The sequence below is a fragment of the Boleophthalmus pectinirostris genome, unplaced genomic scaffold, assembly GCF_026225935.1.
Source record: "Boleophthalmus pectinirostris isolate CB_2022bp ecotype Guang Dong unplaced genomic scaffold, ASM2622593v1 HiC_scaffold_18, whole genome shotgun sequence".
NCBI lineage: Eukaryota > Metazoa > Chordata > Actinopteri > Gobiiformes > Gobiidae > Boleophthalmus > Boleophthalmus pectinirostris.
This window is the reverse complement of record NW_026571133.1, coordinates 27,662,422-27,806,600: the sequence shown is the minus strand read 5'-3', so window position 1 is coordinate 27,806,600 and position 144,179 is coordinate 27,662,422. Positions and strand designations below refer to the sequence as shown.

The following is a 144,179-nucleotide window of genomic DNA, read 5'->3' as shown; positions in this document are numbered from 1 at the left end:
TTGAGCACACAAGAGGAAGTGACCAGTTGCAGTATGAGGTATAGCTGGTACAACTGATACACAATAGGACTCACCATTGTGTCTTGTTATTACTGTGACATGCTCAAAAAGACACCCCAAAAGTGTGAATGCACATGAATAGCCACATCCACGAAAGTAAGCAAAAAGCAAAATTAAATCAAAACAAATATAAATAAAAATGTAGAATGACTTGTGATTAATCAAGAGGGAAGGGCATAAATGCATTTGAGTGTACCATAGAAGAACTCAAAACCATCTCTGGTGAAGGCTTCAGAGGAAAACATGTTCCATTTGAATGGTGCTGTTTTTCTGGCTGCCAAGAAGAATGCACTTCAAGACAACATATTCCAGTCCAGAAGAACCCAAGGACAGAGGCAAATATAAAAGCAATAAAAGATATCCACAGGATGGGCCCTATCTGCAGTCATCGCACAAGTGAGCACGCACCACACCTTTGTCCTTGAGAGATTTTCTCCTCAGCACCAGAGCTAATACTTAGCCTATCCTATGAAAAATGTGATTAAACTGCAGTGTAGCACTTCATTTTTTTTCTCACAGCATCACTTAAAGCAGGACATGAAGCTGCCTGCTATTTCCCCAGAGAAAATGGTCTCTGTCTATGAAGGAACTATTGAACAAGGGAGGTGGTATAGTGTGCCATTTTGATCCTATTTGATTATGTTCCACCATAATGGACTGTATTTTATAAGTAATTTGTATTACTTTAAAATGAATGACTATATAGTATCTATTTATAAAATGAATGAAGTTCCAAAAGCTAGCTGTTTATTTTTTATTTTTTAGTATATAAGGTATTGGGGGAAAAAGAGAAAGAAAATAGTATTTGGTGAATTTGAATAAGCACATTTGCTTTGGGTTTAATTATTTTTGTACATAATGTCCAAGCCAGTCCAGGTCAGTGAACAAATCACCTGTTGGGTGGAGCGAAAACATGTGAGCCATGCTAAGCCTTTGTACACACAGTGAGCTGTCTCCTGCGTGCTTCGCCTGTTGTCCAGAGCCACCGACAAGAGCAGATAAAATAATCAATGTTGTTTGTGACGCCCTGCTGAAGAGCTCCACAAGGTGGGCATTGTGCATCCTGGAGCTGGGATAAAGCACAGCCAAGAGGGAAACATGTGTGCAAGGATCAAATCAAAGCACGCACTGAGGAAGGAGGGACTGTATGAGACAAGGGAGGAGGAGACACAGGACACAAGTCGGCAGAGAGGGGAGAAGAAATGAAAGAGCAGAAGATGAATGATGTGATAGTGCTTTCCCGCTCTGGCCTCAAGCTCTTATGATTTATGACATGTTTTTGCTTCCCTCTTAGCTAGCCCATTTGCAGTGGGTGTGCATTGAGAACACTTTAGGACACTGTTGACAGGTGGCCACTGGTTATGTTCAGAGGGGAGAAACAAACTGATTATTTAAATACATGTATGCCCATTTATAACAGAATAGATAACAGATCAAGTGTTACTTACTTTTTTTTTTCTTAGTGTAACAAACAGGCTGGTTTGTTACCCACAACCACACTTAGCACCTTCACCCTTCACTAGAGCACTTTAAAATACTGCACTTTCCTTGCACACAGCACTTTTAACATATTTGCACATCACAAAATAAATTGCACACGATTGGTTTAAAAAAATATTTATTGTCTTTCCTTTAACCATTTTTTATTCCTGAGAGACAGCACTTTAATTGGAAGTTGCTTGTCCCTGGAGGAAAAGGGAGACAATAACAAATTACATTTTAAATTGACTTTGTGCAATATATATGGTGCAATATCTGTTTTAGAATGTTTTAAGTAGTGATGTGACGTTCCGTGTCGAGTCTTCGAAGCGTGTGCCGAGTAGGGAGGGGGCGTTTCCGCGAAGCGCTTATCGAGGCTTGATTCATTTAGGGGAGGAGCTGAAAATGATGACGTCCGAAGCCTCGCTGCCCGGCTGTACCACGTGACTGATTCAGGAAGTGGTTCAGGTTTTGCCGCGAGTTTTGACAGCGATATAAACTGCTCAGTCTTCATTCAAAATGTGGGTGTTTGATGGAGAGTTGCGATCAGTGAGAGTTTGGAAGTTTGGAGACAGTTTAAACTCACAAAAAAACAATTCTTATTTCTTAGGTAACAGCCTGTGGTGTCGCCTGGATGACAGAGTCAGGCAGACACAAACACAAAATGTAATAGCAGACGCAAATATTGAGGTCCAACGGTACATGATGGAGCCAAATACTGGAAGGCTGGAGGACCCCCTTCAATACTGGGAGAGACAGAAATATGTCTATCCCCATTTATATAAATTAGCAGTGGCATTCTTGTGTACGCCTGCCTCATCTGTGCCCTGTGAGCGGGTGTTTTCAAAAGCAGGAGAAATATTGTCAAAAAAAAGAAATGGCCTGAGACCTGCCACAGTGGAGAAACTGTTGTTTTTAAATAAAAAACCAATGATGTGTCCCCTGAACCATAATCACCCAACGTTACAAAAGCACAATCACTGTCCATACTCCAACCCCAACCACCCTCACCTCACTGTAAATGATCATTAGCTTTTTCATAATTTCCAAATAATAATTTTCCATACTGCCAGTATATATATATATATATATATATATATATATATATATATATATATATATATATATATATATATATATATATATATATATATATACACACAGTATACATCACTACAATATACATGTTTTGCATACTTCTTTACTTTGCTGACAGTTTTATTCACAGGCTTTCTGCAAAATGCAACACACTTCAAATTCATGTCAACTGATATTTTTTGCATCCAGTAGACGTCCTACTAGAGCAAATGAAGCTTCAGGAAGCTTTGCACCAGAGTGAACCAATTGGATGAAAGGCTTCAATGCTTCATGAAGCTTCATCTGCCCATCACTAGTTTTAAGTGTTGATGTGTTTAGTGTATTTATTGTGTTTTAATGAATGGTGTGAATCTGCTTTTACTTACCTCCCCTTTTTATTTTCTGTCCAGGTGTGAAAAGAGTCCCCCGGAAACGAGCTCCCTCTTTTATGGTTCTGGGCTGGACCATGTGTAACATTTTGTACAGGGGTTTTAGGTTTGGTGTTTTATTGGTTTATGGGTTTTAACATTTAATTGGTGTAATGGTTTTAGGGTTTTATGTATATAGTTGGTGGTTTTAATAGTTATCTGGGTTTTGGGTTGTTTTATGGAGGTTTAGGTTTTGATTTTACGCTAATGATAATTTTAACCATCCCTGTTTTAGCATAGTGGTTTTATCCAATCAGTAGGACCGGCATAAAAGGCGCCTTCAAAGATCAGTCGGTGTTTCTGCTGCTGGAGAGGAAACTGCTGCCTGCCTCCATTTTGCACCCTGCACTTTTTGCACTTGCACTTTTTGCACTTGCACTTTTGTAATCATTGAAGAAACAAAAGTAAACCGTGGACCACAACTACCTGTCTGTGTCTGGATTTGTTTTTTACCTTGCTCACTGAACCCCAAGCCGCTCACGGTCAACCTACGTTACACTTAGGAGCAGTTATTTTCATTGTTTTGTATTTTCAATACATTTACATATGCATCTGGCAATCTGGATAGTTCCCTTTGCTTCTGACTGTGAATAGATAGAAACACGTGGGCAAAATTTTTACTGTTGTTACAGGCCACTGTCGTAACACTGTTTCTAAAAGTGAGGACAATTCATTCATTAACTGAGTAGTCACACATATAGATTGTAATGTGAATCCAAAACTACACCTGCATTAGCCATTTAATGTGCAGAGAATGAAAATGCAGCCTATACACAGTGTCACCTCCTCCACCACTTTGTGCTATTTGCAAATTCTGCCCGTCATATTAGGCACAGTTACAAAGTGGATTATTGTTCGCTCTTGTCCTCCAGCAGAAAATCCTATTTAAGGCACTCTCTGTTTATGGTATAGAGGCTGAGACAACACGCATGAGTCACTTTGTCATCAAAGTCAAATCAGGGTGGCCCTTTGGAAAAACTGAAAATGACTAGGAAATTGGTGGGGGAGACCCATTTTACAAGTTTCAACAATAATAATAATAATAATAGACATTTTCTCCTCGCAAAACTTTCCCTTAAGGATTTGCCTATTGTACATTGCAGCCTCACCATTTATATAGTGAAGTCCTGAGAGTGTATACCTATGCATGTCACACATGCATATTGAGCAATTATTCAGCTGCACTTGCATTTTTTTATAGTTCCCTATAGGGGGCTTCTATTGATTGCCTCACCTCACACTTTTCCTTGGCTGTGAATTATTGCAAGTCCAAAGCCTTGACACGGAAACAAGTAGCAGATGAAATGAAAGAGATATATGGATATCAACTTTGAGCCAGTGAGTTAATAGTATGTGATACAACAAAAGGCTGAACAGCTGCTGGAGAGCGTCATTAGCATGTGCTATCAATCAGATTGAGCTTCCTGCAGATTTGCACTTGAAAGTGTATAATCAACTTTATTAACCCAGTAAACCCACATGGATTTTCTGCATTGCAGCCAATATGCTATATTATTTTTTTATTTTTTTATTTATCAGTTTATTTATTTTTTACTGATTAAGACTAAAGCTGGAACACATACGTAGAGATTACACAATTATACTATGGTAGCATGGTACATTTAGTAGCACCATGCTCACACCATCAGGGGTTCAATTCCCAGACCACAGTTGTTCCTGTGTGGAGTTAGCATACTAGCCACCTGAAAAAGTCCCTAGCTCATGATCTGGAGAAGATAATGTGGACACTGTGGTAGTCCACTGCCCCCAACAGGCCACTCTGTCATTGTGGGGGTTGAGTGGATTTGGATTCTTTAGCAGAAAACAAACTGATGGGAAAAAAAAAAAAGCCTGTATATATTTTATGAATGTGCATGCTTCAGTGAAAGTTGCATGTGGGGATGTGAGGTTTTTAGTGTCATTACTTATGGCTTAACTCCAGTTTCTGTTCCAGTCATTTAGGCAATATGAGAAATTAAAAGAAGAGCACCAGTTAGCTTCCACCAACACATACACAAGGAGAATAATTTAGGTTCAGTGTAGAGGTTTAGGCATATATAAAGCCTTTGTTTTACAAAAAAAAAAAAAAAAAAAAAAAAAAACTTTCAAAAACTACTAATGAGCAAAAAGCTTTCTTTGCAGAGACACAAGTCCACACTACTTACAAAAAGGACTGCATGATAAGTGAACTATGAATAAATCAATAGTGTATTCTTATGGAAAATGGAGATTCACATTAAAATAAAAATATGAACTTTGTTTATACAAATTTATCTTGAGTTATTATTGACATGTTGTTGGATGAGAACCACGTGGAAACATTTAACTGTGACAACCCCAGATCTTTGTTTCTCTATCATGGTTCAAAATCAGAGTTAAAGAGGGATCTATGTGAAACATGTTCTTCACTCAATAATTGTATTTACTCTAAAATAAACAGGCTTGTTGTTTACAATGACGTCTTTAGTCTTTTTCACTATCCCATCCCTGGGAGGCACATATGCTTGTGTCTTTTTCTTGGAGAAACATAAAATTGCCCATACTTGATTTATCCTATATGGTTATATTTTATTCATAGAGTCACTATAATATACAGCTTTCACAACACCTTTCCCTCTTCTCCCTCCAATATTCAGAACGCAGGTCCACTAAAACATTTCCCAGACAGCCATGTCCTGACACGTTCCCACTCACGCCATGTATATATAGATATAAATATTGACAGTGAAGCAACAGTCTGCAAACGCGTCAACCTCACTGCAGTGTGTCAAACATTACTCTGCAGACAGCATGTTTTTTCTGTGCATCAAGCAAACTTTTAGACCTGGACACCCCTCTTTGAATGACAAACTGAGTTAAAGGGCCCGTTTTACGCTATTTTCAGATCTGTTTTATAGATCCACATAAGTGGAGTGTTTCGTGTGTTTCGTTCACACATGTTTAACTCACAAATCTTGCATATTTAGCTAGCGTTTTTCTCGCAAACAGAAAATTGTCTGATCCCCTTTGTGATGTCATGTGGTAATATAGGAAGTGAGCCACTGTGTTTTCAAACTCCATACACCTTCACTAGATTACTAAAATATGTGTGAATGAAACAAAACACAACTCTTATAATGTTTTTGATGAGGTAGCAGTATCATAACATGACTGAAAACTTAAAGAGTCAATTTTGCATAATATATAATACTTTCAATTTGCCAATCTTGTTCTTTAGCACCAGTGATCCTTGCTCTTGACATATAAACAGTGTATGTGTAAAATCTGTCCATAGAACTAGAAATGCATTTTACGTTCCATTCATGAGCAATAGGCAATCTCTGCAGAATACAAAGCCAGTCATCATGTGAGATTGCTCCAGACATTCTAAAATCCGAGCGAAACAAGACAAATTGTGTTCCAACAGAGGTTAAAGGCAAGGGCTTCTGAATCCATCTAATTTCGGAATCTTTCAGCAGAGCCCCAGAGCACATTTAAACATCTCTCCAGCGCCAGCATTAACCAGAGTGCTTCCTGTCAACTCCCAAACCAATCCACTCCCTCCACAATCCTTAAGCCAGAGGTCGGCAAAGGATTCACCGGGGCTGCAGGAAAAAGGTCACAACAATATCTGACTGGCACGGAGTTATCTCAAATTATGTTGTGGCCTTTTGGCAAGGCAAAACAAAATTTCATTTCATGGAGGAGAGAAGAGAGCTCTGCCTGCGCTTTCAAATCAAGATAAATGTGGTCCAAGAGATTGAAAACCACCCACTATATCTGCTTGGAAAATGCTACTGGACATTTCTATACGCCAGGAGAGCAGATCAGTTCTTTAGTTTAGCGCTAAGTGGTAAATAGTACATCTGTGGATTGTATCAGACTTCGACCCTAAGTCGCAATAAGTACCTTGACTTCATTTTGGAAAACCTGGGCTAACCGTTTATCCTCTGAAGATAAAAAAAAAAAAGAAATTATCAGGAACATCTTTGTCTCTTTGAAGCTGAAAGAGGTGGTATCGGAGCTGATTCCGTTAACATCCTGTGAAAGGTCTGTGCTGATCCTGGAGCCTGATGCTAAAGCACAAGATATCATCCTCAAAGGACAGCCTTCAAAGACTCATCCCCGTGTGTAATTGGACACATTATTGCAACTGAAAACATGTTATCGAGGTTTAATACATTTCCCCTTTTGGAAATTGTACTTATCAATTTGGTAGTGGTTTGCATTTGAAACCATTTGTAGTTAAATTATAAATCTCCTGCACACTGCGCCTACATCCATGTTGTCTTTGGAGTCCTTTTAGCGCACTGAGAAATGTTCACATTGAGATTTTATGAATGTTGGACCCAAATCTGCATTGTAGGCACATTTTAGATCACTCCCACTACAGTAATGGATATTTATATTCATATCAAGCGGCACACTGTCAAAGAAGTAGATGGATTAAGACTCAACTTTTATAAATAATGTATATCACCTGAGGGGAAAGGTTTTCTGCTGCAAGAATAGGGCGATACCTGTTTTGTTAAGATATCAGCTCATCGTGTGTTGTAGACAGTGCTTAAAAAAAAAAAGTTTGGGTTGTTCCGGTAAAACAGTTAAAATATTGTAAATAGTAATTTTAAAGGTCCTGTATTACACAAAATTGACTCTTGTGAGCATTAGAATGTTAGAATGTAGTTACTTCCACAAAAACATACCTGGGTTTGTGTTTTGTTTCATTCACATATGTTTGAGTAATCCTTTATTATTCGTCTGTTTGCTCTGTTACACCTTGTGATGTCATGTAGTGGTAGTTTTCAAGTTAACAGCCACCTCACCTTCTGATCACTTTAAGTGACAATTCCAGGACTGCAATCATCCAAATAATTCTAATGAAGGTGTGTGGAGTTTAAAAACACAGTGGAGCACTTCAAGTATTACCACATGACGTCATAGTGTTTTTTTTGGTTTGAGAGAAGAACTCTAAATATGCAGCATTTGTGTGTTAAACATGTGTGAATGAACCAAAACGCAACTTCAGGTATGTTTGTGATGAGGAAACAACATTATAACACAGATCAGAAAGTATCGTAATATGGGACCTTTAACGCAACCTACGTGTATACTTCACTTGGCTCATAACATATTTCACAGCAAAAAGAACAGAAAAACCCATAGACATTCGTGACCTACAGTCCAATGAGAATGAAGCTGAATGTCATTGGTTAGTGAGCCATGGCAGAGGACGGAGAGCGCTCCATTTAGTTTGCTCATGGCTTTTATTTCTGACACAGGCACAGGATTGAATGTTGCATGAAACCATCTAGTATAGCCAAAGCAGTTTGCATTCTAAGTTTAACATTTACAAGGAGTGCAAGGTTCATAAGGTTTGAACATTCCACATCTTTTTGAGTTCTTTGATGCTACCACTACTTTTCAAATAGTACATCTGGGTGAAATAGCAATGCATGGATGTGAGTAAAGCTAGTGTGTGTGTGTTTTCCAATCTGTATACAGTAAATAGTAGGTTTGTTGAGATATTTTTAAATAAATTAATGTACATTGTATTGTCCCTGTAGGGAAATTTGACCTCCAAATTTGACCCATACATTACAGGTTACATAAGATACTAAGTGAGATGTGTATATATATATATATATATATATATATATATATATATATATATATATATATATATATATATATATATATATATATATATATATATATATATATATATATATATATATATTTTTTTTTTTTATCCCATCTGGCTAAACCGTGTATAACTTTATGAAGAAAATAAAATTGGAGAACGAAGTAAATACAGACCAGTGGGCATATGCTGGTTGCAGTGAAAATGGGGGTTGATTGGCCATATGACGTCTTGAAAATTGGTCAGACGTGCATGAATCACTCCAAATACAACTTTGAGAGGGTAAACAATTATAACATGGTTAAAAGCTCTGAAATGTTAATGTTGCGTAATTGGTCTGCTTTAATATATATGTACATTGATATCATCTTTATCCACCCAGATGATTATTAGTCATATGTTCACACCAAAAGAAAGTGCCGGAAGGACTGTCCATTAAACCAACACAAAATGAACATTCACGCAAACCAACATTTATACATCTATTTTAATTAGCATAGGCCATTTTGTTAGTCCGCAAACCATAGAAAAGATAATAGAAGATTAATGAGTGGTTAATCAAAACCTTGTTGGTAGATAATAGCTGCCGCAGGGGCTCTGGTGCATTTGGGAAAATTTAATTAGTGAAGTAATGTCTGTCCACTCTTCTGCTTACCCAAGGGCTGAGAGCATAAGGCTGACAGTCCCACAATCCCACAGGCTCAGAGGTGGATCCCAGCTCCAACCTGTCTATTGTTCTTGGGCAAGACACTTCACCCGCCTTTCTTTGAATGTGCTTGCATGAGTGATTGGCGGTGGGTGAGTAGGCTGTATGCAGTGCACTGATTGGCAGCTGTACTTACGCTGCACTACCCCAGGGCATTTCAAGTCAATTATAAAGTTGTCATGAGAAGGAATTTCCACTTTTGGTTTTAAATTTGTTCACTTTTGCCATTGCATGCATTTCACAAAGAATGCTATAGATGCACTACACTAGAGGGACCATTTTAGATGATTATAATGAATGCCTGTACTACACAGCATTTTATTGACTTTTATACAGAAGGTTTGAGAGCAGAAAGCCATTATGAAAGTTCATCCTAAAGGTGCATTGTGCAACTTTTCTGGTAGAGGGTCTGCGTGTCTCCGTGTTATTGCTTTGCCTGGAATGTTCCATGGTATGACATTAAACATATCCATCTAAGATTTATTCTTTACAGGTGTTTCTATTGCTCAAAAATACAATCAGTCCTTCTGTGAACAGGGGCAACTCCCTAAGTAAAAGTAGAAATACCAGTGCAAACAAACACTCAAGTAAAGATATCACATGAAAAAAAAAAAAATGACTTATGTAAAAGCATTAAAGTATTTTGTGCATATTTTGAGGTCTTATAAAACTTAAAATGTAGTGATTTGTGCTGTATTTTGTTCAACAGACCCACTTGAATAATTTTTTTTCATTTTAATTAGTATATTTTTGTTTGCTCAAATTATGAACATGTTCAAAAATAAACCCCTCAGGCTTTTCAGTAGATCTCAAACTAACATAAAAAAAATACTTTTACCTTTCAGTTCTGTTCTAGCCTAAACAATACAGATACCTGCTCTCAAAAGTAGTAAAGCAAAAGTAAAAAAAAAAAATCTACTTAACTAAAGTACAGATACCTAAAATGTATACTTAACTACAGTACTTTATTTTACTGCCTTTACCCTTGCCAAAACAGAAACAAATCTGAAACCTGGATTGTGCAAAGATATCAAATTATTGCGTATACTCTGCTTTGCACCCAGCTGCTGTCCAGACAAAGAACTGCATCTGTGAAGTCTGAGGCGCACCAAATGCACTGTGGAGAGGACATTAGAAACACATATCCTGTTTTATTAATGTGGTCAATACAGTCCATTAGGTCCGGGGATTTAAAAGCCACAGAGTTCTTCCACTCCCATTACTATTTTCCTCTGACCCTCCATAATCTTGTTTTTTGTCGAGACGATGGCTTTCCGAGCACAGGCACCCAAACACTGTTATGGCTGGGTACTTATCTAATTTATTTTGGGTAAAACTAAAATGTTAAGTGTGTTCTCCAGATATAATAAATATCCTGTAAGCAATTTTATTTTGAAATTTCACTGGAGAATAGTTTAACAGTCATGTGTGGTTTGCCTTAACAGCCCTATTTAATGTGTATATTTATGAATTGCCATTTGAGTGTTACATGATTTAGTAGCCATTTTGAAGTTATCAAGTTGGTCCTATTGCAATGACAGGCTCTCCCTTTTATATATACGGTAAGTAACCACAATGCATTTCCCGAACATTTAATACAACACCACAGAATCAATAACGGCTCCCTTAATGCGGCTAAAAGGTTAATGCAATGACTATAACTTTAAATGGAAATATGATGATGAATACTCACATTTATGCACAAGTATTCAGCTATACCTTTACAGGGGAATGTGAAGGGAATGAAAAGAGAAATGAAATGTGTTACCTAAAGCTGTTATCTAAAGAATAGAGAAGTGAATGCCAGTGTCCTTTTGAATAAATGAATAGTTACGATAGAGGAACACAAAGGCAGTGTTCTGCTGTGTGCCCAGGGATGTTTACTTGGACTTTTATTCACCATAGGTTAGGAGGAAAACATATCTGCATTTTGCTTCCCTGTGGTGGAAAGCAAAGGACGTGGGTTTTACATGACTGTTGACAAGCATGTGTTCAAGCAAGGAATTTACAGATTTGTGCAATTTTCCACCACAGTCTGCAAGCATGAACACAGAGGAAGCTATTGAGCAAAAGAGAAACTTGAAACCTTTAGTCTTTCGAGGAGAAAAATGTAATAGGAAAGGAAATCAATAGGAAATCAAATGGTATTATTATCTTCCTGGTGGAGTTTTAATTACATAGACAGAAATGCTTGTATATATGAGTGAACTTGAAGGATCCATATTGCACTGTTTTCTGATGTATGTTATCATGTTGTTTCCTCACCACAAACATACCTGGAGCTATGTTTTTATTTCATTCACACATGTTTAACACACAAAGCTTGCATATTTAGGCTAAATTCTTCTCTCAAACTGAAAACACTCTGTTCCACACTGTGATGTCATAAGGTAATGCTAAGGAAGTGCTCCACTGTGTTTTAAACTCCATACACTTGCTGGAATAATTTCCAATCGCTACTAAACAAAAGATAACTTTTAAGGGTGACAGTACGGCCGGCAGGCAGGCTCTGCCACTTGGGTGCAGTCGTACTATTGGTTGGCGGTGACATCAGTCAATCTATAAAAAGCACCCCCTTTCCATCCCCTCACCCTCTGACCTCACACTCTTGCTTCTGGTTTCCCATTGTTGATGCCGCTTGTTCACCACTCTCAGGTAGTATTCCAGATTCAGTGTTAAGTTTAAGATTCATTAAGATCTGCAGCTTTGATTAGGCTACTTGCTTTTATTTAGTTCTTGCTGCCATGGGCCTATGTTGCTATGGAGTTTGTTTACCGCCCGTCATACAGGCTAGTGGGCAGGCTAGCCTTGCCTTTTCTTGCCATTTGTGTGTGCCGTTATTTTCTGGAGATTTGAGTTCGGACTGGATTCACGAACCAGTGAACTGTGAACCGAATTGTCCTGACACATGGAAACATTACTGTCACAATGAACTAAATTGCGGAAAATGTATAAATAAACTGTGTACTTTTGATATATGTGAATTATGCCTCTGTTCATCAACAAAGAACCTATGTACCTTTTATATTAGTTGGGCCAACTCTCAGGTGGCGTTGCTGGTTCTTTTCCTTTATCATGAGTTATGTTAATGGAATTGTTACTTATTGATTCAGCCAGTAGTTACCCCAAGATCTCAAGGTAGAGCCACTCGCTCATGCCACATAAGGTAAAGGTAAAAACTTTGTATGTAAAATGTACGGAGCATTGTGAGCTTTGGAGATGTAGACAGCCTAATAATTTAGGGTTACTGAAACATGTGAATGAAACAAAACACAACTCCAGGTAACTTAAAGGTGCACTGTGTAACTTTGTGGCTGGGGGTACATCACCTGCTTGTTTCTATGGACATGTCACTGCTCTGCCTGGAATATTTCACAGTATGACATTAAACAGCTCTACAGCTCATTTATTAAATTATGCACCTTTAAAGCTCACAAGTCAATTTTGCGCAATATAGGACCTTTAACATAACTAAGTTAACCTACAAAACCAACTATTTTTCTGTCCCAGTAAGGTCCATTTTACCATAGCTTTTTTTTTATTTTTTATTTTTATTTTGTTGGTGGAGAGTCCAATGTACATGCCTGCCTCCATGATGATGTTATTATGACTTATAACTTGTCCACCTTCCACCAGAACAGTTCCATGGCGCACCTTTAAAGACAACCACCACACATTTCTCATGTTACTCTTGGCTCACCCAAGCCAGATTTGAAATGGTGCACCGGTCTATATGTTCATATCTGACCTGCTTTCTGCACGTTGCTCTTCCTTCCCTTTACTATTTATCTTTAAAGGAGATTAGTGACAAGACGCCCAGTATTTTCAAGCACCATTAGAGCAGAACTGTGCCTCTACACCACTGCAGCCAAGGTTGTCAAGTGATTTCTCCCCACAGCCTTATTCATAGCATGCGTCAGCCCACTCCACATGACAGTAATAGTTCTTTAAAAGCTTATATAGCAGAGGTGTATTCCCCTCTGTGTCTGACACCCAGAAACAGAATATCGGGCCCCTCCTCACTCTGCACCTGGCCCTATCTGCTCCTCTAACTGCAGTCAGTGGAAATGGACTCTATCCTGATTCAAAGAGACATTATGTCGCACAAAGAGATCCACGGCTGCTGTGTCATGCCCTCATTCCTTTGGACTACAGTGAACACTTTGAGAGGGGCCCTTCTTTCTTTAAACTGTATTGTGTTTGGGAGCTCCAGGGCCAAGAGGGAAGTGGGAGATAATACAGAGCGATAAAAACCTCCTTTTAGAAAATTGATTTTGAATCTTTTTGTCTGCCAGAATTGTTGATTAGATTAAACTGTTAATAGAAAACCTTTCTTTCATTTTTGTGTATGTAACTAGGGATCTCAGACTATCATTGGGACTAGTTAGCATTGAGAGATAGTATGCTACAGCACAATTGTTTTTGCACATTTCTTCTACCTCCTTTTCTTATCTGTCTTATTTAGCATCTATTAAAAAATACATTCAGGTCATTTTTATATCATAATTTCTTCCCCCAAAGACTGATTCTCAACTCAATGTTCCTCACTTCATTCTCTCATTATGTCATAATCTGACAAGATACTTCACCCATCTTTGTAAGGATTGCAGGAATAATGTGACAAATTTGTAATCTGACTTGGTAATGCTATAAACTTGTCAAAACTACATTTTATGCACATGTCCACAATCATTTACATGAAAGATGACATAGGCTCTCACAGTCTTGCTGAAGAAACACTCTACGCTACATTTTAGGGGAAGGTGTACGTTTAAATAATGCTGATGCACTGCCCCCTGTAGAAAAATGCTCTTTGTGTACGGTTTTCCAGAGATAAGGTTTGACCCCTAACAGTTTCCCTACAAGGTTACCCGGCTCTTTGTACCATGGCCATGCACTAACCCATACATCAGCCCTGACACAGGCAAAATGGATGTCACTGCATCTGCGAGCTCACACCCTGAAGAATCCACTGCAAACATGATGCGCTGGGCTCACATTGACTCTGAGCACTGGGTGAACCAACCAGTGTAATTTATGCTATCATTAACAACACATTATGAGTCTTGCTAAGGTACCGTTTATCATGTTAGCATTAATAAGAAGTGATTAAAAGCTAATGCTTTGCTAATGATCATTGCAAACGGCTGGAAATCAACAGAATCTGAGTGCCCCATGCTGCGTTGAACCAGTCAGTTTTTTCTTGGCAGAGTACACCAAGAAAGTAATTAGTGGAATGCAAATAAGATGTTTCAGGAGCCATATAACATTCTGGTTTGAAAGATAGTGTAAATGATAGATGAACCTGTAACTACTGTGGACTGTAAAAGACAAAGGGCATAAAGAACAAGATATAATATTAATAAAGTTCAGCCATGTTTTCTTTAAGAGTCTCTTTTGCCCGAGTGAGGCAACAAACTAAAGACTGTGCAATTATGTGTTTTAATGAGAAAAAAATATAATTAGCTACATGTGAATATATTTTCTTTGTTCAAAATGATTCACATCTGATTATTGATCAAGGAACAGTTCAGTTCTGCTGACTCATGTATTACTTATCTTGACCTATGCACAACCACTTTGTCACTCTCATAGAAGGGATTTTTGAGTGAAAGATGGAAACATTTTTGCACAGAACAATTTATTTGTCTGTTAGAGAGTGTGCACGTAATGTAAATGTAATGTGCATGTAAATCAATACGAAAGCACACATTTTGAAGAAGTGAAACTATTCTGCAGTGTACAGTACCAGTAAAAAATAAAATAAAATCAATAAAAATAAGCCTAAAAACATAGAAGGATCTACTCATTTGCCATGAACCAAATAGCTAAGGCTTAGTTTGCAACAGTATTGTTCTGTGAATAGTCAGAAGGGTCAGATAGAGTTTTGCTTCACTCTTTTATCCAGTCCCTGCTACTCTGAATGACTCAAACAATTTGAAAATAGGACATTCACTTCTATAGGACAGTCCAAAAATCCAAAATGTATATAGCCAAATGGTTAGTTTGTGTTCAGTGGGCAGATACAAATGTGTCATGAAAACAAAAAAAAACACAAGGAACACCTTTCTCTGTGTCTGGTTTCATTCTGAGATGCATAATTTGCTCAAGAGAAAGCAGAATAAGACGTGAAGGCAAAGGGGAGAGGGGGAGCAGGCACCACTCCAGCCGGCGGTAACCTTGATGACACCCTTCATTACTGTGCGCCCGCTGACATCCTGACAGAGCCACGCTGCACCAGATGGAGGGGAGGGAACACTGCACCGCTCCCATACTCCACTCGTCCACTGCACCGAGGGCCAGCCACCAGAAACTTGTGAATACAGCAAAGAAGGAGCTAAGGAATGGCAGTGGCATCTGATTGAACCGGACTGGCTCAGCTCTTAATGGCTGCCCTCCTTCGTCCTTGTACGCTAGCGACGGGTGGTGTGGACCCTGCCCTGACCTTGCCACATCATAAACCTTGGCACCCTCGTGAAGCTTGGATGATCACGGCTCAGAGTTCCCCATGGTGAATTCATCAGAATTTTAACATAGCGCAGCAAGTTCAAGAGAGTGTGCAAGCAGAAGACACACACAAAACATACAGGTGGAAGACATACTGGAAAATATATATTTAAGAAAGTGCTGTTAATTGCTTTGAAAATAAGGATGCTTTGTCAGCATCCTTCAAAATCTTCAAAAAGCTGTTTCGAACCAGCAATCTTGGATTTGGGTTGTGATATGATTGCCCAAATCCCATAATATAATATATTTACTGACAAGAACATATTTGCATGATTCTTCACCATATCTGTAGGTTTTTTCCGGCAGTTTCTCCCATCATCATACTCAACAGGTGAAATCTTAAGGTAGTCCTGACCAAACCTAGCTCAAGATCTGGAGATATGTCTCCCAGCCCTGCACTGTGGCACCTGCTGCTTTTGACAGTTATGTTCCCCTACGAGGACAAAGTGCACCTTAACATTATGTAATAAGTAAGTTGTGGCTGTTTATTTTAGACACCAAGTTCAAGTCATCCATAAAGAAGGACAAGATAGTGCCCTCAGAAAACTGATTTAGTGATTCTCTCAGCATGCGCGTGGTTTAATGAAGTCACATCGTTATATATATCTAGATTGGTGGAAGGATTTATTCTTGATTTTTGCTGCCTGTACCTAAACATAAGAGTAACATTTCAGAGGAAAACTAGGGCATGAAAAACTAGCCAGCTGAAAAGACAACATCCATTTGAACACTATACAATGTGGTGCAGAAAGCTGTCTGACAGAGCTGAAAGAAATACAGTCACGGTGGACTGATCAAAAGTGGCATCATGCTCGTCCCTTTAAGGACATTGGCAGTTAGCGCAGAGCTGCCCGAGCGCTTTGTCTTCCTGGCACTGCTTTGATGAGAGCCCCGTGGGTGATTCACTATTACATGCACACAGCGCACATGGCTCTTAAGAATGGGATCAAAACAAATCGACAGGGGTTTAGAAATGATGGAAATTTGAGATGTATAGTGACACTGTGAAAGTAAGAGATGGAGGTCCAAACAAAAGTTTCCATTCCAGAATAGAACTCTCCCAGGTAAGCCAATAAAAATGTCTTTCAGAAGTGGATAAAAAGGGTTCTGGAGTGTATATATATATATATATATATATATATATATATATATATATATATATATATATATATATATATATATATATATATATATATATATATATATATATATATATATATATATATATATATATATATATATAAATGTGTTTCTCACCTTCCACGGTGGTAGGTCTCTCTCACCCTCATTGAGCTCGGGTCCTCTACCAGAGGCCTGGGAGCTTGAGAGTTCTGCGCAGTATCTTTGCTGTTCCCAGTACTGCACTTTTCTGGACTGAGATGTCCATTGTTTTTCCCGGTATCTGTTGTAGCCACTCTTCCAGTTTGGGGGTTACAGCCCCGAGTGCTCCGATCACCACAGGCACCACTGATGCCTTTACTTTCCAGGCTCTCTCCAGCTCTTCCTTGAGCCCCTGGTATTTCTCTAGCTTCTCGTGTTCCTTTTTCCTGATATTACCATCGCTTGGTATTGCGATGTCAACCACCACGGCTCTGCTCTGTTTCTTATCCACCACCACTATGTCTGGTTGGTTCACCATCACCATCCTATCAGTCTGTATCTGGAAGTCCCACAGGATCTTGGCTCGGTCATTCTCCACAACCTTTGGAGGTGTTTCCCACCTTGATCCTGGGGTTTCCAGCCCGTACTCTGCACAGATGTTTCTGTACACTATGCCCGCCACTTGGTTATGTCGCTCCATGTATGCTTTCCCTGCCAGCATCTTACACCCTGCAGTTATGTGCTGGACTGTCTCAGGAGCCTCTTTGCACAGTCTACAGTCTATATATATATATATATATATATATATATATATATATATATATATATATATATATATATATATATATATATATATATATATATATATATATATATATATATATATATATATGTCTTGTCACAACACTAAAATTTTAAGAGAGAGTAGACTCTCTAGATACTTGGTATTGATTTTGATACCCAAATGATCATTTTGAAGCTCATTTTTAGACAAAATTGTAATTTTCAACATTAAATTATAGTATTTGTTTATTATACCTTGTACCCTAAATTCCAGACTATAAGCCGCTACTCTTTTCTCACACTTTAAACCCTGTGACTAATAAAATAATGCAGCTAATATATGAACAGATTCTTTGTTTGGCACATTGTCCATTCATATATACGGTCTATTATGTAACAACATACCAGAGTGCAGCCTGAGTGCAGAAAATGCAGCTGTCTATGTGGTTAACACATTGATCTAGGGTTAAAGTTGCTACACTAGCTAGCAATATTGTCAGCACACTCAAATAGTAAGTCAAGTAAGTTATGATGCTAAATTAACATTAGTGAGCGGGATACTCTTACCCATATGCATAAATGACGAGAAGAAACGTCTCAAACTTCAGTAGCCGGACATCCAGTCATACCTGATTGACAGAATTAATCCCGTCCCCGAGAGAGTCTGAAATCTGCTGATATCCTACAAGACACTGACATGAGACCAGACAGGACAGTGGCTCTTTCTGCAGGAGACATGCGCCGTAGAGAGTGTGGGGAGAGACGGGGGGGTGTTGCATCAAGGAAGAACCTCGTTTTGAACTGTTATTTTGCGTTTCATACACACACCCGCCTCATGGAAACAAAGAAATGCAGATGATGCAACTTTTAAGTTAACGGCAATTGATCTGGCTGTAGAAGAAGGAAACAGAGCTGCAGCACATGAGATCAGCATCGATGAGTCAATGGTGAGATTTTGGCGATGGCAGTGTGAAGAAGTGATTCAATGTAAAAAGACAACAAAAGCTTTCAGAGGTGATCAAATCAGACAGCCTGAACTTGAAAACGTTCTTGAAGACGTGGACACCTGTGGCTTATATTCAGGTGCGGCCTATATAGATACAATTTTAAAATTTTGTTAAAATTTAGTTGACGCAGCTTATATTCAGGTGCTCTCAATAGTCTGGAATTGACGGTAGTCTTGCACTAGTTCTGATACAACTCAAGATGAAATTGTTTAAGGAAAGGCCAGATTTTATCCAGTTATGGGATTTTTTCAGTATAGATTCTTGTTTAAATTAGTATCTAGTTTCAGTACTAATTTTTTTTATCAATTAGTGGCCATATTTTTGATACTTTTGACAGTAGTAGTATGTAATGAATAAAAATGTTAGCATCAGTCATCAGCTTCCCAAAGTCACCAAATGTTTTAGAGCTTAAAGGACAGTCGTACAAAAATGACTTTTTGAGTGTTTAACATTATTACCTCATCAAAAACTACCTGCTGTTGTATTTTGCTCCACTGACACTTGTCCCTGAGCTGTCACAAAACAGAAAATATGAAAACAGAGCTAGTTCATTTAAAATTGTCTGCAGAGGTCGAAAGCTATTCCTAACTTATCTGATTTATCCCAAGCATCCTAATTTTTCACACCAATTTTATGCTGTACATTTATAAGTGCTTTATATACAGGCTTAGTTTGACCTTAAGATCTGCTTATACCATACACTGGGGCAAGACCAATTTTGCTGAAATACATGAAAAAAACGGGTACAGGGTCTTTAACAGGTCGACTATAGGAGCCCAGCTGAAAATGTTGTAATGCTCTAAGTGATTCATTAGTGTATGGATAACAACTTGGGAAAGACAAAAGGTCAGTGTATTTAAAAGGTGGATGGTTCGAGTGTGGGCTGCCTGCTCAGCACAGGAAGCTCATCAATTCTAACAGCAAATCAGCCATGTTTACGGCAAGCTACAAATTAGATAGAAGTCACGGTCCTACTTACACTGAAAGTATCACATCGATTTTGTGGTCTTAATCTTCACTGTTACTTCATGACCATATCATGTATCTTTTTTGCATAAAACTAGAATTCTTGCATATTATTTGCATAATTTTGCCTTGATACCTTTAAACTCAAGGTATTCATCAAACTCATGGTTGTTTCCTGAAATCAATTTTAGTATGAAATTAAATACATAACCTTCCACTGCATGTGTACACAGTGTCATACATCATCCTTTCATTGATTGGCAGCATGATTGGTTAGTTCTGGCTGTTTCTGCACAGGAAGAGGCACATATATTAGAAGCTCAAATTTGGTGGCAGATGGTGGAACTGTGCGCTCTCTCGAGAGGGGGCAGCCAGCTGGCCTCTCTGTGCTACCACAACGGGATGAGAAGGAAAGTTCCCTTTCAATGAACAGAACATATTCATCACACATTATTCTTTTACACTTTCATATTTTGCTTGCTTTATGAAATTGTGTCATTACACTGAAGAAATCCATTGTTTAGATTTAGGGGACATGTTGTGTATGTAAAATCAGAACCTACAAGTGCTGTTGGTCATTTATTGTTTTGGGAGATGGCAGCGTCACACTGAATGAAATATCTTAAAGCAGCATCTTGTTGCGGACAAAATTGCTTTTAAGTGCATTGTGCATTGTGCTGCTGCAGATAAAAAGGCAGTGCTGGGCCAATCACACTATGTAAGTGTAGGAATAATTGAGCACCATGTCCATCTCATTGCCCATTAAGACACTTCTCCATAGCATGCAAAATAAGTTTGAAATTCCATTGATTAGAGTCTTCTGAACTCAGCACCTTTAAACAATGAGGTGTCCACACAATCCTATTAACTTAATGAATTACCTTTTTCCATTTGGGAATAATCCAAACTTGTAAAATGTGCCTGAGCCAGTCAAGGTTAATTGGGCATTTAGCTCTGGGGTGGCCCTTAGCCCCCCGGAGGAGCATGTCCCCAAACAGAAAGAGGTGCTGCGGTTAAAAGTAGCTCAGTGACCCCTGTATCACCTGCACACATGCCTTTACCTCACCATACTACTTCACGTAAATATATAACATTACTTTTTTGGTTCAGTTCTACTCCAAATCTCAGTGATCCTTCGAAAGTATTGGAGAGGTGTTTTCAAAGCCATTTTGTTGTGTGTGTGTCCCCTTCTTGACAGAGACAGATGGAGTGGGAGCCACCAGATTTACCAGAGGAAGCAGTTTATAGAATATCGTCAGGGGAGAGAAGGCAGTTTCTGAAATACAACTTTCAACTCACAGCCATCAATCTCACCAGTGGCTGTCGAGATCAAGCAGCCAACACAGCTAGTTTGTTAGTGCGCACAGAAGAAATGTGTTATTGTCTGCTATTCTCAGAGCTCCCAGACAAACAGGCACCAGAGGATCTCAGGGTACGGAGCTGAGGAGGAGGTAAAGGTGAAGCTGCCGGTCATTACTATGCAAATAAACTGCCCCATTCTGTCAATCACACCATAAAAGTAGGCCAGGGGAACTCAAGGTCCTGTGTTAATGAACAAACTGGAGCTGCTCAAATGCAGTCTAATAAACAGGAGAGGTGACATTTTAAACATGCCAAAAGTGTCATCATATTCCCCTGGTGTAACGTAGGACTCCAGCATATACGAATACTAAACACTGTTCTGCTTTTGATCACAAGGATCAATTTTAAGTCAAGCTTCAAAATGATAAAGAAATAAGAAACTAGAGCAAACAACTTTGAGACAGTTACAAAGTCACTCCAAAATCCTAAGACCTTTAGAAATCTGAGATAGCAGAATTAATTTAATTAGGTGATCTAATTGTCAGACCTTTGTTCAAATGTGTTATACCTTCACAATTTCTGTTTAAAAATTATAAAACTAATTTTCTGAAGCTGAATCGATTTGTCAGGATATCAGGAATCAGGATAATTCAACAGTCTCAGGACTCTCTGAACACACACACACACACAAAAGAATAGATTGTAATTTGAGTCAAAACACAGGTTTTGCAGTATTTACATTAGCACCTATGACCTGGTATTTTCCATTAAGCAAAACCAAAACCAATGATCTTTGTTTTTTTCAATAAACATTGGACTCACACCTCTACATCAACACTAATTTGGTATGCAACATTTCCATAATTACAATTTTCTGCTTTAGAATTACAAACACGACAAAGAAAAAACGTTTTTGCTGTTTATGAAAAACCAAAATGTTAAAATATAACCCTACTATTTCTCATATATTTCTATCATGATGCCTCAGTTGTCTCCCTGTCACCTCCAAAACAGTATCACATATTAAACCATGGAAGATCTACAGATGATGCCTCCTTTATCACGGATATGATTCTTCTATTTTCAGACGTTTTGTGCTATAGCTGCTGGGATTAAGCTGACTCCCTGTGCCTGAAGCTCTCCCCTTGTTAAAACAGGGTGAACGTGTCAGATATGGGCCTGCTTTATCCAGTTAACATTACAGCACTCACACTTCAGCAGCTGTTAACAAGAGCCTAGAATAACAACAGCTTTGAGGTGTTTATGTGGCTCTGTCTACAATTATCAGGAGAGCTACCTGCCAGGTTCTGCCTCATACTCAGGCAAAAGGCTGTTCACTTACAACAGTGTTCCTTTCTGTCATTAGTGTTTTTGCATATAGCCTAGAGGAAAGCTTGACACATGACTCCAACACTTTGTGACATGCCTTCTTTTCTGTATAATTATATTTTATTTTATAGTCAGAGAGTAATTGAAATGCTCGGGCTCTGATGGACAAGGTTTGTGGGGTTAGGGCTGAGAGATTTCTTTATTTAATTGTATGTTAAAGAGCCTATATTACACTATTTTCTGATCTGTGTTATAATGTTGTTTCCTCATCACAAACATACTTGTTTCCTTCACACACGTTTAGCATACACATGCTGCATATTTGACTGGGTCTCTCTTTCAAACTGAAAATTCTCCACCTTGTGATGTGATGTGGTAATACAGAAAGTGCTCCACTGTGTTTTTAAACTCCATACACCTTCACTAAAATCATTTGGATGATTTCAACTTGGAATTGCCCATCTATAATCAACTAAAGGTTAATTTGCAAACTAGTGCTTCATGACATCACAAGATGGAACAGATCATTTTAAGCTTTGGAGATGAGGACAGACTAATAAAAAAGGATTGCTCTACTATCCACTCCATGTTTTTGATTATAACATGGCTAAAAGCTCACAAGAGTCATTTTGCGTAAAATAAGATCTTTAAACTATCATCAATAAAGTCCTGTAGAACAGTGCTGAAGCTAAAACAATAATGTGTAAAAACAACACTTGCTCTTTGTATTAAATATAGCTTTTTTAATGAGAAATAGATTATATGAAACATTCATTTGAAATAAGCTGATATAATCATCTCAACAGAACAGCAAAAAGTACATAGGCAATGTATGTATGTGTAAAAATCTTCAGTCAGACAGATCCATGGACACATGTAAGCAACACTGTGAGCATAAGCATAACACCATATGAAGAGATGTGCTTGTTTAATGGCCATCGCAGTCAATCCAATTGAGAACACACATTAAGTTTCCATGTTAAAAAGAGGGAATAATTAATGTGATTAGTGCCCAGTATCTTGTGTCAATTCACTGGAAATGGAGTGTATTTTATGAGTCTTTATAGTATTCCCTTTGATTTGATGCTTTATCATAATGTAGCAGAGCACTAACTCATTTCATATATACAGACATATTGTACAACAGCGGTGGACATTTCCCACTGTTAAAATCACCCTCTGTCATTTGAATGGCAGATCTCCCCGCATGCACAAACAAAAATGAAAAGTGAGTTTTGGACAAACAATGATAGGATGCTAAAGGAATTTCAGCGTCACTAGGTGTAACAGCTAAAGCCTTCCTCCAGTTTAAAACATGTTAAAGGGATAGATAACAGGCACTTAATAAGAACAAGAATAAAATGGAAATCTATTGGGTGGTTGGTGACCAGGTTAATCTTAAAGAACAACATCTTTGTTTAACAATACTTAATTTGATGGGGTTTTTTTTTTTTTTTAATTTTTTTAATGTTTGCACCTGGAAAGTGAAGCTATTGGTAGCAAATTATATGTCTGGAACTCAGATGTAAGGCTCTCTTGTTGAAATAGTCACCTTATACTAATACTGTCTCTTAGACTCATCATGTACATCCTAAAGTGCAGTGTTACCACCACATGCAACTCATGTTTTGTAAAAGTAAAGCACTTACTTTGAAACTGTGAGTAAACGATGCTGCAGTGTTTGCTGCCAAAGATACATTGAGGCTTGTTTGTGGCACAACACGGGAATCTGTATAATTCATTACAGCTGTATTTAAGTTTACCAAAAGGTGATTTTTGTTTGTTTTTTGTTGTGCTCTTGTCTGATATGAAGAGATAATGTGGAAAAAAAACAAACAGAACCAAACATGGCGCATGTTATGAGGTAAGCATGTAGTGAAATACTGGGGTTTGCCTCTCTGGACGGACTCAGGGGAGAGTATGGCTTTCAGTCATCGTGTAATGTGCCAGGATGATGAATGTTTACATTTTGCTCTTGGTGCGGGAAAGCTCCACAAATCAGCAGTCACAACATTACAGTTTGCAAAGCTGTTCAAAATAGCATTGATTGTTAAATTCTTCAGACCACAATATTGCACTCGCGCACCAGGAGGTACTGTCTTGTGAAAAACACAGCTTGTATCTCAAACACGAGAAGAAGCGCTCCAAACTGAAAAGATTCAACTCAGACTGTGTCAATCCTAAAAGGACACATTCAATTAGGAACAGCGAGAAGCGCCAAGCCAAAAGAAAATATGCAAACGCACAAACACACCCACACTCGCACACATATATATGTGGATATAAACAGCTGGCTTTGATATTCAACATGACTATGCATTACTGCCTTTTGTGTGCCTTATGTGTTTGGTAACTTACAAAGGGCAACATAGACTCAGATTTCAATTGAAGTTGAGTTTCTATTGTGATTATTTGGGCTATGTGATCCTTACATCATATAAACATTAATAATATTAAACAGTCCATCAGTTGGGAAACAGCTGAGTCGAAATAAAGGATATCTGGTCTGCCCCTGTTTTTTTTTCTTTAAAAATGTTTGTATTTCATAAGAATGGCAGTTTCAGATAAAACCTTTGATCCCTCAGAGTAAAATCAAGGCCTCTTTTCACCAGTAAATGGATTCATATTTTTTTCTCTTTTTAGTTTCTTTAGGGGAATGACAGACATGCTGGGACAAATATGGTACAGTCTTTAAAGTGGATCCATTATCTTCTTTGTCAGCCTCAACTGCTTTCATCACTGCATGTTCCTTTTTGTTTTAAGAATTATTCTTACAAAGTTAATATTACATCAAAAGGCAGAAAAAGTCCAAAAAGAACCAAAATTCAGATGAATATTCCCTTAGATTCATGTTTTTAGTCTATTTTGCTGTTAACCTTTAACAGAGTTTAGTTGTTAGGTGATCGGACTGTTTGAGTATCTCTGTACTGTACATGTCCAAGGCATGGTTCACACGGATCATCTCACTGTTGTTGAGCTTGAGCCGATGTTTGAGCATACAAGAGAAAAGGTCCAACTGGGGCTTCCCGGGTGCAGACGGAGGGGCAAGGCGGTTAATCCGATCTCTGATGTCCAGTAACAGGAGCATGACAGAGGAGGAGGAGTAGAACTGAGTTCCTTGTGTGTATGATTGGTTTACCTGCTGCACAGCGCTACGGAGCAGGTCTCCATTGAAGCGTAGACTGTAGCCAAACACCTGGATATCGGATATTTTGATATAAATCTGTCGTTTGTTTGGGTCGGCGAGGTCCACCGGGCCCTGGCCTGTGTCATTGCGGAGACCAGTGGGAATTTTGGCGCGACTACGCAGGTAAATGTGGACTGTCTCAAAGAAAGTCTTCCAGCGGTTTCCCAACAGCAGTGTCCAGTTGAAACACTGTGAGTTCTGCAGCCGCACTTTCTCCCATCGGGGATATCCATGCTCACCAAACGGCATGCTCCAGCCCTCCGAGTGGCTGCCACTGAAGGGGTTAACATACACAAAGAACATGGGGTCAATGCTGCTGTTTCGCATCTGGCAAATCTTCATTGATAGGCCAATAATCATGTGGAGGTAGTCCATGCGGTTCTTGTTACTTTTAAGAGTGAGGGACATGCGCTTACGCCACCGAGGGTCGAAGAAGGTCTCGAGGCGAATCTCATTGCTGATAAAGGTAGTGTGTATATAGAGACGAGAGTCCATCTTTTGGAGCAGGTACTTGAGCTCCAGGTCCTGGAAATCCAGGTCTGTCTCAAAGCTGATAAACTGCTCACTGCGCTCAGAGTCTACATTCTGAGGCTCACAGCGGCCGCGGTACAGCTTATAGCCCTTGTTACAGGAGCCACACTGTGAGATGTTGGCCAGACTGCACATGGCACAGCTGTTGTTGCCTCCGATGACACAAGGGATGGGGCGCTGGCACAGAGTGACCCCTGTGTGGCACACGCAGGTCCTCTGACTCTCCAGGAAGGTCCCCCAGAAACCATTCTCATTACAGTAGAGGAAGGACTGCACGCGGTTCAGCCACTGCATCACAGACCTGTGACAGAGACAATGGGTGTGAGTGAACAAAAACTTTATTAATATTACATTGTCTAAAGCAATAGTGTCACCTACAATAATCGATCATAATCACCCAGGTGCAGTCAGTACTGAGAAAGCCTGATCAAACATCTCTATACACATTGGTACTTCCTGTTAAATGGAACAATGATTGCATTAATTAACCATGCTATTCATGGAGGCCTGTTCTATCACTTTGAAGCTCAGGGCGAAGTTGGGCAGTTCCCCTAAAGCAGAGAAGTGTTGTTATTCAGCTCTAGTCTCCTCTGTTACCCTCAGGCCTGCCTCTTTCCTTGTCATCTTGACAGTATTGGAACTTCCTTTTGTGACTGTGAAGGTGAATTTTGAATCAGTATTTCAGAGCAGCAGACTGGTCAAGGTTAGCCTGACATGTTAATGAACCTCAGCGTTAACTATGATGGATGGCACAGCAATGGCCCAGAGCTGTAGCCAAAATCAGATTATCTCTAAAGGAACAATAGACCTTTGTTTGAACATTATTATTCTTAATAAGTGCTTCTCAGACTATGGGTGTGTATTCCTTGTGAGACATCAAATGCTAGCTCATATTGTGCTGAAAATGAAGAATGGTCTCTTGGGAGATTTTATGCAATTTGATTAAATTTTTGATAAAAACCCATTTGTCGATAGGAAGTAATGTAATTACTAGAAGCCTAAAATGCAGGGTGGAATTATGCAGCTCTGGCCTCTGCTAAGTTGGATGTTTCACTGAAAATGTGTGTAATTTACCGCTAACTGATGTCACATGGTATTGAATGTGTTTTTTAGTTCCACTATTCTTGAAGATACGGTAAGTAAACTGATTTGAGTTCTAATAAAAGTCTTTTTTGTTACATGTATAAACCATTAGTCTAATGACTGATGATTTAATTTTGCATAAGAAGTCAACTCTTTAAAAACACAGTTAATCTGCTAAGATACTCATAGTATCTTCAGTAAATTTGCAATGTAAAAAATAGTTTGTCAAAATCAATAGAAATTAGAGAGCTGTAATTAATCACAGAGTGCCAACAGTCCTATTTGTAAATATGCCTGAGTGGGACATGAATAATTAAGGCAATGCATAGCCAGTATGGAAATGAGCTGGCTGTGAGTGGTGTTGCTTCATATCTGTCACTATTAATCATTTAAACTCAAGACAAAATGCTGTGTTCATTCCACTTAAAGCGAGCTGCTTGAGCCATTACAGAAAATGCAATAGCAAATCCAATATAGTGGAGCCATAAAGTTTCCCCAGTCCTTAAAGCATGTGTCCTCAGCATTAATTTACTGTGGTGGTAATAAACAGATGCTAGTACTGAAGTGAGTGATGAGGTGATGACAAGCTCCCACAATCTCACCCCCCTTCCCCCTAGAACTGTGGTCATGTTCAAAACAATATGGTTCCCATGGAAACAGCCTCTAATTATGTGAAGGTGTAAAAGACATAAGGCCCTTTGTAGCCTTTCTAAAGACCTTTTGTGGTCTGCTTGAATAAAGGAAGTGCTTTTTCTCACACCTTATTTTTTCCCAAAGGAGAAGCCTATATATTAAAGATAGCCATTTCTTACTGTCTTAAAAAGGTGAAAACCAGATCTATTTAATTTTAAATGCTTTTTAGAGGTCCACAGTTATTCCTTACAGCATCCTAAATATTCACAACTGTACCTGTGGTAAAGGTATTCCCTGATTCACAGAGGATGAAAATACTTTATAAGAAGATGCAGCAGACATGACACAGCTGTCATATTTTGACCTTAAGAGATACTTTTGAAATACATCTGTACTGAGACAAAAACAATTTTACTTTATTACAGAAAAGAAAATGCCTACAGCTCCTTAAAACATAGTTAATTCCGAGAGAGAAATTATAGTTTGCAGTTCATTTGAAGGGGTGTCATATCTGTGCAGTCTGTTCCCTCAATACCTGACAATACCCTTGCCTATTTCATTAAGCCTTGTCCAATAAACAAGTTTGTTTATTTCCACTGATTTGTCAAGCTTTTTTAGTCAGAATGTCAGTGCTTGTTAAGGACTACACAAGAGAGGACTAAATGTGTATCCCGTATGCCTGCAGAATGAAGATGGAGGAGAATTAGTAGCTCTGTGGGAGTTTAACACATACAAAACATTCATGAAAAACAAATACAGAGCAGTACAAAGTACTGCTAACACACAGGATCATCAGTATAGCCAAGATGTACACACTTTGAGTAGGTGTTTACAGCTGCTGCAGAATACATGAAATATTAATGACTTCCTCTGGGAATAACTAATTGTCTTATTTTATTAATAATAAACACATAATTTGAGTCATTATACTGTATAGTGCATTTTGTGCAAAGCAACCAACCCCAAGTGGGCAATCATTTTACCAGTATATATTACATCTATATTACGCAAAACTGACTCTTGTGAGCTTGTAGCCATATTGGAACATTGTTATCTCATCAAAAACATACCTGGAGTTGTGATTTGTTTCATTCACACATGAGCAACCATTTATTATTAGTCTGTTTACATCTCCAAAGCTGAAAATGCTCTGCTCCACATTGTGATGTCAGGAAGTGCTAGTTTTTAAGTTAACAGCTACATTTTACCCTTTATTCTGTAGATATTGGCAATTCTGGGGCTGAAATTATCCAAATGTTTCTAGTAAAAGTGGATGGCATTTAAAAACAGTGGAGCACTTCCTGTATTGCCACATGACATTACAAGGTGGAACAATGTGTTTTCTGTTTGAGAGAAGAACTCAGCCTAAATGTACAGGATTTGAGTGATAAATGTGTGTGAATGAAACAAAACACAACTTCAGGTATGTTAAATAGTGCAATATGGGCTCTTGAAATAAACCTGAATATCACTGGAAAATTCTGCAACAAATTCTTACATGACACACTGGTAAGATAATATAAATAATAAAATTCCTCAGCTGGTGAACTGATACCATAAAAAGTATTGTGCAATTTTGTCTGAAAATGACTCTTATCTTTATGAAGAACACTAGGGTTTGCTAAGACAGATCTACTCCTTCAGGGAACTTTTACAGAAAACCAGATCGCAATATTTGTTCAACTGTGAGCTAAAGGTTAATGAGAAAGTAAGACAGTGCACTCCCCAAAGGATTGCGGTAGTTTCTATGTGCTTCTTCTTCTGACGGAGAAGGCCAAAATGTCAAAACACACATCATCCTCTTCAAGACTGTGGATAAAACTAGCCTTATTCCCCAGATTTCAAGTAAAAATGTAAGCCTGTTCTCCTTTTTCTTCTGCTCTGCTGGTTGTATTACATTTCTTCTTTAAATTATCTGCCACCAAAAAGCCAAGATCCAATATTCTACAGCACTTCCAGTCAAGCCATCTGAGGCACACGTCAAAAATAAACACATGAAGTAGAATTCTGTTGTGCAATTTAAAATTTTCATGCTGCAACCCACTTGAGACATTGTACTCCACTGTCTAAGGGAAACCTCAGAAATGAATCCAAAAATTCTTCCTCCCGGGATGGGCTTGGGTTCCGTGCCGAACCTGTGTGCCCAGTGTGTTGGCCGCGGGGACTGGTCTCATCATTAACTCGTGTGGTCTCAGAACCAGGCTGGAGATGTGCTGCCAGGCCTCCTCCAGGGACCTCACCACTGGAATATGGCCAAAGACATAGATGGTGGATGGCCTCCTTGGACCAGCAGGCTTTGTCACAAGAATTGATGCAAGGTCTGGAAAGTCCCCTTAGCGCTATGGCCAACTTGTCTGGCAGATAAAAGATAGTGCGAAAAAAAACTCCTATGGCACCATAAGCCAGTGTACACTTTGTGCCAATTCCAAATCCAAATGAAGGATCCGTCAGAAAATATGCACGTTTTTTTGTGTCCTCCATCTGTTTTTACATTGCTGGTAGGTAATTATATAGAACTATAATACACCTTTGAAAGTAAGGGTTAAAATAAAATAAAAAAAAGAAAAAAAGAAAGATGATTAGTTTTATTGCTTTTACTACTACTACTACTACTACAAAAAAAAAGTGCAGTAGCTACATAGCATTCTAAAATAATACATTAAACGGCCTATGTTTCGCTATTTTCTGATCTATGCAATAATATATCAGAAACATACTTGGAGTTCTGTTTTGTTTCATTCACACATGTTTAACACAAACCCTGAATATTTAGTTTGAGTTCTTCTTTCAAACTAAAAACACTCATGTGGTAATGCAGGAAGCACTCTACAGTGTTTTTAAACTCCATACACCTTCACAAGAACCATTTTGATCATTTTCCTGCCAGTCTTTACAGAACAAAAAGGTATAAGGTAGCTGTCAACTTGAAAACTACCGCTTCATGACATCACGAGAGCATTTTGAGCTTAGGAGATGTAGACATACTAATTATCAAGAATTACTCAAACATATGTGACCGTAACAAAACACAACTCTAGGTATGTTTAACTTTCTAACATGGTTTCAAACAAATACATTTTGTTTAACATACGACTTTTACAATTTAATTCAAAATACAATGATTTTTTTTCTGCCCTTAATAATCAATAAAAAATAAAAGAAAGAAATGAAAAAGAAGCAAAATAGGGCTGTTACCTGAAGCTACTTAAGCATGAATGGAAACAAATAGGTCCTTCATTGGCAGTGAATGTGTTGCACACAGGCAAACAAACAAACAGGGCACCATTATTTCTGGAGCCATCAGACGCCCTTGATGCATACTTGTTGGAAGAGCAGCACACACTGCAGCTCTTTGATAACACTTCAGTACCAACCTGTGCCAGCTCACACACAAACACGCCTCTCTTTTCTCACTCAGACAGATGACAACTTTTCATTTTTAGAGCTTTTATATGAATACTTCATGGATTTGTGTCTCCATCTATACAGTGGCAGCTATTTCCAGAAATATTTAAAACTCTTTCAAGTGGTGGCAGGTAGGAACTTTGCATATTTTCTATTCGCTTTCCAGCTAAGGCTGACATCACGACACACATTGGCAGCGAGGCTCTTAAGCTGCCTTTCCAGGAGGTGGTGACAAGACGTGTGCACTGACCTATCAAGACGAACCCCCCCTCCGACGGCAGAATGGAGCACAGGAGTGAGCCAGAGTGCTTTGGGCATGTGCAAAGCTCAGCACTAAGTCTACACGATGGACACCAACAACGCAACCATAAGTGCAAATACTATATCATGGATAAAATTGTTTTAGTTCAGTCTCCAAGTGTCAAGGTATGGCAAGAAATAGCACACTGTTTAGCTATATTATTGGGTTGAGGATTTAATGTAAAACAGGTTTTGAAATTGTCTTCTTTAGTTCATTTTTAGTATCTTTTACACATCATAAGGGTGATACTAGCTCTGATGTGCTCTTGTAAATTCTTGAGAAAATGAGTAGTTGAAGAAATTATTAATCATGTGGTAAATTCTCTGTGTGTTTTAACAAGGCATGACTAAATATGGTGTCACCTCACATTTTTCATCAAAAGTTCTAAATGGCCAGACTTAAAGCAGAATTAGCATAGCTTCCAAATGACACAGCTGGGAAAATGTCGTGTGATTCTGTAGAATGATCAAAAGCAGGAAAACCTGGTCCCTTGTGGAAAAAGGTTTGACATTTGAAGAACAGGGCAACAGTTGGATTGAGCACCATGGAGAGATGCCCTGTGATACTTGGATGGTTATTACAGGACATAGTTTGGACATTATTATGATACAAAAACAGGTTTGGCCATACAAACAGAACTATCACAACTAACCTACTCTAATATTATGAGAAGGCTCTGTCAGTTCTTTTGTGTTGGCTTAACATTGTTTAGGTTTAGTCTGACTGCACCAGACTTTATAATAAATAGTGACTTCATTTTGGTTTTCTTATCTTTTCCATGCGAAGGCTGCAGTTAGATGTCACACTCACCTCTCCCTAGGCATCTGGTGGTTAGGGTTGTGGTGACAGCGGATGCTCAGACTAAACAGCTTGCGGGCAGTTCGGTGGATTTTGAGCCTCTGGATCTCCAGGGAGCTCTGAAGTAGCCTGTAGCGAGCCTGCAGGTCCCAGTCACTGCCCCAGAGCAGATGCACGCTGCTGATGGGCAGGAAGTGAGTGGAGGGCATCCTCTTCAGAAAGGACTTGAACTCATCTGTGTCACATGTGACAAGGGACAGGGAGTAAAAGACCACAGAAACACTTCATTAAAATATATAGGTTGTACTTTCAAGGGCAAATCTGTTCTGTATAATTCAATTCAAACTGTGCTTTTCAGGTTTAGTTTGTCTTTGATCACCAGCCTTTTCTTTCCAATAAGAATTACATGGGTATGCTCTCTCATATTCTTCTGCAGTATATGTTCAAATACACACTATATATGCTTCAAATTAATTTACTTGAAAAAAATATTCTCTTGTTGTTATGTATTGCAATCACTTACAGGGACCGTGAAGAAGTGATTGTGTGTATTCACTTTAATGTCAGTGGTCAGAGAGAATATGAACTGCATTACAATAGTGAGATGCAATGCTCCAAGTATGCCGTTTTATTCATGTTGGGTCATGATCATGATTATAATAAAATATTTCTAAAGAATAAAATAGCCTTTGTTGTTACGAAAGCATGTGCGACCTTGTAAAAACAAAAGTATGCACCACAGCAGAGTTCTTTTCTAGCCATAGCAAAGAAATGTCAGAAATGTTTCCATCTCCTCCACAACATGTCAGACCCTTCCCCTTTTTATTCTGCTTCAAAGGAGCCAGATTCTATCTCCTCCTCGTGTTTAGAATTGAAGAGATTCTCCCCACCCCGGATTTCACAGATGGCAGTTTAAACCTTCCTGCTGTTTTATCGCAGCATCCTTTGCAAAAATGTGTCCCTCATAATCACTGATCATCGTGGTCTTTTAAAAGATCTGCTGTTCTTTTTCTAATGCAGCTTAAAGTCCAGCTAGCCCCTTAAATAAGCCTTATCTCATGTCACCTGAACACCTTATCTGGAGATTAGAGGCCTCACAGTGTAACCTGACTTTTCAACATGGGCCTGTGCTGTAGAGATGAGCTTGCTTTGTTTCATCAGAGCTGTGTGTACAGCAGTGTTTTAACTAGTTAGCATTAGGAAAACCAGGTTCAAACCAGAGACGTGTTAAGAAACGGCTGAAGACTGACATGGAAGTACATTTGACAGTGACAGTGTTACTGCAAGTCATACCAAGAGAACTAGACAAGGGACAAATCCTTCTTTAAAATGTTGAATTCATTGCGAGTGTTATCAAAACTCACCAGAGTTTTCAAAGTCTTTGTATGAAGAGGCCCAAGTCTCAGACATGGCCACCAGGGTGTTCTCCATTATCTTGATGTCGGTTATGGGACAGTTGCATTGTGGGTACTCATCCGTACACTGGCAGATACACTGGTTGTTCCGGCACAGGTACTCGCCCTCACCATTGCACATGATGTAGCTCAGAGCGGACTGGACAAACTTCTCCTGTAGGTAGTCTGGGAAAATCACCTGGAGTCCTGAAAGAATGCAAAAGAGAATTAATCCTGTTGTTTAAAAAGAAAAAACTTGCCATTTCTTATCCACAAGCTTTCAACACCCAGTGCCCTATTTTGGACTATGAGTGAAAAAAAGTCCAGTTTGGACTCTAATGTTGCATCATGACAAGAAATGTTTTGTTTTGTTTTTTTATCTTTTTTTGCTCAATGTTCAAAAACTAAATCCTTTGTCTTATGTCTTCTGTCAGTAGCATTATGAGAGATGTCCTAGTCATCCATCAGCATTCATAACAAGAAAGCTGCGGCTCTGCTGCTCTCATGTCAAATTCAGTGGTATTGCTCTGTCACTATCTGACACTTTCACAATAAGACTTGTTCTGCAGGGGGAATAAACAGAGACCTTTATTGTGGAAGAGCCGCGGGAAGTGTACACTTATAATCAGTGGAACGTAAAGAAGTTTTACTACATTGTATTGGATATTTTCACCAGCATGAGTGGACAGTGTATTTTGTGAAAGGTCCGTGTTATAATTTTAACATTGAAGCATGACACAAGAAGGTTTTGGGGACTAAGGACTGCAGTGCTCAGATCCTCCTCTCCTCTGCGTGCCCAAGATAAACACACACACCACAACTCAACGGTACAATGGCACCCACATGACACCTACAACTATGACATCACTTTACACCCCTTGGGCCCCTTGTGAATGTTGTGATATGGTTTTCATTTCTTGTAAGGTACCACCATATTATATTAAGTAGTTGTATTGTTAATGTACTCCTTATAGTCACAGACACAAATTGGATAATAGAGTGTGCTATAAGTAGCTGGCTGGTGGGAAAAGTATACTTTGGAGGAGAAATTATGTCTTTTGGCCTACCGGGCAATCCATATCTCACACGGGGCATTGCATAGAATTGAAGATTGGATGGCTAACATTATGGCCCTTTTTTCAGTCCAGGCCCGCAGAATAAACCCGAGCTCCACAAGCCACTGGATTGGAAAAGAACTAAATAGATTTTTCCTTCTTGTATGAAACAGTGTCTTGGTGAGGCAATATTTTCTTAATAGCTTTTACTGGAGCGCAAATGGTGCTTCAGCAGAAAATATGCAGCCACAAACCAGAACAGAACATGTTATTGAATGATGAATGATTGCATTATTTCTCCACTTATTATTTTCAGCCAAAGGTGAAAACAGGAAACCATTTACGCAAAAATCAACATAATGTAGCCAAAATAAAAGCTTAAGTAAGCATAGAATTTGCACAAGTAATTCTAATTTTGAAGCACTTCCACAGAAACTTGATGACTGCATACAGTGTGTAATTATGATAATATGAGTACATGGTTTCTTAACTTAAATATTAAAAGAAGTCATAGTCCTTTCATTTTGCTGTTGTTGAACTCAAGATGCAAAGGGCGCGCTCTCCTCACCAAATTGGTCCATGTACCATTTGTTCTTTTGAATTTCAATTAAGAATGAAAAACAATAAAATGGGGAAACAGTTTGTTATTTCATTATTCTGTTTTAATGTAAAAACAAAACAAAAAAAAAACTGATTTTGACCTCTGTTTCCAATATTTAAGTTTTTTTTTTTCAAAAAACAGTCATTGTGCCTATTTCACTTTTGATATTTTATTCTTTCTGGTTTATATGCCCCAGAAGTCATGCTGCTACGCTGCCTAGTGTGTATTTTTAAGTTTTTAGATGCTTGTCTGTATCAGTGGAAGTTATCGGCCACCATGGCTGCCATCGAGATCCATGCTATAAATACATCAAATGGGTGAAAGACACACAGGGAAATTTTCGCCCCATTGAAGCAAAATGGAATTAAGATGTACTCAGAAATGAGTATTTGAAGATTTTGTGAAAAACACAATCTAAGACACAATTGATTGGTTACTGATGCAGAGTTGGCTCATTTTGTGGACAAACATATCTCTTTTTTTATAGCAACGCATTTACTTTTGCATCCTAGAAAGTAGCTGTTGAACTCCATGATGAGAAACAGGTAGCAGCGAGGCGATAAACTCTCCTTTGTTCAGTGAACACTGCATTCACACCTGGCACGCTAAGCATAACTTCTGGGGGAAATATAAACCAGAGAGAATAAAAGATCAAAATTGAAAAAGGCATGATCACTGTTTTTTGATTGGTGTTATTTGAAATGAACTTTAAATAAAATATTGTAAATAGAGGTTGAAATCAGTTTTTTTTTTTTTTGTTTGACACTAAAACGAAATGATATAACAAACTGTTTTCCCATTTTATTGTTTTTCATTCTTAATTGAAATTCAAAAGAACAAATGGTACACAGACCCAAATTCCTTTTTCCTCAATTATATTTTAATAGGTATCAACTGTTGCATTATTAGGCCTACAATAAGTTGCTTTGTTCATTTTAATATTGCATATTTTAGTGAGCTATCAATGATTCCGTCAATGACTCTTAATTTTCCGTCTCTACAATCAGCAGTTGGACTGGGAATCACAGGGTCCCTCATGATTCGATACGATACACAGCTCACGATACAATATCATCACAATATGTCCGTAAGCGCAATACTTAATATATTGAGCATGATATTCTGTCATACATTGCTGTTTTTAACACAAAAGCTCTCCATTACTCGTGCAAAGAAATGCATCTATTTTAATAATCAAAACAGTGAACATGCCTGTGTATTGCATAAACAAGTTTCTTTCCTCTAAATAAGCAATACATTATAGTGTGGTTACAACATTTTTTAAAAAGATACCAAAAAATACTCTTAGCAATAAACTGATACAGCAGCCTACAATAACAATACTGTATCATCAAATTTACTATCACGGTATATTGAAATTCAGACATTTTTGCTCACACTTAAAGCAGTGTTTTGTTTGTTTTTTTATAAACCAACTTACCCCAGGATCTGCTTATTCTTCTTGGACCCTAATAGACTGCTGTACATTTGGGAGTTTGGAGTCATGTAAGCATCTATTTGATGGGCACCATTTACACCACCCTTGCACTGTTACATTATAGCCCCCCAGAACCATAGTCTAAATAATGATGCCATTCCCAGCATAGACATTCACTCCCCAGCTCATCAATAGCACGGCCAGTGTAGCAGGGTGCAGGCAGAAGGAGCCCGGAGAGAGTTTCTATGGATCATATCTGACCACAGACAAGATGTGTGCACAGGGCTCTCTCTCCATCAGGCCTGTCTGCGACCCCAGGATACAATATTCATTTAGCCTGATGTATTCCTGGGCCTGAAACTTTAATGTGATTTGTGGGAGAATCCAGATGGCAAGTTCACGGATCAACGCTGCTCACTGACAGAGACTGTGCCAGCGGCCGGGTGCACAATAACAGCCCTCCTCCCTCCTGCACTGGATACCTCATATTCCTAATAACACTGCATACCAACATGCACACACACTTGTTGTTAGGATAGCAACATGGACAAAATACTAAAAACAAAGACAAAAATAAAATGTAACCAGTGCCTTACTACTATTTAGCTTATCAGGTAGGAGGATTCGCTGTTTTTGAAAGAAATATCAAACCATATGTTATTATCTATATGCTTATCTAATAGGAAGGTAATTTAAGAATAGCTTCTTTGGAGCACAATTGGCACACACATTTTCTGACACTGTTGTGGAAGAAAAAAATCACCTTAGTTAATTTGTACTGACAGAGAAGACATTGAACTTGGAGGCAGTTTTTTAATTAATTTTTATTTTTTTATTTTTAATATTATTATTATTTAATTTTTCCATGTATATTAGCCCATTACTGAGATTTTAACCATCAGCCAAGTCAGCAAATTTGCATCCGGGTGGTCAAACAGCAAATTCCAACATAAAATTCTGACCTTCATTTTTTTTTTTTTTTTTATCATAATTTTTTCTTCCTCAGCTGTTAACCTTTTTTACATAACCCTGCAGACACCAAACTCAAATGTAAGCTGCCCTATCTTCTAATCACTCAATCCATCATACTTTCTATTTTGTTTATAGAGGTGGTTTAGAATGGCAGAGAGAGGAAATGGTGATGACAATAATTAGGACAGAAGCACCAGTCTATTTTGTGGGGAGGGCGGCAGATGTTGGGAACAGGACTGGAATTGGAATAGGGAGGTACCGTGTGATCATTAAGGAGTTCTGATGAAAATAGAGCATATTGGAATTCTTGTGCAGCTGTTTGATACCCTCCAACTTCATGCTCTGTCAGTGCACATAATTCCCTGCAACCCCACATTCTGGGCCGGCTCTAAATAAATAACTGAGAATGGCACTTAATCTCATACCACACATCAGCTGCAAATGTATTTCATACCCTTGCACTGGGGAACACAGGCATTTAAACACAGAGTGAATACTAAAAGATGGAAAGTGTTGCTGTTGCTTTGGCCTTTTTATGAGGTCCCCTCCAGAAGGGCTGGCTTTACGTTGTGATAGATGGTGGCTAGAGACCACAACTGAGGCTTGTAAATGCTTTGGCCAGCACTTGCCTGCTTATTGCAGTGCCACGCTCCGCCTCATAAGTTGCACTTTCATTAAAGATTAATTGACCATTGTGTGGCCACAATTTCGCAAAATAATCATTACTTAATCCATCGGTGCAATAAAGTGTGTTACTTGAATGGGAGTATTAAATTACCAGTGAAGACCTTTGAACTGGAAGATTACTCCATTCTCTTTAGTCCAAACCTGCCTGGTCTAATCCCCGGTATATGTTTAAAACTGATGGGCTGCACAGCTGATGGGCCGCAACAGTTACTGCAGCTGCCTTAGGGGCTCTTTGTCGACAACCGAGTGGAAAAACTGTAGCCAAGATAGCTATCTGGTCACAATTCTTTTTTTTTTTTTCGCATAAAACTCTTCTCTAACAAATCTGTGGAATGACAAGGGAGGCCATCTTCTCTTTTTTCATGGATTCATTTTTGGCAACTGTCCATTGTCTCTAAGTACATAGTTTTGTTATAGACAATGGAGTTTCAACTGAACAAAAGCTCAATGACACCACGGTTACACATGCAGCCACATTATAACAGCATGAACACAGATTTGTCAAAAACTATTTATAGGGAAGGTGCCTGCATATGTAGCTAACACCTCCTGAGGAGAAAAGTCTGTACTTCACACATTTGCTTTACTTCGGATGAGATTCTTTTTTTACGAACAATATTTAAAAAGGTTGTTTGGTGCAGATGCTCTCACTATAAAGTATAAATTACACATGAAAATGATCCTGGCATTTGATGCTGGTGCTACGACTTTGTGGAAAAGAAAGTGCTGAAATTGCATGTTGAGCTATTGTTGGATTGAGGGGGCCAGGCAGATTGGAGCAACACAAGTGGATGCCGTTGAGTTATTGCCAGTCGTGCTCTGTGAATAGGACATAGACAGAAGTTGAGTCAGGCTAAAAGTAAGTTTGTGATTACTTCTTTCTTTTTCCCTGGTACACGCTGACAGTAGGATTAATGTACTTTTCAGTCTAAAGCAGAGCCGCCACAGTACAAGCTGCATTCTTCCTTGGAAAATACAAACAAACTCCTCAGTTGAAAAAGGGCTGCTTCAGCATGTAATTAGAGACATGGTAACCATTGGCTGCAGCAGTACTTGAGTTGCACTCTTCAAGCTGTTCTGTCATGTGCTGCCATGTGTCCCCGCACAGCAGTGGCATGGAGCCTCAGCTGGTGTGATATTGTGTGTATGCTCACGCATACACATGTGCACACACACACACACATGTGTGAGCGTGATCACACACACGCTCACACACATTTAAGTTTACAGAAATCACATGTTTTACAAGGACCCTGGAGAGGGGGAGGAGAGATGTATGACAAGCCCTGACATTTCCATTTGAGCTTTAAGAGATGCAACTGCCCTCAAAGTGTCAAGATGAACTCCATACTGGCTCCAGATCAAAAGACCGGAATTATCTCTGAAAGTGCATCAAACAGTCCGAAATGCAAAAGTAGGTGGCACACATTTGACTATTTCTAAATATATGTGTCACAACATCTACTGTACCCAAGATAATGTTTTTGAATGTCATCAAGTATATCTGTAGCCATAAGTAGTTGATCATGTATGTAATATGTACTAGTTTAATCATGCTGTGTCTTCTTGACCCAGGCCCACCTCTTTCATTTGTAGCAGAGCTCTATAAATACAGGACAGCACTGGCACTAGTCAGATGTGACAGGCTTTAGATGTGAAATGCAGTTGGTCATAGAACTGTCGGCTTAAAACAGGTCCATTGACTTCTTTTTTCAAAACTGTAGAACTGATTTTACCAGCCCTGGCTCTTCAAAGTGGTATTTCACTGTAGTAAGCAGAAGAATTTCTGTTTTTCTGTTTATGAACATTTACATAAAACTTGGAGTCTCTTCCAAGAATATCAATTAAGTACAAGGAAGGGCTACGGTACAGTACAGTAGGTTAAAACCTTTCTGAGCACTCAAGCTAAATTAATCAATCACAAAACTAATCTTGAAAAAATTTGTGTGTGTACACATATATATATATATATATATATATATATATATATATATATTATATATATATATATATATATATATATATATATTTCATGTGTGACCCAAATAAATTCATTTACAAAAATCTGCATGACAAATGTACATAGCAAATCTAGGTGTCAGCAGTAGCAAATTCATCTTAGAAATTTCAGATATATCCAAGCACTTTTGGCACAGCAGTTGGAGATTGCTTATTTGCACCAGGTTGAAACACTTCACATAGTATTAACAGAGTCTACCGTTGTTACCATGGTTTCAAGTCTGTGCTCTATCGACTTACAATGCTATTTCTCACCTTCCGATCCATCAATGGGTTAATATTTTAGCCTTAATTTTTACAAAATCCCACAACACCAGCATCAACAACATGACAAGTGCAACGGGCAGGAGTGAGTGGATGAATTGGCTAGCTTTTGGTCACACCTGTACAAATGGAAAACGCTCTTGATTGAGGGCTTCCTATTGCAAAGTGATCTTGGGGTCAACATGGAAAAAAATTTCATCAGGTTGCAAGATTTCAGCGAGGTTGACGAAATTGGAGGGGAAAAACCCAATCCATCTGGAAAATAATCTAGCCTCCAGATGGTCCGGCCTTCAGTAAAAAAAAAAAAAAAAACAGAAGTGAAGAACAGCAACAAAATATAGCAACTGGAATTAAGTGCAAAAACAAGTGTATAATAATTATGATTCGTATATAGCATACACTTTCATACACACACAATTGCTAAAGACATTTACAGGCAATGAGCAGAGATGTGTTTTGCCCAAGGACACACTCACAGAATGCATTGTCAACATATATACCTTTAGATTTCAAGTGCAAAACTACCATATTTATTTTTTAAACCCACAAACAGTTATTTATGATTGAACTGTTTCATTGTGTTTGGCAAAGGCAAAAAAAGAGAGAAATCTGATCTGCTTCCAAATGATCCAGCAGTTTTATGCAATATCCGGAGGTAGCTAAAAGGTGCTTCAATATTGCAGTCCACTATACTGCAGCTATGTGGGCGGCTCATGATAAAAACATGAACATCTAAGCATATCACTTCATAAGATTGGATAAATATTTAGTGGTGCCCTTTTTAGGCTGGGAGAGGGATGCACTAAAAGCAAATTCTTTTCAAGGTAGAAAAAGTGAGTGGGAGTGAAAAGTCTCCTTTGTGCCTGTTCGATTTTTCAAAGTCTGGGAGTCAATTATTTTTCATTCACTATGGGCATTATGTTTACAGCTGTCTGTCTGGAATATTATACAACTGCTACATCAACCACAACCACTGAACATGCTTACCCATAACATTTAGCAGTTAAAAGTGAAACATGGAGTTTGATAATATTTATCTGTGCATTGAAAGTCATCAATGGTTGCATTCATTTTCACTTGTGAAAATGTTGGCTTAAGCTTTTCAAACATTCATAAATAATCCAACCCCTAATGTGACCCATTCTCGATACACAGGGAAAACCAAATGAGCATAACTAAGCAGGTGTATAGTAAGGAATGAGAAAACATACTGAGGCAATTCTGATCAACATCAGTATTATATGTGTGGACAGAGTATGTTTGTAAACATGAGATACATGCTGTAAACACGGCCCGTTGTAGCCATGGGATCATTTACATACATTTTTCCACATTCACTCTCATTAACACACTTGAATTTATACATCAGTGCACTTGGACACTGGAGACACGGTGAGTGAAGTGTCTTGCCAACAGACACAAGAACAGTATACACTCCACTAATGTCCTACTACAGCTTCTGATATTCCTAGTGATCTACCATTTAACCAGTGGTGGAGGAAGTAGTGTGTTAGGTGTAAGTACAGATACAGAAACAAAAAGTATAAGAATCACATAAAAATCTACTATATGTACTGAAGTACCATTTAAATATGTACTTAGGGAGGGAAAAGTATTTTACAAAGATTTTAAATACTGTTAATGTAGTGGACCTTGGAAAAGAACTGTGCTTATTTTTCGTTCATATATTTTCTAGTACATTTTTATATCCTTTTGTTTACTTAAATCTGAGCCATCCATCCATTTTCTTCCGCTTATCCGGAGCCAGATCGCAGGGGCTACAGTCTGAGCAGGGACTCCCAGACTTCCTTCATCCTGGATTCTTCCTCCAGCTCCTCCAAGGGGACCTCGAGGCGTTCTCAGGCTAGCCAAGAGACATAGGGTAGTATCTTGCTCCCAGTTTTAGCTCTAGCACAAGTGGGCGTGTCCAGGTGGGGCTGTACTTCACTGCTGGAGGCTAGAGTCGGTTGGTACAAGTACATATATGGTGACAGCATCTGAACCAATCTGTGACCGCTGTGGCATTTAAAAGCACCGCCCATGTGGATAAAGTCTGCAATCTTTGCCTCATTATCAGGCGGCAAGCGGAGTGTGGGGGAAAAGTTATATATGTGACAATAAAACAGCTCCGGAGCCCTGTGATGCAAGTACACAACAGCAGAGGTGCAAGGAATATAGAATTTTGTGTGGGCCATGACGGAACTGATTGGGTTTGTGTTACGAACCCTCTGCGTGGACATGCGCCCCTCTCATGCACGTGCACTGCTCTAAGCCCGTGCATCAACCATCCCACAGCAGACCCGCTGCTTTCTCGCTCCCGCTCCCGTCTGTCCCGCAATCTACTCCCACAGACGCTCCCATGGACTCACCTGTGGTACAAGTGTCCACCTCTGCTGCCGCTGACCGCTCACATTCTCGTCTCACTGGTGTCCAGTGCATTTGGTACCACACAGATTGAAGTCTTGTGGTTTATGGAAGAGCCTATGTTTACTGTCATATAATTGTTTCAGATTTTACCACTTTGCGCACAGGTATGATACGTGTGTCTGCTCCGCTGTCACAGCCTCGAGCTGTCAGTGAATGCGCGTGCAGAGTCCAGCCGTGAGAATGTGGGAAAATCTGACAGCATTAGAACAGCAAATAGAGTAGGAAAACACACTTAGGACATAGCTGTAAACTGCCTCATGTGAATGAGCAGCTTTTGTACAGATCCAGATCAAACCAAATTATAGAGCCGATACAGGGAGCGGGCGAGGGGCTGTGTTCTGCTGCGAGAGGGCATCCGGATGGCTCCCGCACAGCACATGAATATGTTATGAATGTTAAGCATTTATTATCCCAATATATTTCCAAATAAAAGAAGCCTTGAGAATGTTACATGTTGTTTTTCAGTGGACTCGTTTGATATTTATTTTTACGATTCTGGCAATTCACTGAATGCACCACACCACGCCCTCAGTCTGCTCCATTCCACCTGATATTCAGGCATGACACACTTCCTGTTTAGAACTCCATACCCCGCACTTGTGCCAGCGCGGAGACTGGGGACAAGATACGGCCCATAGTCTCTCCAGCATGTCCTGGGACCTCCTTCGGTTGGGACCTGCCAGGAGGTATCCAGGAGGCATTCGGAACAGATGCCCGAGTTACCTCAGACGGCTCCTCTTGACGTGGAGGAGCAACGGCTCTACTCTGAGCTCATCCTGTGCGGCTGTCCTCCTATTTCTAAGGGAGCACCCGGCCACTCTGCGGTGGAAACTCATTTTGGCCACTTGTACTTGACTCTGCACTGATCCGCCTGTCAATCTCATGCTCCATCCTCCCCTCACTTGTGAACAAGTCTCAAACTCCACTTGAGGCAGGTACTCTCCACTCACACACAGAGGGCAAGCCACCTTTTTCTGGTCGAGCAGCATGGCTTTGTATTTGGAGGAGCTGATTTTCATCACAGCACACCGCCCCAGTGCATGCTGCAGGACCTGGTTTGATGGAGCCATTAGGACAACATCATCTGCAAACAGCAAAGATGAGAACCTGTGGTCCCCAAACTTGCACTGTAAACAGTGTTGGTGAAGCACTGCTTCCACCTCCTGAGATGTCAAATGGTTTGCCAAAATGTCTTTGAGGCCGACTGATAATCCTCCCCAATGGCCTCCCTGAACTCCTCCCAGCCGACCACACGCAGCATGCTTGGCCCGTCGGTACCTGCCAACTGCCTCAGGAGTCCCTCAAGGCAACAAGGCCCAATAGGACTCCTTCTTTAGCCTGGCAGCATCCCTTACTTCTGTCATCCACCATCGGATTCAGGGATTGCTGTCACAACAGGAACCACCCACAGCTACAAGTGACCGCATCTACAATAGAGAACGAGACCCCAGCCTCCTCTGGGATCTGAGAGAAGCCCTCCCGGAGGTGTGAGTGGATGGTTCCCCTTACAAAGGGCTCTGCCAGGCATTCCCTGGGTCTGCCATGTCTTTCCGGCTTCCTCTTCAGCCTTCTGAACCAACTCACCACCAGGTGTTGACTGGTTGACAGTTCTGCCCCTCTCTTCACCAGAGTGTCAAAGACACGCGAAGGTCAGATGACATGAAGAAAAAGTCAATCATCTACCACTGGTCTAGGCTGTGCTGGTGCCACAGGACACCGCTGGGGTTCAGGTCAGGGAAGCCATTCTTCCCGATCATCTCTCTCCAGGTGTCACTGTCATTGCCTATGTGGGCGTTGAAGTCACCCAGTAGAACAACTGAGTCCCCAATTGGTGCACTGTCTAGTAGGCCTCTCAGGGATTCCAAGAAAGCTGGGTACTCTGCACTGCTGTTTGGCCCGTAGGTCAATACCACAGTGAAATACCTGTACCAACCCAAAAGGCACAGGGACGTAACCCTCTCTTTCCCCGTGGTGAACTCCAACATGTGGCAGCTGAGCTGTGGGGCAATGAGAAGGTCCACACCAGCTCGCCGCTCCCTGCAGGCAACGCCAGAGAAATGGAGAGTCCAACCCCTCTCATGGAGTTGAGTTCCGCATGGAGGTGAGGCCGACTATATCTAGTCGGTAACGCTCAACTTCCCGCACAAGATCAGACTCATTCCCCCCCAGAGAGGTGACTTAAGCTAAACCTTGACCTCAAAACCTTTAGGCAGGGTCTCACCAGGGCTGTGCTAAAATAACCCTCAAACCAAATGGATACAACTTTCTACACTACAGCCCATTATGGAATTATGTGCACTGACAGAATGTCCATTCTCTTAAATGCAGTAAAAGTAAAATGCATCCACTGTAAAATAAGTATAAAGGGTAAAGTGCAGATACTTTAAAATTGTACATTTCAGTGCAGTGCTTTTACTTGTATGTACCATCCAGATCCAATGCAATATCTTCTTACACTTTTTTATAACTGTAGAGCATATTATTTAAATGAGTTTAAATGAGTTACTAGATTAGATTCAGGTGCTTTATCAAATATATAGATTATATATCCCAGCAGCCCAAAAGGAAAATAATTGAAAAGGTCATGAAATAATGAAACCAGGCAGGTCCTATAGAATTAATTAACAATCTATTGGGACTACTACATACAATTATAAAAAATGACCTTATCTGAAATTCCATAATGCAGCCTGCATACAGTGGGCACATAATAACTTGTACCATGAGGCCCATTCCATTGTGCTAAATAATTGAAAATGTTCTTATCCACTTTATCATGTGTTTCCAGGTAAGACGCTTTTTGACACTTCACAGCTATTTACACTTTAAACTCAAACTTTCTCTCAAAAATACAACCGTAATATGAAGAATAACTTGTGCTTGAAATACACACTGATCTCCAATCTGTATGCTTTTATATACACATGAACATCAAGACACCACTCATTATTCTCTGTGTAAGTTAGCCGAATGTATTTAGATTTAAATTGTCATGTTTAGAAGTAAGTAGGGATATGTCTAATTAATTCTAGTTGTACATTATGTTTGGTAAATCTAATCTGACGTCACATACTTGAAATAACTTTCATCCACACTACAGTTTAACCGCCACCTGCTCTTAGCCTCACCTTGACAGCACGTGCTGTGTCCGAGTAACTGATTGAATTTTGTGTCTACAGAAGCAATAATAGTATGTGAGCAAAATGATTTTATTGAAGGTGCACTATGTAACATTTCCAGTAGGAGGTATACTATCTGCTTGTCCATGGAGATACAATTGTGTTGTCTGGAAGGTTCCACAGTATGGCATTAAAATACCTATAATGAAAAAGCTAAGTAGATATGATTATCGCTCAAAAATCCCTTGAAAAGCATGTACTCTTACAGTGAGTAGGGTCTCCTCTCCACAGATTACATGTGTAACATAACCTAGCTGCGTCACCTGCTTGTCTCCATGGAGATAGAAAGTTTTACTGCCATACTGAAGAACTAAATGATATCTCAATAGGTACAGACATGTGGCAGTTTCATAATTTGATTTTAAGTTTGAGACATAAAATTAAAATTACAAAATGGCTCAGCCTAAAGCTGGGATAACCCTGCACAATGTATTGTGTATGATTTTAAGACATTTCTATGAATCTCATGACACGACGGGAGTGTGCACACTGAACAGAGTGGTGGTTGTAGTTGTATTCACTGACCTCACACTCTACGGAGTGATGCGTGTTACGGAGTTTGGCCTGGGCCCACCTTGCATTGTGCTCTGCCTGGTGTCCACTTATTTTGTGACTTTTGTTCTACAATGCAAATTATTATTTATTGTTTGTATTACTTCCTTTCATCCTTAGGAACATATTATAACAATGTTCATACACTGGCCTCACACTGTACAGAGTGATAGTTGTATACACTGACTTCTGTACAGAGTGATGGTTGTATACATACACACACACAGACCTGCTCACACTATGCGAGAGACTTGAGCCACAGGAGGGCTGTGTGCAGGGCTGTGGGCATGTTTGTGACCCCCTCTATCTTTTCAAATGCGCATGTTTAAACTGCCCAAACAGTACATGAGTAAACTGTTGGCACTGTTAACTTCAGCACTGCTGTGTTTAAAGTCAGAGGCTTTTGTCACCAAACTTTTCTGGTGCTCGTGTGTGTGTGTGGTCATTTGTTCAGAGACATGTCAGAGGCACTGTATTGCTCCAGTTCATGTCCGTGCCTCACTTCAGCCACAGGAGATGTGTTTATGCCGCCTGCAGCTGCATTTTACCTGCACACACTTCAGCAGCGCTCGGACCCTACAACTCACGGCAAACATGTCTGATATCTGTGCGACTGCATGATCAGCTATTGTGTATTCATCATGAGCAGGTGATCACAGCTAGTAACCCCATGTACATTGTACGACAAAGCTGCATGGAGAAGCTGAAATTTGCACAGTGTAAGCCCAGCTTAAAGTGTTAGCAGAAAGTGAACAAAAGGATATTCATTAATAATAATAATATAAGAAATGAATTTTGTCTAGTAACAATATAACTGTGAATAAGAAGCAAATCAATTTTATCCATTGGATACCGTCCCTTAAAGGTGCACTTTGTAAGATGTGTGGTGGATGTCTGAAACCTTCTTTTCTCCAGGGAAATGTTGTCGTTTTGCCTGGAATGATCCACAAAATGGCATACAAATTAGCTAGCTCCATGGAGACAAACAGGTGATTGACTCCATCAAACCAGGTCTGTTTTGGCAGTGAAAGACCTGTAATTGAATAAATGAAAGTTTTTGTTTTTTGTTTTTGTTTTTTTTAAATACATTGCTATGGAACATTCCAGACAAAGCAGTAACATTTTCATGAGATACAAGTGACAAACACCATAAAACATATATTGTGCACTGTAGGAATGTAGAGCAAATTTTCAAAACAACAACAATATGTCATCTGGAACAACACTAAATGAATGACTCCCCACAAGGCCTGTGTCATCACCTTCATAACAGCTGCCAGCGGATTTGTCTGTTGTTTGGGGAAATCAATATGGCTCAATTTTCACACAATCAGACAGAGAGGAAGAAGTCAGCATGAGCCAAGTCACAAAAACATACACTGCTTTGCTCCAAAATGGACTCTCTCTCCTTCTGTATGTTGGATATAAGGTATGAACCAGGTGAAAACACTCAGAAAATCCATCTATAATTTAAGTGAGGCTTAGGGGTCATGTGTGAATAACAAGTGAAAAAAATGTAGCCATGCTGCACCTGAAAGAGCTCCAACATGCAAGTATTCAGCATGTGCAGCTGTCAGGCAACAAAACTATTCCACCTCCTGCAGATATAATGTGGGAGGAGTCCTTCTTCTGTGTTATTCAGAATTGTCTGTGTGGCTCTGTATGTTTTAATCATTTTTTGAATCCTAATAGGAGGATTGTCAGTCTTTATTTATATAGCACTTTCACAGACATTTTCTGTCCCCAAAGATGCTTTACAGAGCATTATTCAATCAGCATTATTCATTCACTCTGTACCCTGGTGATGGTAAGCTACTATTGTAGCCACAGCTGCCCTGGGGCACTCTGACAGAAGCGTGGCTGCCATGCCACTCGGCGTATTTGACTGACCTTGACTATCAACTGTTTATGGAGACCTACGTAGCATGTTTTGGTTTGATGGGGGAAACCGGAGCACCCGGAGGAAACCCATCCAGACACGGGGAGAAACATGCAAACTCCACACAGAAAGGCCTGGGTGACCCGGGGATCGAACCCAGAACCTTCTTGCTGTGAGGCATGAGTGCTTGCCACTCAGCCACCATGCCGCCACTATAGTGATCATGACATAAAAAATAAAAAAAATGCTAGAATAACTATAATGGAAAAAAATACAATAAAATAAAACCAATAAATGCTAAATTGCATTAAAATAAAATGCAAAATGCTTCATATAGGATAATGTACTTAAAGGCACACTAAGTAACCTTTTCGCCATGGAAATGTTTTTGTGTAGAATGTTTCACAGTATGACATTAAACATATTATTCTGCATTTATTTCCTTATTTTATTGCTCAAGAATACCTTGATAAACATACACTATAGTGGTGAAGGTTCTCATATGTCAACAGATCTGACCTGTAACTTTGCCTGCTGGCATCACCTGCTTGTCTCTATGGAAATAGATAAATAGTATTGATACTTTGCAGTGACATCATGCTGGAGGTGTTCTCCATGTATGTTTATACCAGAATGTTTACCAGTTACCATGGAGACACACTGCTCACATTAGCAAACACTGTCAATCACATTTTGTCTGAAAACTCAAGAAAAAATATTAAATTTTATACAACATTTTTTGTATTTGTTCAGAAGTCTGTGATCAATACGAGCATTTACGGTCCTGTTTAGGGGTTTGATTTTCAACAAAAAAGGAGAGAGTGAAAACTGTTAACTAGTGCTAGCCAGCTTGTGACTGTAATGTTATCTGAGAGCGACTTGTTCAACAGCACAAATAAGTTCACCTGTTGTATAGGGTTCAAATTTCCATTTGTGAAAACCCGGACACCTTACAGAGGGTGGGAGGTGGGGCCTCGACATTCATCTACAGTCGTCCCTCGCTATATCGCGGTTCACCTTTCGTGGTCTCGCTGATTTTTATTTATTTATTAATTTTTTTTGTGTCAATTTTGAGGTGTGGAGCACTCCATCGGTCCCTTCTCCTGCGGTCACCTCTGGCCCGTCCTGACACTGAGTCCTGGTTCAGTCCTGGTTCAGTCCTGATTCAGTCCTGGTTCAGTCCTGGTTCAGTCAATGGCGTAGGCAGCGCAAAAGCTTGATATAATCACGGGTTAACGGGCGGGAGCGGTGTTGTACTGCAGGTCTCCAAAAATGGACCCGTGCAGGACTGTGCGCTGTAGGGCTCTATTACGGAATAAATGAATCTTTGGTTCGTTACATAAAGAAGGAGGAAAATAATAAAAGGACGACAGCAGCAATAAGTTTTAAGAAGGATGCAAAAAGGGTTGTAACTGTCCTGTGTGAGAAAAGTGTATAAAGTGTGTGGTGAGGGGTTTTACAGCTTTAAAACAGATATAATAATTGTAAAATATAAAGTTGACTACTTTGTGGATTTCACCTATCGCGGGTTATTTTTAGAATGGAACCCCCGCGATGACGAGGGACACTGTACTCTCACTCGCAACTTGTGCACATGGCCTCCCACTTGTCCCGACCGGGATGGAAAACTGAGAATTTCTTGTACAAGTCATTGTTAAATGCGCATTTACGCTTCGGTATGTTGCAGGCTGACCGACTGTTTGTGTTTGCTAGCTCCTTCTGAGTCACAGAGAACTACGAAAGCCGACCAATTTAATGCCCCCAATGAACTGTAATGAAAACCCGGACATTTCCATCACTTTAAAAAAAAAAACCCGGACGCCCAGGACAAGACGCAAAATACGGACATGTCCGGGGAAAAACGGACGTTTGGTCACCCTACTGTTGTAGTTCCAGTGAACTCTGTTCTTTCTGGTCAGATTGTATTAAAATGAAAGTCAAATTAAACAAGCCCCAGACAGAGTAGCCAAGCAGTGATAACATCAGTTCCAAAGTATCTATTGTGGAACATCCCAGGGAAAGCAAATCACCTCCAAGGAAACAAGCAGGTGACTGACCCTCCACAAGAAAATGTACACAGTGCACCTTTAAGGAATAATAATCAATAATCTGCCAAACAAGATCCAGTTCAGCCCTGGAGAACAGCTTCTTTTGTGTTTAGCTATTTTTGATCCTGCAACATAAACATACATACAACAAGTACAATTACCACAAGGCCAAACTATACCTTAAAATATGCAGTGAGTTTTCTGCATGTACACTCGGGTGTGCACCTATAGAAGCTCATTTGTGTGCTCAGTGCTATCACACAAATCTTTATGTTCAAGGTTCAGCAGTGATGCATATCCTGCAGAGAATCCAAGAAAGACAATCATTTATTCGGACGCAGATCAATACACTCATATCATATGTCCACAAATAGTAGCTCCTAATGCCGGCCGGCTGCCAGTAAAGCAACACTTATATACCGTATGCTTACTAACATCCCAAAAATGTAAATGCCCTTTTCCGTTATATTGAATTTAAGCAATGGGAAGTTTTATGTTGGTAGATCAAAGCTATGCAAAGTCATGCATGAAATTTAATGCGAAAAATCGTTCCACTGTCATCTCTAATTTCAGTGACTGTTGGGAGGGAAAAGGGGAGGAAACAGCTAAAGGTTTGCCAAATATTTTACCAAGCCCCGCTGAGGGAGAGGCAGAATGAGTTGAAGATTTGATAGGTAGCTTGTGTGGTGTCAGATTGTGCTACACTTTTTGAATCTAATTCTTTGTGAAAGCAGAGGGAATATCCAGGCACTGTCATATTGGTATTGTGTTATCTGTCATTCACAGACCCAAACTTACCCACACAGTACCGCCACACAGGCTGAAATAGAAATTATTTTAGGATGAAGATGTGAAATTCATAGCCAAACATAATTTTTCATATTGGTAGAGGCAAAATGTGGAATACATTATAGTCTAGGCTAGAAAACAAATCAGCTCCATGGAGCAAACCTCACCACACACACCTAAGCACAAGTAAATAATTATGAAGGAAAATACAGCAGAAAGATAAGCCTAATTAAAGCAAGTAAATTGAATTGCTTTTCCATTCATTCATCCTTGCTGTCACTCACTTGCATACCAATATTCTAAGCAATTAAATAAAACTAACCTTGTGAGATTGCAAATTTAAGTTTTAGTGTTTCCGCAATTGAAAGCACTGTCTGGCAGAGTTAAACAGCAATTACTAGACACTGTAAAGAAGATGTAAGTATAAAGCAGTGACTTCAATAGAAAAGGCAAAACTGGCTGACTACAAAATCTGCTTGTAGACTGACGCTACCATTACAAAATACTCTGATACAATTGGAAATGCAGATTAAAATACATGCCTGAATCTTACACAATTCCTTATTTCGATATTTTCATCTTTTTTATTCACACCTTGCCTTTTGTCCTTCTAGTTGTTCATGATCTCACTTCGGTCTATAAAGGTTTGAATTTAAGCTAATTGCCTGGTAAAAGGTCACTTGGTTTTTGAAAATGAGACACATGCATAAGAGCTGCTCATGCCCGTTATGGTCACCTATAGCAACGAAACAGGCTCGCTTTACACAAATGAAAGCTCTGCACACTGTTGGCAAATGTACATATTTTAATTGATTAAGTAATTTATACAAAGCCAGAGCTGGGTTGCCATGGGTTTCAAAATCACGAAAAATTAGGATGGTCCTCAAATATAATGCATTTTTCTAATTAATTAAAGTTTAAATTGATCTCTGACTTTTTTGTTACCAAGGTTACAACAAGCCACGTCAAATATACACAGTGCAAACCTTAAACCTATACATAGTTCTGCCAATAGTTATGCTCCTTGCTTACTTTTTTTTTTTTTTACAATTAATCTTGGCTCTGGGGCTGCTCTTTATCACCATAGCAACTGGCAAGCACACGGGTATTCAAAAGAGGAAAAAAGGACTCAGAAAATGTTTTGCTGAGAAAAATCTTGGACTCACCCTATAATCATGTCATGGTCTATACCTGACATACAGTATATGGGCTTCAGAATGCTTATTTAAATAGACTTGTATGTTCATTTGGATTGAAAAGAAAGAAATAAGTCAGATTATATAACTCGACGTAATGTCATATTTTAGAATTTCTATCCAGCTATGTTTTACAATACACTACCATAGATGCTATTGTACTGTATTACCAAAATTTTCAGATTTATCTATGTAGGGGCAAGAGAGCTATAAGAGGTTAAGCTGGTCGCCCACTAGCTGGGGGTTGTTGGTTCAGTTTTGCTGCTCTAACATTTTGCATACTGTTTTTGAGGGTCCTTAGGCAAAATATTTCACCCACAATGTCAATGCTAGTTATTATGCAGCAAGAAGGGCATCAGCAAAATATTCTAAGCTAAGTGATTTGTATGTCTCTTTTGGGACAAAATGTATTTTTTGGTTTCTTTTATTTTTACACTGAATTTTGAAAAGTCTGTGAATTGAACTAATAAAACTGAACAGTAATTCTGCATGATTTGGGAAAAACATCACATTTGAATTTTTTTCAGACAAGCATTGTGATTGTGATTTTTGTTTTAATAATGGGATTCTGTTCACAGTTTACATTTTAAACGCACCCACAAGAATTGACAAAAATACTGAAATATGAGCTGGCAAGCAAATACAAATATTAGGGATTAGCAGTTTTATGCAAAATAAGACTGAATATTTGGTTGATTGTGGAAGATACTGGTAAATTTTAGCCTTACCTATTTGCCATTGGGTTCATTCTGACTGCGATTCTGATTTGATTGTGATGTTGGAGCCCCACTGTACATATAATGCACTTAACAATGTCCGTAGATCTTACTGTCTGGCTCAGAGATTATGTATTGTTCATGATAAAAGTCGGCTAAATGATACACTCCCAATAGTGCTCATGGCAGATGAAAACAGTGATTGATTTGAGTGATTGAGGTCATCTTGTTCTAAACATATTTGAGCAGAGCAGGGCCCCACCGCTCTCCAAGGCTCTACGCGTCTCCACGGGCTGTGTGAAGTATCATCACTTTGAAGAGCACTATAATTGTTCAAGGAGTTTCAACATCAGCTGTCTTTCTAATTAAAGGGGGAGATGATAATTGCTCTTATGTCTAAAAACCCACCCTCATCCCACATAACGCACCAGACACATGGCAACACACGCATACACATACACACACTTACATTAAAAAGGCACAATTTTAAACCAGAAACCACTCAGAGGAGATTTTCTGTTCTCCTGGGGTTATTATAACTCAGGGAGAAAGAGCCTTTTCCAGGCCTGTCATTTATCAATTGGGTGACAAAACAGTCTGAAAAGCTCGGCGCTAATACATTTTGTGCATGACAATAAAGAGTTCCCCCCAAAACCTAAAAAGCTGTCCGGGTAAGTGGACTTAAAAGTTTTTCTTTGGCAAAGCTCTTAATTCTCTCAATCCAGGGAGCACAAAATGTTCTACGCAGAGGAGAGGCACACTGCAGGCTTTGGTTTAGGAAATGAGTCTCCAACTAATTTTAATAACCGGGGTGAAATAAATCAAGAAAGCAATCATTCTATTCAAACACTTGACCAATTACATGGGGCTCTTGTGATCCTTGTGAAAGTGACTGCAACTCAATGCAATCTCTTCACACTGGCTAATTATTGCTTATGTCACTATTTGTGTCTAAGAATAGTTCTATTATAAAGAACTTTTCCCTTTTTGTAACATGCCCAAATTGTGATAATATGCCTGGTGAATGGCAGGATGTTGATTATGCATGTATATCAATTCTTTCTTAAAATATTGCATAAAATAAAATGAATATCAAAAAACCATTGAACATGTATTTTACTTTTTTACACTATTAATTAATAAAATAGCAAGAGAAAGACTGACAACACCCTGATCAAACAGCCTTTCATCAACAATGTTTATTACAAAATCATTCTCCTATTATGTGGCTATAATTAAAAAATAACATTCTTTATAAATAATTATAAAGTAATGTGAATGTGAGACATACAGAGCCAGATTAAAAAATAATAATAATAGATAGATATGCATTGAATAAAAATAACATTATTTTCCTTCTAAAATTGTCCCAATATTAATATTTTATTTAGTTCTTACTTATATTGTGACCTGAATGATCTCAAATACCAAAAAATCTTGACATCTCCAGTTACTTTTTGTAGGGCTGCCATGTGAGACGCCAACTACAACACTGTCTATGTCTACACTACAGAAAGCATTGGAAACTTCCATGCCTTATTGTGTTAGAACAGAGAGCCAGACAGCGCTAACCACGGAGAATGCTATCACAATCCCCCGGGGCTTTGAGGAGCAAATCTATGCCTGCCTCAGACCCAATTAAAAAACGCATTGACACTCACTTCCACGGAGGCACAAATCATTTTAGCGGGTGCATGGTATTGCTTGAGGATAGGCACACCGTGATACCGCGGGGCTAAAATATGGTTTGACCCCTTTACCTGCTGATGCTGGCCTTAGCGGGGGTGGTGTTGGTAGAAATATAGATTGGTGGCTGTTGTTTACCTTGCAGATGAAGCTTGCTCTCGGGGCTCTGCAGGAGGATGGAGCTGACGGAGTCCAGATTATCATAGCTGCTGCAGCCCAGTGGCCCAGTCCGTGTTTCTGTCACCTAGCGGAGAATTAGGCAGACAAGAAGGGACATGGATTTAAGGAGGTGTACGAGGTGTTGGAACAAGTGCATTTGCATATTAATATTCACATTTACATATTTTGTGCAATGTAAATTTGCACAAGTATTACACTCATTTTGTGTAACCTCCGGGAAGCCATATAAAAAGGATTTTGATTATAAAATATAAATGCTTTGGGATGTTTAAACACACACATACACATTGGATGAATACACACAAACATTATAGAAGGTTTTATCTGATTTGTTTTGATCAGATTAACAAATGATTATGCCCATTTTTGCAGTACATACCATAAAGAAATTTTAGGAGGCATGAAATGAAATATGGAGAGGCCTCAGACATTTTCATTTAAAATCTAAAATGTCAATACGTGATCTGAACATGCTATGTGTGTAAGTTGAAATGATGGCTTTGTGGTGTCTTTGGTGTTTGTCATAAAATGGAGGTTGTGCACCACAAAGCTCCTATGCAACCACTGACGATAAAGAAAAACACATTTACAGTAATAGACCGGCCATAGAAGGGAAAGCACTGGCACTTTTCACCAATATCAACATTCACAAAATACTACATGAGCACTTTGTTGTTAAACTTATCTCACAGAGGGCAGACATAAAATTCAGTGAACAATACTATACTTAATATCACAAATGATGTTAAAGAGAAAATATAAGAAATAGGTGAATAATAATAAATAATAATGTATTATTCTATTAAGATTAATTAAATGCAGTGACACCGCGCTGGGGGTGTTCTGTATCTATATAGTGCAACGTTCAGCTGTTGCCGTGGAGACACAACGCACACATTAGCAAACACTGTCAGAAAAGTTTTAAGATTGGCTAAAGACTCATACAAAATGGGCTTACACAGCACATTTTCAGGAGTCTGTTATCCAAACAAGCATCCATGACCATGTTAAGGTGTTTAATTTTCAAAAATGGAGAGTGACAAACTGAAAATCTGCTAATGCTTGCTTGTGACTGTAATGTTATCCCAGAGGGACGTATTTTACAGCACAAATCAGCTCACCTGTCGCAGTTCCAGACAAATCAGTTCTTTATGGCCAGATTGTGTTAAAATAAAGCCCACTTCAGACAGAGCAGTGCCTACCGTTAACTTCACACCCCCATCAGCAATAGGTTCATTTCGTGCGTGTCAATATAGTGTCGATATGGACATTACGACAACTGATGACCACTGACCACTGAGTGCATCTGATTAGCCATAATAAACTGTATTGCAGGGGAACCTTAGGCAGATTTCATTAGGAGCATGATAATATTGGCTCGCCTGTGCTTATGACAGAAGCACTTTGAGCAGGTTAGTGGTGTGTGCGTGAGTGACTGACAGAGTGATGACTTTGTGTCTTGTGTAAAGCGCAGACTTCGGCAGATGGGAGGATGACAAGCACGAAATTAGACAGATGTTACTCTTTACTTCTGGCATCAGTCTGTTGGGGGAATTTAAAATACAGTGGAAATAGACAGGGATGGATGCCTGCAGAAAACTGTTGGAAGTATCTGATATGACAAGACATGCATGCATATAAAGAAGTTTAGTTTTAATCCAGTGTAAATAAACAAAAACACATTTTCATTCACTTCACTGTTTATCTTTGATCTCCTTCAAAATATCCAATGGAAATGCTGTGTTTGACAAAGAAGACAATTTGGGGCTATTAAACATAATGAGGAGTGAACTAATTAAGTTCTTTATTGCCTGAGAGTTTATCGTCTCTGAAATTTGGGAATTTTATATGTTACAGCTTTTTAAATAAGGATATAACACTTAAAGAGCTCAGCAAAAGAGCTCACAAAACCACACAAACCCATTAGTATATCAATAAGCATTTCAGTCATCTCAGTATGCCTTCTGAAAACAGAAAACATGACTTTGTACAATTATCCACACATCCAGTAAAGACCATTACCCAGGTATGGGCCCATATTTCTGATCTGTTATAATGTTGTTTTCTCATCACAGACATCTCTGGAGTTGTGTTTTGTTTCATTTCCACATGTTTAACAAACAAACCCTTCATATTTAAGGTCAGTTCTTCTTTTAAACAGAAAACACTCTGTTCTACCTTGTGATGTCATGTGGTGATACACGAAGTGCTCGACTGTGTTTGTAAACTCCATACACCTTCACTAGAATCATTTTGATAATTTCAGCCCTGGAATTGCCAAACTCTTCTGAAGGAAAGGTAAAATGTAACTTGAAAACAACCACTACATGACATCACAAGGTGAAACAGAGCATTTAGAGCAGTGTTTCGCAAACTTAATTTTTTTCTGAGGACCCATATTTTAAAAGCCACAAACCTTCGTGACCCAAGTCAATAGACATTATTCATAAATCACAAAATAAAGGTGGATCTGACCACTATTGAACATTAATGAGGATATTTTATTGTTGACTAAGTGATTGTGTCTCTCTGAACAATTAGTATTACTCAAGTTTTAAACTATGAAAAACAGTAATTGAACCAGCAATACAATAAAGTCACCTATTTAAACATTAAATGCAGCCCATTTCTTTTTCTTTTCAACATTCAATTGAACAAGCAATACTAGAACAAAATAGTCAATAAAATAATTACAAAAAAATTAGAAAAACATGTCTTAACATTTCAACATTTCTAATATAGGTGGGCCTGTCTGCGGTTTTGTAGCTCGTTCCAGCCCGGGCTGCAGGAGGAAAGCGCAGCAGCAGATCAGGCGCAGCATTCAGTCTGTTTCTGCGCTTTGGCGTCATTTTTGTGAGCACAGAAAATCCTAATTCACACATATATGTAGTAGTGAAAGGAATAAGCATAGAAACACTGGCCCTACTAAGGACTGGCGATTCTGACCAAATGCTTATCCAGAATGACAATAAGGTCACAGATCAGAACTGTATATTGCAGACCGACATGCAGATTGTGACAAGGTGACCCAAAAAAAAATCGCAAAACCGCAGACAAAAAATGCGTCGCGACCCAATCTTTGGGAAACACTGATTTTGAGCTTTGGAGATGTAGACAGACTAATAATAAAGGGTTACTCAAACATGTGTGAATGAAACAAAAAACAACTCCAAGTATGTTTCTGAGGAAGTAACAGCATTTTAACAAGACTTACAAGACAGTCAAGAGAGTGAAAATCATATTTCCCAAAACGTATTCATATTATTCCAAATCATATATTTTTATAAGAAGGTAATTACAGACTTATCCTTCAATCTCCCAAATGCCCTTGAAAGAAGCCGTGGAGCTCAGGGTCAGAGCGTAAAGTGCATGTGCAGGTGATTACAAAGCCAGACCTCACTATCAGGCCTGGCCATCTTGATGACTGCTGACAGCGCTCTTTCTCCCTGACGTTTTGTTGTGCTTATCACCCAAAGATTTACTTCCCCCAAAGGTTGTCTTGCATGATCCATGGTGACTGGGCAAAGTGAATATCTGTCCTCTGTCACCCTCGGACATCCTCCCTCAGTGGTCCTTTACAAACGCACGGCTAGAAACATCATTTTGCACTGGCGATCACAAGCTCTACCCATTTATTTTTGTGTTCCATTTCTGGTGTCCAGTAATTTATGTATTGCTCTCATAGTTTCCCACAATGCAACACTATGAGATGCTATTTTGGTTTAGCGATCTCTCCTGCATTTATATCTTTGTTGCTAGATTATCTTGTTAAAATGTAAAGATATATGGAGTAGCAACAACATCCTAAATAAGCACATACAGTGTGTATCTGTATTGTTCAGTATCATTATGGAATAGCTGACAACTGCAGCAGAGTGGAACTTGCGTGCAATCAAAACTGAGCTTAAAGTCTGTGAAATACCTGTCCACATATAGTGATTTAAAGCCCCCCCAGATGGTATATATTTATGGTGGCTATTTTAGTCTCTTACTTTTGTTAAGTGGTGGATGTTCACTAGAATATGCTTGCAATGTTGGTGATGTCTTCTTTGCGTGTTTAAGCATGTGACCCCCTGTCCCAAGACACTTTTCTTCCTTGGGAGACAATAATTATATTTAGATATTAGATATTATCATATCTCTTATAATTTTTTGGTGTACACATTGACAGAAGCAAACAAGACAGGAAGCTTAAAATGAGACATTCACCCACACTGTCATGGGCGAGCATTAGCTATATTTTCCTCTTGTTAGGTCACAGATCATGTTTGAAAATACAGAACAGTGAAGATGAAAAAACACTTGGGTTGTGAGGAGGTTAAAGGATTTGGATTATTAAGCACAACACAACAGTGTAATCTCAGGGGACCAGGGAAACCATCATGGTCCACTAGAACTACATTCTGGAACATTTCCACTAATTGTCAGCTGTCACGCCATTGCAGTCTGAACACGTAAACAAAATGCTCTGGAGATTAGACGTGGTATACTGTTCACACGGCTGTGAATCAAATCTGGCTTCATTTACAACTAAAAAAGTATTACATAAAGCAGAAGTCAGAGGTTCTTTCATTTAAAAGTTAAATTATGTAATTTTATGTGACAGGCAATAACTGTGAACCACAGAGAGCACCAACTATGTGTGCTTTGCTTACATTAATGACAAAATATAGACCCCCAAGTTTGACCTTACCACGGCAAAGGAAAGACCAATTAAATTCAGATGTTAAAGCCTGGCATATTTATGAACATACAATTTAAAATATTCTACAGCTGCTGAAAATAATCAAATGTAGTAGTATCCCTCACTTTCATTGCATTTGAACAGTAAGGCCAGATTGGGGACAATGCGACGTGAACTAGACAGTGAAAAATACAGAGAGGTTGCACTGTCTTCATTACACATGTCTCTACAGAGCCCTTCTAATCTGCCCATCACCTGCCATTCTCTTAATGACTTGCTATTTCTGTCCACATAGAAATGAAGAGACATGTAATTCTCTAAACCCAGATCCCTGTCCGATCTCTGAGGGCCCTTTCTCCTCTGTGCTCATATTATTGCAGCATATGGCTCGAGCTTTACAGTAAGGCCTAGTTAAAGGGCAGCCATTTGTATTTACGCAAGCTTATATTAGATGCACAAATATATTTAAGAAAGATTATGTCAAATCTGGTTATTAAATTCAACTCATTAGCTACTTTTGAGCATGTGTAATTAGATGTGCTCCTGAGCTTGTTGCTGCAATGCTCCATGGAGATTTTATCACAATTATAAGGGGCAAAATCTGAATGTGAGAGAAAACTTTGATTCTAAATACTATTTTACAAACTCAGGGATGATTTTAAAAAGTTTGGTATTTTTCATGTTTAGATTAGCAATAGGTGCATCTAGTATTTGTCTTTATCTGTTATGAGTAAATATAATGTAAACATCACATTGAGGGAAGATATGGGTAATGAACAGCTTGATTCAAATGATATATGGGGCAGCAGTAGCTCAGTTGGTAAGAGCATTTGTCCACTGATCCGAAGGTTGGCAGTTTGAATCCTGCTCTTGATATAAACATCACTGGTTGAATGGCCAGATCCAAAAAGCCACAGGTGTCTGTGTACACTAGTGTACAGTATGAATGTGTGTAAATGGGTGAGTGGTTCCTTGTTGTAAAGTGTTTTGAAGGGGGGAAAGCACTATATAAAAATTTGACCATTTACCATATATGACAGTGACCAACCATTTCATTTAACCTAATTATAAAACATCTCTTAACATACTTTGAGGTATGTGAGATCAAATGTCAGAGGATCAGATGGGGGCACACAAACTGCACTTAAGCTCAAAATTCCAACTCTTTTAGTAATAGTCTTTTTGAAATAATTCAAGCAAAGGCATGTTAAAAATGCACTAACTATGTAAACTTATTTTATAATACAGCTGCCTTCAAACACTTGAGATAGGTTTTCCATTAGCGAGGTGACCTTGTAGAGGCTATAGGCAGCTCTCTCTCCTGCACACTTCATGGTTGAATAAATGCACATGCATCGCTAACACATTCTTCTGTAGCAGTAACGTGCAGTCCTACATATTCACACAGCTCTTCTGTGGTCGCACCTAGGGGCTTTACAGGATGAACACGCACTCATAAAAGTGACATTTCCTTTCCATTAAGACACTCCACTGGGTAGCTTATTTTCATTTCTAAATGACTCTCTCTGCTGCCACTGGAGTGCAATCGCACAGCAGTCAGGTTCAGCCATATGAAGACAAATTCACATTGCATTTATTTTAGAAAAGGTCCCCAATTGTTCTCAGTGAAAAGCTACCTGTGTGATGATGCTGTAGGCCTACTGTGTCATGTGTCCTCAAGTTGTATTTCTGGATTATATTGAGACTGTCTGCTAGCATATGAAAAACACATAATACACAAAATTACCTCATCAAAAACATGACGTTATATTTTGCTTCATTCACTTGCTTCTTTGACGAACAAGCAAGTGAATAGATACATGCAATTTTCAATTTCCCAATTTTGTGACATCAGAGGTAAAAGTCTGGGAGTCCCCTGTGTTGTTTTCAAGTCTACAGATCAAAATCTGATGAAAAATAAATAAACAAATAAATACATAATAAAAACAAAACAAAATATCTTTCTGCTTGTTTCTGCAGCCCGACAATGCTCTGGTGCCAGTGTGACAGCATTCATTGATTTGAATGCCTTTGACTGAACAGGTCCAGAACTGCACCTGACCAGAGTTTAGTGTAAATCAGGTCTAACAGTCTCAGTACAGTACAGCTCACATCCTGAAAGTTGTGGTGTCATTTGCTGTTCAATACACTCTTTGAGACATGGTTTTATAATGCCATTGAATTACATTCCATTATGCACCTCTTTAAAACATTTGAATTGATGATTTCAGACACATTGTTCTCTTTTTCTTTCGATAACTACATCCCTCTTTATGGACCTTTAAGCAATACCAAGTCCAAAGAGACAGCTAGCTTAAGGATGAGAGCCCAGACAAATACAACTATCCTGTGCATACACCTGAACACTTTTCTACATCAGCCCTGTCAATACACAATTCATTTCTCATTCTAATAAATGCAGTGCTCCTCAGGGACACGCTTTACATAACTTCAAAGAGCACTCTGTAATGGCCTTTCAATATTCTGATGATTTCGACTTGCACAGCGTGTACAACCTGTGGGAGGCCAATAACAATCAAATAATTGTTTGCATTTCTCAGTGACAGAAATAAAAGTGTTTTAATGAGAGAGCGTTGCATTAGTGGCTGCGCAGATGTCTGGAGTCGGCAGAGATTGATTGTTCTGTGTCCTGCTGACTGTCCCTGCGTGCACACACTGTTCCTCTGCCTCATTAGTAGTCTGATAACAGCACATTTCATCACATATTGTTGTGAATATGATAATAAAAAAGGTCTTTGCGCATGTTATGTTTGATGTGTAGATGCTGTTTTACATTTGGTTTGTTACATGTTGTTTATAGTGCTAAATAGCTCGCGAGAACAAACTACAATATGTCTGAGCTGGCAGTGGGTACACCAAGTACAGTGTATCATTTGCACACATACATAATTCACTGGATGTTCAAGGCAGCAGCTTGATAGAACACATGGTTGCTGTCAGAAAGAAAAAATGGCACATTTGGTATATTCTGTTGCAGTTGTGCGATTGCTGCGATCCATCACTGCAAACACTCCTATGATCTGAGGCGACGGGCCAAATGGAAGTTGGCTGTGAACCACTAGATATGATGTAAGAAGGCAACAGCAGCAGCTTGTCATTGACATCTGGCCTATGAAGGCCACGTTGAAACTAGAGTCCAGCACTTGTGCAAATTTAGATGTCAAAAATATACTATATAGCTTTTTTAAGAAAATTGCTAAGATAGATTTTCTGAAGCACAAGACCCTTTTCCACAAATACTGAACACAATTTTCAAAATTGTGACCAAACCCACAAAACCACTGGTTAAAATGCACTTTGTTGTAAAAATCAAATTGTAAAAATGTTGTCAAAAAAACCCCAAAAAACATGAAATTGTTTTATGCTGGTAATGACTTGATACAGTGACTGAATTAGTGTGTTAGCAATCAAGCATGTTTCCTTGTGCAGTGACTGTCCTGGAGGGGGAAAAGCTCTATTGCTCTCATTTTACATCATTTTACAACACAATTAATTGAAGATTGTACTCAACAAGTGTTCTTGATTACATTCTGGTGAAAGTACAAAACAAAAAACAACAGTACTAGAGTTATTACTACAACATCTCCAAACTACTTCCACCTTTGGATCCTTCTTTTATTTGCATTTACCCCTTCTACTTCTACTCATTGTCCCGCTTCAACTGTATGCTTTTAACTGTGTTTTTGTTTTGGTTTGGTTTAAATTGTATTGAACTTTGTTTATGCTTTTGTAGTTATTTATAGTTGTAAGACTTCCTTGAGTGTCAAGAAAAGGGCCTAACAAATAAAATGTATGATTATTATAACTTCACTTCTTCTATAAGCACAACTGACATTACTATTAAAGTATATTTTTAAAAAAAGTACCTGATTCTTCTTTTTTCTCCTAAGGAAAAGCTTCAAATGGTAAAAGTGTGAAACCATTTATCTGTGCTTCCATGCAATTTCCATTCCAGAGTTTGCTCTACAGAACGGGTCAGGCAGCCACAGCGAATCAATATGAAACGCAGAACACTTGTTCTGCCAGTTTACAGAGCAGCTCTTTGTTGTGGACTTTGCCTTCGCTCACATTCTGATCGCTGTCTGCTTGGGACGTGACTGTAATTTCACCTGTGTGTGTCCTTTAATTCAAATTTACTATCTCAGCTACTGCTCTTTTAAAAGGTTCATTGGACTCACACATAGAGCAGAATACAAAAATTCTTAAGTCAATCATATGATAACGCACACACACACACACACACACACACATACACACACACACACACACATACACACACACACATACACGTGCACACACAAGCACAAAAGCAATTGTGCAACAGTAGCCAGCAATCTAGGTTCCTTCTGTAGCTCTTTTGTGTTTCAGGCCAAACTCACAAGCTCATTGGTCACCTATACTTCAATCACACTTCACTCACTTTTGATTAATAATCATGTCTTGTACATCACTTATTGATTCTGCAGAAATCTGTGATGTTTTTTTTGTTTATTTGTTTGTTTTGTTTTGATGTGGTCAGACCATAAGTGTTCTTGATTGGCTAATACACCTGTCAATCACGCTTATCTAAACTACCAGAGTCCAGACTAGAGGTCACTGTGAAGTAGCATAAAGAATCATGTATTCTTGACTAGTCAAGCAAATGTAATTGCTTTGACAATCAACACCTCAGTCTGAAGACACTATGTTATAGACAATTAATTCATTTATTTTGTAGCAAATGCCTTCAGAAATGAAACATATAAATACCATTTCTAACTGTGAGGCGTTAAGTCATGTTTGCACTCACAAAGCTCACCAGAAATGCTACTGGTAAATACATTTATCCATCTATAATGTCAGAATACTTTTGAATGGATACTAAGTTTATTATTTAGCATTTTACAGTGTAATCCCCATTGGTTTAACTTTAGCCTAACTGAAAATGAGCTGCACCTTTGCATATGTATCAGGTCCAGGTGTCTTTATCATGCATCTGTAGTATGTGTGCGTGTAAGTGTGTGTGTGCGTGTGTGGGTGTGAGTGTGTGTGTGCGTGTGAATATGTGTGTGTGCGTGCATGCATATCTTTGCACTATATGGCCTCTCCCCACAAGCCCTTCACCCCCCACCCTACCATCTTGTCTTGGAAAGAACTGAGTCAGCAGCCTCTGTCAGCTCTGCTTAATTTTGTCATGCTTGACTTCCTGCTACCTAGAGTCTCATCTGCCAGGAGCCTTTAATCCACTTGTCAGTCAGGACAACAAAAAGCTGGGGAAGGTGCGGGTGAATGGAGACAGGGCAGTGCAGTATTGTGGGAGCAGCGGAGAGTGGGTGCTGGTGATTGTGGGCACATGCAGAGGTAACAGTGCATGTCAGCACCTACGAACTTCGGAGAGGAGCTAGGAGTAATCAAACTGAGAAAAAGTCAGGGAAAAGTCCCAAAACATTACTTACTGGTCAGCCAAAAAACACCGAAAACAAGCCACTGGAAATGCTATCAAAGTTGTTTTTGCATTGCCTGCTGTACACAGTTCTCTGCCCTTAGCTGATTTACTCTGAGAATGTTGGTGTAGCCAAGAAAAGAAATGGTAAAATTCTTCATTCGTTTCTTTTTTTTTTTTTTTAAGTCATAAACGCAAGCTTTGAGAGATTGCTCACCTGCTGCTCTGCTTTACAAAAAGCAGCAACTCTAGGGAGACAGTTTGTCTGAGAGGAGTGTTGAAAATCTATTCCAGATCTAATTAATTAGTATAGTCAGTTTTGAGAATTATTTGAATTAGAAGTTAATTTATTTCTTCACAATTCTATCATTTGACATTTACTGTCTCCATGGCAACCTATTTTTATATCTGCAATCTGCTTTCGGTATAGAACTGAAGGATTGCAGGACAGGCCTAATCAAAGAATCTAATTATTTAGATTACTGGGCCTTGAAATGAACAGCAGTCAACTCTTATGTGAAAAGGTTAAAGTGCCACAGGTAGAAATGCAGCTTCACAGCATTCTCTCCCAAAACAATTATACAGACTACATAAATGGTCACCTTTTACCACTGCATAGAACACTATTAATCTTTGGTTTAATCTTCATTATTGATGGCAGTTTGTATGTGTAATATTCCCGGGCAGTGGTGGGTGTTGTAAATGTGCACCATGCAACAGTAAGCAAGACAAATTAGAAACAGCTTGGACATAATGGCATCATCCCCACTGTTTGTTTGCCTTAGTGTCTCCTAGATTTATCTTTCACTTTCTGTTTTTAACAAGTTGTTCAGCAACTTGTTAAACATATTGTAACACACACCAAAAGTACAGCAGACCTCGGCTATGTCCCACAAGTCTTAGTGAGTGTATCCATTCCCAGGCATGGGTATTGTTACTTTACCGGAATGTTCTGAAGAAATGTATAGACCTTGAACCACTCCTGGATGAGAGATTCTTGCACTGAACTAATGTTATGTATACCCTGCTAATGTGGAATTTGTAATCCCAATAGTAATACTTCCAGATGCTAATACAATATTAATGGTATAGATAATAATAATGAAGTATATACGAACCACAATTTAAGCAAAATATAGCCTGATATGGTAATAGCACAGAATTAACTGACTAAAACTGCTGTAGTTATTATAAGTTAATAACACATGAAGTCAGGGATCACTTATGTCAAGCTTTTACACTTTACTTTATCCTAATGTGAGCCACAAAACTAACCCAGTATGAAGACTGTAAATTACCAAGAAACATGGTAATTATTTTCGTATGGAAACATGACTGCAAAAAGCATTTATTCCAAGTAGCATGTTATTTCCTTTTCAATATTTTGCAGTGCCGTACCTTAGCTACTTATTTCTGTAAAAGCATACTGAATTAGAATAACTGAATATTTTTGTCATTATGACTCACTCACCTTAATGGCATCAGTCGAAATCTGGATCTCGTGCAGCTTCCTCATGGTGCCATCCCGGTCGATGAAGTAAGATGAGGCCAGCTGATGGAGGGCCTCCACGTTCTGTGTAGCATTGGCAAGCTTCCTGTCCAGCTTATTCTTGGCCAGATACATGGTGAGAGCCTCCTCACCTGCAGAGACACAGGGAGATACAGAGAGAACATGGAAATGAGTATTAGTATGTAATGGTATACAGTAGTTGAATGTATTTTTAAAGGTGCTATGGGTGCCCACCACCTGCTTGTCTCCATGGAGATGCCGTTGCATTGCCTGGAATGTTCCATAGTTTGGCTTGGTATAAATATTTCCATCTAGCATTTCAGGTTTCTGTTGCTTAAAATACAATAATTCCTTCTGTGAATAGGGGCAACTCTCGGCAGATCTGAACTGCAATTCAGAGTGGTGCTATAACCTGTTTGTCTCTGTCATGAACATTCCAGACAAAGACAAAGCAATAACATATATAATAATTTCCATTTCCACTACAAATGTTACACAGTGTACCTTTACATTTATTTTGCCATTTCTTGACACAACATCCTTTGTTCTTTGTGAATGGATTAGTCCGTACACTGGCATTGTCTACACATTTTTGTCACTTTTACTTAACAGATTTTGATACTCCCCCTCCTTGCGCAAAAGAATAAATTAAGAGATTCAATGATGCCTAATGAAGTATCCTGTATGGCTGTAATTTAATCACAGAGCTGATTGGAACAGTGCCTGGGTGCTCTTAACGCATTTGATAAGACGTATGTCCGGTGTTAACGCCAGGCAGTTTTTAGCTGAAGAAACCGGATGCCCTAGTTTTCCAGGAACATGCTCTATAATTTCAGTTTCATCCTGCTCTGGCTTTGTCCCCAGAAATGTCCCTGGATTTACAGAACGGCATTACTTCCCCATGACAAGGACGTGCATACAATTCCAATCTCCATATCGTCAGAATGTTCTCCTGTGTCAAACAGATCTATCACATTTAGAATCAGTCTATATATACGGCAAAAGGCGCAGCAGTAGAGAAAGATAAAAACCAAAGCGGAGAGGGGACACGAAAACACTTTGGAGAATTCTATGCGTTTGTATTGCTCTCTGAATAGTTCATGGGATACAACAATACTAGAAATCTATAGATGGCCACTTTCAGACACATACTTGTTGTTATACTTATGATTTCAGGAGTGAGATTCGAATCGTCTCTTTGTTACTGTCTGCTGTGATTTGCATATAAATTGCAGCATTTTGTAGCTGCTTTCAGTTCAGTGTAAAAATCCCCACCACTCATAAGCTGCTTAAGTCTGTGAACTAACTCAATTTGCAAACTTTAAGCACAGCGCCTACTGCATTTTGACAATATATTCACTTCTCAAACAAATTATGAAGTGTGATTTTTTTCATTTCCCAACACTGACCAAATTTCAGATTTTGAAAAAGTAATAGATGGCGAGGAATACTTTTAACATGATGGGTAGAGATAAAAAAAAAAAAAAAAAGAATTTAGCACATTTATACAGAATATTCAGCTAACATTTGCATTATAAAGTTAACACCAGTGAACTTTATTTATTTAGTGGATGAAAAAAGCCATTTTGTATTTTCCCCTGTTGCTAAAGTTAGATGACATAATTTTTACACTCATGTATCGTCGGTGGTGCAAATTGTCTTCTCAGAAAAGAATGTGACACCCTCCCTTTGGAAATATGATGAAGAAAAGACTAAAAAATGACAAGAAGCGAGAATCTCGTATTCAAGTTTCTCAAAATTGTTTCCCAATGCAAAATGTGTGGTGAAAAAACAAATCACACATTCAAATTGAACCAGTAACCTTTTCCTTGCTCTGCTTAACACAGTTGGGATGAAGGCAGGCGCTTAGAGCACAAACAGTCTAATATTTACACAGTGCCAAACAGTCATTATGATTTGAATGTCTTGTGTTTGCTTTTGACACACAATAAAAGCTTTGGCTGTGCTGCTGTACATGGAATACATGGTACGTCATTGTGTATCCCACAAACAGATGTCCCCAGATCAAACACTAGTGATTCACTTTTGTAACTTCTCACCAAAATGTTTGAACAGATTATGAAGAAAGACCAACTGATATGGGTTTCTTCATGGCCAATGCTAATACCAATTGTTTAGAACAGTGATCACCAACCTTTTTCAGCCAAAGATCTTGCTTGGTCCGAGAAAAGAGCAAGATCTACCAACATGAACGCAAATAACAACAACAAAAATGACCATGTTCATAGTTCCAGACTGCTTTATTTTTGCAATCTTGTAATATTAACTGAAGGAACACTCATAACATAATGGTAATTTAACTGTTTTCTGGAGATTAAAACACTCACTGCAAGAAAAAATGATGAATGAATTGAAGTACAAACAAAATACAAACCACATGCAGAGGAAACAACCAAAATAGTGCAAATTTGACCACAAAACAGCATTAACAGTGTATCAAAATCGTTAATTAGAGGAGTTCTATTATTATCAAACTCAGTGTGATGGCTGAGACTGAATTTCCTCTGATAATGCTTTGAAGTTTGGGTTATAGTTGCAGACAGATAATCTGAGACAATCTGTGAGGTGCCTATCAGTCAGACTGTTTCTGTACTTAGATTTGATGATTTTATATATATATATATGATATGAAAAGGCCACCTCACACAGGTAAGTTGAACCAAAGTAAACACTCACTTTCAATGCACATTTAGCAAGAAGAGGAAAACCTTTCACTGCTCACAAGCCTCTAAAAGTCACTGTCCCTCGATCGTGCTTTAAGTTCAATGTCATTTTGCAAATCAATAATTTCCATGTCAACTCCATTTGGCAAAGAAAATGCATTCTGAAATTTAGCTGCAACTTGCTCAACATCAATGACCATAAATGGGTTTGACAAAAACGCAGCGATGTCTTCCATAGCAGTCAACTCACCAAAACGGCGATCCTTGAACTCAGTACCTAGTTTCTCCAGGTGGCGGCAGTACTGCTCCGGGTGAAACGCGTCTCTGTTTTTAATGCCCTGTGACATGTTCTCCAGGTTGGGAAAGTGCGTCAGCCACCCATTCTGCAGGTGTGTTGCCCACATATCCAGCTTGGCTTTAAAAGCGTTCACCGAGCTGATCATGTGAGGCAGTTGTCTGTCTTTTCCTTGGAGCTCCAGATTCAGAGCATTTAGTTTTGCGGTCAGGTCTGTCAAAAATCCCAGGTCCAGTAGCCACTCATCCTCCGACAGTTGCTTGTACTCCCCGTTTCTTGTAGACAAGAACGTCTTTATCTGAGGTAGTAAATCCACAAACCGCAGTAATACTTTGCGCCGACTCAACCAGCGGACATTTGCGTGTAGAACTAGGTCCCCGTAGGCGGAGTCAAGCTCCTCCAGTAAACTCTTAAATAGGCGGTGCTGGAGCGCTTTTGCCCGAACAGAGTTTACAACTTTAACCACTAGCGACATTACATGTGAAAAGTCCACGGCTTTCCCAGTCAGGGCCTGCTGATGGATCACACAGTGATAGTTCACAAAGTCCGGGAAATCGGGATCATTGCGGCACAGTGCGATAAAACCACTGTGCACGGCGCACATAGCGGGAGCCCCATCAGTTGTAATTGCCACAAGTTTATGAATGGGGATGTTGTTGTCAGACACGTACTGTTTAAACTCCGCGTAAATGTCCTTTCCTCTCGTCCTCTCTTTTAAATGGAGCAAGGTAAGGAAGTCTTCTCTTGTTAATGTATCGGAAAAAGCCATTCTCACAAACACTACAAGCTGCGCGGTGTCCACAATATCCACAGATTCGTCCAATTGAAGTGAAAAATATTCACAAAGTGACAAGTCTTTTAGCACTTGTTGGTTCACGTCTTGTGACAGTGACTCTATCCTCCTTGTCACCGTTGTGGCCCCGAGTGGTACAGAGCGCAATGCGCTCCGAATGTCATCTTTGTTTTTAAACTCACCAAAAAGAGTCTCTGCTGTGATGAGCATGGCTTCTTTAAACAGTGCGCCGTCCGTGAATGGTTTCTTATGTTGATCCAAAAGGTGACTTACACAAAACGATGCTTCTGTAACTGTGTCGGCGGCAAGGGGGATCATTTGAGGGCCGTGCCCCCCCTAGCGGCCACTGGTGCCCGACCCCCCAACAGGCCGTTATTATTACCATTTTAAAATGATTTTGATTGGCGCATTTCACTTCAGGCACAAACTTTACTGTGACATCAATGACATCACAGTCTCTGTTTATTTAGTGTAGTGTGATTGGACAACTGTCCTGTCACTCACGTCACGTCACGTCAACCTGTTGCGTCAACTCGTAGCAGCTCCACGATTAGCGGCAGCTGCAACTTTAGCCTAAAGCTCCACACAGGAAATGGCGAGAACAGAGTCAAAGACCCGACCTGACAGACCCGCCGCCGGGACCCAGGACTGTCGCCGCTGGGACTCTCGCTGCCGCCGCCGGGGCCAGGGCAGTCGCTCGCTGCTCTATCCGCCTTTGCCCGCTCGTTTCTGGGTGTAAAATTTGACCTGAGCATAGCGCGCAGAGGCATAATGCTACCTGGTGTCCTGGTGCTGATATGGACTGACTTTCAACTTCAACTTTAACTTTCAGATTCAAGTGGGAAGTGGGATTAAGACTAATTTTACAACCATCTTGTGCTCCCGGACCTCGCGTCACGGACCAGACTGGACCAGGATTTGGACCAGTTTCATCTCTTCATATTGGACAATAGACTTTTGGAAACAGAACCAGTGGGACAGTGGATAGAGGAAACATTCTGCTTCAGCCTCTGGAGAAGGTAAGAGGCTGGTTTTCATTAGTTTGCGGCAAATCTGAACTTGGAGCCTCACAGGTAAATAGTTTTATAGTGTTAATAGTTAATAGTTCGTAAATGAGCTGGTGGGTGTGATGGAGCTGCTCTGGTTGTTCTGTCGTGTGCTGTAGGAGCGGCATCTGTGTTCATGTCTCTTATTGTAGTTTTACTGACGTTGTTGGGTCTGGGTGTGAGCGGTGTGTTACGTTGTGTTGCATAAAGTTTGTGCTTGGCTGTTCATTGTGCTCTGATCGATACTGTTCAGCCAATACTAACCAAAATGTCTGTTTCTGGTATTTGTTATAATACTACAGCCTATATATATATATATATAATACATATATTATTCATAATATATATTTATAATTTTGCCCTTGGTGCCCCTCCCAAAAATTATACCATCAGCCGCCACTGGTCCTGGTTTAGTCCCGGTTTAGTCCTGGTTTAGTCCCGGTCTAGTCCCGGTCCCTCAAGTCTCAGGTCTCTATAGGACAGGACTGGACGGCGACTCGCGTACCACGCCCACTACAGCCCTGGTGCTGTCCGATGCGTGGCTGTTTCTAGTTCAGAGGTGTTTTTGACGAGAGGCTGTTATTTAATGTTTACAACCAGTGGCAGGACTTATTGTTTTTTAATAAACCTCAACCTTTTATTATTGTCTTGTGTGCCTATCGTCTACCACACAGCCTCAACAACTATTGCAGCTAATAATAATAATAATCTTAATATAATAATAATGATTATAATAACAACACATAATTAGCCTAATACTGTTAAAGAAAAACGTGTTTGATAGCATTTCTGCTGTGTATGACTCCACCGCGTTAAAATATTTCTCAAATGGCAGTGCCCCCCTGCTGGTGACCCATGCCCCTCCAGTAGATGTGCTCTGACGCCGACTCTGTTCTGTAACAGCCATGTTCTGAGCGGAAGGTTTTGTGAAACAAAGCTGCTGGGCTTTTAATGTCTGTTTCAGCTCGGCAACTTTTTTCTGTCGGACGGCGCTCTTTGGTGGACAGCTATCCTTAAACCTTTGGTGGTTAGTCTGGTGATGCCGCTGTAGGTTTCCTTTTTTCAAAAACGCTTGTGTTTGGAGACACAGCATGCAGACACACTTGTCCTTTACGATAGTAAAAATGAAATCTTCCTCCCATTCTGGATGAAAGTGGTAGGTTTTGGGCTTTTTCGCTGATCATCTGCCATAGTTGCGAAGTTTACGCTTTGCTAGCTGAGTTCGTTTTCATTCATTCTTCTTCGTTGTTTCTGTATAATACCGACAGCGCCACATGCTAAATAGTAACATACATGCGGTGGTCAATCCTTGAACTGCAGCTTGTCTGCGTATCCCGCAAATTCAAGTTCGTCACTTTGTAGTCATAATTGTTGAATTTAGGCTGGAGATCTACCCGTGATACGGCAAAGATCGACCTGTCGATCGCGATCGACGGGTTGGTGACCACTGGTTTAGAATCTAGAAAAAACGATGACCAATAAGCTCTGCTGATATTTTTGGGCCAAATTGTAAGGCTTTGATTTTGATTATTTTCCCCAAATTATGTAATTTATCCATCCATCCATCCATTTTCGTCCGCTTATCCGAGGCCGGGTCGCGGGGGCAGCAGCCTAAGCAGGGACTCTCAGACTTCCTTCACCCCAGACACATCCTCCAGCTCCTCCGGGGGGACCCCGAGACGTTCCCAGGCCAGCCGAGAGACATAGTCCCTCCAGCGTGTCCTGGGTCTTCCCCGGGGCCTCCTCCCGGTGGGACATGCCCAGAACACCTCCCGAGGGAGGCGCCCAGGAGGCATCCGGAACAGATGCCCGAGCCACCTCAACTGGCTCCTCTCAATGTGGAGGAGCAGCGGCTCTACTCCGAGCTCCTCCCGTGTGACTGAGCTCCTCACCCTATCTCTAAGGGAGCGCCCAGCCACCCTACGGAGGAAACTCATTTCGAGCGCTTGTATCCGCGATCTCGTCCTTTCGGTCACTACCCAGAGCTCATGACCATAGGTGAGAGTAGGAACAAAGACTGACCGGTAAATCGAGAGCTTCGCCTTTCGGCTCAGCTCCCTCTTCACCACAACGGTCCGATACAGCGACCGCATCACTGCCGAAGCTGCACCGATCCGCCTGTCAATCTCCCGTTCCGTCCTTCCCTCACTCGTGAACAAGACCCCGAGATACTTGAACTCCTCCACTTGAGGCAATGACTCCCCACCCACCCGGAGAGGGCAAGCCACCTTTTTCCGGTCGAGAACCATGGCCTCAGACTTAGAAGAGCTGATCTTCATCCCAGCCGCTTCACACTCGGCTGCAAACCGCCCCAGTGCACATTGCAGGTCCTGGTTCGATGAAGCCAACAGGACAACATCATCCGCAAACAGCAGAGATGAGATCCTGTGGTCCCCAAACCGGACCCCCTCCGGCCCCTGACTGCGCCTAGAAATTCTGTCCATAAATACAATGAACAGAACCGGTGACAAAGGGCAGCCCTGGCGGAGTCCAACATGCACCGGGAACAGGTCTGACTTACTGCCGGCAATGTGAACACAGCTCCTGCTCCGGTCATTCAGGGACCGGACAGCCCTTAGCAAAGGGCCCCGGACCCCATACTCCCAGAGCACCCCCCACAGGACACCACGAGGGACACGGTCGAATGCCTTCTCCAAGTCCACAAAGCACATGTGGACTGGTTGGGCAAACTCCCATGAACTCTCGAGCACCCGATGGAGAGTGTAGAGCTGGTCCAGTGTTCCACGGCCAGGAAGAAAACCACACTGCTCCTCCTGGATCTGAGGTTCGACTATCGGCCGGATTCTCCTCTCCAGTACCCTGGCATAGACCTTACCGGGAAGGCTGTGGAGTGTGATGTATGTAATTTAAATGTACTAAAAACTCACCCACAGTCCTTTTACCACAAACCTTTAAGACAGCTGTGTTCATCCAGTCATGTCATCAAATTAAAGTGTTCAAATGAAGCTTTATGTGTATTCTTGTGTCGGCCAGAACTAAATATTGACCTGTGCTGTAAATTTAAGGCTGATTGCTGATTTGCTTAAAAATGTAAATATCAACAAAAAAGTGTGTATATCTCTAATTATAAAGAAATTATAAATAAAGAAGAAGCTAAATCTGGTTTCAAACAAGATAAAGGTGCACTATAACATCTCTGATGACTGTGATACACAACACCAGGTCAGATCTATGAAGAGGTGACCCTGGATACAGTAAGAATGTGTGTTTTCAAGATATTTCTGAGTAGTATAAACACCCACGACTATAGAAATGCAAGATGTGTTTAATGTCATACTGTGCAATGTTACCAAAAACTTCTCCATGTAACAGAAAAGTTAGAGTGCACCTCTGTAGTGTGTGTGTGTGTAATAATGATGGTTACAAAGAAAAATGCTCATGTTTTGAATTTGATCATTTTAAAAGAAAATCATAAAAGTAGAATTAACAAGAAAAATCTACAAACACCCTAACAGATTTCCAATCTCCAGCAGAACTATCATGCACACAACTTTAGTATTCAAAAACCATTACAATTATATGTCCCATGTTGTACAGGGCTCCAGTGCCGTAAGTGGATATTTTATCCTATAGCGGTGTATTAAAGCTGCTCAGTTAACTTGTGGTGACTGTGACCAGAGGTTGTACAGCTGCAGAGAGGGCTGATGTCTCACGGCTGATTAGAGCAGAGGCTGCGGAGGGCCAGGCTCCTGCTCTGTGACGCTCCCCTGTCTGTCCCTTAGGCCGGGGGGAAAGCACGGACACACCGATGACTTTCACTTCAGCTCACAGATAATGGGCCTGTGCTAAATCCTTCATGTGCCCTTTTATCTCCAGCAGAGTGTGGGACAATAGAGCGCTCGGTAAGATAAATATTTTCAGGGGCTTCTGCTGGTGTAGCAATCTGTAACGCTTATTGAGTATGGTGGTGCAAGAGTTACACCATGGTTTAATGGGCAAATATCATTTCATTTTCGACTGTTTCATCCAATTGCTACTAATGAAAAAGTCTCCTCATTAGTACAAAATAAATCATTGATTTTTTTGTAACATGCCCTATACAAGGATATGGACATCTGTCAAGTTCAACTGATGAAGTCTTTTATCTTAAAATGTCAAAACCCAATGGAGTGGAATAAAACAGCAAAACATATTTATGCAAAGTTTATGTGATTAAAAATATTTATTATGTGTTTTGTGAAAGAACATTATTTTATTCAAACTGGATGGAATGTCTCATAGGAAAATCCACTTTTTTTTCATAAGTTAAACTGAAGATGTGTTAAGTATATTTTATATGGATGATAGAAGATGTGATGGCAGTTTTCAGTGGATAGCCCCGATGGCCACAGACAGACAGTGTGGTGTTGTGCCCTCAGGCCTTGGTGACTTGAAGTTATTTCAATAAAGTTATTCTCCTCTTCAGCGTGAGCACAGGAGACTGCTGCTCTGAAAGGGCCACATCCAGTCAGAGGTTATACAGCGCTGAGCCGTCTGCGTCTTGAGAGTGGTCCCTCCCTCACATCTTTATTTGGTAGCATAGAGGCAATCCTTTTGACAACTATGTCACCAATTCAGAATCCTCTCACTAGAAGACACACTTTTTCTGTCTCTATGCATGGCAAAAATCTAAAACATTTAATCACAGTATTTCTTGCAATTAAACCTGAACTGCATGTCAAAAATCCTGGCATTCTTAAGGTGTAAAAAGAACTTCTCAAAGCTTTAATTGTTAATTATAGTTATTGCCACTTTTTTAAATAAAAAACTCAAACTATAACAATTTCAACAGGCATTTTAAAGACATTTCCAAATATCACCACTTGATCATTGTATCTCGTGTGAATGCGTTCAAGTTAAGAGTACTTATAAATGCAAGTTAATACCAAATCCAAAGAGCACACTGAAGCTGCAACCTTGATTGGAGTATTCACTTTGTATTAGATTTTTCAGTTCAATTCAACTTTATTTATATAGCACATTTCTATCAGCTTGAGCTGACCAAATACTGCAATAGCATTAAAATGCATGCATCGCTTTGATCAGGGATTTCCAATAGTGTCTCAGTGTTATTCCAATGAAACAGCTGTGAAGTACTCTATGTATCTGCTAATAGTATTAGGCTCTCACTCATGTTGTATCTCCCCAGTGCTTCACACATCTAAGTGTTTTCTGTAATGGCCTATTCCAGGATTCTCATAAAAGCTCACTGACCCATAACTGGAAACAAAAAGGCTTTCGAGCTTAAGGTTAATGCTGCAAGGAGAGATAGAAGTAGAGCTGATGACGGCCACGCGCCGTGCAACACAATCAGATGAGGACGGATGCTGCGGTTGAAAATGATACAGTGATTATTTCAAGGGTAGTATTTTTCCTGTTCCTTTTTGTCACTTGAAGCTACATTGCAATGTTTCTATTTTTAGACTTTTCTGATCATAGAACTTTCCAACATGACTCCTAAAACCAAATGGTTGATGACAACTTCTGACTAATGGGCTAAATTATTAACACATTTGGAAAATATGTAAAAGCTATTTTTCAACTATTCTGATTGTGACTAGATTTGCGACTTATATTTTAATTGTCATATTCTGCCCAGAGTGCACACTCTGATCTAAACACATCCAGGACATTTGAGAGACTGAAATGTGAAGTGATACATTTATACAGTATTACTATTGATGTTTGTAGCGGGCTAGTAACTCAACCAGTTTTATTTATGAGACCCATAGAGGACCATTCCCCATTTAAAAGATATAATATTTAGGTTGCATTGTATTATTGTTATTACCTCGGGAGACGGTTGCCATAGAAACCCACGAATACAAACAGGATAAGTAAATTTTCCCCAAAGTCACCATGCCAGGATCCCTTTTGAAGTGATGACGCCTATATCATCAAAACAGCCTGAAAACTGTGATTAAAAGTGGCTATTTCAATATATTTTATAATACACGCCATGGCCAACATACAATATTCTCACCCAACTGTTGCACGTCAGTTCTTGGCAGTGTTGGACACCGGTAATTAGACTTGTCCGTTTGAATAAAAGACACACATTATCGAACTAATTATATCTCTAAAATGCACTTGGCAACGTGATCACAGTTAGCCGTGTTCATGTGTCCCTCAGAACTGAGAGATGAGATAAGTGATAGAAGCATTTATATTTAGCCTGGGACAGCAGGGGTGTCGCTTATTTTAGGAAGTCAAATTACTGATGTGTTCTTCACTGTCAGGCTCCATTAAATATGATGTTATGTGTTTTGTAGTTACAATTGTTTTAAGTGTCTTGGTAAAAAGACTGTTTACTATTACAGTAGAACTTTTGTATGGCTACGTTTACTATACATTTACTAGTACAGGGGTAGTACTAGTCGTTCTGCAAGTGTTATAACCTTAGTGCAGTTATTAATCTGTTTACATCTCCAAAACTCATAATGCTCTGTTCCACCTTGTGATGTCATGTAATGGTAATTTTCAAGTTAACAGCTACCTTTTAGCTTTTAATTTAGTAGAAACGGGCAATTCCAGAGGTGAAATTATCTAAATTATACTAGTGAAGGTGTATGGAGTTTAAAAACACAGTGGAGCACTTCTTGTATTACCACATCACATCACAAGGTTGAACGGAGTGTTTTCTGTTTTGAGAGAAGAACTCAGCCTAAATATTTGTGTGGGTTTGTGTGTTAAACATGTGTGAATGAAACAAAACACACTGTTTTTGATAAAGAAACAACATTATTACATAGATAAGAAAATAAGGTAATATGAGCTCTGCACATGTAAATGTCTGACTGCAGTGTGATTTTAACCAGTATCCACTGTGTGAACCAACAAAGGTAAGCCAATTTAATAGAAGAAGGTTCTGCATAAACAAAAGGTAATTTTCTGTGACTCAAAGGTGCAAGTTAAAGTTGGCCACAAGAATGCACTGAATAGCCTAATTAAACCAAAATAAACTCTTTTGCACAACACAAATCAAGGAAAACAATGGCAACAACGAGCAGAAATGTAAGGAAACCATAAGTGTCGGTGCACTTTAAATGCTGCCACAGAATATGATAAAGGCCATGGAGCTATAATTTAAAAGAAAGGGCACAAGTAAAGTTAAGCTAAAACACTCAGCCATTCAATGTGTCTGCATACATCCTCTATGAACAGGACTCAAAATTATAGTATTTACACCAAAGAAACTTTGACAGCTGAAGAAAACTTGTTGGTTCATTACAAGCTACCAAGCTCATTTCTCAACAATTTCTCCAATATTATACAGTAATGGAAGCATAATTCTGCATATTATCCTCCATTTTGACAAATAGGTGCTATATAATCGTGTGCACATACCTGAATATATTGCACTTCTAATAACAATTACTTTGGCTTTTGCTCATTAGCCCGGCTTGTAATGAATGGAACAGACGGTGTAGTTAAAAAGCACCTGCTAGAGATTTGAATGCTGACATTTGATTCACGAGATGAGATAGTTGTTTCATTATGAGTTCATATTTGAAGCATTTAACTTCAGAGGGGAGATAGAAATGATCTGAAATTACATCCTCATGACCACAGGTGCACCAAGACACTATAGGAATAGAGATGAGCTGTTGGTTTGCATTCATGATTGAGACAATAAAAAGGATGTATTTTAGGAGCCAACATAAATGAATGATAGTGTAGTTTGTATACTTTGTATGCAGTGCAGAAAACAGTCTCTGGACCAAGTAGTTTTACAAGATGCAACTAACACACCAGCCAAAAGAGGTCATTAGATAAAGCCTGTAAATTATACAGCAAGTAAAACACAAACACCGGGGTAGGGATGAGAGAGAGTGCGCAAATGGGGGGCAACCAATAGAAATTAGCCCATGGCTACAATCCGGCTTGTTTACAGCAGTGTCTCATGTATGTTCATTAACATGCACTGCACCAAATAAACACATGATCAATTATTCTTCATTCTTTTAAACTGAGAGTCCCCAAAGGGATCTCTATCCGCTGCATTTGACCCATCCTTCAGTGGCACTGAAGAAACCTGTTAGCAGTGGTCAGCCACAGTAAAGAGGGACCTATCTGCAGAGCTTGAGCTACAGTTCAGTGGTGCATGTTGTCATACTTAATATAATTAAATATTATACATTATTATTTTAATTTTTCATGTAATTTGCTTTTGACCAACAACCTATTATGTACAAAACATGCCATTGAAAGACTAGAGCACCACATATCTGAAACATATGGGGTTCTTTTTTCTTGCATTAGTTTAAATTTCAGTCTGTGTGATTATAAATGGGTTGTTTTTAGATACATGTGCTTTTTGTGCAGTTTTATACTGAAGAGATCGAATATGCTTTTAATGCCTCAAGCATAAAGTACCACATGAGTTAGAAAATACTGAGTGCATTTTGGCTTGGGAAGGGAGAATCAAATTACAGATAGTTTGCATTTTTCTTGTTTCTTGTTCTTGTTTGCATATACAGTTTTTTTTTTTTTTTTTTTTTTTTTTTAACTTACATACATATTCAGTTTTAAAATAGTGGGAGTCCAAACACCTGTCTTGTCTCGAAATATTTAGAACACAGATGTACAGTATTTTCTTCTCATCCTCGAACATCCTCGAATAAGCAAATTCTCCTCAAAAATGGCGATTGTTCTTGTTCTCTATAGAAGTCATAGAGAACAAGAACAAGTTTGCAGTGTGACTTGTAAGCTGATCTCATTGGGCACAGAAAAGTACTTTTTTTTCTCTTTAAATTCAATAACTGAAAACAAATGATATATTTGGAAGAAAACTTGCCCTGCTTCCTTAGCATGTGCCAAAAATATTTATCTAAAGCAGTTAATCAGGCATGGATGAGTGGTAAAATGAAAGCAGTGGGGCTCCCTTACCTCCCAGTGTGGCTGAGATGAGAATGTGGGTCCCATATTTCTTAATGATAGTGTCGATGAACTGCTGAGTGGTAGGTCTGCGGCCAAGCAAACGCACACTGCGCTGGAACTCCGGCATCAGCGGCACTGGGTTCTGGATCAGGTCCCTCCTCTCTATAGCCGTGTTCCTCACCTTCCAACGTGCAAATTCCCTGATAAGAAAGGAAGAGCAAAACTTTAAATGATACTTTTACTTATCTCAGTCACTGTCACGTCAGCTTCTATTTGACTGCATCTACCAAATGCAAATGTGCTGAGGACAAGTGAGGACATCTGAGCTAAAAAGTGCACAATACTGCTCCATTTTTATCTCTTGGAGAACGTGCTTTGTTTTAGTTGAAAGAACTGTCTGTGATATTCATCTGAAGGTACACGGTGCATTATTTAAAGCACTTTTCTTCTGCTTCGGCGTGAACCACAAAGAGTACGAGCCAATACTCCAACACAATTTTACATAGACTGTAAGTTATCACAGGTCAAGTAGGAAAACTTCATTGTTAATATTTTGTTATTGTATGTTCCTATTTGGACTGGTTGTAGACGAGTGAATAAATATACAGACTGCTTTCACTATAGATGATAAAATGTAAATACATTATTACTGGTAAAAGTGATATTTTAATCTGTATTCCTCTGAAACAGCTCCTCAAAGTCAAAGGATCAACAAACCTCTCTGCCACAAATGGGCGGATATTTTCAAATTGATTGGTTCTTGGTTTGACACACAGTCAGCAATATGTCAGTCTGCTGGGGCCCTGGTTGACTACAGCACTTTTTAATACCCCATTCAGCACTATATATTAGCCTTTCAATTCCACTCTTACGTAACTACAAAAATTTTAAACATACAGTTCCAATTATATAAAAGGGCCCATATTACACTATTCTATGTTACTAAGCTATGTTATAATGTTGTTTCCTCATCACAAATGTACCTGGAGTTATGCCGTAGGTGCGTAGGTTCATGCACAATAAAGAGTTACTCATATATATGTGAACATTATAACATGGCTTAAAGCTCACAAGAGTTAATTTTGTGTAATATAGGACCTTCAAAAAAAATCATATCTCTATCGCAGAATTTGTCTTTCTGGTAGATCCTTTCCACGCACACCTTATACCTATATGTGCTGACTTGGCTATTAAAAAGAAACCACAGTTATTTCTCTAAGTGGAGCAAATGTCAGAAAGAAAAAAAGCCAACTGATTCCTGTGAGTTTTCCATTCTCTTCTCCCCCACCCTACTCTCGTTGATATCAGATCACTTTTACTCAGCCCTCTCCCGGTGCTGGTACTGCCAATTATGATATAAACTTATATGGGAGTGCAGTGCTATTGGAGAGCCCTCTGCCCCAGATTACGGGTGCCAGCAGATGGAAGTTGCACCTTGATTCAGTGCTTTACTCCGCAGCTCCAAGACCGGTTTAATGACCTATCAGTGAAGTTAAGAGGAGATAGATGGCACTGCAGCCGCCTTGCAGGGAAATTGGGAGCTGGGACGATTGCTGCTTTATGGTGTCCAAGTGAGGTTGTGTGGGAGACTACAGGTGCAATATTTGTACGGATGGCCTGTGTTTGACCTCTGAATAACACCACAGCACTGACTTTAATGCAGTCGGCTGTACACCTGTGAGAACATTAGTGTCAAACTTAAAGACCGAGTTGTGAAATTTTAAACACTACCTTTCTAACTGTCAAGAAATAATGTTAGCTTAGCTTTTTATCCAATCATCTCCCAAGCAATTAAACAAATATGATGCGACACAGGTTTAGTTGTCTGACCAGCCAGTCTCTTTTACATTCTGATCGAATCCAGAAGAGACTGGAACCGGACCACAGATGGTGAAAATCCTTTGTTCAAACTTGAGACAATGCAACCACTTCCAATTGCTGATTCTAAATTTTTTTTAATGTTTTTTCACCCTTTTTATGTGTAAAAGTCCATATTTGATTTAGATGTTTTTAATCCACCTGCCAATCACACTCTCTGAAATCGGGGGAACATGATACAGCTCCACTCTACTTGTCTTTGTAAAGTTTTGTCAACACATGTGGTTCTGGCTGGTCAGGCAACAGGCTTAGTGGTTATAGCACTTGTCCACGAACCTGAAGGTCAGTGGTTCAAATCACACCTGCTGTGCTCTTTGGCAAGACACTGTATTCAGGACACTTGCTTGCATAAATGTTATGCAAGCAAGCTACATCCAAAACTATTTTGGATGTAGCCTCTCCTGCACACTTAGATTTCAGAAAATATAATCAAACCTATTTTTTTACATGCTACACAAGCACAGGAGCATATCCCCATCAAAATACATAGAGGGCATGCATCTATTGTTGGATTTGTGCCTTTACTCTCAGCACAATGTGTTTCTGGGGCAGTTTTGTATCATTTGAAAGAGCCCAAGTTCAAAAAGTCTGTTAATAAGTGCTTTGAAATTTACTTTTGAAATCCTCGCATTTGCCTCGATCAGCCTGTGTAAACGGTAAATCCAAGTCTGTTCAGCTGGTTAGTTTCACAGTAGACCTGTTACAAGTGGCTAAACGTGCCTAAATCAAGTTTGATCGGCTTTCCCATTGAGAAACACAGACCCAGAGCAACGCACATGTCCTGCTATTGCTGCCGGTGAGGCCATACTTCCATTGACACATGGCTATGGTTTCGCGAGGTTACGCACGTAAATGTTGATACGTGCAGTGTGGTCAGATGGCAGCCTCGCTTCTGTCTACCCCGTGGTAGCTGTGGCTACAGCACTAGTATCTTACCAACACCAGCTGTGGGGTGAATGAATACAGCAATTGTAAAGTGACAGACTGACAAAAGACTTAAAGGTGCATTGTGTAACTTTTCTCATGTGAGGTCTGTCACCTTCTTGTTTCTATGGATATGTCATTGCTCTACTTGGCAGAGGATGACAAACATCTACTTGGAATGTTCTACAATATGGGATTAAACAGCTCTACCTATTACAGGTGGTTTTATAGCTCAAAAATACCTAGAAAATCCGTCATTCTGCCTGTGAACCTTTCCACAGATCTGACCTGTAACTTGGTCTGGTTTTGTCTTGATGAAGATAGAAAGGTTTAATGCCATACTGTGAAACTTTCCAGACAAAGCAATAACATTTCCATGGAGAAAAGCATTTAGATGGGCCCTCCACCACAAAGGTTACACAATGCACCTTTAAGCATTGTCATTATGTTGTTCTTTCTCAGACCCTTCTGCATCTCAACACCTGAACCTCCAATCAGCTGTATCCAACTGCATTTGATAACTTCAGATTTTGATATTTATTTATTTATTCATTCATTTATTATTACCACACCCCACTTCTTAACAGTAATCCCTCGACTCCATATCTACAGCTGTTGTGGGACAAACTGACATTCACAGGAGCATTACTTCACCAACTGTCCCCTCACAGCCATAGAACCCTGAAACAAGTTGCTTCTTGCCCATGAGCACAAAACAACACATTTCAATTAGAAAACTGAATATGTCTCCCAAACACATTTTATGTCAGTCTCAAAATGAAGCCCAATAACTCCTAGATAGTCTGTGATGTGAAGGACCTTAAGTACTACTGTAATGCAAAGTACTGTCAAAGCAAAATAGCTAGAGGCTCTCATAAAACATAATAGACTTTAGAATAGAACAACAGAATGTGTTTAATTATAATTATGGAGACTCTCCTGCTTTATTTGACAATATAATGAGTCTGGATGTTTGCGTTATGCAGGGTTTTATTAAAAGTTCATATCTCGCTTCATTTACCCGCAGGATAAATACAGAAAGTATTAGTGACTGTCGCATCACAAGGTAAACAGAGGTAACTCAAGGTAAAACATGTCAAACAACTCTGAGTCAACAACAGAACAAAAAGTTTTATTGAAAGAGGTTGACACTGCAAACCTGAGTCAAATTAATCTCCTAGTTTATGGAAAAACGTGAGTAAGATGGGAAATCACAACAAATGCATTATTTAACATGCATAATTAGGATGTTTCAGCCAGTGCCCTGGTTTGATTACTGTGGATTAAGTGATGTTTACCAGGAGTATGACAATCCATTTATCACATCAGCTCTTAATTATGCTACATCAGTCTGCTAAGAGAAGTAATCGAGACTCCCAAATCAAATCACAATTAATATTTTTTTAAAAAAAATTGCTGGAATTTTTTTCATGTTTTTAAAACTTCACATGGAGATTCTTGTTGATAAAAAACTGGTAGAAGACAAAATTTTACTGCCTGATGTTTGTGAACTGACATTTAGATTTAGACAAACTTTACTGATCCACAAAGGGAATTATTTGGACACAGTAGCTCACACATCACAATATAATATGAACAAAGGGCAAAAATATAAAATGGTAATAAGTTCAAAAATAAGCATAAAAAAAAAGGAAAAGACTGGTGTTGATTAAAGCATAATTATATAAATGTAAATGTACAAGTAAAAATAAAAATAAAAATATTTCATGGTACAATAGCTTCTCTCTATACCCACCAGCGTCATATTTGAGTCCTGCATCCATTATCAGCATCAGTGTCAGCCATTGAAGCCTCCCACACAATAACCCTGACCATCATAACTCCTGTTTTATGAATTCAAGCACAAATAAACAAATGTGGTCCCACAATCTACAATCCCAAACACCCAGTGCAGTGCAAACGCTTTTTATTCACTTATCTCATAGGCAGCATCAGCGATAGTGCACATACGGTTCAGGAGTCACCTTATTGTTTTCCTCTATGTATGCTTTCTGATTTGAAATGGAGGGATACTCTGAATATCTCATTTTCTTATGTTATACCTCAGCACATTCAGTGAATGCAATGATTTAGGTGTTGCTACTTTTTAATTTATTTATTTTTATTTTTTTATGTATTACCATTTTCTCTTTGTTATTATTATATTGTGATTTGTGGGCTACTATGTCCAAATCATTTCCCCTGTGGATCAGTAAAGTTTGTAGTCTAAGTCTGTGCTTATTGCTTTGTATTTTAATATTCAAGTTATTAGATTTTATCCAAACATGTTTTTGATGTTAAGTTATAAGCAGCTTTCAACTTAGTTCGGTAAGATGCTGTTGAAAATCTTCTTTGTCACCTTCTTTGTCCATATAGTGTGGAGGTGTGTGAAGCTTTTGACCTTGACATCAATATACACAGACTGCAATTCATATTTAATCTAAAATAAATCATTTATTAAATTATGCCTAACATAGATTTTGCTGCCAATAAGGTGCTCTGAGCCTGGGTGCCCTCTGTGCCCATAATGGATGTGTGAGTGTGGCTGTGCATGTTTTCACACATTGGCAGGCAGCCTGATGTCTGCTTCAATTAGAGCAGTGCTGTATTGATATCCAGTGAATATTCCCATGACAGAGCCAGGAAGTGACCATCGTTCCAGTGTCACTGCTGGCACTGTGCTGATACCGACCCTTTATTCACCACTCGTAAGAGTTCTACACCCCAATCCCAAACATTTGCATTTCAAACTAAGTCTTTTTTTCTTAAATTCTGTTACAACCTTTAGAGTCTAAACAATGCCCAGGTGTCAGAGTAAAAGATATTTGTCACATTGTTTACCTGTTCCTATATCAAACTATTTCAAAGTTACAAAATCCATAAAGAATGTTGTTCTGTTACACATCTTAACTCTGACCTCTGTCATTTTGCAAAATGTGACCAGGAAAAAACGTATCCTTTGATAAACACAACAAACAAGCATTGAAGATGAAACGGCATGTTACTTCCAGACAGATAACTCAAATCAAACAATTGTCATTTTCCGTAGGAGTAAAATGTAAAGGTCAACAGTGTGGCATTTAAAAACAAACATTTCCAGTTACTATCTGCTAAAGGAAATATAAAACATCAAAACAAGACTTCTTTAAAAGGGGTGATGATTATTTATTTCTAACACATATATAGGCAACTGTGTGCGCTCCATGATAGACCACTGTTTTGTTTTGTTACAAGGGGATAACTTTGTAAGTGGTTCTGAAACCTCGAGGTCAGGGCCCCCACAGGATCCTCCAGCAATGATTTTGGTGGGTTTTTTTTTGTTTTTTTTTTAATCAAAAAGTGTTGAAGAGAGTGTTGAGAGAATCCCTCTTTGAACAGAAATAGTGGTTTAAGGTACAATCTGCCTGCTGTTTACAAATAAAAAACAGTCTCCTCACACCTTAGTCAAGTGTGAGATCAAGCCAATCAAATGCTAATTTGGTACTTAACAGCTGTGAAGGAGCATCAGGCAGATCACAATAGGGTAAGAACAGCCCATAATGAGGCTAGAATGTAAACAAAGGCAGGGCACTTTCAGGTTTTAACTTCTCCCTTAGGGCAGGACTAATCTGGCCCAGGGCAGTAGTTACTCAGGCCAGTACCACCCGAATGAAAATTACTTCAGGATGAAAATCAAAAAGTCTTAATAAAAAGAAAGAAAAAAGTCCAGATAACTACATGTGACTGCATTTGTTAAATAATTAAATCATCATAAGACTACTTTATAATTTTGAAGATGCACTATTTTTTGTGTTTGGGGGTCGACAATGCCAGTTGTTAATATGGGGGATCTTCAAAGTGGCTGAGAACCAATCGTGCAATAAAATGATCACAGATGGAACATCTGCAGTTAGATATTGTTAAATATTCCTTTGCCTTTTTTCCTTTAATTTTAGCTACTATTTCCATTGATAGTAGCAGTAGATATTAAATATATTAGCAGTGATCAACCGTGTCAGCCAGCAAGCTTTCAGCTTGATGAATCACTGATCTCCATAAACACTAATATTAGCAGATTTGTGAATGGAAAATAGAAGTATAATCTCCTTATTTCAGTAAATTCTTGTGTGCATACATTTACATAACCAAAGCTTGGCTGATGTTGAAATCAAGTAGAGGGCTCTTATATGATGCCCCTTGTAATCACAGGTTCTGGAAAACATACACACAAGGTAAAATATTGTTGTGTAAAAATAATACTCACAGAGGAAGTAGTCAGTAATAGTAAGTAGAACTTTGACATGGTGGTAATCTTCTGCTGTCAGAGCTGTTCTTGGGCTGACTGAAAGAAAGGTATGAGTGTTTTGTATCTACTATTAGCACACCAATACCATGGACTCATACTCTACAAGGAGGGGTTTGTGCAATTCTCTAAGAAAGAATGTATTGTGCAATAGTATCAGTACTTCTTCAGCATCAATAAATAATAAAAGAAATGCAGTGATAGTAAAGTTTATATTTTTCAAAGTATTTCCATCTCCAACTTTTAAAAAGCTAACACGAAAATATGTTTGAAGGTCACAAAAACAGTGAATGCTCTCTTTAATGAAAGATTGGTGTGTTTCACAGGTCTCCTCCAGGTTTGCAGGTTCTTTGACGATGGTTAAATTCAAAGCGTCTTGTGAAGTGTGTGATGTGCTGGGGCTCCTTTTGCCTGCACTGATGTGGGAATAAACAGACAGCATCAGCGTTTCATGCTTTGATGATCGATGGACCTTTCATTTTGGAGCCATTAGTTCCACTACTTGTTTGAAAGCATGACTTGGCTTATACTTCAATTGCTGGTTGATAAAATTGATGAGATTAGGATATAGCTTTTTTCCCCCCAAATTCTTTCAAGTTTCTATAACCTTATTTACTCAAAGGGAACACGAGGTAACAACTACAGTATCATTTTCAAATGAATTCTGAGTTCAGTGGCAGCTACTAAATAAACTTTACATTACTCTCTTCTATTGGTTATTAAAGGGCCTATATTATGCTATTTTCTGATCTATGTTGTTTCCTCATCAAAAACATACCTGGAGTTGTGTTTTGTTTCACTTACACACAAACCCAGAATATGTAGACTGAATTCTTCTCTCAAACAGAAAACACACCGTTTCACCTTGTGATGTCATGCGGTAATACAGGAAGTTCTCCACTGTGTTTTTAATCTTCATACACTATCACTAAAATCACATGGATGATTGCCAGTCTCTATTGAACTAAAGGTAAAAGGTCGCTGTTAACTTGAAAACTACCACTTCATGACATCACAAGGTGGAAGATGCAAACAGACTAATAACAAATGAACCAAAACACAACTCCTGGTGTGTTTTTGAGGAGGTGACCACAGTATAATATTTAAGATGTTTTTACTATATTGTATTTTTAGTTTAGTGTCTCAGTCATTTCAGTAGTAGCAAGGATAGTATAGCAGACATTACATATATTTTTGATACTTGTTTGACCTCTGAGATCCAATTATAGGGGACTATGAGTGCAAAACAGCATTACTAGACTAGACTAGCATTTGAGGTATGATGATGATAATGATGCTTGGGTATAAATATTAAATCATCCACATGAGCATCGCCTATTATACTATTTTACATTATTAAAAAAGCCCATTACACATTTGCAAGACTTAGCTGATTGAATCCTTTCCTAGTTGTTCTCTTTAGACATGAGCTCTTCAGATGACGGATGGTGGTGGACCGGAGGAGCAGAAAACACAAAACACTGGCAAGCTGCAGGGACCCAGCGCTACTTTGATCCAATAATTGTAATCCCCACAAGAGCCAATAAATGTGAGGCCATTTAGTTCTCCCACTCACTATTGACTTATCCCTTTTGTATTTTGCACACGGTGTCCCCCCACACAAACCCAGTGTCAGCAGTTCCCACACTGGACACAATGTGAGGTTCTTGATATTACATGGCACTGCAGTGTATCAATCTTGCTCTGAGGTCCATAAGGTAAATAATTGAAGGCAGTTGGCACTATAATAATGTAGGCAAAGGTAAAACTGAGAGATACTCTGAATAGCAATGTGTTCCTCTGTCATCCCAGAGTGTTCAATATTAACAGAATAAGAGAAGTCAACTTTTATGAATTACAGTCGTGTCCAATTACTAAACCCTCTTCTATTGACTATTAAAGGGCTATTAGGCTATTTTCTGATCCATGTATTAATGTTGTTTCCTCATCACAAACATACCTGGAGTTGTGTTTTGTTTCATTCACACATGTTCCTCTCTCAAACAGAAAATACTCTTGTGATTCCACCTTGTGATGCCACATGCTAATACAGGAATCACTCCACTTTTAACTCCATGCACTTTCATTAGGATCATTTGGATGATTTCAGCCCGGGAATTGCCAATCTCTACTAAACAAAATTTAAAATGTAGATGTTAACTTGAAAACTACCACTATATGACATCACAAGGTGGATTAAGAAGTAGTCAGCTTTTATTAATTACAGGCTTGCCAGATAGCGGTATATCTGTTGATTTAAACTGATCACGTACCATGTTCTTTCTCCTCTAATAACACAGTGTACTTCAGAGCTGAACTTGAACCACCAACTCTGGTGGTTACATTTACCACTGACCATCGAGAAGTTTATCATCTATCTGACAATAGTGAGAAGGACTAGTATCTACATTTTGTTCTAAAAGGCCAGTGTAACAACTACTCCTTCTGGAAACAGCCATAATCTAAGAGTCTACAGCTCATGTTCTAGGGCCACCACAATATGAGGCAGCAGCTTGAGGGAATAAAAGGAGAAAAGCAGGCCTTTCATGGTAATCAGGAGACACAGCCTGGTAATAAATCAAACAGACACAGATACAATTGAAACTCTGTATGAATTTGAGCCGTGAGGACCATCCAGATATTAAAGTCTGAATTGTAATCTAATGCTTGGGTGCACAGTAGGCCACACACAACAGTGGATGTTATTTAAGACAATATATTTTATTTATTTATTTTGTCTCAGCTGTATGAATAGTTTATGCATATCTGAGTATGTGCGTTTATGTGTGAGTATTGTTCGAAGGGAAGGTATTATGTGTTACACAAAATTGTCATTATAATAAAATAATAATAATGGAGACATTCAAGAAGTCTACTTCCATGTTCCCTGTTCCACATGAATCTGCAGCACTCACAAAGGTTGTCCCCAGAAGCATTTTTTTATTTCCATTAAATTCATGCGCAGCATTGCTATAAGCCTTCTTCTGTACTCTTGTAACAGCATTGGAGTCCATTTGTGAGAAAACACTTTCCCTGGCGCAGTAATGAGCGCATTGTTGTGGAGCACAGTGCATCGAGGACACAGGGAGGATAGATGGAGTGACAGAGGAGACAATCGTCTGAGCACAAAGGATTATGTCAAGGTTACAATGGTGCACAAGATCAAAACTCACAAAAAGAAATGCTGCCTTTAATCTTCCAGTGGGGCAGTTTTACTGTTCAAGCTATAATGGGTTTGTTTGTGAAAAAAATTCCACAAAACACTGCTGAGTTCAAAAGAATTTGTACATGTCAGTGTATTGCAATTTAGAAATGCACCTGTAGCCCTCAAAGTGTAGTACACATCCCAGTGGCGAATGTGAAGCTCACCAATGTACTAGTTCTCCTGGCTAGGCCTCTGTTTAGTTTTATACTTTAGACATGGTTTAATCTTGCACAGATTTGGTTAATCCTGGTTTGAGCCTTTTTAATCTGGTTTAGTCCTAGATCTAGTTCCAGATGTGCAATCAACGCAATTGCTACATAATAGTGGCAAATAAACTAAAAAAAAAAAAAAAAAAAAGAAGAATTCAGTCGTGGAATAATATTAATAATAATAAAAATAATAATGATAATAGTAATAGATAAATTCCACTGTTTTAAGTTGTGCCAGGATCGGCATAAACTCATACATTTAGTAACAAACTGTTGTGAGTAAAGATGCAACCGAGCGAAAAGTTTTGTCATCCCCATTATTAGCCAATAATGGCAGTGCATCAGCAAATGGAGCGTGATTGTCTTAATAGAATATGATTGCTAGCATAACAGCTTTGTTAGTGCACTCTGTAATTGTGATGAGGCAGTCAAGTGAAAATGGATCTAATCAAAAACAATCTCTTAATTCACTCAGATCTGGAGAATTTGATGGGACAGAGGGCCGGAAGCGTACGCATGGCTGAATGACATGAGTATGTGCTTGAATTTAATTAACTGTGTAATGTGAGAGGTGCACAGAGTGTAACCGGAACTGACTGCATGCTTTAGTGTCTAGCAAACAAATAATATAGAGCTACGGGAAAAAGAATCATTTAGCTTCACCTAGCTCAGAGCTACAGGATACTGTCTATCTTCATATTACCCCATGGCAGGCTGCAAGCAATGCAAACAATACAATGCTAATAATTAGATTCGAATGACGTTCTTATGATTCATTTCATCATATTTATTTTACCTATTTACTTATTTCATTCCCTCATTCATAATAGTGATCAGGCCATCATTTTCCAGCTGAACAAAATGTTATCCACAGTCTTCCATGAGAATGTACGAATATCACAGAGGCCAAGACCAAGGGATTTACAGTGGAAAGTAATTTTCTCACTCCTGTCAATACCCCATATAAAACTAGCTGCATATCATTCCTTATCTACTGAGTGCAACTTTCCCATCATCTGTCAGTCAAGCACTCAATAAAATGGCCAGACAGGACTCAGGAGTATGACGTCACACATCATCAGAACAGAGAAATAAATGCATTTACCAGTAGTGACCCAACAATTTATTGGGTTGTTCCTCAGAGTGGCGGAATTAGTTTTTGACATTTTTGACATTCCATCCCCAGCTCTACAGCGACAATCAAAATGCCGTAAAAACAATTGGTAATTTGAATTAATAATATTTTTTTTCTATCTTTGTGAAAGCCTTCGAATAAAATACATGCAAAGGTTCTGTTTTTTTGAAATTATTATCTGGTAAAAAATGCATTTCAAAAATCTTGATAATGAAAATAGAAATAATTGCTTGTCTAGCGGACTAACCGAAAAAATAATCAGGGACTAGTCGACTACTAAAATAATTATTAGCCTTAATCATGCTTGTGTTTATGCCAGATGCAAAGCTAGAGTGGAATTATGAACACAGTAAAAAATTATTTGACTTTCATCTATGTGAGACTAATAGTGTTGTTTGTGCTGTTTAATTGCAGAACAAATGGTGAAGTAATTCAGGCAAATGTACTTAAATGAGGCTAAACATGGATTCCAGCACCTTGGACAGCACCGGCTCCCTCATAAAACTGCAGAGAGCTCAAATTATTCTGACATCAACTGCCAAGAAGTTTATGAGAGAAGAGAATCTTTCCAAGAAAAGTGCTTTTCTAAAGTTGGACATAAGGGATGATGTCTGTTATGAAAACATTTGTAAAACATTGTAGGGAACATTTAAGGGGAATATAGATCTAGTCTCCCCAGATAAAAAACTGAAGGAAGAAGGCCACAGTAACAGTGTCAGGAGAATTGAGCTATAGTGCTGATAAATATTTCAAATGTTAATGAGACTGAGATTTTTGTAAGCAATGAGATGTTGCCAAATTAGAGAAAAAAGTACAGAAATTTGCAATGATTATTAATATTTCATGAAGTGACCATGGTGTTGACCAAGTTTGAGCCTTTTTGACTACATAGCCTACTTAAAAGGCATTTACAATGTAATCGACTCTGTAATTTATAATGTCCCTCCAATATGGCCAACTGCTTGTTGGTGGTTGAAATTTTAGACTTCTCTCTGTGTGTTGTGTCACTAAATTTCATGGATCCCCCCTGAAAACATTAGGGTCAGTTTCAGGGAGGCGCTGTTGAACCATTTTACCATCTAATTTACAGCGGAGTACTTACTTACTACTTTCTCCATGTTAAGTATGTAAAATGTCAACTTTTTTTTTTCATTTTAAGCCTTGGTGGTTGTACTGCTACCACTATTATGCTAATTATAAGTTTAACTGAAGCACATTCGACTTTATGACTATATTAGCAATCTTTTCATATGCTAAGTAGGCTAGGTCCTGCTCCTGGTAATAAAAGGGGTCTGAAAAATCTCAAAGAAATTTCCAACAAAAAATATGATAAAAATCTCAAACTAAAACATTGCATTCATACTCATGGATCATTCCCAACTGTGTCACATCAAAACACGCAGGTATACACACAATGGTTCACTTAATTATGCAGATAGGCAGGTTCTATTCTGATTCACTTTGTTCAAAAATATTTTTCTGTGCTTAGCAGGAAGGCCACTGATTCAGTAGTTTTTTAGGAGGTTGTGTTTGTCTGAGTGGCTTTTTAAGAAATGTGGTGTGCTGACTGCAGGACTCATGAGCACGTAAGATCACGAATGTGTGGCGGCCAGGAAAAAAACTGCACTCAAACACAACACTCACGTAGACAAAATACATGCTTAGGTGACCATAGGTATTTCTGGTTAGAAAAACAACACAGCTAGGAAAAGCAATATCTTTATGTTGACATGACATCTATTGTTGCAATGTTTGTGCTCAAATGGGTACGCTCTCAAAAAAAAAAAAGTATTAAAATTTAAGTATGTGGTATTATAGATTTAAGGGAATTACAATCCCTTAAAATATATGGCAAAACAACCAATATTGTCCTTTTAGCAATCATTAAGCTACACATTTACCAATAAGTGCATCTGAATGGACAATTCAGCACCATGGACAGTGACAGCTCCCTCATAAAACATAGGTACAATTGTTCATGCACATGCTAATGCTTAAAAAACTGAGAAAAAAATGGGTGATCACAAATAAGGATGGAAAAGCATGAATTTATGTTTGCTTGTTTGCGTTTAATGTTTAGTGTTTTAAGTTAGTCTTTTAAGTTTTGAAACATTTCTTATTTGAGAGAGATTTTCAGATTTTTGGTTACATTTCCTGCCAAAAGTGAAAGCTCACAGTTAGTGTAATTTCTGATCTATTATGTAACCCAGATCAGTCCAAGAGCTGTCACAGTATCTTCTCATCAGTGCTTGTAGCTGGTGTGGCGGCGGGGCTTTACCAGTCTCGTGGGAGAGTGGCACAGACAGCCCACACAGTGAATTAGTGCGTACTTAACCCTGACAGTTTCTGCGAGCCTCCTGTTTCTCTTCTAATTGCCATCCCTTCCTTTCCAGTAATTAAGTCATCCCACAGCGGGGGCTTTGTACCGGAGGGCTGAGAGAAGACTGGTGGAGTCCCCAGTTTGATCAGCTCTCATGCAGAGCTGCCCAAACCTGTATCAGAGGTTGTCAAAAATGACTTGGCTGATTACATCAGGATACATCGTATCCAATTGAGATTTGCATGGATTAGTTTGTTTACCAACTCAGTTATGAAATCATTTTAACCCAAAATCCAATGATTTGCAGAACTCGTCTTTATGGACTATTCAAATAACATTCAGAAAGAAATTAAAAGTTCAATAAATATATTCCCTTCATTATATGTGATAACTTCAACATCATATTTATAGCAACTTTTTCATGGGAAGCCTTTGCGCAAGATATATAAAAGGGAGAAGTAGGGTCATTCCAGATGGACTTTTCTGAGGTCGGACACTGGGCAAGGTTTCACTAAACACAAAGTTAAGGTGTTATTGAATACCTATACTACATGCTACTAAACCCTGAGACATTAGATAGTTATATCGTTAGTTCTGTATGTGTCAGTGGTTTCAACCAGTGGTGTGCGGTTAGGGGAATCAAGGAGACGACAACAGCAGCATTAACTTTCTAAACAAGTGTCTAAAGATAACCCACTTTTAGTGACAAGTCATTGTTTGGAGTTTCACATTTGTAATGATTAGATGTTAGTTAGAAATACATGCCCTTATTTAATCAAACAGTGAGCTAGTTTCAGGGCTAGTATGTGTGAAATGGAAAATCCGGACAGAGCAGTGGAGCTAGAGCAGCTGGGGCAGTGAGGTCCGCCTTGTCTCTGTATGTTTATGAAGGCACAACAGTGTCCATGGAATAACAGCACTATTACATGCATTGTGTTCATTTTTGACCTACTATGCTTCAGTTAAATACAGGAAGAGGAGAGACATGGTTTTGCATCTGTGAGAGGTGAGTGTAAGCGCACTGTTCTAATGCAGGGCTGTGTTTAAGGGGACATCTGTGACACATCAGGTTGTGTAATAAGTGCACCTGTTTGACCAGTGTGCATGTCTGACCAGTGTATGTGTCTGAGCAGTGCACAGTTATTGTTGGTATCTCTTCGTGATCTTCATGAATGCACATTTTGTGTAGTAAGTGCATTACACATCTGTAGAACTGTCATATGTCATTCATAGGGTTTCTAGATGCATTATAATAATTACATAGATAAGAACAGCCCTGAAGGCTCAGCTGCATAAATAAGGTGTAGGAGTAGAAACAAATATCCCTGTTTGTACAAAGAGGGTGTCAAATACAGTCCAATATACAAATATTAATGTTCTATGTAGATTTAGGTCTCTCTAATTTGACTCCAGAATGGCTCAGTATACATGCAATTAAGGTGAGTACAAATAAATAGAAAAGTCACCGCACGTTACGGGTTTCAACATATATTTCATTTAGAAGATTTTACACAGTATTCTAACTTTTCAGAAGTGGGTTGTTTTGCGAAAAGTTTTCTGAGCCAGTAGTGAAGATAAATGCATAATGTCTGGTTTGCCATAATGGTTCTTTGTTAATGAGATTTAATTTGGTTTTGATGTGCATCACTTCTAAAGCTGCCTCTCCAGTGTTGCTGCCAGGCCTGGTTTCTCACTCAAAAATATGCTCCTAATGGGGAATAATTGCTCAGTCGGAACACAACAGCAGCTCAGGGGATCTGCACCCGTTCAAACTGCAGACTCCTGATTGGTCCAGACAAGTGCATGACTTTCAAGTGTTGGAAACTGTTAGTGCTTCAGTCAGCAAATGAGAATTCATGTCTGCTGCCAGAAAGCGAGCTGATGGCCACTCTTTCATAGCAATAGACACAAACATTTTTTTAGTTGTTTTGGATTTATATTAGAGCATCAGAACAACAATAAAGATCTAAAGTTGTGTTGGCAATGTATAAGTATAAGTATCAATACTGGTGTATTAGGGATGCACCAGTACTGGTTCTGGTATCGAATGTCAACGTCGATGCAGGAAAATTTGCTAGATTGGGTATTGGTACTATAATATTGGTCGATATCTTGGTTAGGCTTTTAATTGGAAGACTACTTGCAGTTTTTTCCAATGCTGCAGGATAAATAACAGCTACATGACATAATTTGATGAGTATTTTGAGTGAAAAATTCATTTTCAGTCCCTACACTAGTATAGTATTTTTGTGTAGTAGAAACCAATTGCCTTCATTGGGACTGTTTAAATTGATGGCTCTATAAGTGTATCTTGTTTACTCACTACTGGCAGAACTATTGAGTTGTTGTATAACTTTGCTATCTTCTATAACATTTAGACATAGGCTGACCATACCTTCACTATTATAGAAACCATAGCTACAACCACAGCACATGGCAAATCCTGAAATGGGAATGAAGCTGAATGAGCAGGCTGACAAAAAATCTTTTCAATCAGAGCTTTCAATCACCAAAATATCCTTTTTTCACTTTGGCTATTCAGTCTATCCTATTTATAAACCCTTTTGCACTTTCTCTTTTTCCATCAATAATAAATCTTTTTTTTTTTCCATGAACATGAGTCATCCATGTGTCTTTGGCTCTGCTCTCACCCCAACACCCTGACTATGACCTTCCAAACACCACTTGCCTGTTCCCTCCGTCTTGTTTTGATGGTGAACTCATCCAACCCCTCGTGTGTCTGAAGCACTTACATACATTTTCCTTATCCCGCACAGGAAGCAGCACTAGCCTCCTGTCTCGAGCCTAATGCAGACCGCTCACATCTATGTCCTCTGTTTTTGCTCCTGGCTTCTTGACTCTTTGCTATTCCTTTAGCTACAGCCTGCTGAATTAAACATTAGCGAGGCCTTGTGCAGAGAATGCGCCGCTTGCATCAGATCTGCCTTCCCTTGTTCTCTCCAATTACAAACAACTCATCCAAACTCATCCAGGACCAGGGTCAGATTAATGTAACACCATGTTTCGCTTTAAAACAAATAGTGCCATAGGTTGTGTTCAAGTGACATCACAAAATTCTAGTATCTCTACAGTTTGGAATTGAGCTGGAAAACATCTCTTAATCTCCTTTCATTCATCTAAATTAATTACTGGGCTGCTTGACAAGAAAGAAAAAAAAAAACATGTCACAAAGTTCAGCATCTTCTCTGTCTGTGTAAATAAACAGAAGTGAAATCATTTTTTTCACAATATGACTGGTGCCGTTATTCAACTCCAAAGGCTTAATTGTTGTCAGTTGAATTAATTGGGTCATGAGATTCATATAGTAAGTTTATGGAGATGATACCAAACAAATATTGCTGGGTTTCAGGTGACAGCAGAGCATTCTATAAGCCAAGATGATTTAATATAGATTGGGGGCAGCTAAAATTACTATTATTTACTATTATTACTATTAAAATGCAACTTTCTGTTCATTTACCTTTTAGATATTTAAGAGCAAAGTACCATAGTATCAGTAGGGAAATCTGACTCTTGCCCACATTCTAGAATCTGAAAACCACCAATTGATAAGTTTATGGATTTTTGTATGAAATATTTATAAAAAAAAAAAAAAATGAATCTCATGGATTTCAAGTTCCTGTTAATAGTAATAATATTTTGAGGACGTTTGATCATTCAAAAATAATATTCTGTTTTGAATTGTTAACTTCTATAACAATGGTGGTAGATTTTCATCACTCTCAAACCCATGGATAGGCCCTTGCCCATCATTCCAGAACGTGAACACCACCAAAATTCACAGTGACAAGCACACCACTACACTGTTTTTCAATTGCATTCAGAAGAATATTGCATCATGGTTTGAAGACATAAAGCTTTCTATTTGATGAATTGGGTAAGTTAAATGCGGAATTAAAAAAATTGTTTGCGAATGCTAATCACAGCTGCATATTCATTTAGGTTCATTGCTGATCAAGTGGTTGCCATGGAGTGATTATACTTAAGAATAATTAATAAGAGAGGAGTGAATGCTTCAGTTTAGGGAGATACATAATTGCCTTGTGCTAAACATATTTTATGTTACATATTCATAAAGTTTGTGTCCTCAGAAGTGCATTATCTAATTACTGTATACACTGTTGTGATAATCATTTTGATAAATGTTAGCATACAGCACTAAAGAGCCTAAAATAAAGCCTTACCTATTCCATACATAATGTGAGTCAGGGTCTGCATTTAAATGGGCAAAGTTTTAAATATTCATTGAGTCAAACTCTCTTTTCTGTTCTTGGCAAGTGCACAGCTCTAAGCATAAAATCAGAGCTGCTTGCATCATATTTTGTTCTATAATCTTTTGTTCTAATAATATATCCAACTTGAATAGCTAATTGCATGGTAAAGGATGTTTTTACTTTTAATTCAATTGCAAGGTTTTACTTCACGACTGGTGGTCACGTAGCTGCAGGAAGCATTGTGGATCATTTTTAGACCTCTGCCAATGTCAAGTCTTGCTCTATCTTTGTATTCATTTAATTCATTGTGGCCTTTCAGTGTGTGATCAATCAGATCTATGCATTTTCATAAATGTATTTTATTCCAAGTAACAACCTCACTGCTTCACCACTTTGATTACAGTGCAATGCTGATTTGAGGCCTTTAAAATGCATTAATGGCGAGTGGGGATTTGCATTTATATTGGATTTTCCTTTCAGGCCACATGAAAACCTGAGATAGAGCTGTGCAAACAAAGACCAAACAGCGAACACGAATCATCTGAAACACATTGGACCCCATAATAGAGTACAGGAAACCCAGTGACAGATGCTAGTGTGGGCAAAAGCAGGGCCATTGCCTCTCACAGCGCAACCAAGAGCCACATTATTCAGATGTGGCTGCAGTACAAAAGTTCTGTGAAGCCACCAGTCAGACTGTCTTTCTCCAGAGATGATTGCCATACAAGTGATATACACTTACACGCACACAATGGGAGCAAGAAAAAGAAACTTGATTTAAGGTGAGACAGGTGAATGCGGTACCATTTTTGACAGATGTGGTATTGTGAAATTTTGAGCAGTAGCAATTTCTCATAGACTACAAGGAAATCTGAGCTTCTACTAACATTTCATCAAAAAGGCTACATATAAAGTGCTGAATTTAATAAATGTAGATAATGAATTACATGACAAGTTGGAATATATTTTTAACATTAATCACATCTCCATGGAAATGCTTTGTCTAAAATATTCCAATATAGTACAGAATAATAAATAATATGTAATATATAATATGTAAAGACTAAACTAAAGACTAAAGGAGTATTGGTCAAAAACCTGTTACATTCAGGGTCTTGTAAGTCTACATATAACTTTAAACTGAATATTTATTTTCTCTCGAACTCAATTAGAGGAAGTGATAAACCTTGAAGAGTAAGATGACTGCTGGCTCTCACTGTGTCTTTCGCCTCCAAGTGTCACTGACCTTTCACCAAGTATTAGACATATCCTCGTGAATGTGTGTTTACTTGTCAGAATTAGGCACTGTGCCAGTGCTATTACAGATAGGCCAGAATTGCTGGTTGTTGATCAGGTTGCATTGTCTAATCTTGCGTTCTTCCTCTGGGGTAATCTGCCCTGAAAGCCAAGTCAGAAAGAAATGAACGCTTTGTCTTTTTCTGCAAATCTGATTCAAATACTCTTCTAGTGCTAAATCATAGAGGCACATAGAGTCCCCAGGGAAATTTACTAAGCGATTGGGTCCTCCGAGCTGGTGAGAGAGCAGGCCAGGGCAATCATGTCCCAAACAGGAGCACGGCGATGTATAATCTCGTTCAGAAACAAAACCCTAAACACTACAACAGCTGATCACACTGATTTGTGGTCTTTCTGTTGCTATTAGTTACAAATGCCTCAGGTGGCTGGTCCTCAAATCATAGGAAAACCTAAAACTGGGTGCATTGAATTCAGTTCAGGCCATTTTGTACCAGACTTGTTATTAGGTCTAGAAGATTTTTGTTTTTGAAGTGGTCATTGCCATGAATAAACACTGGCACAACAGACATGCACTGTTTCTACTGAGAAAAGGTTGTGATTCAAAAGGTGTTTGGAGTTTTCTGTTTCAGGGATGAACTCAGTCTAAATAGTGGAAACTGTGTGTTAAAAAATGAAACAAAATGCAACTCTGGGTTTGTTTTTCATGAGGAAACATATAACATAGATCAGAAAATAGCATAATATGGGCCCTCTAAAGTAAATGATTTTGAATAATACTTTTGATTATTTCTACTACTGAACATATGAATTTGCTCTTTCAGTGTGTTTAAGTGGTAAAAATAGCTAAAAATAACATACTCATAATCACTGGGAAGATGAGACAAGTTATAAAAGAACAATTAAACGAAAAGTCAAAATGAGTTGTGTGGCACTATACTGCAGACGTGTCCCGAGACGCAAGCACAAGATTACAATTGTTTTCACATTTAAACGAAATTTATCAAAACTGTGAACTCAACATTTAATTATCTTGTCAAAGGGAAATGGATATTGTGCTAAATTTGATGCCACTTATGGTTTGAAAGTACTCGTGCCTGTGGGCTCTGCAGCAGCTCCTCCAAACCCACACATTTGCCTTATTTGAATAAATGACTGGAGCATCACAGCAGCTCTCTGAGGAGGCCCTGTGTCTGCTCAAAGCAGCGTCAGAACCTCGGAGATCCACAGTGCCTCTGCTACATCCTGCTCTGTCAATGCACGCAGTATGCAAATCCATTGTTTACACTTGGTCTGACATCATGAAGGCATGAAAGCCAATGGGGACACAGCCTGCCACAAGTTACCCAGAGAGATTGCTACTCATATACTGGGGAAAATGAAAATCATATTACATAATTTGGAGAAAATATGCAGACAGTTTTGTAAAAAGCAGGTGGTTCTGAAGAAAACTGGATAATTACAGGTTAATGATTACCTTCAGAATTCCTAATAAGACAAAATGATCACAAGAAAAAATGGAAAATAATCAAAATGGCAGGATTAGGCGAGGTTCAAACCGAGAGTTGGCAGCTACTTCTCCCATTGTGCCACATATAATGTATGTGTTGCATCCATTATTTTTTAAGCTTATATAATGATTCATTAAGTGGAGATGTTGCCTACTTAGGGTATGAGGCGAGACTTTGTTGTTTAATTGTAGAAGGGATGCAATGATCCATTTTTTTCTCGATAAGAAGTCTACACCTGCAGAAACTACAGACAAGCTTTGTTTAACTGTTCAATCATGTTCTGGACCAACTACAACCAGTAATCAGTCTTATTACATCAGCTCAGCCAGTATCCTGTTAACAATGCTCAATCCAGCAACTTTTTTTCTGGATCGGACTTGATTTATGATGATGTCCATTTTGAACATCACTAAAACTGTGTTTACGCCAGTTAGAATAATTAGCCAAATCAATTTTTGGGAGCCAAGTATTTTGGTCTAGGCTAGTGTGGTGCACCTTAAATGGTCACCACATTGGTTTTTTTTGGGGGGTAAAGTAATGCCGAAACCAGTTTTAAATGTCATTAATACTAATAATACAAAGTACTAACCTGTTTTATTAACCAATCAGAAATAGATTATTAACCTTTGTGCGAGAGGCGTCGCCCCAAGTTTGATTTACGGCGCAACTTCCGGTTCGCCTTAAACGCAATCTGGACACAGAAGAGAGCGCTCCGCGTCTTCCTTGTTTTCATCATTATTATTACTATATTTCAGGTTAGTACACGGTAAAAACCACCCACATAATTCCGTGTAAGACTATTATTGAGTGTTTTATCAACATGTGATATTGTTTTCATTGTTATTAGTATGTTAATCGGTAATTTTCCACTAATAATTGTAAGATAACGGTTAAGGTTTAGGTTAGCGGTGGAGTTGCCATGGTTGCCAGCGTCAGAATTCAGGCGGTCTATTTAGGTCTGTTGTAATTAAAAACATTTGTATGCTTTTATTTTTGACAAAGTTTAACATAGTAAAAGAACAGTTTTGTGTCCAGTCCATCTGAGTAATCCTGTTATTAGTAATTTGTTAAGTTGTGAGGGTTGTTTTGTGTGTGTGGTGACTTGAAGAATGTGTACTGCGACACAATGCACTTTAATGGTGTAGTGTTATATTTTTGATACTGAACAATTAAAAAACGCAATCTGGACACAGAAGAGAGCGCTCCGTGTCTTCCTTGTTTTCATTATTATTATTATATTTCAGATTGTGTCATCTCTGCTACGGCAGCCCCAGTACTTGGGGCCCGTAACACTAGGAATTAAACTTGTATTGTATATAATGGTGTATTGTGGTCCTAGAGAATACCATAGATACCCCAGGTAAATCTTCTGTGGAGTTCTTCAAAAGTCCAGTAACAAGTTGAATTGTGCACTTACCTATAAATTTTATATCTGGTCGTAAATCCCTGGTGGAATTTCTCCACAAAGGACAGGTAACTCCTGGAGTGGTGGAAAGGTCCCCGGTCTGAGATGAGCCAGTCATACTGTTTAGTGACATGTTGCTCAGTGGCCGATGGCTCCTGGCGCTCCTGGCGGGAAGACTGAACTGTTATATGGTCCCATATAAACAGGAAGCAGATGACCTCAATAAACCTCCAGTTCATGCTTTTTCTTAAACCGCTCTCTGTTCATTCTCGCTCCATTCTGTGGAGACCTGATGGAGACAAGAGGGAGGGGAGACAGAGAAAGAGCCATTACATGACAAAATTCATTTTCAAAAGCAATGTCTCGGAGTGAAGTTAATTGTATTCTAAGTGAACAAATAAGATAGTGCCCTTGTCATTGTCACTTTATTCTGATGCCTGCTTCACACTCTTGGTGCCTTTGTGGAGTTTGGCTAAATCTACATAGCAGGCTGGTGAGTGTGATGAGAGGACCATTACCCTTTTGCAGACGAGCTGAAGAACTTTGTGGGTGAAACAGTGTCTTTGGTCTAATTGGTGTCATGAGCAGATCTGACAGGGCGAGAGGGCTGCGTTATGATGTGTTATGACATGCTGCCATTACTGTGGGAGAGATCAGTTTCCCTTTACCCACTGGTGTCAATTAGAGATGCAACAAATGCTCAGTGAAAAATCTGACCTTAATCTATTCTCAAAAATCAACTGTTACAAACTGGGGCTTTGGTCAAGACAGAGGGCGTTTTGTGTGATAGATAGGCTGCACATTTGCATTTGGACAATGTCAGAGTAATTGTAAGAGAGTGTGCTGAGCTTGTTATTTTGTGATGAGAAAGACGGAAGAAATTATACTTTCAGCAATTCACTTGAGAAATTCAATCTTTCAATCAATTTCAATTTCAATCTTGAGTTTGGATTCATTTTAACTTAATGGTATGGCGATATTAAAAATAAATGTGATAGATTTTAAAGGGTCCATATTAAAATGTTGTTTTCTCATCACAAACATACCTGGAATTCTGTTTTCTTTCATTCCATTAACACATTTAACACACAAATCCTGCTGAGTTCTTCTCTCACACAGAAAACATTCTATTCCACCTTGTGATGTCATGTGGTAATACAGGAAGTTCTCCACTGTGTTTTTAAACTCCATACACCTTCACTAGAATCATTAGCAAAATTTGGTCCCATAGTTGCTCATCTCTACTAAACAAAAGGTGGTTTGGTAACTACTGTGTAATGAAATCACAAGTTGGAACACAGCAACAGTTATGTTTTATGAGGTAACAACATTCTAATATGGCTTAAAACTCACACAAAAATCACAGTTCAGTAAATTTTGTCTAATATAGGACCCTGAAGTTGTATTTTTTAAGCTTTGCCAGTAAACTGATTAAAGTAAATAGCAAAATGAAAGTCATTTTATCACATTTCATATGCCCCCTCATTTAACTCACTGCGTCTGTAAGTGAACCATATGGATATTAGTGCAGATGAATCAAACCATAAATCACGATGAGTAGTATTTCATGAAGGCAGTTGACAGTATCCTTCCCTTTACGGTAGTGCCAGGGAACATTAGATACACTCGACAGTGAAATAATGTCTCTTCATTACTGATAAGAAAAGGAATTCCATCAATAATTGCACTTTGCCCTGTGGCTATGAAATAATCCAACAGTGTGCTATCAACTGCTCCAATATATGGAAGAAAAAACTCCTTATTCTCCCATTTCCATGCTTTATTAGAAAATAACACATCATAAAAGAGCAGGGAGAATGTAATAGGCCTAATCTTCCTTGTTAAATAGATGATGAATGACTTGATTGAGAAAGTGCAAGTAATCACGTCGAATCACACTTTACAAGCCCTGTGTCTCTGTTTAACATACTAAATATCTGCATGAATAATACATTTTGTAATAAGTCATTTTAAACTGTGAATATTAGCCATCAGATAAGGCTGTTGTATTATAATTACTATTTTGACAGAAACAAAGCATGTCTCCCAGTCTCTCATTAATAAGACACAGATGCAATGACAATCGGTGGGGGTAGTTAACATGGCAGTTTAGGGCTAATTATATTAGACTTGTCTCATCGGAGTCTATTGTTGAATAAAACAATGCACATAGACATAGAGGAAACTGGTGCAGTGCAGGGGGCGGGTTGATAATGAGATGCATGTATGCAAATGCTGTGCCCTGCTGATTTAAAACTTGCATTTTCATAATTTAAAACATGGATGAGAGGACATATCAAATTCTGGAAAATGGAAATGAGAAGCACTGGGTTAATGATGATGGCTAATAATCACACATAAGTTTTATTTGAATGGACAGTAATGTGAAACTATTATATTGTTCATTTGTTCCAAGATTTACAGTTTGACCTTGTACAACCAAAGCTTCTGTGACTGCTCTTAATTTACTAAGAAGACATTAACCTCAGTCATGAATCGCCGCCTTTTTTTTTTGTTTTAACCCAATGCAGTCTAAAAAATAAATATAGATGTGTACAATGGCACAATGGCTTCTAAAAATGTGTTCCTTCTAGACCTGCAAGATTAATTGTAATTAAATTGAAACTGCTTATACCAATTGACGCAATTAGCAACTCGCCAAGGCTGCAATGTTTCAAATATCATCAGTTTCTCAACAAACACCAAAATATCCTTTGTTGTTCTGTATAAAACTGCTAACCCTGTAGTTTAGATCTGTAGAGACATGTTTAAAAATGTGATTCTTGTATTCAAATTCTTGTCAATTCTGGATGCCTTCAAAATGTGAACCTTATAAATCGCAAATCTAATCACAATGCCCATCAGAAAAATCACAATTTGATATTTTTCCCTAATCATTCCGCCTTATATGCTGCATGGGTGAACTAATATGTTCTCTACTTAGATTTTTATATCACCTTTTTGTGCAAAGGTTTAAAGGTATCCAAATGTAGACTATGTATGATTTTATGAATTTGAAACTCTTGAGGCTACAAAGAGATCATAGTGTACGGTTGTCAAAAGTATTGCAAATCAGGTGCTAAATAATATTAAAACTGGTATCATAAGTAGATAGTAATTTCAGTAAGTATAGATACCAAAAAAACAAAAACACATTTGACAGAACAAAATTTGCCCTCTCCTGACTAGAGAGACCTAGAATGATCTTGATCTTAATCAAAACTAGAATGACATCACATGCTAAAAGAAAGAAATACTATTAGTTTAATGTCTAAACAGGGGGATCTTTATTGTTGCAGCTAAAGTGGTATCAAGCCTATTTCTAAATATCAGTTGAGTTTGAAATGTTACTATTGTGACAACACTACAACAGTGATAGAATACGATGTAGCAACATTTTTAAAGAAGCAGAGTGATCACCTTGGGGCAAGCTCAGTTTAAATTTGGAACCTGCTTCAAATAGGGACTGAAAGGGAAAAAAAGCAACAAAAAAAACATCTTCCCAAGAATAAACTAGTGTTCACGTGTGAGAAGTGCTGACTCCAGAGAAAGTGTGCATCCGGGTAAATAAACCACTGAGGCTGTGAAGTGAAATTAGCTTCAGAGGAGATAACACTTTGGGATTCTAATTGTGGCTTGGGTCCTGGAGGACTGCTGCCCACTGAACTACAAGAGTTCAGTGGCTTCACAGGGAGGGCCAGGGCGTTTGGCACGTTAGTTCAGGGACAGTTTAACTACAAGATGAGACTCGTTTTCCCAACAAGCACCGGAATGGCCCCAGAGCTCCACCCCATCTGAATAGGATAGCCTCAAAGCAATACTTGTTAACACCACAGAGACACAGTTATGAGGTAGACTCGGGCTGTGCAACTGACTGAATTTTTATCCAGAGTGGGATTCATTCATCAATTCGTCAGTGATGAGGGTCACTTTAATGGCGAGGTCTACAGCCAAGTCTCTATCACTAAAGTGTATAGTTTGGTTTGCAGAATTCAGACTTTGGGGGAAAAAAATTCACAAGTTTTGGTTTAAAGTGGCCATTAATTAAAGGGCCCATATTATGTTATTTTCTGATCTATGTTATAATGTTTCTTCATCAAAAACATACCAGGAGTTGTGTTTTATTTCATTCACACATGTTTACCATACAAATCCTGCAGGCGGATCTGTACAAACAGAAAACACTCATATCCACCTTGTGATGTCAAACATTTGGTAATACAGGAAGTGCTTCACCGTATTTTAAAACTGCATATCCTTTGCTAGAATCATTTGGATGATTTCAGCTCTGTAATAGATGGGGGGGCAAGTGTGCTAACATATAACATATTTATTGTTTGTGAAATATGCTATATTTCCTTAAAACAACATGTCATGTTTAATAAGTTTCACTTTTGTTTTTGACACTCTGTTTCACCTCCATTTGCTCTCCACACCCCCCTTCAGAGTGCTATCACAACACAATCAGTTTGCGTCCTGCTAATGAAAGTACTGCACAGCACGTCTGATTTGTGAACTTGTTGAGTCCAGTTATGTTTATAAAGAATTGTCATATGGGAATATGGATGATGTCACACAGGCTTGTGGAATGAGCACTGAACAGAATTTTACATCTAACTGGAGTGAGGGTTTGGATAGGGCCTGGGAGAGATAGTTGATCTACTGAAAAATGAACAGATGGCATCTAAAACCTCTTCAGGTATGTTTTTGATGAGGGTAGAATGCTCAAAAAATCGATTTTTCATTATACCCCCAATTTGATGACATTGGATTTATGCTTGATTAACGCTCTCTCCATAAATCCAGACTTAGAACCTTAAAGAAAGAATACAGTTGTTGCTAGGACACAAACCAATAGAAACAAGTTAAGACTGCACAATAACAGGCACATATAATTTACCTGTCTGAGCAGCATCATAATATAAAAGTACATTTTTGAGTCGCTTTGGTGCCCTGCTGTGTAAAATCTAAAAGCACATTTCATTAGTCTATTACAATGCACCATTTCACCTCACAGTTTATGACAAAGCTTGTAATTTGAATATTGCCGTGGTGTTATTGCAGAGTAGATTAGCCACAGTGATGGGGCAGGGACGCAGTGGATGACATTTATCCTTGAGTGCACATGGTCAAAAGAGGAGGATGTCTGCCTCAGGAAATCACAGAAAGACAAGGGAGGATTGTATCTGCTTTAAACAGCCTTATTCATGCTACTCCTCCTCCATTCTGGTTCATTCAAGGAAATTCAATCTCCATTCTGGTCCCATCACACGCCCAGCCAATCAATCCCTCTGGCCCGTGTGGGGTTCCAAGTGTCCTGCCTCATTCTCTAAAGTTCATAAGAATGGGGAGTCTTGTTCGCCTTATTTGTATTCCAAAACCCAGGGAGGGATCAGAGTGGAATGAAGGCGCTTGCCTCCAGACAGGTACTCCCCAGAGAGCAAAAGCTCATATTTTCCATTTCCATGACTACTGCTGTATGGACTCACTCTAACATGGGTTACACCGGGCCAGTAATGCGATTTTGTTTAGACATCCGGACAAGGACAAAGCAAGAAAAAAAGACAGGGCAAAACTGTACGAATCAACAAACATTTAGTTAACCATATACCAATATCACAGAATCTTACATGTCCAATGGTTACACGGTCACCTTTTTATGAGTGCTTTTCAATCTTCAAGGCCATCACACACACATTCATACTCCAGTGTATACAGGCACTGGGGACTGGGGGCGAGGTTAAGTGTCTTGCCCAAGGGCACAACAACTGTAGGAGCTGGAATTGTGCCGCCAACCTGTGGACCTGACTGTTCGACTCATTTGGACTGCCAACCTTTGAATCGGTAGACAAACACTCTACCACAGAGAACACAGTATAGTTGAGAGTTAAAGCGCCACATAGCCTTTGGACCACATGTCTGAAAATCACACATCTAATCAACAAAATGTCTATGCAAATTTACATCTGAGTGACAGAATCTCAACTGTCTGCTCTGTGTCTAAATTCTGATTTTTTTTTTTGTGTTCACAAGTCTTGAAAGGTACACATTGTTCCTGAAACTCTTCTGAACAATGCCATGTAATGTTATGTCTACTCTCAGTAAGTTTCACACAAAATGCAAACTTTGGTCTCAAAGGGATTCTGCAAATGTTCTTCGCAGACAGCAGCCTTCTAACCTACGCTGAAAAAATATCAAAATATCAAATCAAACTATACATACTGAAACTCTATGAAATATCTATTCAGTGACCTCAGAATTAGCACTGTCTGGAAAAGAGGTATAGATCTGTCAGCATCTGTCTTTTTTATATGTATTGAACATCCTCCACACAGGGCATAGACTTTCCACTCATATGTTTTATTCTAACATTTTTGCCCTCTTGGCTATGGGAGGTGAAGGGAGCTGATGCAAGAAATCTGCAGCGAGACAGTTGTATGTAAATAAACTGTACCTTTGGGCATAAGAAAAGTGAAAATGAATATTGCCTGAGTCTATGCTTGGAAGAGGCGTGGTAATGTTTGCCACTTGCAATCCCACTGAAATAGAAGAGAAATTGGATGGTGGCTTTGGCTAATTTCATTTCTACTGGATTCTTTTCTCTCTCGCGCCTATAAGCTTTGTCTTTTAGTTTTAAAAGGGCTCGCCGTGGCACCCTGACCTTCAAGAAAACATGGCTGAGCAAGCAACACTCGCCCTGATAATTAAATTCTCTGGTTGGTCAGCAACCAATCAGCTTCAGCCTGGGAATCAATGGCTTATTTTAAAGAGCAAACTAATTCACTAATGGTCAGAGTTATTCCAATTTACCTGGCGGCTGAATTATTGTGTCTAAATCTATTGTGAGAGAAGGGGGATCAATGCAGGAGGTTAGAGGGGTGGGTTTGGCCTGTGGAGCGGCACAGGCGGGACTGATAGCTACTCATTTAAACAGCACAGAGACAGGGGCACTTTATGAGAGGTTTCTTCAAGATGGCTGTCTCGGCTGTAAAGCAAAGTAATTAATAATAAGCGTTGGCAGCAGGCGGAGTGGCACGTGTGGCAGACTACAGGTACAGTAGTATCCAAGCGTGCGACTCTGATAGATGAGGCTCACCCAGGAGTAATTAGATTCAGAGTGGAGTTTCACAACGCGTTTGGCAACAGGGATAATAAAAAGACACAGCAACTAGATTAAAATTTTCTGTCTATTTTGTTGTTAGGATTTTATTTTATGTCTTGCTCTATTTAGTGTTTTAAATTGGATATAATCTTTCAAATAAAACATACAAAAATACAATAGTATATATATTTTAACCAAAGGGACATTGACTGAATAGGTTGATAATAAAAGGGATTGTTAACATTAGGGCTATGCTATTCTAAACAAGATCGAGTCCACTCATATGTAATCGTCAATCATACATGTTGGTCTTTTAAAGTGCATATTAAGTCTAGATTCACCGTTTTGTCGCTACAAAAATGTATGTATATAGCATTATCTATAGTTCCTGCACATTTTATTGACAACTTTAGTACAACTTGTTAAAACTTGTTGTTAAAAATGCCTCAAGTTTAAGTGCTGTTTCTCTCACACTTACACCTGGAGACCCCGCCCCTTGTCCCTCTTCTCTCACTCTGCACAGTTTAGCAGTTCTATTGAAAATGTGGTTGTGGGCAAGACGACCAAAAACAATAGGCCTAAATAAAATGGACTTGTTAACATAAGAATAGCCTAATAGTCTGTCTAACAGCAAGGACTTGTTAAAAAAAGCACTTGAATAAACCATTGCTGAACCAAAAACAACCAAAACAATAAATAAAATGGATTATTAAGTCTCTGTAACAAAATTGCCCTTAAAAGTTATTTTAGTCATTGTTATTGTCTTTTGGTCTTGAAGTGTTCATATTAACCCGCTCTACATGATCCTGTTTTGCTATGAGGGAGCCTCTGTCCTGTCTGGTGTCGTGTCAGTGTCTTGTGGGATTTCAGTGGATTTTGGGCTCTCCCGGGGGCTAGGCTAGTTCCGTCGCTCGAGTATTGGGTGTATGTCGGCTGCTGGGGTTTGAGCCATTTCTTCTCATTGTTTGTGTGCTCACTCCATTTGACGCATGTGGGCCGTTGAGATGTGTCCCACTCACTAGTGTTGATTTGGCATCGTGACTTGTTTTGTCACATGGCAATGAACTGCTTTGGTGCTCTGGCGGTGGCACTAGTTTGTTTTGTAGCTTCATGTGAACCGCACAGACAGCAGCGCATTCTGCACTCAGGCTGCGCACGCATCTGCTGTGTTGATAGACAAAGTCTATGCTGACACGTTCGTTCAAGCGTCATCATGCTAAGGAAACGAGGAGTCAGTACAGAGCGACAGAAGCCTTTTGACATTCAGTTTCTTTCGTAGAGCGTGAGAGAGACGAGGAAAACAAACAGGCATGCAAATACAAATTATCGCGGCCAGAAAAGTTATCAGGCTTGTTAAAAGTTATCGTACGGTTAATTGATTTATTGATTATTGTTACAGGCCTAGTGCCAACAAAAAATCATCATGGGAGGTTTGAGCTGGTATGACAAAAGATCTTCCTCCTTCACCTGCTGCAACTTAGCACTTAAGGAAAAAAAAAAAAAAAGAAAGAAAAAGAACGTTAGCTTGCACAGGAGAGCCATTTGTCACCGCATCCACTACTGCTGCTGTATGCTACCGTGGCTGCATTACAGATGAAGATTGATCATTTGTCAGCTCGCAAATTGGCTTTCAAGTGCTTTCTCTAATTACTCTGTGGTTTTATTGATGAGAAACCACCGACTGCTTCCCTTCGATTTACCTCGCTGGGTGCAACCTTTGTTTTGGAATATGTTGTATCCCACCAATTTTCCCCAGAAGGCACTAGACTGGCAAGGGAAGAATAAATTAAATAAATAAAAGGTCCAAAAATGCTTCATGCACAACAGATTCTGCATACTTGTCCAGAGTGTGCAGTGAGACCAATGTGAGATTATAAAGAGCAAGTTTTCACTCCCTGAGGTGGTCACACTGGAAATGCACCTGCACGAGCGCAGACATGAATCAGGGGCTGGGAGCATGTAAATGACACTGTTCACCACACACTCCCTCCCTCATTGCTCATGCATGTAAATGTCAAGTGATGTTATCCACTAGCTGCCCTTAAAGGCTCCCGGCCAAAGGAAGGTGTGAAGAGGATGGGTTTAAAATGAGTACGGTCTGTTCAGCCATATCTCTGGTGGGGGTCTGACATTTCATACAGTAACCCTGAACTATATGTTGTGTTGCAATGTTATGTATTCAAAGGTTGTCTAGTATGCGTGAGATTAAAATTTGGGTGTTACATTGATGTAAACCAGCTCAAATTTCACTATTTACTTTCTTAACCAAATCTTGTTTAGCTTTTACTTCATAAATGTGAATGTTTGAGCTGACCAGCACAATAAATAATAGATAATAATAATAAGAACAATAAGAATGATGTCAGTAAGTAAAAAGGGAAATGCAAAAGGCAGTTTAAAGGTGCACTGTGTAACTTTTCTGGTGGAAGGTCCACCACCTGCTTGTCTCCATGGAAATATTGCTGTTTGGTATTGATTCTTCCACAGTATGGAAATAAATGTGGTAATCACAATTGAGACAAATTAATTGTCAGATCTATGGAGAAGCAAGTCTGCACATGGTAAGAATTCAAGTTTTACAAGGTATTCTTGTAAAACACCTGTAATTGAACAAAATTCAAGGCAGATATGTTTAATGCCCTACTGTGGAACATTCCATGCAAAGAAATCTTAATGGAGACAAGCAAGTAGCAGACCTTAGAAGTTACATAGTGCACCTTTAACAATAGCATGTTTTTCTATATCTTTACAATAGGAAACAGCACAGACGTTTTCATAATATGCACTTGACAAATGATCATTAAAGGCACAGTGAAGCTCACTGTAGACTCGCCCAGGCTGTAATCACTGGTAGAATTACACAACTTGTCCCCTTCTCTGCCCCCCGATGTGTTATAATTACTTGCGTCTGTAATATTTGATTCAAATTGCACGTCAGTGAGCAGGGCTGGATGTGTTGTTGCACGGCAACTATGTGCAGCTGGAATTCAATTGCTGTGCTTTTTTTGATCGGGGGCATAGATGTGGGGCATGTCACCTTATCACAGGGTTTCATTTACACATTTTATTTCAGTCACATCAGGGTTTTGAAAGGAGGAGAAAAAAATCCCAGTCATTTACTCATCCAGGGTTTTATCAAGCACTATGCAGCCTGGACAGAACAGTGTTACAACCATCTCCCACCCACCGCCACTACTAACGACTTGCTCAGTGAATGGAAGCAGGACAGAGAGGAAAATATTTTGACGGTACATTTTGTGTTTTCATGCTGCTTCTCTAACCTTTCCCTGACACACCATTCTCACATTTTTCTGTAGGGGGCGGAGTTCCTGACAGATACTGAACAACAACTGCTGTCCTCTCTGGCATTATGTTGAGAGAGCTTTTGTCCAGCTGCAGCGTGTTATTTTTGTTCATCTTTGCCTCTCTGTTTACTCTCTGCGCACTCTGATGCAACACTGCGCTTGCATTTTCCTAGGGAGGCTTGTACTCGGACTAGAGCTGTTGCAATTTACACTTGTGCCAATATACTGTGTTACGTGTGTGGAACTACTTAAGCTCTAAGGCATTTTCTTTGGTTCCCAATCACTGCCAATAACCATCTAACACATCTGACTTTCAGTGATCAACTCCACCACAGCAGCAAAACCAGCTGTCTTCCCAAATAGTTTTATGTCCTCTTCCTTAGAACCAGTTAAGTCTTCTCCCAGGGGTAGCTTTCTCCGATTCCACTGCTTTGCTGGTATTAATGCTTAGTTAATTCCTTCAAAAATTATTAGTTGTACATGTTTTACTTGTTACATCCCATTCAACAAGACAGTGTTTAACCCGCCCTATTAAATTTAGTGACTCAATTTGAACTGGTGGCAATTAATTTGGCCACAAGTTGGACTCGAGGTCAATAATTCATTGTAGCATTATTACTATTTCATCTGTTCTGTTGTAAGCTTTTTATTCCCTATTTGCTCTGAGCACCCACAGGCTATGCCAACCCCTGCATTTCTACTACCCTCATATCTCCCTAACAATATCCTGTTTATACAATATTCCAATTCTGCACTTTGATGAATGGCGAACTGCAGGAACTTAGTGCAAGAGCTTCCTTATCAGACTGACCGCCTTGTTTTGGAGGCACAAAAGGAGAGTGGAGTTAAGAAGGTGCTCAGTGCCTCCTATTGTTTCTTATTCAGAGCTATAAATATGTAGAATGAAAGGGAAAAGCAGTGAAACAGGCACAGACAGTGGCTTCCATAAATCAGCAAAATCTGCAGAGACGTGGAGCAGATGGTGAAAATAGAAAAAAAACGCTGTTCCCATCTCAATTCCTTGCAGATTAAGCAAAAGCAACACTAAACTGCACTGTACGCCCTGTGCCAGTACTTGCATGAATATCAAAAATGGTACTGGTGCTATCAGTTTCTGTACCAGACAGGAGTGAAATGTTATTAACCCAGTGTCATACTCAGGGCTGTGATTACAGGCAGGAGTGAGCAAGCTATGCAATGCAGTAGTAATGAATGAATACATCTACTAAAATACTAAAAGAAAAATAACGGCATCTTTTTGAGTTGAAACTAATAGTAGAGCACAGTAAAATGATCTTGGGAAATGCATTGACTGTCACTAAAACACTAAAGTAACTACTAATCAATCTAAGACAAAGCAAATGTGTTAATATACACCATAGTCACACATCAGGGACAGGTTTCCTAGAACTGTTGCACACATCAACCCCCATTTCCCTGCTCTCCATGTCCTACATCCTATAGATAACTCATATCATACAGGAATAGCCTACAGAAAGAACCAGCCAAACTGGGATAGGCAAGGAGAGCTAAAAGCCCCTGAGCAGGTGTCCTTTATCTGCTCCCACATACCCTCACATCCACACAGCATACGTGTGTGCAAAGGCGTCCCAGCACACACTCTCAGGCCTGATATGACTAAAAGGATTTTGGATTTTTGCTGAAGGAGGCTCTTTCTTTTGGGGCCATATTTCATCTCCTCTTCCACGAAGGTTATTGTTGGCAAGAAGCATACCCTTGATATGGGTTATGCCAACCCACTTGTACCCAATGGCCATGTTCGGATTGGAAATAGACTGCTCTTGACCTCTTCCTTTTCAAATCTGTTCCACTGTCATTCTATTCTTCCTTTTCCACTGACCTTTTGAGAGCTGTAGCTCAGGGGCCTTTGCCACAAGGTTTCCACTCTTTTCCTGCTGCTCTGTATCCAATGTGGAGGTATGGTTTAAAAAAGAGCGGTATGTACATGTACACCTAACTTCAAACCAACAATGTGAACTCTACAGTCTATAGAAAACAGAGCTTTTATATGGAATCAAGTTATGTACTGTACTGCCAATCTAATCCTTAGGGGTGGCATGGTGGTGCCACAGCCTGCCCTCTCACAACAGGAAAGCTCTGGGTTCAATTTACAGACTGAGTGGGGCCTTTTGTTTGTTGTAAAGTATATGTTCTTCCTTTGTGTAATGTTCTTCAGTTCCCTGCCACTCTGGTTAAATTAGAGTTGAAAAAGCACTGATAAATCAATATAGCCTATATCAGACTCTTATTTGATTTCAGTTCTTTTATGTACAATACAGAGATTTATCAAGATTATAGACTTCACACAAATATAGGACTTAAAAAAAAATCAAGATTATTACACAATATGAGATGTACTATGTGATACATTTTGGTATGTTCTGCACTTGCCTTGAAATTTCTTACGTTTCTTATGACTCAGATACATGAAACAGATACCTGGCTTTGGTAAATTATTAATAGCTTGATGGCTCACTACTAAAACCAAAACAGTTTTAGGCTACTTCTTCTTCCTCTGTATGTAAAAGTGCTATGTAGCTAGGGCCTAGCTCTATTGCACTTTTTCTGCTTGCCGGTGTTCCTTGAATATGCCACGTTGCCTCTTCGGTGCCCTACATTGGTGTCATGTAGGTGTGCTGAGCATGCACAACACCAGAGAGGCCAGTGCTCAGGCATGTTCCAGCTGGATCACACCCTCCATCATTAAAACTAACAACAGTGGCTCTATCAGCAAGGTGCCATCCAGGTCTCATGGGGCAGGCAGGAGCATGTGAGCGGTTCTTGATCATATGTGTGTGCACAGTGTGTATATGAGCGTACGTGTCCTGCAAGGATAGTCAGTGTATGACAATAGGACTTTGTATTTCTCTTGTTGAAAGGACAGTTGGCTATATGAATCATGATGTTCCAGACATGCAAGGGTCAAACTTACTTGATTATGAGTGTTTTTTTTTTAAATATAACTCAACTTGTTTTTAAGCTGTATTAGAAATGGGAAAAATCTGAAATTGTGTGTATTGAAATAATATAAAGAAAAATAATCTTTCTTAAAATAAATTGTGAAGTATTCACATTAATAAATGAAAAATATGAAGCAAAATAAAAATGTTTAATATTCCCACATAAATGTAACAGTGTCTATATAATGTTCCCTGTGTTTACTTTTACATGAAATTATTTCAGTGTAATTAAATGGTTCATAGAAATGAGATACAAAACCTGTTAATAGACTCTAGTCAACAGGCAGGCAAAATAACATAATAACGTCTTAAATAACATCACATTTATGATTCATTTGCAAAGATTTGCTGGAATGAACCCTAACAGATGTGTTATGGGCCAGTGCTGGACCAGCCACTATACGCAGGGGCTGATTAAATCATACGAGATGCCTCTGTGTTTGTGAAGTGCGCTCTGCATCTTATTCCAGGCAGCGCACTGTCAGCATTTTGATTCAAGCACAAATCTGACTGAAACACAAATCATCTCCCTGTCTGCTACCAGCGAGGCTTGTAAGCTTTTGCAGGCATTTTGTGCTAAAACTGCATTTCAGCCTTTACAAATAGGTCTACTGTGGGCTGATCTGTCTAAACAATTAAGCGCTTACTCAAACCCAGAATCAAAAATAGCAGTAATAGCAGTAGGCTATAGTGAAAAAAGGGAAAGACTTGGTGCATGGAGAGTCCATTTTATTTCGCAATTTGGATCGAGCTGCGAACAGTGTGGGTTGCCAGGTTGGCACACGGAGACTGCTGAGAAAACAAATTATTCACATCAAGTGACTCTATTAATGAATTTGTGCCAATATCTCTTCGGAGTTGATCGCGGGTAACAACTGCGTCAGTGACTGAAGAGTTTCAAAATGAAGTCACTTTGGAACAAGGTTGATATCACTTTCTCCTCAATCAGACTATGCAGACGGAGCCCCTTGAAAATCAATGCCACGTGAATAAGACTACCATCAACTACCATTTAGCGCCACCTACGTCTTTATTAGGGTGGTGTATGTTAAGTGTATTATGCAATTACACTAGAGCATAAAACAATTATCTTCTGTGATTCAAGGATGCTTTCCACAATGTGAAAAAGAAAGCATTCCCACAGGGTGAAGTATAAAGACCTGCTTATGCATACAAGTGTATTTCATATTATTGCAGCAACCAAAGTTCATCTGAGGAAAATGGAAAAGGGGCATGCAGCAATGAGAAGTAAGGGATTTCGATGAACAAAAATCAAATGGAGAAGAATCAAGTAGAAACCTCTGCTAAGTCACAGTAAGTGTAAATGTCAGCCTATTCATGTGTTTCTGAGTGATGAAAAGCTAGAATTGTTGCTGTAGCAATTAACATTTCAAAACAAAATATCATATCTTTAGAATGGGAAAAATACTGAAAATATCTGGAAGATACAACCCATGAAATTCTTGGTTGCCTAAGGACATGTTCTGTCGACTACTAAAACTATTATGTATCTGACCTAAACTAAACTACAGCTGCATGGGAATTCATGGAAAAACAACTATTTCTGCAGAAAAAAAAGTAATAAGAAACAATATATTTATATGTACAAAAAGTAGATTAAATACCAAATCACCAGCTAACTCACAGCATATATTCTCCCTTCTGCTATTATCCCTTATAAATCCTCTAAATAAAGTGATTAGTAGACAAATCAGCCCTACTACCATGTTCTTTTTTTTTTTTTTTTTTTTTTTTTTGTGTGTCTACCACTTTTGCAAACTCCCATATAAATCCAATGAAAACCTTTGGTCATTCTCTTTCTAAAAGCTTTAACCCCACTTCCGTCTCAAACCTCTGTGGATTCTGCAGCGCCAGCTCCATAATTGTCCTCACTTCCTCAACCCCCATCTCTTGTCAGCCCTTTTCCCCTCTCTCTCCTCCCTGGTGTATCGCCCACTCGCACCGTGCCTGTCACCCCGAATCCTTTAAAACAGGATCAGGGCAGTGCCAATTGTTCCCCCACCTCTAAAGTAATAGGTACTGCTTTATGGTATATGATCACCGGGTGTCAAGATTAAAGAATGGCTTTGGTGTTTCCCACTGGTAGACATGGATGAACTGAGAAGATAGCAATATAATTACTGATAAATTTGGCACACCGGTTGTCTTCCCTATACACCTGGCCTGGGTGTCAAAAGTGCGAATAGTGAAGAAATAAGGAGGAAAAGTTGACCACGCCAGCCAATTTTTCCCACTGCTGATATTGCACTTAAGTTCAGCCAATTCAGGGCCAATTGACTGACTTGGGGCTTTTACTCAACCTCCAATGGCCTCCGTTTTGTGAAAGTGGTTCTCTCAGCTCTCCAAGGCAGCAGAGGGTAGAACACAATAGCACAAGTTCACGCTGCAGAGAATCAGGAAGCTATTCTGTAAGCTCAATTTCTAAATGTGGTGCAAGCATAAGAAGCTCCAATCACTTAGAATGTAGTGAGCAGTGCACGTGTAAGGACAGAGGCAGGCAGCAGCTGTGGGGCCAGGCCAGCTGGTTGGGGCTGGTCCAAGCACTCGACACTGGGCTGCCAGGTGGTATCCTCCAGACATGGTAGAAGAGGAGCAGTGGACTGAGACCGAATCAAAATACAGCTAAAAGGGGGTATTGGATGCGTTGTTTTCATTCATAATTAACAATGACACTGACAATATCACCAACAAAATAACTACAACTTAGTCAGCGCTAATAAAGCATCGACGCATAACAAATTTTAAAAAAAGCTTGTCAAGAATTAATCAGATTTAGTATCTACTTCATTGGTATGTGTAGAAGTGTTAAAGGTGCATTGTGTAACTTTTTGGAGGTGGTATTACTTTGTCTGGGATGTTTCTCAGACCCCATTTACACTGAAAGGAATCTGCATATCACCGTATCGAAAACGATCTGTGTCCACACACGTCGTTTCTGTGTCAGCAATCCTTACTTATCCACACAGTTTTGAGCATATTTGTTTATGTTTTACATAAACGAAACTTAAAACCACATGGTTAATTTGTATAAACTGAGCACTGTAAACAGCTCATTATTGTGCTGCTGATGCGGTTCAGTTTCTGTTGGACTAAAGGACACGACTCAGTGGATTATATGTGTTCTTTCTGTGATAGAGGGGTGTTCAGCTAATGGTGAGTTTGTTCTGTGTTTCTATCGCATTGGAGATGGTTCATTTGAAACTTTTCAGAGATTACACGTCTGCAGGTCATACGCTAGTGTATATATGAATATATGCTAGCCTCTTAGTGTTTTGGAGGTGAAGTAGCCTACTTCGTGGTGCATAGACCTACATCAGAGTATCAGCGTTTTCAGGCGTCCACACGGTGCCGGATCAGATCCATACTCAGATGAATTCTTGGGAGATGGCAGCACCAAATCGTTTCATCTCTGGAGCTGTTTTCAGTCGGATTAGTATGGACGAACACTGCATCCGCAACGAAAACAATTTGAATAGGTACTAGATGGGGGACTGAGTGTGGCATCGAATTTATCCATCTACCATTCATTCTCTTATGGGTGTTTTTATTGCTCAAAGAACATGCACACCTACAGTCATTGCACCATCCTCTGCACAGATGTGACTGCTATCTTGGTGTGGTGGCATCTCCTGCTTGTTTCTATGGAGATACTTAAGTTTCCCATTCTGTGAAACATTCCAAGCAAAGCAATAACATCCTCATGGAGAAAAATGTTGGCACACCCTCCACCACATAAGTTACATAGTACACCTTTAAGGATTTAAATATAAATCATAGTGAAACACATTATTTGAGAGACAATATCAATAGGTGTTTCTCAGATTAACAGCTTGCATTGTTCCACTTTCTGTGTCAGAAAGATGCCAGTTTATTTGTTTGGGGATTTCTGGACCTACAAAGGGTCAGTACAGTAATAGAACTGAATAGCTTGTGGAGGTAGCCTCATAATTTTCCCTCTAAGCAGCCATAAAGAGGCTCATACAGTCCGGATAACACATGTATCTAGTGCCTGAAAGGGCCATTTTCATGTGAGTGACCTAAAAAGTACTTACATTAGGGTGTTAACCTAGAATTTAATATGAGTCAGCCTTCTGATCCAACAGTGACCCTCTGCAATCGTATTGATTTTATGTCATGTACAAAAGTCTGCAGTGGATGCGCAGAATATATTGTACATGATACCCAGAAGAGCAGCAGTAGTACATGTTCATAAAATCTATACTGATGGAAAAGGAATAGCTTTATATGCATACTTGTAACCTCTGAGGCCTCTGCATTGCTCCAGTCTAATGTCTTCATTTCTGTACATTATTTTTACTAATGTTCTGCTTTATGAGCTATAGGTCCTAAATTATGCATGATCTATTGATGATTTATCTAACCAAGAATTTTGAGGGGAATGCTGACACCAGAGAGGACCTGTACATGTTAATCATAGCCAGGGGTTCAGACTCTCTGCATGTTCTATCCAGAATATCTTTTCAATCTGGACACCACCTCATCATCCTCATCATCCTCATCCTCATCATCCTCATCATCCTCATCCTCATCATCCTCATCATCCTCATCCTCATCATCATCATCATCATCATCATCATCATCATCATCATGTAACACATGGGAAACAGAGAAGCTCACTCATTTATTATTTACAACAAAATCAAACTTATCTCTCCTTAGACTGAGGTGCTTAGTGTTTCACTCACTGATATTCTGAACTCTGCAATGTTTCTTAGTCTACTGATATATTTTCCCTTTCTTTTCCCCATAAGAACCCATATTTCTTTTGATACAGACTGACCATGTGTAACCCTGATTGGGTAATCCACCTGTCAGATCTGAACTCTGGGAGATCATGTTTTGGAGGCTGGCCAAACTGTTGGTGGTAAAGGAAGGAAGAATTTACAGTGTGCAAACAAAAGCATTAATGCGTGACTGCATAAATATGGTTGAATTACATGTGGGACAAACAAAACACAATAGTTTTTGATGAGGATATAACACTGAACTAGATACACTTTCCAAAATTGTAAAGTGCTGAAGACTTTCCCCACAACTTGGTGTCTGCAGTGCCATAAATAAGAATAAGCCACATACTGCAGAAAAAAAGACTTGATAATATAAATGAGCTAATCTTCTTCCACTTAGCACACATAACTCAGAAATTGGTGGGGTAAACTGGCTTCTATAGTCTCATACTGTATCTTACACTAAATATATTGGCTATAAATTGTGTAGAATAGGCAAAATCAGGTCTAATCATGTGGAATAATAAGAGGGTAATTTAAAGTAATAAAATATGTTTATTGTCCTCTAATCTCTTTAGAACCTGCAGCGAATCAATTTTACATTCAGTGAGTGTTCTGAAGAATAATACTGCCTTCCGGTGTGAAAGAGACTCCGAATTTAGATAGTATAAAGGCTCAAAAAGCGAAGTTTTAACAAGATTATACCGCCACTATAAATACAATTCTTCAATGCTGAGCACAGCCACACGTCAATGAAATGCACTCGTTACCATAGCAGCAACATATGGACAGTTTCAGAGAATTCAAATAGATGGATCAATTTTTCACACAATCATTACAAGCAAAAGTAATGCTGGGAGAATTGAACCTCCCAGTCACATACTGCTATAACATTTTAATGGTTTGCCAACTGGGACACATACGATTGGCATCTGTAAACATGAAGGCATTGCGCAGTAAATTCTAATTAATATACGCATCTCCCAGCGTGGCATGTTTTATCAGTGTACACAGAGCCACACCTGGAGGATTTTATGCACCGGCAAGGTCAAGAACATAAGAAAACCTATAGGCAGTACTTTGCTGTGTCAGGTCATTTCAGGGGCGCTATAGAACAACGGCTTTTACTGCACCAAAGACATACAACATTTAATCTGGTGAAGCTTTTTTATTTAAGATATAAGTTTAAAGAAGACATAATACTTTTATTATGCTTTTATATATTTAGTTCATTGTAAACAGCAGTATTGATCTAAAACATCTAATAAAAAGAGGTACAGTGACTTTGACCTGTTTATAGCTGCAGAGCTGAATGGTGCTCTCTCTTCATAGTAGCGTACTTTAATTTTTGTTTAATCTTAATTGTTGAGAAATTGCATCATTTTTTTCTTCATGTATGATATATGCATGGTTCAGAGTTTTTTTTTTTTATTGTTATTATTAATCGCAAGTATCTACAGTGCTGTGGGCAGAGATGGGGGGTAGGTGAAAACAGACATTTTCTTAACAAGCCTCAAATGCAGCAAAATGCTTCATCACTCCAACATGCTTGAATTGATAAAAAAAAAAAAAAAAGTTTGAGGAAGCTAACGATGAGGGAACACTTTATAACATGACATGGTTAATAGCTCATAAAAGTCAATTTTACATAATATTTCCACTTTAGCTTTAACTTTAACCTCTAGTGTTCATATTATATTGTGTACACCAAAGCAAAGAAGTTTAGGGTGTCATGTCACACTGACAATAGTAAGTGTAGAATAAAGAATAAAATATGAATACAAAAATTGCACTTGACTTGCAAGTATATGGTTAGAATACTATAATGCAATACAACACAATATAGATTTCACTTTAGACCTCCCTATACCATGCAAGGCCAATAAAAAATACTAATAATGCAGATGAAAATGAGAGCTCAAGCCCCCGCAGAAAATTGGCAATTGCAAAAAGAAAATTCACGAAGGTCTGGTCACAGCTGCTCTTCATCTCCATACAAATTGGGGCCCTGAGATATTTTAGCTCTGAGAGGGCACCATTTTGTTTAGAATGCCTCAGACACAACTCTGAGACTGGAGCGGATCAAATTACTGTATAGTGCTGCAGGGAGCATGGGGAGGCAGCAGTGAAGCAAATTAAGTTAAAGGTTCTATGTGTAATAGCCAGCCAGAGCAGTCTGCAATTGTTGAAGACCACAGCAAATCAAAACATCTTCCCCAAAACATGCCAGAATAGAGCAGGCCAGTCGCTTCGATGATAAATAGTCAGAGATATTGCTCTCGGTTATCTTTTTTGTGAAAAAGTAATAACATCCTGACAGAGCTTAATGACTCTGAGTTGGCAGTCGGCATTAGCCTATATTCCAGAGTACATGGAGAGGTTGGAAATTAGGATTGCCAAAAAATGTATACTAATCAAAACTACTCTAGATCTAGATACTCAGTGGAACAAGTACTGATACTAGGCCTGCCACGGTATATACTATATCGACTTATCATTCAAAATATGTTGGATGGAACAATATTTTGGGGGGGCTAGTATTTATTGTGTGTATAGTTTCTTTGCACTCCTACATTTTATAATTATTTTTTGGCTATATAAATGGTTGAATTAATAACTTCTCTGACCCATTACAGATGTACACTAAATACTAATGTGTTTCAGTCTGCTATTTATTTATTGCAGGTCATGTTTTTTTTTTAGTTTTTTTTTTTAGCAATGTTATCGATTTAGAAGTTTTCTTTTTCTTTTTTTTTTTTGTGTGTGTGTGGTTTAAATCTGCTCTTGGATAATTGTGTCAGTCTCATAACTTAATATTATTCAATAGTCTCAATATTATTGTTTATTGTTTATTGTATTACTGTGACAGGCCTATTTGATACTGAAAAAATAACATATTAAAATAACATATCATATTTAATATATAATTTTGTGCAAATTATATTACACAAAATATGATGTTTCCTGAATATTTGAAGATGGTCTTGATCTATATCAGACTGCATGATAATTCTTAATAAATTAATATTATGTTTAGTTTGAAATTACATTATACTTAGGCCTGTCGCAATAATTACTAAATTTACTTATATATTACAAATGGAACCATTATTTTGGGTGGTCAATATTCATCATGGTGCTTTTTCTTTGCACTAGTTGGAAATGTTTGGTTCTTTTTCTGTACTATGATGAAATCTGAGCTGTAGCGGATTGAATTAAATCCGATGAAATCCGAGGCCATGGTTCTCGGCCAGAAAAAGGTGGCTTGCCCTCTGCAGGTGAGTAGAGAGTCCCTGCCTCAAGTGGAGGAGTACAAGCATCTTGGGGTCTTGTTCATGAGTGAGGGGAGTGAGGGATCAGTGCAGTGTCTGCAGTGACATGGTCACTGTATCGGACCATTGTGGTGAAATGAGCTGAGCCGAAAGGCAAAGCTCTCGATTTACTGGTCAATCTATATCCCTACTCTCACCTATTGTCATGAGCTTTGGGTAATGACCAAAAGGACAAGATCGTGGATACAAGTGGTCGAAATTAGTTTCCTCTGCAGAGTGGCTGGGTGCTCCATTAGAGATAGGGTGAGGAGCTCAGTCACACAGGAGGAGCTCGGAGTAGAGCTGCTGCCCTTCCTCATCGAGAGGAGCCAGCATGAGGTGGCTTAGGCACGTCTCCCTACGTCCCCTCCCACATCTCAGGAAGTGTTCCAGGCATGTCCCACCGGAAGGAGGCGCCAGGGAAGCCCCAGGACACGCTGGAGGGCCTATGTCTCTCGGCTGGCCTGGGAACACCTTGGGGTCCCCCCGGAGGAGCTGGAGGAAGTGTCCTGGATGAAGGAAGTCTGTCTGGGAGTCCTTGCTTAGACAACTGCCCCTGTGACTCGGCCCCGGTAAAACAGAAGAAAATGGATAGATGGATTGAATTATGAACTTCTATGACTCATTATAAATACTACAGGGTGTTACATTATGTTATTTATTGCAGTTCATATTTTTAACAATATTGTGCATTTAGAATAGTTTTTTTGTAATAATTATGCTTTAGGATATGGTTTCAATAGTACTGTTTATCATTTAGATTTACTTTAGCAATATATTTCACTTCAAAATGTCTTATTGTGACAGATCTAATTATACTGTCATATGGTGAAGTTTTTACATATTGTTTTTATTCTCATTGCAGTAATATATGGCTAGTATTTTAAATTGAGCATGTTTCTATTATAGAGTTAGAATTTATATCTTCATTCTACAACAAACTAGTCAAAAAAGAGCACGTTTTGCACGTCCTTGCAATCGCCAGCAGCCATACTGTGACTGGGCAATGTGTCTTGTTCCAGTACACAATGACAGGTGACACTCCAATGAGGTCTATAGGCTTCGTTTTCTTTAAAAAATGTAGCAACTGTTTTGGTGATAAGCAAGTAATAGCTTACAATTAAATCTGAGAAAAGCACTGTCATTTGTACATTATTTTAATCACACACTTAATTGTCTTTTTATATTGGGCCAGAAATGATTTTCAGCAATTCTCTGGTTATATGTTGAGTCACACACAGAACAAGAAACCAAACAGAGGCTGCCACTGAAATCCGTGTTCTGAATGACTAGTGATTTATAACAATAAAATTGCCACTATTGTGGTGATTTGCAGAACCCACTTCTGCTCTACTGTGGTGTTCCAAAAATGTGGATTTCATTTGGCTGCAGACACCAATCTGAAACTAAGAATAAAAATGATATTTGAAAATATTAAACTATAATCCTTGCCTATCTTTTTGCCACTTAATCACAGTGGGCCAAATTTTAAAATAATTTCTTAAATCCTTTTCCATCCTAACATACTGAAATTCAGCTGCTTTACTCTCCTTCAAGAATGTTTATGGTTTCACTTTTTTCAAATATCAAAGATATTTTTAGTTAGACATGGCCAAAGATTGTGCAAGCATTTTGTACTGGAGAATATTATAGGGGCATGTTAAATGTATGTTGAATATCTTGGATGTTATAACAGCAGAGTACAGGTCATGAGCCCCAAGAGAAGGTCAACTTCTCCAGCCTCTCCAAACACTCAGCGCATCAGTAAGGCTTCGTCACATGTCAAGAAGTCACCCTTTGGTTTGGTTCAAATCATAACACATATTTTCTGCTTTCACCTCATGGGACGCAGCCTTCTGGCCACAAGTTTCAACCACATAAAAACATTGCTTTTAGAAGACGTAAGCTTTTGATCTGGCTATCCACAGTCCAACACTGTTCCATTGCTCTCAAAGGGAATCTATAATTAAGAAGTTGGACAAAAAGACAAGAGTTTACACAAGGTGAACTATTTTATGATGTATTCCTTTTAATTTTCTTGGAGCTGTTTATGTACTCACACTGAAGACATAATGCCACATGAAGAGGGCAATTTATGAGTAAGTTACAAAGCCATTGACCTCGGTACTGGCAGTTATGTCTTTTGAGTCCTCAAAAGCATCATCAGCATCGGGTCACATAAGCCCTGACACAAATATGGCTTTAAGCTACTGTTGGCATTTCAATTTTGGCAAACGCGTATGGATTGCCCTTGCGCTGAAAATGATTACATGTTGCCAGACCTTTTTGCTATTGAAAAGATCAGCAGATTGAACAGGGCGTCGAATAAAGCCATTTGGGCTGCGGTCCTCATTATATGCACTGCACACTACACATGGCTTAGGCAAAGGAAAAAAAAAAAAAAAAGTTAATTTAAATATTTAAATTTGTATAGAAGAGCAGCGGTTACGTTGATAACATTTGTGTTTGTGTGTTTGTGGTTTTTTTTTGTTTTGTTTTTTTTGTAAAGAGGGTTAGGTGATGACATTTTATTTAGTTATCTCAAGCAATGGATTAGAATTCATTGCTAACAATAACAGCGCCAAACAGTGACTACATTTATTAGGTAACTTGCCACATTTATTTCCCTGGGACTGTTCCACAAGTGATGACCTATGATCCTAAGCAAATCCACACCATGAAGCTGCAGTACACTCATTTTATTTAATTTAATATTAAAAAATAAATAAATACATAAAATCTGCAGTTTACATTCACCACATATGGTCTCAGATCTTTATTCATTTTGTTTGAGACTACATTGTATTGGCCATGAATACTCCAAATCAGACCCATTATCGAAAGACTGCAGTGACAATCAAGACAACAATGTTGCCGCAAAATACAGATAATGCTTCAAACAGCAGCAGCTTGTCTAATTCCATTGAGCTGCTATCAGTATCACGCGCACTTATCTCGCCTTTAGGCCAAACAGTGACACCTGGTGAAGAAGAGCGTGAGCTCCCCTCGCAGTCAGCCAGGAGAACAGCAATCAGTGCAAGTTGAGGGAACACGCCACGGTAACTTTGCTTAGCGTCGAGGTGTCACGCGCGCGCACTAACGCACACGGACGCACAAGCCACTACACAACTATGTTCCACACAAGAGATGATTGAGTGCATAGGCCTAGCACCTGGGCTAAGTGATTCCAGATCAGATTGCACGCAATTCATTAAACAGAACCATTGAAACAAAACATTAAAAAAAAAAGAAGAAGAAGAAGAAAATACGAAACAGGAAGAAGGCTCTATCTGTATATGGGATAGCATGACAATCACTTTTAGTCAAAGCTGAATGCTCTTTCCGGACTGGGGCTCTGAGTGTGCTTTGAAACACACACACACACACACACGCAAGAAGAAAATGAGATTGAACTCCTAAAATATATTAGCTTTATACGCGCTTCCGTTGATACTGATACGGCCTGTACCTGTTTATATTACACCTTGCCCCTGGCTTGACAGCTGTTATTTAGACTAGGTTTGTTTTAATAGTCTCATTTCGAGCTATTATATGTCCGTTTCTTTTCTGCAGCATCGCGTCGTCCAAAGATGCTGGCTCACACGGCTCACGCACGCACGCACGCAGCAGCCAAGTGCACATAATCAATAAAACAACTCATTTGCATAATGTTTAGCTACTGTAGTCCTATAACACCGGAGGACAGTTTGTATTCCTTTAATAGGCGGGTGACGACATTGAGCCAAAGCGTGGCAGCAGCGTGAAAGGACACGTTAGAAGACGGGGGTCAGCGTGAATTATGAAGGCAAAGATTTAGCCATAAAAGGGACAAAACCGGCCAGCACAGTAACATGCTGACCACGCAACATCGCCATATCTGTGCCACTGAGCTGTATTAAAGCGCCACCTTCCCGTTCTCTACCTCGTGGTCAGACCCCCAAAACACTAATCCCACAAAAAGGTGCTGTGTTCAGTGTTATGTCTTACCTAAAACTGACTCTCCCCTCTTCGCGGTAGCTGCGGTCCAAGGTTTGTTAGTTGTCGAGCCAACAACTTCTGCTGTAGCATATGTATCCAGTGTTCATGCTGGTGGCTCAGTCGGTGATGTTGGATTGCGGATGGTTTGGCAATCCTTTTCATGCTCAAGGGAAAAAAATCCTCTTTTTCGGCGTGGTCTCTGGCATTGGCGCGCTCTAGGACGAGAATAAGAAAAAAAAAAGGTAGAAAAAATTACAAGTAGCGAAGTCCGTCAGCGGGGAGAGAGGAAAACGGAACTCTCGGGATGATTAGGGAGATTTATGCCGACGTGTTTTCTTTGAACTCTTTTTTTCTGTAGGAGCAGGAGGACGGATCTCGAGGAAGAGGAGGCTGGGATGCACAGACCGAGGGCGAGAAAGGGGAGGTACAAAGAATACAGTCGCGTATTGTAGAGGACGGTCATAGCAGACAGTAAAAGGGGTGGGTCCGGGCGTGATGAGGCGGAAGAGAGGCGAGGGAACAGAGGGTGGATGAGGATAAAACGCGGTGTCGTGACTTTTTCATGCTTCTGGGTAAATATTTAGCCCAGGCAGCGCACACGGACACACGGATGCAGTCACCAGAGGGAATTGGGTTCAGATGCGTTCAACACGAAAGGAAACTAGGCTATGTGGTAAAATAAAGAGGTAAGCTCGCTAAATGCCTCTTATAACACGTGTAGGATGTGTACTTAAAAAAAAAAAAAAAAAAGACTGGCCACAATAGCCTACACACATAGTGACATTTTGTTTGGTCTTAAGGGACAAGTTTTATTTGCAATAAAAGTTGGAATGGTGTCGCTGTCCGTGGTCCTGAAGTTGAAATACAATCAATTAGCTTAATAAAAAAGAAAAGAAAACAGCCCAGCAGACAACAACATAAGAGGATGTAAGCTTAACAGATACGGTTAGACACTTTCCCATTACTACACGACATAAAACACAACAGGTGGTTCAACATGTCTGAATCTTTAAACACAAAGTGATAATGTAATGCAAAATGTGTTCATTTTACTTTTGTCAGTGTGTGTGGTTTTCCAAATATTATACAAGACTGAAAATCTGTCTGGTGTAGGTTGAATATATATTCTTTGGTCTCATTAAAAATACATCTATACACATGCTTCAGTCCATGTTGAAGTGGACATCTTCTTATGATAACTCCCCAGGACATGACTTTCTAGACTAGGACAGCATTATAGCAGTAGTGGACAGCTCTCACTATAGTCCTCCAAAGGTCCACTCAGAGTCAAGTGTCTCTAGCATCCACCAAGGGCCACAGAAAACGTGCTGCTGCTGCTGTTACTGCTGCATGGAAGTCAATGAGGCTCAATGGATTAATGCAGTCATTACCAAATCATTAGAGTGGAAGTGGTGCTGACACGTGACAGGTTTTCTTTGCCAGAGTAGACACGAAGCACTGCAGGTTGGGGCAAATGGTGCAGCATTAAAATCCAATTGGCCATAGCTTTTATAATGCAAAACCACAGCATTTTATCAGTTATTTCAGAGTTTTAAAGTGCTACTTGAAAGTTAGTTTGTGACGGCTCAAGTACATTTCCTGTCCCTTCTTTGTTATGTGTCAATACCCTGTGTTGCAAGGACAGATACAGAAGACAGCAGGAAAGACAGAAATGTGTATTTTTCATGACATGTACGTTGTGAAGGAAATTGTGCTGATGAGGAGGAGTGACAGCCAGCAACTAAAATATTCTCACCCTGATCTAACTGACTAAAGCGTTTCAAACTTTCCAGTAAAATCAGGCAAAAATAACAGGTTTAATATTCAAAATGAGGCTAAACTACACCTCAAAGCCTAAATCTTCCCTAAAATGTGTTCCAAACTAAGATTTAAAAAAAAAAAAAAAAAAAATAAAAATTTAAAATTAAAGGGGTTAAAGTTTTGTCACTGTCCGTCGTGCTGGATCTAGAAAAATTTGAAGGATTGTTAAATTGTTAATTGAAATAGATTGTTAGATAACTTCTCACATAAATGAACACAAAGAAGAAAGACCAACTAGACTTTTTTTTTTAGATAAATGATCACTTGAATGAACTTTATATAACTTTTTAATAAGTCTAAAAAAAAGTGCCTTTACTGTAAAACAAACTATAGGACAAACTATAGGACAGCACACTTTGACAGTCATGATCTAATTATCGGTCTCTTATGCCACCACATGCCACTCTAACCTGCTCTTTATCTTCAGGCTGTCGAGCAAAAATACAATTTGGTACTGTACAGACCTGGCTCCATTATCCACATAACTTCAGTAATTGTGCCATATTTAACCCCCACTGAGACACCAACACCTTTTGTATGAGCTAGATTTACTTGGACTTTAATGATCTCGAATCGGGCTCCTTGTTAGAAGCCATGTGGTGAATTTTCCCTCCTAGCTGCCCAGAAGAATGTTCGCACCTGCTTAGATTGACAAGCTCGTAATGGCTGATCTCTGAGGTTTAGGCTACACAGGCGTTTCTACGGCGTTAGTGCACGGCTGTCACAGAGTAAGCAGACCTCTCACCGCCACAGCCATGACAGCAAAGACACATGTCCAGGTAGCCAGCAGATCCATCAGTCTTCCATTTTTTGTCTCACTTCTTTCCAGGAAAGTGGGAGGGTCAAAAGCGTGAAGCACGGATGAATGAATATGACAGCGTGGTAGGATTTATGCCACTCTAATGAAAGTTATTTCTGCAAAGTTTTCCAGGTAATGGTACCATCAGATCAGAGAAAAGAAATGAAATGTAACCTCGGAGACAAGAACAGCAATGAACTGACAATTTTAAGCCAATGACAACTTTGAGGAACTAGTTAATTGAGTAAACATTTCACTCTGGAACAGTAGAGATCAACCAAATTATTACAAATGACCAAAGCTCTATATAAAGATCATAACTGGCCCATGTCACAGTCATAGTAATGTCAGGGAACAATACAACTGTGTACTTAACTTTTGTGCAACTTTGCAACTGTACACCCAATCTTTCTGATAGTCACAAGGCTTTAACTTTTTTGGTATCCTGCAATTCAATACAGAAGTGCACCGCATACTACATACAAGAGAAGCACTCAATATGTGATTTCTCTTTCCCTGCAATTATATATTACTATTTATTTATTCTGTGCAACAAAAGTTTGAATGGGAGCAAAGTGACACAGACCTTGAGGCAGGCAGTGTAAACAGTATACGGTGGTGTTGCAGGTTTAATCTCTCCACATGTGGCATTGTTGCAGCAAGTGGGTGGGTGGCTGCTCAGCGGGCACTTATCATATTTCTAATTGCCCATCTGGTGCAAAGCAGTAAGCAGGATGAGGTGTGTGCCACTTCACAAAGATTAATAAAGCGTTTCGAGAGCTGACTCAATTCATACAAGCAGAACATACTTGACTACAGCCTTGTGTATGTGGACTTTTTACTTTCTCAACAAAAACTATTCATGAACAGATCATGACTTCTTTCTTTGGATGCCCTGGCTCAGTTTGACTGCAATAAATGCATCTCACTGCTGAGGTTTTGTGGGGGTGGTATTTGACTGATGGTGCAATGGAAAGAAATTTTCAGCACATGTGTCTTTTGAAACATTTACTTCCAACAATAGCATTTGTCATTCTTCCAACATTTTTATGCAAAGTAATTTTTAAATCAGTACAGTGTCAGTGTGAGTTCATTGTGCCATTTGTTTGGATATGTGTTTGTGTAATGTGAGATATTTGGAAGGTGCTCTTCATAATTAACACTACATACTTGTTCTGGTTTCCAGGCCAGTTGTTAATTTTATTAACTTAAAGTTCATTTATCAGTATCTTCTGATATAAATGTCTGTCCAAATAAAACTGACTTACTTTAAAATACAATACTACTCACAATATTTTGAAATCACATCAACATAAATATATTTCAGGGATGATCAGAATAGGCACTCTTTGAATACCGGCAGGATGATCCTATTCCACCATTCAAAGGAGGTTATGTTTTGGACAAGACTGCATGCAGGTAGATTATGTTCTAAAGCCAAGGATCTGAATATCAGAGCCTCAACCCCTGCTGTGCTATGGCTATGGCTATAGTGTAGCTTAGTTGCCAGAGGTTGTTTGCATTTCTATATATGAAAAAATATATTAATATAAAAAAAAATAGAGTGACATGAAGATTCACAGCTTTAGAACATACTGTGTCTGAATGCACATAACCTTCTTGTAATGATGGACTAAAATGATCTTTTCAGCACACATGTGCTTCTTCAGATTTTTCCAGACAGATACCAATTAGCACTCAGTATCTGTGCACAAATCTGGGCCAGACAAACTATGAGAGAATAACTACTCGCCATTGGGAGCTGTTCTGGCCAGAAGCAAAAAATAACACAAACAAAGACAGTATGTTTGTTTAATTCCAGATAGAGGCAAGTAAACATCTGCAATAGGATTACAATGGGAGCGAAAACAAAGCAGCCTTGAGAGCAGTTCTTCACTCTAAATAATTAAAGTGCGATTAGACCGGCCAAAGGCTGTGCAATGGTGCTGTGGAGTGAACTAAAGCTTTAAATTTGGCTATTAGATTAGATAGTGTGAGAGATAGAGAGCCAAATAGATATATACAAATGAATCAATTGTTATGTTCCTGTTCCACTAACTGCCTAAAGTGGTATACCTGATTTTTGTTTAGTTTTTTTATTAACCATGAGGAGGAAGTTCATTTTTAAACTGTTATTTGACTGCTCTTACTAGTTCTTAGCTCTTACAAGCCCTTTAGCACATTGCTAGTATTCATTAGCATTCATCTTTGGGGTACATGAACAGGTTTAGAACAGCTTCTTAGACAAAAAGCAAAGCAAATCTCTGTTCTCTGCACATCAGCTCGCATTCCAAATAAAATGCTTTATATTTTGATGTGGGCAGTGTGCTGTGGTGTGACTTTTATGCACTTATTGGTGTTAAAAGAAGGTACTCTAGCTTTAACTTCAAGAGCATTACTGGTAAAAATCTGAGAACGGCTTATTGAGTGTGTGGAGAAAGTCTATTCCATCTATGCAGAGGCACTTCACATGGCCTTGTGCGGCAATGCAAATACAAGAAGCAGATGTCTGAAATTGTTCACACAAAGTTGACAGCAAACAACGTGTCATAAATATTGACATCTCATTGTGACAGCAGCACACTCCTAAGCTCCTGTCTGAAGCCCTGCGTAAACACACACACAAACACACACACACACAGCCTTATGTCAACACACGATCTGGAGCCGTACTTGTTTGAAAGCCCGTACTGTAGTAAGAGCGACACTCTCTCTTCCAGGAAACTCCTGGGTGTCACAAAGACTTGGCAGATTTGCTTTTTGGAGAGTTCTTTTGAGCTGCACAGTACTCACAAAGCTACTAATGCCAGCCGTACAGAGTAGAATATTAAGCCGTGAATTAGACAAGAGAATTAGTATGATGAATGTGATGTGAAACATATGTCAAAATGTGTTATAATTATTTCATTAGTCCAGTTTTGACAAATTTTGAAACAAATTGGTTGGTTAGAACAATTTGAACAACTGAACCTGGGTTGCCAGTGCCTTATCCTGCATATATAGAACACATACGGGATTTTATCATTGTCAGGCAATGTGGAAGCTCAGAACCTCCAGGAATTCACTCACTGGGCTAAAGAGGATGCACAAGCACTAACTGATAATTGACAGCAGGTTTTGGGTGGGATATATTAACTCAATCAACATACTGCAAATTGTTCTCTTTATTTAGTATTGTTGGGTATATCTAGATAATTTAAGACTGAGTTGAAGTCTTACCCTCTTTAACTTTTTCTATAGCAAAGAGCCACACTACAACACTGAACAGTCTGGAATGTCTCAAGGCAACTCAACATGTCAGCTTCATGTAAAGAAATACTACACAGGCAATTGGAGCAGAGGAGAGATAGTGTGAGTGATGTTGCAATAGAACCAAATGAAAACAAAATGTGTCAAATATAAAACATGTAAATGAGGTGATATCTGTTTTTTGACATTGACTGCTGTAACAATGTCACGCGGTCCACAATGATGCTCTTGTTAGTCAAATATTGTTGAGCGCATCCTTGTCTGATTTGATTAACACCGCTCACTGATTCCAGCCCAGAGGCCCTCCTGTAAGCCCACTCCTCTTAGGCAGGGTCCCTAACACAGACAGTCTTAAATGTGACGGATGTGTGGATGACAGCTCAATCTCATAAGCAGGCGGAGGGGCTGCGCATATCGAGTCTGGTAGAGCTGCGCTGCCACTGGCCAAATCACTTCATCACATGTGCCAATGTTGCCCCAGCTCTAATGTAATGAGTGTGCTGCTCCTCCGCCTGTTTAGGGCCCTTTGTTTCTTAGATAAATGTAATTAGATGAAATGAGCGCTCATAGACGGAGGCATCGCTAGCTACAAGCAGGTTATTGTCATTAACAAAGTGGCTGGGAATGGGCTTGGATTATATTCCTTTGAAGTCAACACAGTGTCCTTATTGGAGACGCACATCTCAATATGAGGTAAATGCAGATTAGAATTGCTCAGTGTCATAGAGTTGTAATTGCTGTTTCAAATGTGGAATGTATTGCATACTTTGATTAAAAAAAAAAAAAAAAAATTACATTTGTCTCTGAGGTTTGTATAAGATTAATAAGCTCTCTTGATTTCGGAAAATGTTTTTTAAATCGTTAAAGGTGCACTGCACAACATTTCTATCAGGATGGAGACAAGCTGGTTACAGCACTACACTACATTACAACCTCAACAAATTATTGTATTTTTGAGCAATAGAAACACTTATAATGAATAAATGCTAGCTGTATATGGTCAGTTTCTTACCATGGAACATTCCAAGCCAAGTGATAACATCTCCATGGAGACAAGCAGGTAGCAAACCCTCCACGAGAATGTTGTCCAGTGCACCTTTACATTGTTTTGGATTTTTGACTATTGGAAATGCTATCAGTCAGTACTACAGATTATGAAGATGTGTTTTATGATTCACATATTCATTACCAAATCAAAAAAGGAAAACTTGTCTTTTTCTTTTTTTTTTCTTTTTTAAAAACACAGGAAATAGAGTAACGGAATGAATAATTTTGCCTCAAGCAAAATTACATCAGTCTAATTAATGGCTATGTAAAGTGCTAATATTAAAGTTACATTGTGTAACTTTTTGGTTGGGGGGGTCTATCATCTGCTTATTTCTATGGATGCCAGGAATGTTCCACAGTAGGACATTAAACAGATTTACCTTATATTTATTCAATTACAATTTGGTTTTATAGCTCAAAAATACCTAGAAATACAGGCAGACCTGTAACTTCGTCTGGTCTGGTCTCCATGAAGATAGAAAGATTTAATACGTTACTGTGAAACATTCCAGACAAAGCAATGGCATCTTCATGGAGAAAAGCATTTGACAGACCCTCCACCAGAAAAGTTACACAATACACCTTCAAGAATGCATCGCAAAAAAAGAAAGAAAGAAAGAAATATAAACTAAAAACTAATTTTCCCATTTGCCTTAAAAATCTTTCACTGCTGGATACAAATTAATGTTGGGCCAGTCTATGTTGAGAATTTGACTGGCTAAAAATATGTGCCACCAGTTCTGATAGCGCATGTTATAATTCAGAACGGATAAACAACTATATCTTGAAACAGACACATACCCAGCACTCTATTTCTTCTGTAGTACTTTCTCCTAAGACAAACCTGCCCATCATCGCTTTTATATGTCTTTTGTCTTCCTCTGCAGCCCACTTGGAACATAAGTGCCTTTATAAAATACACAATTTGTCTCATAAAGAGGCATACATCGCACAAAGAACTAGCTAGAATTCCACTCGCACTCACGTCGTGCTTTGGCGTGTGTGTAAGACGGAATTACGCGCATTTTCTCTCTCCATTTTACATTCTGAAAGGTAAGACTCAAGCATGCCAACACCACTGGCACCAAAAGCCTGAGGACTGAAAATGTTGAATAGTCACATATGAGACACACAGCTTTAATTTTCCACTAATAATCTGCATAACAACAAGCAAGAGATAATTCCATATCCCATTGCAATGCGTAAATAGAAGTCACTGAGTCAATTCTGGCTTTTGAATCAAATACTGAACTGAAGGATGATGTTGTTGGTGATGACAGCTAGTATACAACTATATACTGCAATGCATAATTAAAATGTGTGATAGTTGTTTTTATAATATGCATGCTATTTCTAGTTCAACAGGTCTGACAGCTGTTATTGAAATAAAAATAGGCTCTGTCTTTTTTTCCCCATGACATTTTCTGTGCTGTGCTGAGAAATCCCACTGAGGTTTTGTGATACCAGCAAAGAAGGCAAACAACATCTTTCACTTTCACAAATTTTGCCTTACTCTGTCACCAAACTTGTCAGATAGAATAGGTTGTGTTCACATTTGAGAATTTGATGATTTTATAATTTAAAACTGAGGGTAGGTGCTTATATAATTCTACAGGAGATTTGCTGTTTTTAAAGACATCTCCAAACATATAAATGCTGGAACTACCAGCGTGTTGTTCAGACCAGTTTGTGTTGTTCAAACTTATTTGTTATGTATTAGATCCACAAACCTCTCATATTAATCTTATGGCTAAAAGTGCTTTGACATGACAATAATCTTGCCTTTGACGTTGAATAATGGTGCCACTTTTGGAAGATATTGTCAAAAAAATCACTTGAGTTTATTAATGCTGACAAAAAAGACATTAACATTGTGTAACTTTTCTGATGGAGGGGCCGTCAATTGCTTTTCTCCATGGAGATGTTATTGCTTTGTCTGGAATGCTTCATAGTATGGCATTAAAGAGCAATTTACAGGTCAGATCTGTGGAGAGGCAACCCCGCTCACAGTTAGAATGCTTGTATTTCTAGGTATTTGTTTATTTATTTTATACTGTGGAAAAATTCAGGTAGAGCGATGACATATCCACAGAAACAAGCAGATGATTGACCCTGCACCAAAAAGTTACACAGTGCACCTTTAATTCTGTGTCATATGAATAGACTCAGTAATTACAGAGAAATTAGATTCTACCATAGAAATCTGACCTGTCCTCCAGCTCAGTGTTAGGCTATAGGGATTTTACAATGCTTTTATGTCACATGACCAACACTGATAATAATAATATTAGATCAATAATAAGTAAATTCACTGTCACTGTAATTTAACTGTATTAAATAGTCTATTTTGCAAACAAGATCTTGCTTCTAAATACAAGAATCACAAATAGAAACTAGTTCACTAAGCTATATAATTGTTTTACTAACAAAGAACTGCTGTTCAAAATAGTAAATAAAATTACACAAAAGTGAGAAAACTGAATAATGTGTCACAAGTAAGAAATATTTCCCAAGATCCTTCTCCTCTCAATTGACTTATGAACGTTTCTACCTATAAGATTAGTTTCTTTGCCACAGAGCCAGAGGTGTCATCAATGATATTTGATGTCTTGAAAACTGACATCTCCAGGTCTGGCAGTTAGTTTCAGAACACCAAGGTTGAAAATAAACCAGGATCTCAATATTGTTTGTTTTGTAACCCTTCTCGCGCTCATTCCCCATTAGAAGTGTATTGACCAGATCAATATCACAGCATCCATGGTCTGGGCAAGATTGCTACTCCACCATCATGCATTATAAAAGAATTAAAATAGTAAACCAGACAAAAGTTTCAAATCAGACAAGCTGTTTTTTACACAGTGAGAAGGCACAATAGTCTCCACTTATAGCCAATAAGGACACAGGGAATATAGGTGCCTCAGTCTACACTTCTCTCTGCTAATCTAAATTTAAATGGTTCTCATGGTGCCATAGGGTTGCTGTGTGTGCCATATTCGATTCCACCTTGTTCCCTCCAAATGCTCCTCAGCCTCTCACCGCTCATACCGGACCATTTCCACCTCCTGACAACCTGGCAGTTACAATCAATTCCTATGATCCATTCTGCTCGCTTGGTGTCTGCTTCGGGGTCTTCATCATCTGGAGGTGAAGGTGCAACGCTTGTGTGTGTGACAGATATAAAAAAGTAAAACAAGCTGAGCAGACATTGCTTTAACATTGCATCATTCCTGCATCGATTTTTAAGGACAAGTATTTAAGCAAGACATAATCGTTTTAATTTTAACCTGATGGATCAAGCAGCATCCTGCTTCATGTCACAAGTGAGGTCAAATTTGCATATTACCATGCTTATGTTGCTTTATGTTACACTTTTGAAATCTGGATTGCTTTAAAGAGATACATGGCTTAGTGTATGGCTTGAATTATAGCTTGGATTTTGAATAATGTTTAATAGAATCAGTAATATAGTCCATATCTGTTCAGTGAAGCTTAATGAAGGGCGACAGTAGCTCAGTTGGAACAACAGGGAAAAAAAAACAAAAACATCATTGGTAGAGCGGTCAGAGCCACTGACTCACATCCACTGACTCATAGGTTGGAGGTGCGATTTCAGCTTTCACAGATGAATGCTGTCATTGTGTCCTTGGGCAAGACACTTAACTCACCTAGCCCCCAGTGTCTGCATATTCTGGTGTATGAATGTGTGTGTGAATGGTTCCATGATGTAAAGTGCTTTGAGTGCCATGAAGCGTCATATTAAAATTACCATTTATCATCGTAATGATAATTTATGTCATTATTTTATTCAATTACCAAGTCTATGTAGTACATAAATGATTTCTTGTTGTCCAAAGTCCAGATATATGCTTTATTCATCCACACATTCATCAGTGTCTGACTGAAAAGTGACCCTACCTGCTGGAGAATATTTATTTGATGAAACATTATCAATGGTGCCCATGATTGCTGAACACTTTCACAGTTGCAGCTGGCATTAAAGTAGTGGTCCATGTGCACGGCGCTCATGCCATCTCTACCACAGAGAGCAGGCTGTTCAGCATTATGGCAGAGCAGCATGAATCCAGCCATCCTCCAAGGACTCCTAAACTTCCCCGAGGTAGTGGACACTCTAGCTGTCTTCTTTGGGGACAAGGAGACTAGGAGTACAGAATATGAGTGACTTTCAAATAATTTAACATAGCAATATATCTTTTTTTTTAATTAGTTTTATTTTTATTCATTTGATTAAAGATCCTATATTACACAAGGTTGACTCTTGTGAGCTTTAAACCATGTTATAATGCTGGTACATTCTTAAAAGCATTCATGGAGTTGTGTTTTGTTTCATTCACGCATGCCTGAACAATCCTTTATTATTAGTCTGTCTACATCTCTAAAGCCCAGAATGCTCTGTTCCTCCTAGTCATGTCATGTAGTGGTAGGCAATTCCAGGTCTGAAATTATCCAAATGATTCTAGTGACATAAATGGAATTTAAAACACAGTGGAGCACTTCCTGTATTACCACATGACATCACATGGTGGAGTGTTTTCATTTCAGACTTTGGAGAGCACTGAGCCAAGGCTAGTTTGCAGTTGTTGCTATCTACGATATTTGCTGTTTGATAAAAATTATTGTATTACATGTTTTCAATACAGTAATAATGAAATGCTCATCCAAAGCTGAAATTGTGTTTTTCTATGCACTTGGAATCATGGACCTAGACCAAACAGGGTTTGGTTTATCCAAGGTTATAGGCTAAAGAAACAAGTTATTGTTACACTATGGTTCTGTGAAACTGTATATAGAAAACAAATCTGTAATATTTATATAATTAGACCTTGCCGTTATAGATGTTGACCCCTGTCCATTCAAATATGTAGAAAATAGACAGATACTTTTCGTTTCTTCGTCCCTGGTCCTCACCTCCAGCCCAGTAGTGCATTTCGACTACAGCATCTGTCATAGGGGCTTTACATCTGAGAGGCTCCGGACCCTGAACAGCACAGCAGCCTGGTTCCATTCATCTTCACCCTGCTGTGCCCACCCTCCCCTCCCTGAAAACCTGCCTGCACCCTAAGATGATTTCTCACCAAGGCCAAATCTAATAAGTTACTATTTTAACCATTTCTTAACCATGAAGAGGATAAAGAAGCAAGGGTGATTTTACGCAAAGGTAGCTGAAATTGTCAAAATTTGTGGTCCCAGTTTGACATTAATTTTCTATTTTGGAAAAAAGATCTCAGTAATGAAAACAGCGTACTGGATAAATAACACCAGCACATTTTTTTATTAATTTATTTTTGTTGTAAATTACTGTTTCACTTCATCTCATGTTGAGTTGAAAATCATATTCCATATCTGCGTAATTTGTGAAACTCAATGACCTTTAGAAAATGCCTGAATAATATATAGCATGGGTAATCTTTGTCATTAACACGCCTTTGCAGGAAGGGGGCTGATAATGCACAGCTAGCTCTGATGATAGCACAAGGTCACCAGCAATTTTTCAGATATAAATCAGAAAATTATTTAGCATTGGTAATCATGTCTGTATATTGGAAACAGACCCCCCAAAGGTAGTGCAAGGTAAAAAATACGACTATGTGCCATTTTCTGCACTTCACTCACTTTTTAATTGAGAAAAAAGTGACATTTAATTAACAATTGACCAAAAGGAAATGAGTTTTATTGATTTGTTTGCTAAGCGACAACATCCATCTATGACGGCTCTGCTCACTCAGTACAGTCCTTGGAGGGAGCATTTGTTTATTAGTGGTCTGCATTCTACATGTACACACTGTTGCCCCTGGGGAATGGACTGGGTAAATATTATTCGTATTCTAACCACTATAAGAAGCATGGTGATTAGGAAAAAGAACAAAGCTATAAAATGAAATTATGTTCATATTTGTTCGTTGTTTTGAGAATTTGAGTCAACAGTTATAACAAATCCCACATTGCATTTCTCTCAAACTACTTATCTATATTCCCTTTACACAACCAGCACAATAGTGTCATGGTACAAAAGCTAAGTTATATAATCTCGAGCCACAGTGCAATATGTCTCATTTCTAAAAACATGTGCTGTGGCGTGCTTTAACTTATTAAACTTAATGATAAAAATATGCTGTAACTGAAGCATAGAATCCAAGTTGGAAGTTTGTCTATTAGAGCAGTGAGAGAGGGCACAAACTTTCACGGCTAACAACCTCGTCTTTGATTGCAGCATCTCCACACAGCACACATGAACACACAGGAGTTGTGAGAAGGCTGTTGGGTGGGTGGTTGGATGGTTTCTCGCAGATCTCCTCAGCAGCAGAACTGTGTGGGAGGAAGAGCATGTCTGGAGTATGAAAGCCTGGCCAAGGTTCTCACTTCTAACACTGGGTAAACACATGGCACTTACACAGACTGCTGCACCAATACACAGCCACGTTTGTGGGGTACAAACCTTTAGTCTCTCCACTGCTGTGTACTGCAAAGTCTGGCAAAAGAAGATTGTTCACAGTCCACCTTTGGATTCTTGCAGTGGCTCAACTGTATATAGATATAAAGCTCTTTCATTTTAGCACCACTTTAGCTGTTATAAATCACAGTCACTTCATTAAAAGTAAGACGCTTCAACAACTGAAATGCATAGGTTGTACTGTTCTGTGACAACACTGCATCCTCCAAAGAGTAGATTTGCACATTTTAGATGAGAAATAATTAACTTGTTTTGTTTATTTCTTAATGGGTCAATATTAATATTTGTTTTATGAGACGATACCAATTAATACTACGGAAAGTACTGCAATATTGATCTGATATCTGACAATTTAATGAATAATAACTATTATTATTGTTCATTCATAATTAAATGAAGAATCACTACTCAGTTAGTACTGATATATCAATATTTTGGAGAAAGAGATTTGTCATCGTTTTAGCACATTTTGGAATCTTGGTTTAGTTTGATCATTTGGTTCAAACATGTGTCTGCCCAGGGGCTTAGCTGGTCACATCATTTTGAACATTAGTCATCAGTTCACACAGTTCACAGGTTCTTTTTCAAAACACTTGGCACAATTCTAATTCACAAACACCCATGATCAGTGAATTCACATTGTGTTTTTTAATACTACATGCCTGTTCTTGTGTGAACTTAAGCCTAAACTTTGTCACTTTCAGTATGGAAATATAAATAAACCAACAAAAAATACCATTTGTGAGCAAATTTAACAACAATTTAGTCCAATGAGATTCATTTGGTCTTCCGATAATTTGTTATTAGGTTCTTCTTTCACAAACTGTCAGGTATGAAAAGAAACTCTTGGTCTGAAAAAAGAACGTAATAACATAAACAATTAATTTATCATATGAATCAAACAGGAAGAAGGGTCACGGCAGAGCTCAGACTGTATGAAATGAAACATCCTACTTACAGTATACTGTATATTCAGTGTGATGCTGGTGTAAATGTTGAATGATTTTTACAGAACACATACCTATTACATATTGCAAAAGCAGTGTTAATGTATTTGCTATTCTCTATTCACTGAGAGCAGAACTAAGGCTTCTGAGCTTCACTGTGAAATGAATAAAAGAGCAAATACTGTTTTTTTTTTTTTTTGTTTGTTTTTTTTTTTTTTTTGATTTGACACTAAAATCTAAAAAGTCTAAATTTTTGTGCTTTTTTTTTTATTTTTTTAAACTTGCCACTGAAGGAACAAATACTCTAATACTTGATACAACCTTGTATCTATTTTCAAGCTTTAACTTTCACATCAAAACTCCTAAAGTCTGTGTACCTAAATACTGCACACTCTTACCAAAGTCCATAGACCAAAGACACAAAGGACAAAATTGAACACACACGAATCACAATATGAGGAGATCTTCTGTAATGAAAACCTCTGCGAATCAGACACCTGGAGGTCCAAGTCTGACACATTTCAGATATCACGTGCTGAAATGCATAGATTTGAAATTTTTTGTGACCTAAATGATTGTGTAATATTTGACATATATTTACACCATTCCCCTCACTCTAAGTCCATCAGAAACAGAGTGAAACTAGGTCCTACAGGTCTGGCTACCTCGCACTGCACATCTAAAAGTATAGGAGCATTCTCGGGTCAGTGTGTGGATGATGGCTACATAACTTTATAGATAGGATGACTGTGTTTGTATTTTCTTTTTTTTTCCCCCAACTGTTTTAGTACATCCTTTGAATTTTGGTTTAGTTTGATCATTTGGTTCAAACATGTGTTTGAACAGAGGCTTAGGTGGTCACATCATTTGAAACATTAGTCATCAGTTCATTCAATTCTCAGGCTCTTTCTCAGAACACTTGGCACACCAGCTCTAATTCACAAACTCACATGATCAGTTGATTCACCTTGTTCCTTCAACACTAGAGGTCTGTTCGCACATGGTTAAGGACATTGGTCCAAACTCTGTAGAAATTCAAACATATCAAAAAATCTACAATTTGTGAACACCAAAAATATAATACCAAAGTATTTCACACATGTGTGAATACAGATACAATGTACACACACTGTGAGAACAAATTGCATTTTGTTGAGGTTTAATTTTGTTTTAAAAAAACTAAAATTCTGTTTAGGATTTTGTTTGAGCTGTTTTGCAAATGTCAATTTTCAATAGTGAACAAAAAAAAAAAAAAAAAAACTTACCTTTTTCAGAGGAGTATTTTACATTTTGTTCTCAAAGTTTAAAAGTTTGCAAATGTTC

At 38.9% G+C, this 144,179-nt stretch overlaps 1 protein-coding gene across 1 annotated transcript; it reads right to left on the bottom strand.

Moving 5' to 3' along the window:
- Positions 1 to 24,630: 24,630 nt before the first annotated feature.
- brinp1 (bone morphogenetic protein/retinoic acid inducible neural-specific 1) lies at positions 24,631 to 128,782 on the bottom strand. Its single transcript, XM_055153705.1, has 8 exons — positions 128,534 to 128,782; positions 103,091 to 103,367; positions 80,730 to 80,920; positions 66,984 to 67,153; positions 55,344 to 55,449; positions 33,668 to 33,904; positions 32,316 to 32,538; positions 24,631 to 26,384 (listed from the first exon to the last, which is right to left on the bottom strand). Exons 2-8 carry the CDS (start codon positions 103,315 to 103,317, stop codon positions 25,244 to 25,246), a joined length of 2,295 nt encoding a protein of 764 aa, XP_055009680.1. The 5' UTR covers positions 103,318 to 103,367; positions 128,534 to 128,782; the 3' UTR covers positions 24,631 to 25,243.
- Positions 128,783 to 144,179: the final 15,397 nt, after the last annotated feature.

Bases quoted from the DNA above. Each gene is read 5' to 3' on its own strand.
- brinp1 (XM_055153705.1), bottom strand. From the start codon at position 103,317: ATGAACTGGAGGTTTATTGAGGTCATCTGCTTCCTGTTTATATGGGAC. The intron at 33,905-55,343 runs GTAAACAACAGC...GCATTCTTTCAG, and splicing joins GAGCAAGCTTCATCTGCAAG to GACTCCAGGTGATTTTCCCA. The intron at 32,539-33,667 runs GTGAGTTTTGAT...CATGTGACACAG, and splicing joins CAAAGACTTTGAAAACTCTG to ATGAGTTCAAGTCCTTTCTG.